At 43.9% G+C, this 139595-nt stretch overlaps 12 protein-coding genes, 3 long non-coding RNA genes and 3 other non-coding genes across 31 annotated transcripts; 5 read left to right on the top strand and 13 right to left on the bottom strand.

The window, feature by feature from the left end:
* The first annotated feature begins 3712 nt into the window (after positions 1 to 3712).
* On the top strand, positions 3713 to 4360 carry LOC112936825 (uncharacterized). Its single transcript, XR_010737794.1, has 2 exons — positions 3713 to 3855; positions 3976 to 4360. It is a non-coding gene; the product is annotated as an uncharacterized protein (transcript).
* On the bottom strand, positions 4266 to 8986 carry LOC4350924 (uncharacterized). 2 transcript variants are annotated; one of them, XR_010737793.1, is made up of 4 exons: positions 8698 to 8986; positions 5345 to 8217; positions 4971 to 5134; positions 4266 to 4878 (listed from the first exon to the last, which is right to left on the bottom strand). It is a non-coding gene; the product is annotated as an uncharacterized lncRNA (long non-coding RNA). The 2 variants fall into 2 exon arrangements; XR_010737792.1 differs by lacking the exon at positions 8698 to 8986 and having other exon boundaries at positions 5345 to 8257.
* A 1409-nt stretch (positions 8987 to 10395) lies between these two features.
* LOC4350923 (DNA repair protein RAD51 homolog A) lies at positions 10396 to 14292 on the bottom strand. The gene is made up of 9 exons (XM_015762288.3): positions 14120 to 14292; positions 12601 to 12745; positions 12417 to 12527; positions 12235 to 12326; positions 12054 to 12148; positions 11863 to 11976; positions 11140 to 11269; positions 10891 to 11012; positions 10396 to 10797 (listed from the first exon to the last, which is right to left on the bottom strand). The coding sequence occupies exons 1-9, from the start codon at positions 14204 to 14206 to the stop codon at positions 10674 to 10676; spliced, it is 1020 nt and encodes a 339-aa protein (XP_015617774.1). The 5' UTR covers positions 14207 to 14292; the 3' UTR covers positions 10396 to 10673.
* Positions 14293 to 14435: 143 nt separating this feature from the next.
* LOC4350922 (proteasome subunit alpha type-5-like) lies at positions 14436 to 18792 on the top strand. The gene is made up of 9 exons (NM_001404538.1): positions 14436 to 14641; positions 14789 to 14870; positions 15197 to 15277; positions 16229 to 16342; positions 16424 to 16525; positions 16990 to 17048; positions 17707 to 17809; positions 18201 to 18266; positions 18366 to 18792. The coding sequence occupies exons 1-9, from the start codon at positions 14628 to 14630 to the stop codon at positions 18456 to 18458; spliced, it is 714 nt and encodes a 237-aa protein (NP_001391467.1). The 5' UTR covers positions 14436 to 14627; the 3' UTR covers positions 18459 to 18792.
* A 3146-nt stretch (positions 18793 to 21938) lies between these two features.
* On the bottom strand, positions 21939 to 22852 carry LOC4350921 (uncharacterized). The gene has a single exon (XM_015761223.2). It carries the CDS (start codon positions 22721 to 22723, stop codon positions 22139 to 22141), a length of 585 nt encoding a protein of 194 aa, XP_015616709.1. The 5' UTR covers positions 22724 to 22852; the 3' UTR covers positions 21939 to 22138.
* Positions 22853 to 24067: 1215 nt separating this feature from the next.
* On the bottom strand, positions 24068 to 24867 carry LOC136353952 (uncharacterized). The gene is made up of 2 exons (XR_010737562.1): positions 24501 to 24867; positions 24068 to 24420 (listed from the first exon to the last, which is right to left on the bottom strand). It is a non-coding gene; the product is annotated as an uncharacterized lncRNA (long non-coding RNA).
* A 4251-nt stretch (positions 24868 to 29118) lies between these two features.
* LOC107278077 (uncharacterized) lies at positions 29119 to 31253 on the top strand. Its single transcript, XR_001541157.3, has 2 exons — positions 29119 to 29428; positions 30665 to 31253. It is a non-coding gene; the product is annotated as an uncharacterized lncRNA (long non-coding RNA).
* An 8528-nt stretch (positions 31254 to 39781) lies between these two features.
* Positions 39782 to 43156, top strand: LOC4350919 (GRF1-interacting factor 2). 2 transcript variants are annotated; one of them, XM_015759755.3, is made up of 4 exons: positions 39782 to 39972; positions 41100 to 41176; positions 42370 to 42457; positions 42553 to 43156. In XM_015759755.3, exons 1-4 carry the CDS (start codon positions 39886 to 39888, stop codon positions 42907 to 42909), a joined length of 609 nt encoding a protein of 202 aa, XP_015615241.1. In that variant the 5' UTR covers positions 39782 to 39885; the 3' UTR covers positions 42910 to 43156. The 2 variants fall into 2 exon arrangements, with proteins under 2 accessions (XP_015615241.1, XP_015615240.1); XM_015759754.3 differs by having other exon boundaries at positions 42544 to 43156.
* Positions 43157 to 43718: 562 nt separating this feature from the next.
* LOC4350918 (DNA-directed RNA polymerase I subunit rpa49) lies at positions 43719 to 47076 on the bottom strand. 2 transcript variants are annotated; one of them, XM_015759686.3, is made up of 4 exons: positions 46457 to 47076; positions 45834 to 45986; positions 44986 to 45291; positions 43719 to 44385 (listed from the first exon to the last, which is right to left on the bottom strand). In XM_015759686.3, exons 1-4 carry the CDS (start codon positions 47045 to 47047, stop codon positions 43948 to 43950), a joined length of 1488 nt encoding a protein of 495 aa, XP_015615172.1. In that variant the 5' UTR covers positions 47048 to 47076; the 3' UTR covers positions 43719 to 43947. The 2 variants fall into 2 exon arrangements, with proteins under 2 accessions (XP_015615172.1, XP_015615173.1); XM_015759687.3 differs by having other exon boundaries at positions 45834 to 45953.
* A 707-nt stretch (positions 47077 to 47783) lies between these two features.
* LOC4350917 (probable GPI-anchored adhesin-like protein PGA55) lies at positions 47784 to 54721 on the bottom strand. Of its 7 annotated transcripts, XM_066305333.1 has the most exons (13): positions 52810 to 54721; positions 51397 to 52722; positions 51037 to 51113; positions 50572 to 50904; positions 50426 to 50499; positions 49853 to 49937; positions 49576 to 49662; positions 49286 to 49358; positions 49018 to 49061; positions 48774 to 48902; positions 48541 to 48642; positions 48263 to 48414; positions 47784 to 48166 (listed from the first exon to the last, which is right to left on the bottom strand). In XM_066305333.1, the coding sequence occupies exons 1-12, from the start codon at positions 54365 to 54367 to the stop codon at positions 48358 to 48360; spliced, it is 3945 nt and encodes a 1314-aa protein (XP_066161430.1). In that variant the 5' UTR covers positions 54368 to 54721; the 3' UTR covers positions 47784 to 48166; positions 48263 to 48357. The 7 variants fall into 7 exon arrangements, with proteins under 7 accessions (XP_066161430.1, XP_015617121.1, XP_015617119.1 ...); XM_015761635.3 differs by having other exon boundaries at positions 51397 to 54721; XM_015761633.3 differs by having other exon boundaries at positions 50572 to 51113.
* Positions 54722 to 58472: 3751 nt separating this feature from the next.
* LOC112937215 (U6 spliceosomal RNA) lies at positions 58473 to 58575 on the top strand. The gene has a single exon (XR_003239730.1). It is a non-coding gene; the product is annotated as a U6 spliceosomal RNA (small nuclear RNA).
* A 1596-nt stretch (positions 58576 to 60171) lies between these two features.
* Positions 60172 to 60274, bottom strand: LOC112937216 (U6 spliceosomal RNA). The gene has a single exon (XR_003239731.1). It is a non-coding gene; the product is annotated as a U6 spliceosomal RNA (small nuclear RNA).
* A 568-nt stretch (positions 60275 to 60842) lies between these two features.
* LOC4350916 (uncharacterized) lies at positions 60843 to 64579 on the bottom strand. Of its 2 annotated transcripts, none has more exons than XM_015759608.3 (7): positions 64285 to 64579; positions 63644 to 63701; positions 63396 to 63476; positions 63272 to 63307; positions 62887 to 63126; positions 62654 to 62792; positions 60843 to 61530 (listed from the first exon to the last, which is right to left on the bottom strand). In XM_015759608.3, the coding sequence occupies exons 1-7, from the start codon at positions 64455 to 64457 to the stop codon at positions 61058 to 61060; spliced, it is 1200 nt and encodes a 399-aa protein (XP_015615094.1). In that variant the 5' UTR covers positions 64458 to 64579; the 3' UTR covers positions 60843 to 61057. The 2 variants fall into 2 exon arrangements, with proteins under 2 accessions (XP_015615094.1, XP_015615095.1); XM_015759609.3 differs by having other exon boundaries at positions 62658 to 62792.
* A 10369-nt stretch (positions 64580 to 74948) lies between these two features.
* LOC136353871 (uncharacterized) lies at positions 74949 to 76314 on the bottom strand. Its single transcript, XM_066305160.1, has one exon. The coding sequence runs from the start codon at positions 76283 to 76285 to the stop codon at positions 74966 to 74968; it is 1320 nt and encodes a 439-aa protein (XP_066161257.1). The 5' UTR covers positions 76286 to 76314; the 3' UTR covers positions 74949 to 74965.
* Positions 76315 to 89499: 13185 nt separating this feature from the next.
* LOC4350915 (cyclin-dependent kinase inhibitor 3-like) lies at positions 89500 to 91035 on the bottom strand. The gene is made up of 3 exons (NM_001423219.1): positions 90513 to 91035; positions 90088 to 90270; positions 89500 to 89949 (listed from the first exon to the last, which is right to left on the bottom strand). Exons 1-3 carry the CDS (start codon positions 90902 to 90904, stop codon positions 89880 to 89882), a joined length of 645 nt encoding a protein of 214 aa, NP_001410148.1. The 5' UTR covers positions 90905 to 91035; the 3' UTR covers positions 89500 to 89879.
* Positions 91036 to 96201: 5166 nt separating this feature from the next.
* Positions 96202 to 105173, bottom strand: LOC9270328 (patatin-like protein 1). 4 transcript variants are annotated; one of them, XM_066305641.1, is made up of 5 exons: positions 104786 to 105173; positions 103292 to 103473; positions 97805 to 98226; positions 97350 to 97652; positions 96202 to 96663 (listed from the first exon to the last, which is right to left on the bottom strand). In XM_066305641.1, the coding sequence occupies exons 1-3, from the start codon at positions 104960 to 104962 to the stop codon at positions 97848 to 97850; spliced, it is 738 nt and encodes a 245-aa protein (XP_066161738.1). In that variant the 5' UTR covers positions 104963 to 105173; the 3' UTR covers positions 96202 to 96663; positions 97350 to 97652; positions 97805 to 97847. The 4 variants fall into 4 exon arrangements, with proteins under 4 accessions (XP_066161738.1, XP_066161740.1, XP_066161737.1 ...); XM_066305643.1 differs by lacking the exon at positions 104786 to 105173 and adding an exon at positions 104214 to 104376; XM_066305640.1 differs by having other exon boundaries at positions 97350 to 98226.
* On the bottom strand, positions 96427 to 97640 carry LOC107275275 (patatin-like protein 3). The gene is made up of 2 exons (XM_015760846.1): positions 97398 to 97640; positions 96427 to 96663 (listed from the first exon to the last, which is right to left on the bottom strand). The coding sequence occupies exons 1-2, from the start codon at positions 97638 to 97640 to the stop codon at positions 96427 to 96429; spliced, it is 480 nt and encodes a 159-aa protein (XP_015616332.1).
* Positions 105174 to 108625: 3452 nt separating the features above from the next.
* On the bottom strand, positions 108626 to 112635 carry LOC4350912 (patatin-like protein 1). Its single transcript, XM_015759971.3, has 5 exons — positions 112166 to 112635; positions 111619 to 111800; positions 110228 to 110582; positions 109689 to 109991; positions 108626 to 109038 (listed from the first exon to the last, which is right to left on the bottom strand). Exons 1-5 carry the CDS (start codon positions 112340 to 112342, stop codon positions 108802 to 108804), a joined length of 1254 nt encoding a protein of 417 aa, XP_015615457.1. The 5' UTR covers positions 112343 to 112635; the 3' UTR covers positions 108626 to 108801.
* Positions 112636 to 139595: the final 26960 nt, after the last annotated feature.

Here is a 139595-nt window from a genome sequence, read left to right as displayed (position 1 = left end):
ATTGTGGTTTTTGGCCAACCCAACAAAGATGGTTTCTCCAGTAGGGAATATGTTTATTTGATTTTTAAAAAAAATTATACAAAACATTTTTTTAAATACATCGTTTAATAATTTAGAAAGTGTGCTCATAGTAAACGATCGAGGAAGTTGCAAAAGCAGAACACAGCCAAATTAGTCTAACTCCATTTGATTTACCTACTGAAACAATAGTACAACAATTATTCCTGTTCATCGAGTTTATAATTATTGCAACTGTTGACATTAATATATATTGAGGCGTTGATCAGCACAAACCTGTCAAGTTGACATTATTGAAGCATTGTTGGAGGCATTGATATATTAGCACAAAGCTGTAAATTAAGTTGACATTGAGATTGAGGCGTAGCGCAAAGCTGTCATGCAAGTTGACATTGGAACAGTCAGCATGAGGAGCGGTGAGAGCCAGAGACCTAGCAAGGAAAACAGTTCTTAAACGTCCATTTTGCACTTCTTTCAGTGAGCGCTGGTGTTTTGAGGAAATACAGCATTTCGATCATTCCGGTATTCCATCTTTCCGAAACCAACATTTCAGGCTAAGTTGTATTTTTATGCTCCATCATCTGGTATCGAGCAAGTTAGAAATTTGATAGAAAATAAAAAATACACTTCAGTAATCTTTTTGTTCAGATTGACTCTAATTGAGAGTATCTAGTCCTGGATCTTATCGTGCACTAGGGCAGGAGCATCCTGAGCATCATTTGATGACGAAACACGTGATGATAGTACGATTTGATGATAGAATAACAAAGAAAAGATAAAATTACCCTTTCAAATTTTATACTGCAATCTGATTAACTAAAAAATCAAATCAATCTACACCGATAGATCCTGTATACTTGCTGTATATATTAGCAGTATATTGTACCGTAAAAGTCCACATTCGTAGGGGCATTTGGTTGCATTGGTGCCCTGAGTGATGAGCATGAGAAAAAAAAATAACATGAATGTGTGTAAAAGAATCTATGGAAAATTTTACCTCATCAGGCATATGAGAGGGTTTATTATTTTTTTGGTAGCCTGGACAAGAAATGAGCCCGAGAGAATGAAATCATGTGAAAGCAAATCTTTACCTAATTAAAAATTTCGTAGTGTTTTAGTTGTCCTCTGATATACCGACCCTGAAAATAGAAAATAAAAAATCTAATCTAACTTTCCGTTAATTTTTTTAATCAGATCGCTCCCTCGCCATATCACTCCATCCCCATATCATTTACCTATTATAAACATTGATATCGTTTTTGTCGTACGTGGTCCGTTTCATTTTTTCGACTTCTCATCTCTTTTTCATCCGACTGCAGTTTGGAACATGTTTTGGTGCATAAAAACCAAAATGGCCAATTAATTCAAAGTTGATTAGCAGTTAATGACCCAATTAAGACGTTTAATGATCGAGCCGAAAATATTTTCTACTTGATATGTGGGCCTATAGGTCACAACCCAAGTAAGCTACTAGGCATATACATGCTTTACGTTTGTGCTTTCAGCGATAGGTTTCCAGACAAGCCAATGATTTGTCTATGCACTATGGTATTTTGGTATAGAACTACTTTGAATAATAGTTAGTTGTGCAATAGTTTGAGCATGTAACCCATATTCTGACTTTTTTACAACATTGATTGAGAATAGTGCCTCTGTTTTCAGTCGACCTATCTCCCGTTCATCAACCAGTTTCTCTGTACGTGACTTGTAACAGTGGTGAATCTAGGATGAAAATAGAGGAGGTGCTCCTAATATCCTATGTCCAACCCACAATGCAATAAAAACATTTAAAAAATATACATTTGTCGGTCTCATGCAAATATAATTTAAATTTTGTATATAGAAAAGAAAAAATAAACTAAGGAATCAACTGTCGGTACTTGTTAATCAAATACGATGGCATAAACACATAAAAATGCATCAATGACCTGCAGATCAAATTAAATATAGAGTTTAGCATTATAATTCCAATTATAATCACAAATAAACAGTTTCACTAGGATCTAAAACGTGTCTTGACATGTTGTTCTTATTTGTTGGATTTTTCATAGGACGAGATTATTGTTATTTTTGCAGGCAGGACCTTAAGACGTCCGCCTAAAAAAATAATAACTTATAAAAATCGCCCACACTTACGTACTCCCATATTACTCCCTCCCTCATCTCACACGGTACGCTCACTCCGTTCTCCCCGCCCCTCTATCTCCACCTCTCAACCTCACTTTCCCCTTCCCTCCCTCCCTCCCTCCCAATCCGACCGGAGGAGGGGAGGGCGATGACGGTGCGACGACTCCCTCTCTCTCCCTCTCCGCTCCTAGATCTGGCCAGGGGAGGAGGAGCGACGGCAGTGGCAGCTCCCCCTTTCTCTCTTCCCGCTCCTAGATCTGGCCGGAGGAGGAGGAGAGACGGCGACGGCAGCGCGGACGAGGGCGACAACAACGCCGTGGCGGCTCCCCTCCCCTCCCTCTCCCAGATCCGGCCCCTACGAGGAGAAAGGAGGGCGGTGGTGGCGGCGGACACCTCCCTCCCTCCCTGATCCGGCCGGAGTGGGGAGGGCGGTGACGGCGGTCACCGCATGCAACGGCAACGCTTGGAGGGCCCCCCCTCCCCCATTTTCCTCTCCCTCCTAGATCCCGCCAGAGGGGGAGGGCAGCAGCGGCGGCGGCGCGGCTGTCCCCTCCCTCCGGCCGGATCTGCCGTTGCGTGCGGTAGCGGAGGAGGCACGGAGGAGTTTGCCGGTAACGACGACGTTGTTTTTTTTAGTTTACATGTTGATTGATGTTAATTTGCAAGTTGATGCTATGGATTTGAATCCAATGCTCTTGTGTTGATGTATGGATGTTTATGATTGGATTTTGTTTCCTGGATGAGATTTAAGAGAATTTGTGATTTGAAACCCTAGGGAGGGGGCGGGGCTGGCGGGAAATTTTTTTGGCGCCAAGAGTATTTTCGCAAGCAACGCCTGGGAAGATTGAAACTGCTGCCTGCGAGCAGTGCTTTGGTCCGCCAGTAAAAATTGAGGATTTTGACAGGCCTTTAGATACAGTCGGAAGGTTTGGCCACCTACGAAAACGTGTTTTGGCTGCATGGAAAAACGTTTTTTTATAGTAGTGAATGGGCCAGGATTTGAGCCGCCCGAGGGGGGAGGGGGGGAGGGGTTGCTGTCACTGTGGAGGTGGAGCTCCAGCCCTAACAAACCCCAAAGGATACATCCGCCACTGACTCGTGAGTCCATGGTTAGCCGGACTCAAGTGCAACAGTGGCTACCTATTGATGATCCAAGCAACTAATTCTATTTAATTCTTAATTCAAAGTAAAATACCAACAAGTTGATATCTATATTCATTATCTTTTTTAACTACCCATACTTAAATCAGTAAAACTGAATTAATCAGGCTAAAATTTCATGAAAATTCTAAAACAATTTAACGGTATATGTATATATATGATAACCATATATATTATATTAACCTCTCTAGACCGCGTGAGATTGCTGAGAATTTCAGCGATGTTTTTGCAAAGAAGTCCTTACTCTTTCAATTAATTACACATTAATCCCTGCAACCGTCGACCATCCGTTCTACCGCTAGGCTCGATCTGGATGTCCACGTGTCCCGCTGTGCTGGCCCTTCCACTCCTGTGCGATCGTAGATAAAAACAGACGGCATGGATTTTGCCAACCGACACTAAACCCTAGCCGCCTCGCACGATCGCCCTTCTGCGCCGCCTCATCCTCAAATAAGTTATCATGCTTGCATATCCACGTTCCAGGTCTCGCTGGTAGAGTGGTAGCCTCGCGCCATGGGTAAGCCCGAGTGGCAACCGAAAGCTACAAAGGTGAAAATATAATCCAACTCGTCCATTCGTGTCCCTGACATGAATTCTGATCTGAATTGAACCTGAATTTTTGAACTCAACTTGATTTTTTTTTATTTGAACATGAATTTTTGCGTGTAGTTTGCGAGGTTGCATACATTGGGGCAGAAGGACGTCAAGCAACAACGAGATGATCGAACGGCGGACTTGGGCGGTGCGCCGGTGACACCGAGCGTGGACGTCGAGGCGCCGGCGAGGGACTACGAGCCTCCGGAGCATCTGGAGCTTCTCGTCACAGACCTCGGCGTTCTGCAGCCGTTAGCGAGGTGCTTATTAAGCTCTCTAATGTCGCAAAATTCAGGGACATATAAGGTAGTATTTGACAAAGTTTCAGAGATATACAGTGAATTTTCCTAAACATAGAGGAGTGGTGATGTTTCAAGCAAGGATTATTTTATAAACAGACAGTGAATACCAAAACCTCCATATAAAACCACATCATAACAATTCTTCAAAAAAAGAAAAACACTCACATGTGTCTAATATGATATTAGACAACCTCATAAAATTAAGATAAAAATAAAATTCATCGATCAGATGAAACTCACTAATATTGAAGAAAAAGAAGCGAAATTAACAATGTTCACACATATCAACTAGAGCTCTAAAATAAGAGATCGATCAGCTTTTCCTGGATGACTTTCAGTTCAATACTGGTTGGCCATTTTACTTTGAGAGGCTACTACTGAACAATCAAGCTTGTTTACCGACAAGGAACGGCATGAACGGATGAACATGTCATTGCATTTTTTTGTGTGTGCATTTCCATCCTTTAATTCCACATGTGATTCACATTCATGAGACTGAGAAACAAGACACTGGCCTCGAATCCTTGCAGATATTTCTATAAAATATGTGGAACTGACTGTAGTTCTGAAGAATCCATTGGCACAGTTAAGGTATTCACAGCCAGTCACACTAATAAAACTGTCTTCTAACTGGGTCTTGCACACAGTAGGGGCTTACATCTTGGACTTCACTAATCTGTAGAGTGCCAGTGAAATAGATTAGTAATAATAATGGAGTATCAGAATTGACGAATTTCTGATCTATTGTGAAAGATGTAGAACAAGTACCTATTTCTTATCTTCTCTTTTGTAGAATCACGGCTATAAAGTTGGTCAGCTGGTTCCCTGAAACTGTAGTACGTGTCTCACATACCTATTTCTTGTCTTGTCTTCTGAAGAATCACAGCTATAAAATTTGTCCGCTGGTTTCCCGAAATTGTAGTATGCATCTCCTGTAGATTAACTTACAGTCAGCTTGGCAGGAGATACAGCCCAAATCAGATTCTAACAGGGGATCGTTTTGGTTAACATGTGAAAAACAAACTTAAAATTTTGCTAGAAGGAAAAACAAAGTAACATACGAATAACATCTCTAGGACTGACCAAGTGACCATTAGATTGCAGGAGATGATGACAAGGATAGATGCAAAAGCAAGGCATACCTATTCTCATATGGCGGATGAGTGAAATCCTGTCCCATTCAGAACTATCTTTCCTTTTCCAGCGTGCCAACAACTCTGGATTACATCTTCTAATAATGAAAGACTCCAGAGAAGATGGCAGAATGGGAAACTCAAGGAAACGATGAGTTGTATCAAATTCCAATCTCTTGAGAGAGCAAAGGTTATTTACTAAAAGCTTCACCTCTGGTTTCAGTATCTCCAGGGTTTCAAGGGACGTTCTATTTTGTTGCATCCATTGCCAAGGTATGTTATCACGGCCAACAGAAATAATCAAGCATTTTGTGTAGTGTAATCTCCTAAGCGGCTCCCTTTGTAACATATCGGGGGTATGTATCCAGAGAGAGTAGACCTCCAGGGAGAACTCCAACACCGGATCTTCATCCACTTCATCATATCTGGCATACCCCTGAAGCCTCGGGCACTCTGTGATTTCCAGCCAATTGAGATATGAAAGGGCTCCAAGCCCACCCAAGGATGCCAAGCTAGTACAATCAGCCACAGCCATCTCTCGCAGTGACCTGAGACTCCGGAACACGTCTGACTGTGGAAGGGACCTCACCCTGCCGCAGTTACACAGACTCAATGACGTAAGATTAGTCAGACCAACCAGTGACTCCAGCAGTGGAAGCTGGAGGTCACCACACTGCACCATGGAGAGTTCCTTAAGTGTGCGGGGGAGTAGTACATTATCATCGTTTTCCCTCACTCTCAACCGGTAACACTTACCAATATGAAATTCTGCAAGATTATCCATTTCTGAAAATAACAAAGGAGCTCGGATCAACTTTTCACAATCAACAATCCTTAGGATACGAAGACTTCGGATATGGTGCTCCTGCAGTAGAAAGCTTTCCTCCAGAGAAATTAAATTTGAGCAGTTGCTGATGATAACTGAGATTAGCTTGGTTTCCTTGCTTTCAAAATCCATGTTGTTAACATGATGGTCATATATCCTTGGAAGGGTGGTCAATCCAACATCATTTACTTCTAACCGTGTCAAACTTGAAGGTAGAAGTGGCAGTTCCCCTAATTTTTTGCAACCTTCCACCACTAGAGTTTTCAGATTTGGGGGCAGGGAATTGCCTGATGATTGGTCGATCCGTTTCAATTCTGCAAGTTTGTGCAATTCAAGATGCTTGAGCCGCTGTAAATTTCCAAGAGCTGGGAGGTATGCCCAACTTCTACATTTTCTCAGCTCTAGTGACACCATATTTATCAGGCATGGATGGCTTAGCCAAGTTGGAAATCGAAGACCATTATACCCTGATATTTCCAGATTTTCAAGATGAGAATGTGGCTCAATACATTAGTAGTCTCAGACCAGTTTAAGGACAACGATCTAAGATATGATTTATCTCTTAGCTTAGCCTCAATAATCTCTTCATGGGTCCCAACATTCTCAAAGTTGCAAATCTGTAGCTTGCAAATACTGCTTAAATTCCTCAGTGAACTTATTCTGTAACCTTCCTTCAGTTGAATCTCAAAATTGTGCAATTCTTGAAGTGAAGTTAATCTGCCAACAAAAAATTCACCAAAACCGTTACTGCCATATGATACATACCGCAGATGAGAAAGGTTTTCGATATTATTCACTTGTTTCGGTGCTGTACTTATTCTTTTCACTGCAGTAAGCACTTGCAAATGATAGAGTTTAGAGATTCCATCTATATCCTGCATCCCAGAGAAAGAGATATAACGAAGGTGCTTATTAACAACTTCTTTTGCCAAACATAACTTGGTTATCCCTTTTAAGCTCAATAACCGCAATCCTCTTAGAAGCTGTACAACTTCCTCCAATGCAGCTATCCAAACATCGTTGACATGATAGGAGTCTTCAATGATAAGTGAACGCAAATTCTCAAAGCTGGAAATTGCCTTAATCTCCTCGGTTGTTAACTTGTTGAAGTTTGCAATCCATAAATGTCTAACTGTACACTTGTGCTGCATATAGCCACTAGATTCAAGTCTTAGACATTCACCAACAGAAACACTGCATGCCAATTCATGTACTAAATCATGCATCACATAATATTCTGCGTAGAATTTGCTACAAGGATCTCCCACTGTCGCAAAAGTAAAGAATGATTTTCTTGCCAATTGCACCAAGTATCTTTCTCCGATGTCTTCTGGCCTTTCTGTTCCACTATCAATTAGGATCAATCCTGAATCCATCCACATTTTCACTATTTCGTCCTTCTTAAATTCATAACCTTTTGGAAATATACTGCAGTATCTAAAGCAAAGCTGTAAATGTTCAGGTAGATGGTAGTAGCTCGACTGAAGAACTGTTGTTTTTTTTTTTTGACGCAACTGAAGAACTGGTGTGATAATGGCACTCGTTTTTCCTTCTAAGTTTTCCAACTGCCTGTATAAATTATTCCAATGATGATGACTTACATTGCTCCTGAGATGCTCGCTTGCAATCTTTGTCACCAAGGGACACCCTTGAAACTTCTTTGCTATGTTTTCAGCAAGTGGCAGGAGATGTTCATAATCTTCAGTTTTCATACCATAAAAGGCATACTTCTTGAACATCATAAAATTGTGATATTCGTCTAATCCATTTAGGTTCATATAATCATTATTACTTCGCATCACACTTGTAACCATATCTGCTACAGATGTCATTCGAGTTGTCAACAGGATTCTACTTCCGTTATGGGGTCTGTTCTGGAAAGGAGCCATTAATTTTTGCCATTCACCCCAATTGCTGTCTTCCCAAACATCATCCAATATGAGCAAAAACTTCTTTGATTCGAGATTCTCTTTGAGAATGTGTTGCAATGCTTCCAAAGTATTAGCATTAGGCTTCTGTTTTGTAAGTGCCTCCAAGATGTTTTTTGTTATCCTTGCTGCATTGAAAGAATTATCAGACACATATACCCACACAATACAATCAAAGTATGTTAAATCTCTTAAATTCTTCGCACACAATCTGAGCAAGAGTAGTCTTTCCTATACCCCCCATTCCAATTATTGCAGAAACAGGGACTCGGTTGATTCCAGGAGTGTTCGAATCTCCCTCTATATTGTCAACCAACCACCTCATAACCTCGTTCTTCTCTGTGTCACGGCCAAAGATCTCAGTGGCCACCAAAGTGGAGCTAGTCTCTTGATTAATCTTTTCAGCATGATCTGGCAAGAGAGCACTACCAAAACGGCTTGTTAGATGAAGGAATGTACCAACACCAGCAGCAGTTTCATCCAACCTCGTGAGAGCCAACCTAAGATTCTTTACCATGTTCCCCTCAGAAGTATACTTAGCAACCTCAAGTTTGAAATTTTTTACGAACAACATTTTGTTTGAAATTTTTTGCGACTGAATTACACACCTCAAGTTCTAGGTTGTGGACTCCAGCCTCTTCCTCAAGCTTGTAGTAGTCTATCTCATCAAGTACATCCTCAGCCCCCTCAACAGCATCCCGGAACTGCCACAGCCACTTATCCAGTGCATGACTCTGCTCATTGATCTGCTGATGATCAACAGCATCATACACTGCTTGGATCTGGTTGAGCATTTGTAACAGCCTAATCTTTGACAACCTTCATACCCTCAGCCTGGTGCCACTCACTGAGATAGCTGAATGCTTTGTTCACAATGAATGAAATGGCCGGCGTTGCAACTGACTTCCCTGCAAAAACCAATGCAGCAGTAGTAGCCATTTGTTAAGAACAGGAGGGCTTGTTGTTGCTCTCTCTTGGCAGGAAACAAAAAGGATCAAAAAGTTGAATGGATGTGCATGTGTGATTGTGTGGTGGTCTGTATGTCTATTTATACTTCCTCGCTTTAAAAAAAAAAAGAAGCAAAACAGAGAAAGGAACATGGGGGCACAATCAATGGATTTGTTTATGCCAGATAAATAATTCTGCAAATGATTTGGCTCAGTTTAATGCCGTCAGCTGTTCGTGCAAGCACAACCAGAACCAGTTGCAGTGTCAACTGGTCTGCATCATAATATAAATGGCTCTTTGCAGTACACCACGAACTAAAATGATGGCTCACCATGAACATTGAACATGTATACAATCACTCAATTAGACTGATGGCTCTTCCAAAAAAAAAAAGACTGATGGCAAGGTCAACATTCTGACTATCTGCTTTTTTATGCGCTACAGATGGAGCAACCGCGTGAACGCCCAAATTGGTGAAGATGATTGACCGCATCAGTTATATACTTATGTTAGCAGTGAATTTTTCAGAAGATTCCTTTGCATTTTAGAACTAATACAGTGCCTGGTGGTGGCTAAGAGCGAGGGGCAAAGAAAACCTGGGCACAGATTGCTGCCAGATTGTCCTCAGATACCCTTTGTCAACAGAAAAAATGGAAAGTGCGAAGGGTACAGTTGAGCTACTTATCTGGGCTAAAACTCGGGAGCGAACCCCGCGAACCTTCCACCGCCGCCGCCGCCGCCGGCGGATTCGAACGGTGTGGGCGCCGCGGCGCCGCAGCGCCGCCGGCTGGAGCTCGCTACGGCGCGGCGCGGCGGCAATGCCCTTCCGGGCTCCGGCCTTCCCCTATCTGATCCTTCGCCTCTCCTTCTCTTCTTCCTTTTAGCGGGCCGAGCAAACCTATGTTGGCCTGCCAAAATTGGCCCATGATGCTGAAAAGAACCGAAAATCCAGTCTCGTCATCAGGTTGACTCGTCATCAAGATCAAGAAGTATTTGGTTCGCTTGCAAAGTCCGGGCCTGTACAAATTGATGGTATTTCCAATCATACCATTATTTGGTAAAATTGACAATTATGTGGCTACGCTTAGTTTGTTACCAAATATTGACAATGTGTATAGAATTTTGGCAACATTATTAAGCTAATTCTACCAAAATTTTGGCAATGTTACCAATTTGCTAAAATTTTAGTAAAGTTCATTTTAGCACCAATCTAAACAGACCCTCAGTATCTGCTTCACTTGTGCAGTTCATAATGCATCCATAGATGGGACTGGCATAATCCAACACAGCTGATTCAGTAACTACAATGCTAAATGATGAAAAATGCAATACGAACTGGAACAGGGATCACTGCCGAATCAGCAGAAAACTTACTTCAATTCATTCAATATCTGTAAACCAATGTCACATTACATGCATTGCAGCCTTGCAGGGCAGACAACGTTTTATACTACAACACTACAACAGTGACACAGATGTGCACCTCCACTCGACAATAAGTGGTTGTCGGATTCAGAACAGGAGCATCACATCAGTTGAACCCTTCAGGGGTGGTAGCGCAATCAGCAGGAGAGCAACACATGTGGGAACTGGGAAGCTGTTGCCAGTTAGCGCTTAGCACTGAGCAGAGATTGTCTCAATCCTTGACATCTGCAACGCCTTCAGATGCTATCTGAAACCTTGCTTCGGCTTCAGCCAAGCATGGAGAGCTTATCACTTTACATATTCGCTCTTCCCCTCTTCCCTTGCGAAGAGCAAGCCTGGTGTACACAGTATTGGCATGTAAGAACGTGAATTAGGAACATGAAAGAAGTCAGGATTAACAGGTTCGATTGGGTTTCTCAGTAATGGACCTTGTTGTGGAAGCATGAGCCATGATGTTTCCACCGATGGGTTTGATCTGCGGCCCAGCAAACATGGCAGAACCATCCACTTGTGCCACTACTTGATTAGTGATAACCACAGCCACTCCAAACTACAGTGAGTAAGCAAACCAAATTTAGGATATTGAAACATGCCAGAGTAAGGACTATGGTCTATGGTTATTCTGCTGATATAAGTACCATGTTTCCTTTAAAGAAAGACAATAGAAAAGAACTAACCTCATCTGCTAATTTCTGAAGGCTCCTCAGAAACTTAGCCATGTGCATTTGCCTCGCTGAGAGCTCCCCTCGACCTGAGAAATCAGTTCTGTACAAAGCTGTCGCGCTGTCTACAATCATGAGAGCAAACCTGCACATGTGAAGATTCAAATAAGAACTATGGAGGAACACCTAATTCAATATTATGTTAGGTACTTGTCTGAAGAACAACCATAACTAAAAATCAATGAAATATGTATCAGTTATTTTCCCATGTTTAAATAAGGATTTTGTGCAAACAGAATCAAACATATGTTGACCTTGAAAGAAAATAACAAGCACCACATAACAAAATTTAGCTCGAATCCACTCATCATAATAGAAGCATCTGTAATCATGAGCCATTACTTTGGGCATCCTACCATTCCAAGTTGCTTGAAGTGTAAACTCAGTACTATAGCAATAGACAGCAATGGAGTACTGAAGTTCACTTCTGTTTTGATGGAAGAGATGCGTGCAACTTAGTCTGTCATACGGGCCAAAAAGGTTACTACAGAAACTAAGGTTTGTTGGCATTACATAATCACTTAGATTCATAAGGACAAGTACTATCAACTTAGTTTCCTACTGCTGGCCACCTATATCTAAATCAAGTAAAGCATACTGGTGTAAGTTGTGTATGCAACATAGCATAGAGTTCAGAGGTACACTCAAAAACTAAAGAGCAAAAAACTTAGAACTTACCTAGTCTCTATCATCATGGAAGCTGCCTCCAGCAGAAGTCTTGATTGATGATCAGTATTATAAGCTCTGGCATAAGCCACGTTCTCTAATACATCAGCACCATTCAACCCGAACCTACAATCCAATTTTCACTTGTTGAGCAATCAAATTTATGTTAGAGCACAGAATAATCATTATAAATAATGAATCACCTGTCAGCTATCTGGAGCAGCCTTTGTGGTCTGAATGTTCCCTCTGCATCAATGTACAAAGCCTTCCCTTCACCACCACCTTGGTCCAATGGAAGCTGCAATATCAATCATTAACATAATTTAGCTTACCAACAGGATTCAGGTGCGCAATGAAATAAGAGTTGGATCAATAAGCTGTCACCTGACATGTGACACACAGCGTGTGGCACAGCTGAGTCTTCCCTGATCGGAATTCACCATAAATCTCTGTGATAGAGCCAGTTTCTATCCCCCCTGTTTGGTCAAAATAGAATTGCTCAATGATCACAAGCAGTACATTTCTGAAGAAATTAAAGAAAACCATGAAAGTTAACAGTTCAATACCATCCAAAATCTTATCAAGCTCTCTAGATCCAGTTGTAACTTGAATAATCTCCAGCCTTTGTGCATGAAGTTGGCTCGCACTTGTAAATCCCAATGGGACTAGCTTCGATGCTGTAAAATTTTAGACAGTTAGGAACTTTGCAGTGTGAAATACAAAGTCGTACTGAGCCTCATAATTACTTGCCTGCTTCAACTATCTTGTCAACTTTGGCTTCACTAATTCCTTTGATTTGCAAAAGGTCTTTCCTTGGAGTATAGGCCACAGACTCCACTGTGTACAGACCAGAATCCTTGAGCTTTTTCACATCCAGAGCAGCAATTCCAGATGCCTTAACCACAAATTACACACAAGAGTTAATGATAGAAGAGCGATCACTATGATAATTTTTACATAGAAACAGACACTAGCTTGTCACTAGCTACACCTCAGAAGCTTTTTAGATGGCACTGAAGTACTGAACATACAACAATACAAGAAATAATGGCACTTCTTATTCTTGCAATTGCAACTACCATTAAGAATGGTTAATTCTACTAGGCATCATTGATGAGGAGAAATATCATGAGATATTATTTGTACAGCAGGTCACTTGTATTGCAAAGAAAATAGTATATCACTAAGGAATAGGAGTGCATCCATTCTTAACTTATTTACCATATTAACAGTACTATGATCAAACAACGATTTCCTCTTTTTTTTACATGTTATTCATAAAGGAACAACCTGAAACATCATACGTATAATAGGCTTTCAGGAATTAATAAATTAATTAATACAAGCTGCTACAGCCTACCACCAGACCGATTTGCAAACAAGTTCCAAAAGTGAAAACACAAGAATCCACAGGACAGCCTACGGTTAAAATATGATGGCAAATTGAGAGAATTAGCATTTTAAATGCTGGCTTCACATGCCCTAAACAGTGAATTAAAAATCGTCTTACTGCCAAATACAGGGAGAAAAGGCAAGTTATGAACTCCCAAGAAACGCCTCCCCAAAAGCCTAATCAAGAATCCCCCTCTTTGGACTTATACGAATCATGACCGCGCCACAATAAACTGCACAGATTTCAGAAAAGCCTAACCTTAATCCATTTTGGGGAAGAACGAACCATGAATACCTAGATGCCCCTAATAAAGATTATGTTTCCTATACCTAAAAAAGGGCAAAAAAAAAAGAAACTAAATAGCCAGCTTCAATACAGAACTGGGAGAATATCCCCTCTTTCGTAAGCCGCAAACACAAAAGGAAATTCCAAGAAATGCTCGTTCTTGAATCTTGACACATTTGGGAGAAGGGGCGAATCAGGAACATAGGGTTTCACTTTCCCCGGCAAGAATCCACGGAAACACCTAATCCGCCCAAACACAACAAAAATACCAGGAAAAACCCGTCCCAATTTCACATACAAATGGCGATAATTCCAAGAAAGACGCGACCTTGACGCCATCCAGGGGCAAGAAACCGAACCAAGATTCCAAGAACCTAGGGTTCTTCCACCAAGAATCTCCCACAACACCGCAAGAACCTAAACCACACACCAAATCTCCAAGAACCCATCACGATTCCCCCCTCCCCCCACCCCACCACTACGCGGATCAGAATCCCCAAGAAACACCCGCCCTTGGAAAACCCCCCATTTGGGGCGGAAGAAGAGAAGACACAGCACAAGAACTCCGCTAGGGTTACGACGAGCCAGTACCTGCAGCTGCTCGATGGGGAACGGCCCGTGCTCCCCCTCCTCCTGCTGCTGCTCCGCCGCCGCCGACGCCGCCGCCGACGTCGACATGGGGCCCACTCGCAGCCACACAAACCCCTCTCTCTCCTCTCTCCTCTCTCTTCTCCTCGTTTCGTTCGAATGGAATTGAAGGCGGCAACGCGGAATCCAGGAGGCCCTCCTCTCTTATTGGATCCTATTTGGGCCTTCACGGGCCAACACGTGGGCCCGCATAGGCTTCCATGGGCCTCGATGTGGAAGTCCAAAAACCTAGAGGCTGCGGCACTGCCAGGTGGGTCCCGCATGTAAGTGGCACGCCGCATCGTCCCTCTCGTCTCGGCTTGGTCCGCAAGAAGAACAACACCGCGAGAGTAAAAGCACCCCCTCCTCTTCGTCTCGGCTTTCGGAGCTCTCGATACTTTAGCCGCGATTCGGAGGGAAACCCTAGCTAGCTCCCGCTCTCGATCCCGCGCCCGCCACCGCACTCGGCAAGATGTTCCTCACGAGGTAATCAGATCGTGTCTCTCTCGGGAAGGCTTTTCGATTTTGTTGCGGGAACTCGATTCGATTCGATCTGTGGGCGAGTTGGGGACGATGGAGATGTTGATTTTGTTGGGATTTTGTGGGTGATTGGTTTGTGTTGGGTGGATGCAGGACGGAGTACGACCGCGGGGTGAACACCTTCTCCCCGGAGGGGCGGTTGTTCCAGGTCGAGTACGCCATTGAGGCCATCAAGGTGAGCCGTCTTCCCTTCTGTTTTTGTTTGCTGTATCTGAGGGAGAAGATGTGATGGTAGATTGTGTGAGAATTAGGGGTTTCTCTCTAAGGGTAGGTTCTAGATTTGCAGGATGAGTTGGGCGTAAATCTCAAGTGTGAGGTTTTTGGTGGCGAAATTTCAACTATAGATCTATAAATTTTGGATGGGGTTCCTCGAGAGGTTTTTGGCCTGTATATAGCTAGCTCTAGCGAGATGTGATGTGCGACTTGCTGTAGCGAGATGCGTGCTGTCTTTTCATGTGTAACTGGTGTTAATGATGCTGATCCTGCTGCTATGTACTGTAGTTGGGGTCAACTGCGATCGGGTTGAAGACCAAGGATGGTGTTGTCCTTGCTGTAGAGAAACGTGTGACCTCGCCACTGCTGGTAATTGCATCTTATCCTATTTCTTCTATCAGGCTGGTGCAATTGTTCAATAGCACCTATGATTGCTCACTGCATTTTGACAATTTAGTTCAAGATTTGACTGAATTTATCTAGCTAATGTTTGAATTATCGATTTCTTACCAGTTCAGGCAAGATAAATCTTATCCTTAGGTAGACCTGTATTCTTACATGATTCCATCAGGATGATCCTGTAAAACATGGATGTTGCTGGTGTTGTTCCTCATGATCTTGCTGCTTTCATTTTTCACAACTACATGCTTTTTGTAATCTCCAACAAACAAAAAGATGTAGATTAGATAATGCTGTTTAGAGTAATTCTGATGGAGTCTCAATCTTGTTGAATTTTATGATTTAATAATATGATCAGTTTTTCTGGCATGTGTTATTTTTATTTATGCAAATGCCAACAAAACAAGGACATTCAGTCAAACAAACACAGAAATCCAAGTATTTCACATGTCAAAGCCTGGAACCTAATGGTTCATGGATATTTTTATTTAAAAATAAACAAGGAATATATTGCAACTGAACTCTGAAGTGCTCATATAGGAGTTCTTTTTCGGTTAATGCATAAACAATTCTTTTCTTTCAGCAAATAGCCCAGTTTGTTTTTCTTGTACGTCAGCTTTATGGGTTGTGACAATCTGACAATTTATTATATCTTACTCTCTGCGTACTGTAGTACTTTGTATGTCAGTGCTGTTGTTTTTTTTGTTTAAATGATATCATGTAGAAGTTTTTTTACACCCTATAGGCCTATTGCCCATATATGTGTTATGTTAATTAAGAAGTTACGTAATACCTCTGCATAATTTGTAAAAGTTAACTACTTGATTCTGACAGAACTTGATGTTAGACTCCCATTTCACTCCCAAGTTTCTAGTTTTTGTGTGTGATGCCACTCAAGTTATCTTTTCTATGATTATGCAGGAACCAAGCAGTGTGGAGAAAATCATGGAAATTGACGAGCACATAGGCTGTGCCATGAGTGGCCTTATTGCTGATGCTAGAACATTGGTTGAGCATGCTCGTGTTGAAACCCAGGTACGTTCTTATGCAATTTTCTACATGTTTTACATATTATGGTCATTGTATGTTAATTTCACCTAATGTGTTTATAATCAGAATCATAGGTTCTCATATGGGGAGCCAATGACAGTAGAATCTACTACACAAGCTATCTGTGACTTAGCTCTGCGTTTTGGTGAAGGTGATGAAGAGTCGATGGTGAGTCTCATTTGCATGAAAACAAATATTTTGTGAAGGATCAAGATTCAAAAATTAATTAGCAGGGGAGCCCTTTTTTCACTTTTGCATTTTGATAAATAGGATTAACACCATAACTTTGCATCAGTGTGTTATCTTTGGAGGAAACTACGCATCTAGAAATTTTGGGTGTTTCAAATAATCCCATGATGGCCACTAATACTGAAAATTATGAATAGATAGGCTGTAAATTAATCATTTTTTCTGCATTTTGTTTTGTCTTTTATTATGTGACTATTGTCTTATTAAGGCTTAGTGGACATATGAATTAGTTTTCTAAGGAGTAATTGCTAAAATACCTGACTATAACAATTTTGCTTCACCCCACTGGGCCACTGCAAGTTACTTTGCTGCATTCTTTTCACCCTTTTGTCGACATTTCTTGTTGCCAAGCTTAAACTAATATACTTGTTTGTTTTGTGCAGTCACGACCATTTGGTGTCTCTCTCCTTATTGCTGGTCATGATGAGAATGGACCCAGCTTGTAAGTATTTATCCCTTTTTACCAAAGGAATTTCCATACATTAGCGATATCTAGATACCTCTTCTGTGGTTCTGCCCTATGCGACCATTTGTTCCCACTTCCCAGATCGCATGAACTAACCTTTATCGCTCCAAGTTATTTTGAGTATTTGTCGAGGAAATAACTCTATAACAAAATGGTCAGGACAATAGCCATTTTCATTCATCTTGTTTTGTTCCATTGCTCTTAAATTAAGTTGATGTGAGTATCATCAAATTTAACTTTGATGGTTTCTAGAATAGCTAGTTATTTTTCGCTTGAAGATTCAACAAGTTTTTCAAAACTCAGCCACAGTCGGCATTTGAAAACCTGGTATATCAAAGAAGAGTTGTCCAAATGTTGCCCATATGAGGTTCTATAGACTATATACATTGATACTTTTATTTCCAGTTTCTTCATAAGGAGCAGTGTCATGTCATTTTTTTCCTGAATCCAGATAAGTGATAGGTATTATGTATTTCATTGTAGCTGAGGTTCTTTATTAGTGGTAAGTAGTGGTAATGCTGCCATCATGGCATCTCTATCCAGAGACAGGCTCATTTTTCCCGTCATGATTGCTTTACAAGGCCAACTAGACTCTCCTTGTACCAATCTGTGGATGAATTCCTATGTTTTGCAGGTACTACACTGACCCATCAGGAACCTTTTGGCAGTGCAATGCCAAGGCAATTGGATCAGGTTCTGAAGGAGCTGATAGCTCATTACAGGAGCAGTACAATAAGGTACTATCCATTAAGCTAATGCTAATCACACAGTTTTGAAGAACAATAACAGATAGGAAATTATAAGGAGATGCAAATATGCAAGACACTTTTGTTTGAGTGCCAAATCAATATGAAAAAAAAATCTGAGTATCTTGGAGAAAATATGTTGTGTATGAGCCGTAGTAATAGAACTATGCAGCAAGGTTTGATCCAAATTTGAAGTCCCAATCTTTTATTACAGTTGAAATACTTCTCAGAAGCCAGTTTCACACTTTACCTATCCACTTAGCATTACTAAATTTGCTGCCATTATTTAGCAGGATTCATGCCAATTGAATTGTTTATTTAGAGCTTAACGGTTTTTATATATGAAAAGAAAAGGAATATTGAGAATGCTATCTTTATGCAGGAGTTGACCCTTCAGGAGGCTGAGACCATAGCCCTGTCTATCTTGAAGCAGGTTATGGAAGAAAAGGTATGGTGTCGCAAGCCACTTCATATTTCAGTTTCTCATTTCTATCACACCAAAAGAAAATTTCCTAGACATCTGAGTTTATCTCATTCTGAACCACAGGTTACTCCAAACAACGTCGATATCGCAAAGGTTTCTCCCAACTACCACCTCTACACCCCTGCAGAGGTTGAAGCTGTCATTGCACGGTTGTGAGAAGATTGCCATCGCGTGTTATTTTAATCAGCCCTAAGACAGCCTCTGTATGAACTTCCTAAATGGATTATCAGTCCATTGTTTGCTATGGCTGTCATGTTATGTTAACAAGATAGTGGCTGCTAGAGTTTATTACTGGCTCTAATAGTCTGGTGTGCAGCCCAGTCATTTGCTTGTTTTCAGCAGTGTTGAGACCATGTACTATCAAAAAGAGAACGACAATCCTTTCCAAGATTTGGTTGCAACATTTCGACAGTCATCTTGATCTTCGGTTTCTTCCCAACCATAGTTTATTTTTGATACAATATAAAGTAGGAGTATACATATAGAAAATAACTGGTAGTGCCGCCAAGCGGGCGTCTCAAGTTAGTTCGCTTTCCGTCTCATGTTTGGCCAATTGGCCTGACGCCCTGACCCAATTCGAATTCGTTGTGTTGTGTCAGGTCGGACCTTCCTCAGTTGGCCGGTTTGGGCGACAGGGGACGGTCGCGATGAAACTAGCAAAGCGATTCGACTTGTTTACGTCAGCCGACTAAATATATTACTTCCTCCGTCCCACCTCCTTCCTCCGTTCTAAAATAAGTGCAGTTTACGTTTGACCGTTCGTCTTATTTAAAATTTTTTTACGATTAATATTTTTATTGTTATTATATGATAAAACATATATAGTACTTTATGCAACTAAGTTTTTTTAATTTTCTCATAAATTTTTCAAATAAGACAGACGGTCAAACGTTGGACACGGATTCCCACGACTGCACTTATTTTGGAACGGATGTAGTAATAACTTAATACCAGGATCCAATATTCCTCTGTTTCGTACTTTTTTATGTGTGTACAGTTTCTTATCATTGCTAATCATTGCTACTTCCTACGTCCCAAACATAAGGTGTATGTCTTGTGTTCAGATTCATAGTTCTAGGATGGGTTTAATCTTATTCTAGATTATTATATATTAGGATGGTAGGAGTACCTTCGGATCGTTACATATTGGGACGGAGGGAGTACCTTCGTTCCACTAAGTACAATTCGTGCAATTCTATATTTAATAGTTTTTTCTGAAATAAATATAGCTTTATCATAGTGCTTACCACATCAATCACATTCCATTTAAATTTATCTAATTTATCTTCGTCTTACCCTCAATTATCCTCCTGTTTCATATCATCTCTCATTTAATCTCTCTCATTTTTCTCCTCTCAAGTGCACCTAGTGGGATGGAGGGAGTAAAAGTTTGGGTGGCCAACGTTATCGCTATTAAGTTGTGGCACATGTAGGTTTGTGGGGGTGGCTCTGCAGTGTTTTTAAAGTAAAAAAAGTTGGCTTCCATGGTTCTCATAGCCAGCTTCCCAGAAACTAAAATCATCTTCCTTGTTCTTCTCGCTCCCTATTAGTGAGAAAACGTGTCGCATCGGCCCCCAATAACGATTTTTTTTTCTGTTTAGTATTTTAGGACGGTTCCACTTTTTATTATTGAGTCAACTTTTACATAATTAGGAATCTTAAAAACAGAATTTTGGGATGAATTTCGGGCATCTTGGCAATTCTCTAAGTAGTATTTATACTGTTAATCACCACATATTTTTTTATAAAAAAATTATCTTACTTGCAACCACCCTCACACTCCGTTACAACTACCTCTTTTATAAATGAATGGGAATGCACATTTGGGGCATTCCAAAGTGTCACTGTTTTAGTGCGGTACTCCTTCAAACGATGTCAGCCTTTGAATTACATGTAAGGTAACACTTGCTATAGATAATGTTTTACTCTCTCCGTCCCAATATATAGCAACCTAGGATGGGACCCATCCTAGGACTTTGAATCTGGACCCATCCTAGGACTTCGAAGTCCTAGGATGGTCTAATGGTCTAATCCCATCCTAGGTTGTTGCATATTGGGACGGAGGGAGTAGTAAATTAGTTCTGATGATCTCAGTAGTTCTCCCAGTTCGTAATTTCTTATTGCATTATTCATTTAGCATGAAAGTAATGAAAATCAGCAGCGTGATAGTGCAGCTCACTTAAAGGGAAATCGAACAAGATTGAAGATAATCTGGACACTGTAGCATTAAGAACCCACTAAGCTTCCTGATGATCGATTGGCCCAGCCCATGAGGCAACCCAAGAGCAAGCTCTCAAGCAAGTCCATGGTACATCATATATAAGAAAAGGCACCAATCCTAGGGAGGTATCGAACAGAAGATCAGGCATCGACAGCTTCAGCCACGACGGCGGCGACTTGGTTCGGTTGAACCTCGTCAATCTCTATCCCTCCCTTACTCTCTCATGTTCCTCTTCACTATCACTTCTAGAAGCTTTCTCTACCTTTTCTCATTCAATTCCTATTCTATTTTTCCTAGTTTCGGCGGGAGCAATAGGACGAGGTGGCGGCAATGCGGGCGGGTGGCCTGTGGCAACATGAGCACCCTCCCCTCGGCCGGATCCGGCTGGAGGAGAGGTGGTGGACCTCAGGGACTGCCAGACGGTGGTCGCGCCCTCCCCTCTGCTAGATCCGACTGGAGGGGAGACAGCGGACCTCGGGGACGGCAACGGCGCTGGCCGCACATTTCCCTCCATCAGATCCGGTGGGAGGGGAGGCGATGGGCGGCGGTGGCAGGCGGCAGTGCCCGAGGGATTTTTTTTTATGATTTGTAGAAATTTTTATATGTTTATGTGATTTGTGGATGATTTGGTTGTTGAATATGTTTCGATCTGTAATCTGTGATATGTGGGGAATTGGGGATTTCAAACAACTCGATGTGGGGCATGGCGCAGTGACGATGATTGTGAGTTCCGGCTCGATTCGAGCCGGCTCTTTTTTTTCTTTTTTTCTTTTTTTTTTTGCTTGTGCAAACCTATAGATGCCGGTTTTATTTTTAATACAGGTTGCTAATGTTGGTGCCGATCATAGTTCCTAACCGGCACCTGTGATAGTTTTTTACTAGTGCTAATTTCTTAATTATGTGAAAACATATAAAAATGTTTACACTTTGGATCGAAGGAACACAAAGGAGGAAGTAGTATATTTTCTATCAAGCCTAAGACAGTACTGATGATGTTTAAATCTCCTGGAGATGAAGATTAAGTGTCACGCAAAACGATATGGTAATAACGTATGATCTATTGAGTTTTAATTATTACAAACTTGATAAATGGATTAATCTTATATTTTAGAACAACTTTCATATATAAAGTTTTACACGAAACGCACTGTTTAACAATTTGAAAAGCGTGCCACAAGTATCTAAAATTTAATCTAATTTTTATTGGAGAAAAAAAACAGGGCCAAAAGTGTTTGTTTACTTCATGATGTGGGATTTCTTCCCATTGTTTGTCATGGGTGCCATGTTATGTTAACAAATCGTGGTACTTAAGAAGACCATGTACTAGTAAATGGAAATACATTTAGTTGCATTCATTGTGAAAATTATAAGAAATTTTAGGTGCATATGTCACATTAGTACAATAAATCTGGTAAGAGAATTTGTCTAGCTTTATTGTCTTAGAATATGTCACGTTCACCCAAAATACCTTTATCTCTCCGTCTCAAAATATGGCAACCGATTTATTGTCCTAGAATGTATCCATCCAGTACAACGAATCTGAATATACTAGGATTTGTTGTAGTAGAACATCCGTTATAAGATTGCTATAAAAATTTTATGATGGAGGGAGTACTCAATTGGAGACAAGATCAAATCCCACGGGGATAAGATCGGCGACATGGCAGGGGAGCAGGAAGACGCCCTCGGCCCTGCACACGGCGACCCTGAAGTCGAGGCGGTTGTCGACGACGGCGTAGCCCTTGCCATGGCGAACGCTCCGTATGATCGCCTGGCACGCGGCGAGCTTGTCCTGGTGCCTCTTGTTGTCCCTGTCCAGGTCGAGCACGCACCTCCTGAGCGCCTTGTCCGCCTCTGACGGGTTCGGGTTGCCGTCGTCGACGATGTCGGCGACGTGGGGCAGCTCCATCCTCTCCAGGGAGAGGATCTTGTCGACCAGATTCTTGGACAGCGCGAGCTTCCCGGGCGGGACGAGGATCATCTCCTCGCCGTCGGCCGGCACCAGCGTCCCCGCAGGCTTGCTTCCATTGGAGGCGCACCTCTTCCCCTTCCTCTTGGAAGATCGCCGCCTCTCCTCCTCCGCAGCAGCGGCAGGGCACGGCACCACACGGATCTCCTCACCGGCATCCTCCTCCTCCGGCGGCGGCAGGAAGGCGACGACGCAACGCTTGATTTGCTTGCGGTCCAGGTCCAGGTCCATCGGTGGATCGGGAACGTAGAGGATGGATGGATGATTTCTCGGGAGATTTCGATGAATTCTTGGGAGATTTCGATGATTTATCAGCAACAATTGGTTTACAAAACCTGAACCATACTAAGTTCCATACTTCTATATGATCGCGCCCGTCCGTCTCCGAAGTCGAATCCCTCTTATCCATGGGGACAGCTGAGGTAGGGCCCAACATGAGAAAACGGCTTCCAACTGGGCCAGGCCCAATAGGGGAATCAGCCACGAAAGGAAAAGGTGTAGTTTGACTTCCTCAATCAAATATAATTCGGATATTATTCGTATCCTTCAACCGCAAAGTCGGGTATATCGACATATTCAACTATTAAAATCGAGCAAAACAATTCCCTTGGCTATTTGGTATTTGCTCATGTGGCACGTTGAATTTGTCCCACCTATACTGGTGTGGTAACCTAGACACAAAATAGAAAGAGTTAATTGGATCCATGCCATTATTATTTTCATAATTTTGAAAGATACACATACTATTCACCTATTTGAACTCGTGCCACTATAATTATAACGTTATTCGATGTATGCCACTACCACTTGTGGAGAAACCATCTTTGGTCAGTCGACCAGATGTCACAATAGTCCCGGTTGTATTAAAAACCGGGACTAAAAACATCTTTAGTCCAGGTTTGAAAGCTCAGAGGTATTTTTTTTATATTTAGTACTGGTTGATGTTACCAACCGGGACTAAATATCTATTTATAGTCTCGGTTGTTAACACCAACCGGGAAAAAAGATCGATATAAGCTTTACTCCCGGTTGATGTTACCAACCGGGACTAAAGATCTACTTATAGCCTCGGTTGTTAACACCAACCGGGAAAAAAGAACGATATAAGTAGAGTGGATGCACGCGGATCGGATACAATCTCCTCCTCTTCTTTAACTCCTCTCCTCACACAGTCACACCCTTATCTCTTCCTCTCCCTCCTCCCTCCTCTCCTCCTCTCCCTCCTCCCTTCTCCCTCCTCCCCATCTCTCTCTGCAACGGCGAGGCGCGGAGGGCTGGCCGGCCGGCGCGGCGCGGCGGCGGGCGGCACGCCGGCGGCCGCGGGCGTAGCGCCGGTGGCTGTTCGTCTTTTTCTATTCTTTTTTTTTGTAGAATCTGTGATTTGGATTTGAGATTTGTGTGTGATGTGAATATGTGATGAATTTTGTAGAAGTTGTGATGTAATTTTTTTAAGATTTTGTGATGTATTTGGAGATATCGATTTGAGAATTTGGAGACTATTCGGGGATGATTGATTTGGGATTTTGGGATAGGATAGAGTGAATCAATATATTAAAAACAATGAAGAAAAGAAAAGAATAAAGTAGCAATCGGATCTAGTCTCTTTAGTATGGATTTTTACTCCCGGTTTTTGCACCCGGGACTAAAGATCACTATCTGATCTTTAGTCCCGGTTGAAAAACCGGGTCTACAGGTTACGAACCGGGAGTAAAAACATCTTCTCCACCAGTGTACTTACTCTTTCAACACACTTTCTAAAATTTTGGACCAAACTGCCCATTGTCTTCCTCCTCCATCCCTCCGCTGTTCATCTTCCCTCATGGATCTGGCAGCTTGTACATCAGTGATTCAATCAACGGCTTGCTGCAGGGGCAGGTAGAGTGAGGTCATCTTGCCTCGAGCAATCCACATGTATGCCTTCATACTCCCTGTCAACCAACAAGAACATGAGAAACGAAAGCAGAAACCAACACATGCAATGCAACAGCAGAGAAAATTCAACCCTTACACTGTCATTGCTTTGCAGCGCTCAACATCATGCATCAGATCGCGCAGGTGCATTTTCTGAATCTCCCCAATATGTGCCCGCTGCTGCTTCTGCTGTTGCCCATTCAAGCATCAAAATCTATTATCATTTTTAAAAGGTAGTGGTGGTAGCGAGTGTTGAATCTGCCACCATGGCACCACCCACCACCAACTTCCAAAATTCTGACATGTAGGCCCACCGTCCATCCCTCGTCCAAACTAAAATGTATGGTAGAACAATGAAAGTCACGGGTAGACCCTGGAGCTTTCAACCATGATCATCCTTGCAAGTTAACAATAAATTGAGGGAAATTTTGGTGAGCAAAAACCTCTAATTAATTGTAAAATTAAGCTCTAAAATTTAAAATAGATTTCATCTCTACATCATGCTGATGTCATTTTTAATTCCGTAACAACATACATGTATTTTGCTAGTTCAAATAAACACATCGATAGTTTAGATCGAAAAAGCAAAAGAAAATTTGGGAAAACCATCCCAACTTCTCCAAAATAGTAGTAGTAGTAGAAGAGACGACTGTGACGAGTTCCTTCGCTTTTCGTTGCTGGTTCCCCTATTGGGCCTGGCCCAGTTTGCAGCCCACATAATCTCACGTAGGGGCTGCCTCATCTGGCCCGTTCCGAGGAGGGATTCGACTTCGGAGACGGACGGCCGCGATGAAACTAGCAGAGAAAGAAGGATTCGGCTTTGGAAACGGACGGCCAGGATCCGCCTCCGCCTTGATAAACCACACCCTTCGTCTTCCCCCCACACATCCTCGAATCGTTAGGGTTTCGAATTCCCCAATTTTTAGCTGCAAAATCATCGAGATTTCCCGCGAAATCATCCATCCACCGATGGCCGACAGGCGGGCTTACCTCAAGCGTTGCGTCGTCGCGCTGGCGGCGGCGGCGGCGGAGGATGCCGGCGAGAAGATCGCGTTGATGCCCTGCACCGCCGCCCATTGCGTGGAGCAGTTCGCCGCCGACAAAGCTATGGCGGCGAGAGGCTCAAAGCGAAGCGGCGGTACGCTGGTGCCGGTCGACGGCGAGGAGGCGATCCTGGTCCCGCGCGGGAAGCTCGCGCTGTCGAAGAAGCTGGTCGACAAGATCCTCTCCCTGGAGCGGAGGGAGCTGCCCCACGTCGCCGACCTCCTCAAGGACGGCGGCGGCGGCGGCGACCCGAACCCGTCGGAGGCGGAGAAGTTGCTCAGGAAGAGCGTGCGGGAGATGGACAGGTACAACAAGAAGCGCGAGGACAAGCTCGCGGAGTGCCAGGCGATCATACGGCGCGTCCGCCATGGCAAGGGCGGCTACGCCGTCGTCGACAACAACCTGGAGATGAGAGTCGCCGTCTCCAAAGCTGAGGGTATCTTTCTGGATGACGCCGAGATGACCGATCTAATTATTGATGAGGGATTTAACCTTGCCTCCAACTGAGCATGTAGGGTGACGTTTTATCACTTAGCTTAGTGATCTACTGTTAGTTTACTTAATTAACTGTCGACTATCTATCTGTAGCTATCAACCACCTATATGATGATGTCCATGTATGCAGCTGAGTAGGCTTGGTTGTTGAATAACCATATGTATCCAGATAAGCCAATATTTATAGGACGACTGTTTTGTACACCCAGGTGTATGTACTCCCTCTTTTTTGTTGGATATCCATTAGTTGATAATGGATAGTTGAGTTAGAAACAAAAAAAAGGTAATGTTCATTTTATTTTCAAAATTCTGCATATGCGGCTGGTATTCTTTTGTTTTTCTTTTCAATTCTTTGCATGCATGCACAACGGTCCGTGAGGAATTAATGGCCATATTCAAAATTTAAGATATATTATTTTCTTATTTAGTTAGTAGATCGAAGTATGTACTCTTTTCAAAAACTAGTAGTATATACTAATTTTTCAGTACATGGTACTAGGAGTATGTAGAGTGTTTTCAAGTATCCAGTATATACTCGATCGGTTAATTAGGTGTATGTACTGTTTTTATCATGTATCCAGTATATACTAACTCACTCGGTTAAGAAGTATGTACTGTTTTTTTTAGTATTCAGTATATACTAAATCAATCGGTTAATGAGTATGTACTGTTTTTTAAAAGTATCCAGCATATACTGAAACCCTCATTGAAGCGGTATATACTATTTAATTGCAGTATCCATCGTCGATAGAAGGTATGTATGCATGTACCTTTTATTAGATTATTAGCAAAATAATTGATGAAGTACATACTACTTCACCGAGTGGTACTTATTAAATAATTAAGAAAATAGTATATATGTATATCACTTGGTTTCACCGAATGGTATATATACCGAACCATAAAATGAAGTATACTTGATGAAATTGATGTATACATATTGCCCCGAAAAAAAAGATAGTATATATATATTCAAAACAAAAGCAGTATGTTATGATACTACTTTTATCATCGATGGAAAAGGAGTATAGTTGTTTGAAAAAAAAGTGGAAAAAGTAGTATCTATCCCAGAAAATAGTGCATCGTCGGCTTCGTCGCCATCAGCATGGCGTGGCACCGATAGCAGGAAGGGAGTAGCAATTAATTAGCAGCTGGCACCGTCGCCTGAAATCGACCAAGGGACGAAGCACGCTGACTAGTGCAACGGATCGATCGGCTACTCGGCTGCGCTTGGATGAAGAAACGCCGCGATCGATCATCTCTGCTTCGATCTGATGCATGGGTGGATCTGCTAAATGATAACTTAAATTCGTAGATTTATCTGTCCACTTTCATTGAGTTTTAGTGTGACATTTGACCTCTTAATTGTTTTGGACACAACCATGGTTGAACCTATAAATTGCATACCAGCTATGTGCAGCCAATTGCACGCATATTTATGATAAGATTTTAACTTTTTTTAAAAAAAATAATTATGATTCTTAAATCTTGCATATCGAATGCATATCCGACATCTAATGAACAAGAAAATGCATGGACATACAAGTAGACAATTCAATGAATTGCAAAGACATTGTAAATAACATAGAAATATCTAGATAGTTCCTGCACAGCTAAATGTATACCAATATTCTTTTTATTTATGTGTAGAGATTTTGTCTTGACTAGCTAAATGTCCGTGCTTTGCTACAGATAAAAATATACTCCCTCCATGTCTTTTTGTATGATGTAAGTTAGTTCAAAATTGAACTAACCAACGTCATATATTTAGAGAAGGAGACAGTATATTATAATATGGTCTAAAACAAATAAAAATATTTGTTCATGAAACATGTTATTCCTGTAGCCTTAACTTTATTTAACTTTATTTTATGTGCCTGTCATTTAGATTTGATTGTTTTTAATATTAAGAAGCTCAAGTGGTAATTTGTAAAATTTATAATGAGTAAGGTGGGGTGGCGGTTTTTTTTTCACTGGCCGGCAAAGGTGGCGGGTGGATGGTCCAGGTGTGGGCGCCGGTGAGGGATGGCGCCCGGCGCGTGCTTGCCACGCGGGGGCAGCCGTTCGTCCTGGCGTCGCAGTGCCACCGCCTGTTCCAGTACAGGACCGTCTCCCTCACGTGCGTCTTCCCCGTCGGCGGCGCCGCCGCCGCCGACAAGCAGGGGCTTCCCGCTAGGGCGTTTGACACGGGGACGCTGGAGTGGACGCCCAACGTGCAGTGCTACGGCAGCGGCGAGTACGCCCGCATTAGCTATGCGCTCATCTACGACATCCAGGGCAGCCTCTTCCTCCCCATCCTTGACCCCGACGACGCGAGCTCCCCCCTCGCCGTGCTTGAGCTCGTCAGCACCGCGCTGCGGCTCCGCGGCTCCGGAGAGGTCACCAACCTCTGCAACGCTCTTCAGGCAATCTCTCTCTCTCTCTCGATATATCTGCAACTAAGATCAAGAAATAATTAGCTACAGCAATTAGCAGGAGTGATTAGATTAGTGAACTGATTAACATTTCTTGTGTTCACTGAGAGGTGCAGGGATTACTCGCCGTGAACCAGATAGTGAATCGAGATGAGACCGGGGCGGCCATGGCCGAGGTATCGGAGCTCCTGACCACAGTGTGTGTCTGTGTGAAGCTCACAAGCTGCCATTGGCATGCAGACATGGGTGAGATGCAGGAGCGGCGGAGACGACACGGAGAAGGCCGCGCTAACGACCGCCGGCGCGCCGTTCCACCTCGCCGCCGTCGCCGCTGGGCAAAGGAGGTGGTCGGGCGCCAGTTGGAGGGGTGGCCGGTGGCGCTGTCCGCTCGACTCGGCGGAGACGGCGGTGACGAGGGAAGGGGAGGCCGGCGTGGCGGCGCGGGCGTCCAGCAGCTCGGCCACGCTCGGCTGGGTGCCGGCTGGGAGTGACGCAGACGCGGATGCCATGGAGAGAGGGGAATCGAGAGAGAAGAGAGAGTGAAAGGGCAAGAGCAACATTTTTCCTGCTCGGGCCCATATGTCAGAGCTGCTAAACAGTTAAAACCAAACAGAATAGTGACGGAATGGTGTGGAGGGCGCAATAAAGTTGGTGTGGAGGACGCGATAAAGTTGGACGATGGCATAGAGGGAGGCTCAAACTTTTTTGTGGCAAAGAGGTAGGCACCATCTTTTTTTAATGGCAGGAAAAACCTCAAAAAGTGAAATCCATTCAACCGAGGAGCGCACACACGCATCGCATTGGTCTCTCTCTCTCTCCCGTTTCCCCCAAATCCACCCCACCGAGCGGCGGCGAGGCGAGCCCACGCCGGCGACGAGATGAGCTTCGAGTACCTGGGGGGGCCGATCAGCAAGAACCCAAATCATGGTGGCGCCACCGTCGGAGTCCTCGACGACGCGCACTCCGGGAGGCGTGAGAGGGCCTGGCCTCGTCAGGACAAGCGCAGACCCTACCCTTCCAAGTTCATCGTTGATTTTGCCTGTGATTCTGCCTGATGTGTGTGTAACGTGGGGTGGGTATCCGCATACGTGTGTTCATCCCCCTGTTCCTTCCAAGTTCATCGTTGATTTTGCCTGCGATTCTGCCTGAAGTGTGTGTGTGTGTTCATCCCCCTGTTCGTCGTCGCATCTGATTGTGGGATTTTTTGCCTGATGTATATACGTGGGCAGGGGCTTTGTAGTTAGTGTTCTTAGGGATCATAGACTTGGGACTTCCATTTCTGGCTGGCGGCTCGTGCACACTGTTTGTTGGTGGTTGGTTGATCAGGTGTAGTAACTGATTTATTTGGGCGCTACCTGGATAGAGAAATTAATTAAGGCTTCAGTTCTCAGCTGTCATGAAAGCAACTGTAGTTGGCTTTGATCAGTTTGATGCCATATGTCATATAGCCATATAGGTCTGACTGCAACTTTAGATTTGGATTCAACCTTGTTAAATAGTTCTATTACTATGGCTCGCACAAAACATAGTCCTCTTAAGATTATATTGGGAAAGTTTTCATGTTGATGTGGCACTCAAACCAAAGTGCCTTGTAAGGTTTGCACCTCCTTATATTCTATCATTATTTGATCTTGTTCTTCACAACTGTGATTAGTTTAACACCTCCTTATAGTCCATCATTATTTGATATTGTTCTTCACAACTGTGATTAGTTTAACAGTTAATACCTTATTGTACTGCTCCTGTAACAAGCTATCAGGTGCTTCAGGACCTGATCCAATTGCCTTGTCATTGCATTGCCAAAAGGTTCCAGATGGATCAGTTTTAGTACCTTCAACACAGAGGAATTCACGAATCAATACAAGCAATGCAGAAGTAACCGATTGCAATTAGCATGATGCATTTTTTCCTTTATTTGTCCTGCCATGTTCTTTGATGTTTGCCATAGTCCTATTTTTTTCAATTGGCATTTGCCAAACTCTTTGTCCTGTGCAACCTTAGCTCTGTTATAAAACATTTTATCATAAAATTTTGAGTCCCTTATACTTTACCATACGTTACATCAATCACAGTTTTTGCAACTAGATGTTATTTATGAGTATTGTACTAAATGATTTGGTTGGGACATGTTCTAATTGGTCTTGTGTTTGTGTGCTAACTAGGAAGAATGCTAGCGGTATCACCTGATATTTGTAACTAAGACTGATCTACTGTTGTCAATCAAGATTTACTGGAACCGTATTTTGTTCTTATGTTTTCCTGCTGGTAATTATTTGCTTTAACGTGCTTTTGTTTCTCTCTAAAACAGTTTAATGAACAAGTCGTCTTTGAAATACCCAAGGACTGCATCAGCAATGACCCGCTGGTAACTGAGAGGAACACAAAACTTGTCAAGTTTTATGAAGAGATTGCGCAAAACCGCTATCAGAGATATCATCTTATTGAGGCTGGAGCTGGCAAAAAAAAGCTAACGAAGTCCTGGGAGAACCTGCAGACCAAGCTGAAGACAGCAAGGACATATCAGCAAGATGTGAGACAAGTTGGTGGAAAAGCCGTCCCTATCCCCGCCCATTTCACTGATGAGGTGTAGTGCTTGTGATTAAAACCTGTTCCGGAGCCAGTCTGTTGTCGTTATCACAGGCTTCTTTTGTGATTAGACTTCTTTTGCTCCATGTCCGTTACTTCGTTATCCCTAGCACAAACCTGTTTTGAAGGAAGGGTTTGGTATTAGGTGACTACTTGAAAACCATGATCACTTTTCTTGGATGATGTCAAATCTATTCATGGTTTTGATAATGCCAAAAGGTTTCATGAGACAATTTGTTAACTGAATTATCGGCGCTCTAGGTTTGTCATTTGAAATTATAATGATCTATGCAGTAAGACCGCTTGGGACATGGGAGTCGCTCCTTATTGCTGGTCATAATTAGAATGTACCAAGCTTTTGTGAATAATTATGTTTCGAAACAAGAATTATACTACTACTTTTCCACTTTGAAACAATAGTAATACCATGGCATTCTTGCTCCTCTTACTTTTATAGCGCTCTTTCTGTGCATTTCCTTACATGAAAGGTGCCATGATATTGTTCCAGCCTTCCAGGGTGCTATCTGTTATCCTACCATCTGTTCCCAGATCCCATCGACTCTGATAGTCTGTATTGTTCCAAGTGACCTATGAGGCTATGACCAAGAGTTCTCGTAAGTATTGGTGGTTTCTGCAATAGCTAATTGCTATTTTTATGTGTGCGTGCCTTGAGCAGTTTTTACATCCTATAACAGCTTGACATTTGAAAGCCTGGCATATTGAAGAGAACTGTTTTATCCAAATCCCGAAATGCTGGCCTGGGGTGCTCGATGCTGGCCATATATTGCATCCATATATTTATTTCTCCTTTCTTTCCTTCATAGTTCATAAGAAGAGTAGTTCCTGAATTTTCAGAAGTGAAGTGTAGGCACTATGCTTTTCGTGTTAGCTGAGTTTTATCTACTTTATTATTTATTATTATTGTTGGTGATAAGTATGGTCGATTCCAAAGGCCAACTGAACGTTGCTTCTATGAACTGATGAAATTTCTAGCCAGGTTGGCCGAAGACGAGGCCCAACCGAATTCATGTGTCGATATCACTTCCTGTTTCTGCAGGTAAATAACGTTTTGGCACTGCAAGGCATTTCGATCAGGCTCTGCTGAAGCTGCTGGCAAGCTGGAAGCTCATTACAGGAGCAGCAGCAGAAGAAGAAGGTAGTGTTATTCTGACATTAAGCTACCCAGTACAGTTATGAAGAGTAGCAATAACATGTGTCCAGCAACAGAGTACTCCCAAGTTTCCCCCAAAATGACCAAATGTGTGTCGCAGTCAGGGTACATCCATCGTGAGGTAAACACACACATTCACTGGATCCAAATAAAAGGGGAGACAGACAGCGTTTTCGTAGGGTTTAGATTCTCCCTACAGGCCAGTACAAATCTCCACGAAATTTTCGGGTTTTTTTTTGTCAAATATTTGTAAATTTGGTCAAAATTTATTCAAATCCAGTCAAAATAAGTAAGTTAGGAATTCAAATAATTTCGGTTAGAAAAACCCGGAAATCACGATTTAGATCAGAGACCGAAACAAAGTACGATCACGAGTACATGGAGAACATTACTCCCTCCGTCTCATAATAGGTGACGTTTTTTACTTTTTATTTGCAACGTTTGACCATTCGTTTTATTTGAAAAATTAGTGCAAATATAAAAAAAGATAAGTCATATGTAAAGTACTTTTGATAATAAAGCAATTGACAAACAAAATAAATAATAATTCCAAAATTTTTTGAATAAGACGAATGATCAAACATTAACAAACAAAAACTCAAAAAGATAAGTAATATGGGACGGAGGTAGTAGCTCCGAATGAACATCCAGCACCACCATAAAAAATGATGTAAACTCGTGCGATGGAGATTGGCATCCAGCTGAACCTCCTGCAAAATTGTGAGCGCGAGTCAGGAAACGCATGTATATATGCACAAACAGCATCCCATCTGTTGTCCGTTGCAGCTCAGTAATCATGTTTATGTGGTTAGCATGGGCAAAAGAAGAGAGCAGTATTGCGACACAAAGGTTATATCATAGACACCAGCACAATGCAGAAAACTGATAGGCAAACAAGACTCCATCATCTTGTGTTCTATCAAAAGTAGTACATCGTAAGTACAGGCACCATAATTTTCTAGCAGACAGCAGGTAAATTAATATTGAAACACGAAACGAGTGTGAATGCTAGAGGAATACCACTATATTGCCATTTTCATTTCTATCTGGTGAGGATCATAACCAACCAGCTTGAGTTATGTCTGAGCAATATAACTCAACAAGGTTAGACCTTTGGGATTATACAGAGTCACATAACAGTGTACAAGGTAACATGCCGCAAACATGAACAATCATGTACTCCGTACGTCGGAAGAGAATGTGATGCAATGTTGAATGGAACACCTTCAAAGTCCTCTTCTTTTCTCCAACAAAAGTTGGATGAAGATTAAGATTTTCGTGGCACGCTTTCAAAACTACTAAACGGTGTGTTTGGTGCAAAAACTTTATATATGAAAGTTGCTCTAAAATACCATATTAATCTATTTTTAAGTTTGTAATAATTAAAACTCAATCAATCATATATTAATACCACTTCATTTTACGTAAAAAACTTAATCTTCATATTTATCTTCATTTTCAGGAGAAAAGAACACCACCAAGTCCCATATCAACAGAGAGTTGATACATCTGGCATGATAGCTCCCCACACTCGACATAAAACTGGAAGGAGAGAATTGTTGTAAGCAAGAAACTATGTTTGTTGCATCCACAAGAAAATACTTGTATATCATTTTGCTGTAATTCAGAGACTAGAGAGAGAGAGAGAGAGCAAAAGACTCAAAACATTAACATTGCAATGAGTATGCATTATATTATATTATCAAGTAAAAAATGTCCTGCAGAAAGTCAATTATTCTCAGACTTTAATAAAGCAAAATAGAGACACTACACTAAGGCTCTGTTTGAATCCTCACTCTCGGCACGCAAAAGCGTTTAACATGTGATTAATTAATTTTTAGCTAATTTTTTTTAAAAATGGATCAATATGATTTTTTAAAACAACTTTCTTATATAAACTTTTTGCAAAAAACATATCGTTTAGTAGTTTGAAAAACGTGCACGCGGAAAACGACGAGGAGGAGTTGGGAACTTCTTCTAACGAACGCAGCCAACTTGTGCAAACATATGTGGCAAGGAGGAATGGTCATCTTCTTGAGATCTAAAGGATTCCACGAAGACAGGATAATTCGCTTATCATCAGGATTATTCTTGATCTTGTCAATCACATCCATTAGCTGATCGAAGACTTGAACAGTATAGTCAGCATGCATGCTAGTTATCTGTTACATACAGAAATAGTTAGTCATTAATCCTGAGAGATCCAGATGGAGAGCACATCAATAAGTACATAGGGAGGAGAGAAAAACTTACTCAGCACCAAAGTATCACCATTGAAATCCATAAACTGGACCTAAATCACCTTCCTCCCTATGTGCTAAATCAACACTAGAATGCAGTAAAAATTTTGCCAAATGGATCAGAGCACAAGAATCAAGAACACCAATATCCATTCTTTCTTTCTCAAATAGTGTGGAACCAAGATAAATACCTGTCAAGATACTCTCTCGAAGCATTTTTCCATCCCAAATATGAATGCCTTTTTCTTGTAAAACCTAAAATGATGTATCATCGTTCGTACCAAAGTGATAATCTACCATGGAAGCTCATGTGAAGAAATTAAAGTATAATAATATTCACTTCTGCCTCGTGTGCTAGCTGCAATTAATAGTTAGCAGATAACAGAACTGAATTAGGCTCGACCGTGCGCGCAATGTAGACGAGACGGGCGACGGCGCAGCCTGTGTGCGAGAGCTTCACAGCGCCTAGAGGAGTGAAGCTGAGCTGAGGCATGGATGCAGCTATGTGGCACGAGCAATGCCGTCCTCACGCCTGTAATCCACTGTACGTAACGATACTCCCCATATCCCAGTTTAATCATCACCTAATTTTTTGATGAGATTTTCTCAAAACAATCGTCATCTAACAAAGCGTCTCTTAATTTATTTATTTGTGTAAAGAGTAATTAATAAATGTGTATCCTGAAATGATCTACTACATGTATGCAACTATGCATGTAGCTACTCAAGATTAATATCTATTTGATTTTACTCATGCAACACAATATCAACTCATGCAACATTTAAAGTGTGAATCAATTTTTATTGGACATGAAGAGACAGAGCGTATTGATTGATGATGATTAATTTAATAATGATGAATGTCTTTGGTGTCTTTAATTAGACTTGATGTCTTTGCTTAGGAGATGACTAAGGGTTTAAGGCCTGTTTGATTCATGGAACTAATCCGTTTGGCAAAACGCCATGCTCCATGGAAGCGTGTACACAACAACACCATTTTCGCTCTTTATAAATAGATATAATCTTTCACTCTTTTAATATTTTTCTGGACAAAATTTCCTCTGTGTCGTTCGTTTTCTCTCCCATGCACCGAGCTGAGAGCCTGAGACCTGACACTTTCCCTTGTCCATCGATGGCCTCACTGTCACTGGTGCAGAGTGTATCCTTGCAGCCAGCGTACTTCGAACACGGATAAAATGAAACTTAAAAATGTAAGAAATAGTGAAAATGACATTATGGCGTACACCCGTGCGATTTTACAAGTTATATCATACTAACGGATCCGCTCTTTTTACAATAGTATAATCACAGTTTTCTCACATATAAGGATGGACGAAAACAACGCAACGCCCACATCACAAGTATACTCATCCATATAAATTCACACGCACATCCTACCCATCAACATCTCTCCAGAAGATTGAACCGACATATTTTGAGATTGACGAAGTCACGATGGGTGTCTTATTGTCGACGACCTATCCTATAAGTATTTCTGGAAGACTAACACAACATATTTTGAAATTGACGAAATCACCACAGATGGCTCACAGTCAATGAGTACGTTATCTATCACTGAAAACATAATTAACCGTAAATACAAGTATTCATGTTAAATTTCAAACTTGATCTTGGTAATATGTTAATTAATTGAGTTACACTCGCTTCATATGTACTACATATTATTTTGTTATTTTGGTGTCTGCTACGAAACATTGTTCCTCGCTGAATTCCCATGGGAAACGAATCACAGTCTCACAGGTTTTGTCCTTTCAGTCCTAGGAAATTTCTCTTGATTCCCCCGGCTCGCGATTTCTGGTCATACTCCAACAAAATACCAGTAATTAGTAATGGCACTCGTAAGATTGTGAAAATTACGATTAAGACTGAGAATATCAACAAACACTCCATCCAACTAAACGATCAAATTACTGGTCCCGTTCGTAAGTGCTGAATAACATTAAGTACGGAGATGCAAAATAAAAAAAAGCCGTATGATTAATTGAGTTTTAGTTATTTATTTTTTAAAAAATGAATTTATTTGATATTTTAAATCAATTTCTGCATATAAAGTTTTATATGAAATATACCGTTTAACAGTTTGAAAAACGTGCTAATATTTTCTTAAAAAACATGCTAATAAAACATGAAATGAAATCTTTATCTCATTTAGTAACAAACAAGGCCTCTCAGTTCTAAGTTGATATCTAAGTTGTCGCAACGGTCCATCAACTGGCCTAAACCAGTTTTTTTTTTTCAGATGTGCTCCTCCGTCCCATAAAAAACCAATCTAGTATTGGATATAACACATCCTACATTTATCTAGATTTATTATACTAGAATATGTCACATCCAGTCCCATATTTTTTTAGGACGGAGGGAGGAGGTACTTATGAGCTAGTACATGTAAACTGCTTGGGGGTGTCATTTGAAAATATCGTTTATGTAGTAGTGGATACATATTTTACATCGGTTTCATTACTATGTTTTTTAAATTGTTAAACGGTATATTTCGTTAAAAAAATTTATACAAAAGTTAATTCAAAATATCAAATAAATTAATTTTAAAGATTCGTAATAATTAAAACTTAATTAATCTTGAGCTAATGGTTTTCTTCATCTTCATCTTCTGTACTCACTTGGTCTCTTAAAATGCAAATCAGAGCAAGATGTGACACTGCTCTATGTCATGTTTTATGGGACGGAAGGAAAGAGTACGAACCAGCGACACCGTCTGTGCAGCAGCAGTGAGTGAGAGAGTAGATAGATTCTGCGGCCACGTTGAGCTGGCCCAGCAACCTATAAATTCTGCCACGTGCACCGGCAGTCAGCAAGAATCTTTAACCACATGGCTTGAGCACCCTCCATTGGCTGGCTTCCTCTGACCTTGTGGGCCCGGCAATGCTTGTGGTCAAAGCTTACACTCCCTTTTGAGCTGCTTGAACTTGTTTCCCTCTAAACTCCAAAGACATTTGAATTGCACAAGGATTATCATTGTAATTACTAGAGGATAAGCAAATTGCAGACAAATTTTATTATTTCTGGCTCCACCATTGTAAGGAGTAGATAACTATTTAGAAACACCCCGATTCTCATAAGTTGTTTATCATAACATTCAGCTCTCCCGCATAAGCATTAACCCCAAGACATGAGCCATACCATTGTCTGGAGTCTTAAGTTTTAACTCTCACATCGAATTATCCTAAGAGCAAATTTAATAACTATAAGCCAATCACATGCTTATATGGAGGAGAGAGAATAAGAAAAATAATGAGTGCTAGCTCTTACATATTCTTCTAAGCAAATACTCCTATTAATTACATAAAGATAAGAAGGTAAAATTAGAGATAAACTTATAGCTAATCTATTATCGAAAATGCTATGCATACAATTGTTATGTACGATTCTCGTACGATTGCTGACGAATGGTGAGCGTTACTTAGTTGCATCGCTAGAAAATGACTGGACAACATGATTGGCTTCCGTTGAAAACATTACATCGTACGAGCTCCGTAGGCAAAATATCGTACATATGGTAGCTCTCAATCAACTATACATGTTAACTCTTAGATTCATTTATAGCTAATAGTTACTCCCTCCGGGTTGATAATACTTGTCGTTTTGGACAAGGACACGGTCTTCAAAAAGTAGCTTTGACAACTATTTTCTATTATAATATATATATAGAAATATCAACAAATATATAATTTTATTGAAATACTTTTTAAAACTAATCTACGCATCTGGTTTTTATATTTTCAAGACAAATATAGCCCAGGTAGAGTAGCTGTATTGTTACATAATCTGTATACCATTCTTTGAAGTGAGACAACCAAGAAGAAAAGAAGAGGCAAAGGTGAAGGGGGAAAACGTGTCTCACCTTCTACGCCTTCACATGGATTTCAGGTACTTTCTTCCAAGAGTTGCTGCAGCGCGCCATGCTAGTTGCCAGCCACTCTCCAACAGCGGCAGCCATCACAACGGTAACAGTGCACTCGATGAAACGACAGATTTGCCCCTCCCATCACTCTCACTCACAAAAGTTTGCTTCCATTGGAGAGCAAATGTTGGCACTCTCCATTCTGCAGCCATATGCTAACGAAAGAGAATATATCATGCTCTCTACTAGCATTGGTAGTAAATTTTTATGGAACATATATTTTCTCTAAATGTTTTAAATGGAAAAAAAAATTACAGTATGTCCACATGAATACGAGGGAAGTTCCTTTACAAAGATTAAGGTTCCATTGAAAAAAAAGGGTGAATATTGTATCAATATTCGGTTGTCATCCACTAATTTCACGTAGTTGCCAACAATAGTATGCTCAAAATTGAATATCATACCCCTTCAGTTTTTAAATGTACTACATGATTGGCTTTAGACATGATGTTTAATCACTAATTCGTCTTATTAAAAGTTATTATTTATTTTGTTGTAACTTATTTTATCATTTGAGATACTTTAACCATGACTCAATTTTTTTTATATTTTACACTTGATTAGTTAAATAAGACGAATAATAAAATATCAGGCCTAAAAGTCAGCAATGTCCTATTTTAAAACAAAGGAAGTATTCCATTTGAAAAGTGAGAAAAATTCTAATTTCTACACAAAATGAATTATATTTTTGTTCTTGCATGTGAAAATCCTTTATAACATAGAAGAACCTTCAGGGATGGTGATGAATGAATGGGTCCATAAATCTCCTCATCAGTGTTTAAATCTTAGTGTCCATAAATATTATGTACGTATAGGTGCCTCTTTAAATAAAAAATCAATGAGATCAAAGATTTACCATATTTTCTCTATTTTATCAGAAAATGTGTGAAGGGATGGAAGTACGTGCCTAAACCGTGTAAGTGACCTATTTTTCTGATTAAGATACATATATTCTATCTCGATTTTCGTTAGCACATTTTTCACACGAATAGACTATGTGTTCTGCGCGAAAACTTTCTATATATTAAAATATGCGATAAATTCAATTTTCAAATTAAAATAATTAAAACTGAATTAATCATGCTCTTTTCTTTTGGTTTTTAGTGCCGTACCTATTTTTTCGAGTAAACTCAAACCATACCTATGTGGCCGTTACTACTATATCCATCCCAATATAAGTACAATTATGATTTTTCGTGTCTAATATTTGACTGTCTTTTTTATTTGAAAACTTTATGAAAGAATTAAAAAAACTAGTCACACATAAAGTATTATTCATATCTTATCATATGATAAGACTAGAAATACTAATCATAATATTTATTTTAGATAATATGAACAATCAAACGTTAGAGACGAAAATACACAACTGCAGACGGAGGTGGGAGAGAAACGATTCTCATTGTCCACCAACAAGGGTAGATTCGTAATCTTCCCTCCTCCTCGCTCTCAGGTAATTTTCTTTCTGAACACAAACCAAACCAAGCTGAAACGACTGGAGAAACCTCGAAAAGCACAAAGCACCCACCAAATCCACCCTCGACCAAGAAACTGAGGCAAGAAGAAGAAGAAGAAGAAGCCGCCGCGGCGAGATGCAGCAGCAGATGGCCATGCCGGCGGGGGCCGCCGCCGCCGCGGTGCCGCCGGCGGCCGGCATCACCACCGAGCAGATCCAAAAGGTTCGTTTCGCTTCCCTCACCCTCTCTCTCTCTCTCTCTCTCTCTCTCTCTATCTCGCTAGGGTTTCTGGAAAAGATGGCTCCTTTGGCGATTGCTTCGGCCAAAGATCAGATCTTTTTCGTGCCCGGGTGGACAAGTATTGAGCCTTTTTGTTCTTGTCTTGCCTTTAATCAAATGGGGGGATTAATCACTGAGGCGTAAATAAGAACGCATTTTTGCAGAGAGTGGAGACGCTTGTGCATGGGGGATTAGAGGTTTAAACAGCTTAAGAGAAGTCGAAATAGGCATGAAAATGTGATAGGAGTAAGGGGTGTGGTCTCCAGTTGAACCAAATTTTGAATCTATAGCCACCAGTCTCCAAATTTGGTAATACTGTAATATTGCGAAAAGCATGATACGGTTGAAATGATAAGCATGCATTAATGCATGAGGATGATAGGAATTTAGTAGTCCACAAGTTCGGTTTTCCCCTTTTTTTGGGGTTCTTGAATACGGCTTTCTGCTTTCATTGCCCCTTTTCTTGTTAGTAGTTTTGTTCTTTTTTGTGCTCTGTAACCACTGATGTGGTCTATTTTGCCCTTCTGTGTAGCTTCAATTTACCTTATGCCCTACTTATATGCTAATTTCTCTCTTATATGCTTAATAATTGGCACAGCTCCTGCCACTGTTATAAGAAAATGTTCATGCATGTTATTATACCTGATCAATATTGATGATAACATGTCAACATAAAAGAACTCTGCCTGCAAAATTTTATGCTACACACCTTTTGGCCCCTTACATTTCAGTTACAACAGAATCACACATCTGAATTATGTCAGCTCTCTGATCATGTAGTTGTGGTTGCATCAAGTTTGATACGAAAGAAATCAACCTTTTCTCAATCATTGGTCCACTATTGATCACAATAGCATTGACATCAGAAACCTAATATCGAATGGCTAGCATTAACTTAAGCTTGGGTTTTTCAAGAAATAAACCATGTTGCCATTGTAGAATGAAACTGCATATACAATTCTTACAGAGAGACGATAAATGAATTATTTTAAGATTACACATAGATTAGCATTATAGCGTGGTCATCAACATCATTAACTTCAGATACTTATTCAATTTCTCTTTTGCAGTATTTGGATGAAAATAAACAGCTAATTTTGGCCATCCTGGAAAATCAAAACCTAGGGAAGTTGGCTGAATGTGCTCAGTAAGTTGCTTGCTAAACATCTTTGAAAGGCTTTATTGCTGGATTACTATATGAAATGCTTCTAGGTGGCTGCCATATCTTGACCATTTTGTTTCATGTAAATGACCTAAAATTGGAAATCTGCAATTGTTGACGGCTTGGAAGATGTTTTCAGAACTACATTTGAAGTCATTTGATCTTATTCTGTTAAAATCATGCACTAAGGATTGCACACAAGTGCCAAGTTTTGATAGTTGTGTCTTCTGAAGTTTACTTTACCATTTGGAGGATCTAAATGACAGTGGTCAATAAGTTTTGGCATCTGAAATTTACTTTACCATTTGGAGGATCTAAATGACAGTGGCCAATATGTTTTGGCATCTGAAGTTTAGTTGACTTGCATGAAGTATATGCTTATTCACTGTCTTCCCTACTGAGGACCTATAATATGGAGAATAAAATCTTGTTTCTGTGCCTGATTTGATCATCTGGAACACCTTGCTTAATTACTCTATTGGTCTATCCAGTGTATGATATCGTATATATCTGTTGGCCTGTGCTATGCAATGGAAAGTTAGATTTTCAGCTGAATGCCTTATTAATTGTTGCAATGGATGAGGAGTTTGATCTTCTATCCAAGTGCTACTATGAAGTCCTATAAGGGATCTATCATTGCTTTATTGATGGATCTTTCCTATCTACATGCATTCAGTGGAGTTTGGGCCTACGTGTAACATGATGCCATGAAGATATAAGTTTTTGTGGGCAGATAGTTGTTTTAAATTTAATGTTCTTGGAAGTGTAACAATCATTTTCGTTTTACACCTTCTAGTGAAGGAACTCCTGCTTAGCTCCCATCTTTTTTGTCTGAATAGTAACTACCCCAAGGCATGAAAATCATCCTAGTGATACCAGCATGTAGTATTCTACTACTGTTGGATCTTTCACTTCACAACAGAAAATTCTTTTGAAGTTTGGGGGAAAAAACAAGATTAGTTTAACAGTTGAGCATCTGCATTACTCATTCCATCTTGATTTTGCCATGCTAGTTTCATCTGTCAAGGAAGAAGGTTGCAAGATTTCTAATCTTCTTTGATGCACCAAACTTGTCTAGTTGTCTTAATTGAATTATTCGTAATGTGATCTGCCTATTTGGATGCAGCCTTCTAAATGATCTTGTAACAATGCTTATCTTTCATGCTCTCATATTTTAGGTACCAAGCTCAGCTTCAAAAGAATCTCTTGTATCTGGCTGCCATTGCAGATGCCCAACCACCTCAGAATCCAGGAAGTCGCCCTCAGGTTAGTTATGTTCCACATGTCAGCATAACACCGCCTCAATCTCTCCTTACTGTTAAGTTCACTCAAATAACTATTTCTCCGAATAGATGATGCAGCCTGGTGCTACCCCAGGTGCTGGGCATTACATGTCCCAAGTACCGATGTTCCCTCCAAGAACTCCCTTAACCCCACAACAGATGCAAGAGCAGCAGCAGCAGCAACTCCAGCAACAGCAAGCTCAGGCTCTAGCCTTCCCCGGCCAGATGCTAATGAGACCAGGTACTGTCAATGGCATGCAATCTATCCCAGTTGCTGACCCTGCTCGCGCAGCCGATCTTCAGACGGCAGCACCGGGCTCGGTAGATGGCCGAGGAAACAAGCAGGATGCAACCTCGGAGCCTTCCGGGACCGAGAGCCACAAGAGTGCGGGAGCAGATAACGACGCAGGCGGTGACATAGCGGAGAAGTCCTGAGCTAGCACAAGTGTTAGGATGAATAATGCCATGTATACTAGCAATGAAAAAGAAAGAAAGCCCCCTGCCTCGTGGATCACAAGTAGTCCTTACTCATCACCCCCTGTGTTTTAGAAGGCTCGTCTTATCGGTGTTGTAGAACAAAACTTTTAGATTGATGATGATGTAACCTATCAGAGATTCTTATCTCATCCTACAATTGTTGTAGCTATTATGGAATAATTTTACCAGCCTGAGAGAGTTTTTACTTCTGTTTGCCTGCTAATATAATGGTTAGTGTGATGAACTTAAAAAGGCGGTTGTATTTTGCAAGCTTATATTCTTGTACTCCTTTTTTCTTTTTATAAGGCATACTATAAAGTCAAAATGTCAAAGTTTGTAAGTATATTTGGCATGTAAAAACTATACCAACAAAATTATACTTCAATGTATTTTCATATAATGTTGGTTCTGTTTTAATTAACAAAATAGCTAGTAGTCAAAGTTTATATGTCTTGACCTTTTGACTTCATAATACGCCTTATAAAAAGAAATGGAGGTTACTTTCTTGAAAGGATCTGAAACCTATGCCTTTTCATCCTAATCTAGGCATGACATGTTTCCAGATTTTGAAGCATCGGCTTTAATGCAATATGATGTATCCCATCAAGGCAATCTTACAAACTGAAGAAACAAAATACTGCATGAATGCAAAGATTGCTTGGACGTTAGCAATGCATTGTGGCAACAAGATACTGAGATAATACTATCCACGGCATTCATGCAAGGCAAAAGCTAGATATCTTCAATGTAAATTCTGGTAGGCAAGATGAGAAAAAAAAAGGGTTAAAAAATGTCATCAATACATAAACAATATTCTGCCTTTGTGACAGCAACTCCAGGTGACAAGGGGAAACAAAAACAAGGCAAAAGCCATATTCCACATGTTTCAGTAATTCGGAAGGCTGGGCTGAGCATGCATAAACTCAGGCCCAACTTCGAACAATCTTTTCCTATCACACCCACATTCAGATAAGGCTAAAGATCCTTCTGAGATGATCAGAACCTTCGTCGCTTTCTCCTTGTAGCTTCTTTTGGGAACTTGAGGGGAGCTGGAAGTGTCATTACAGAGGATTTAAATGCACCGGCCGACGAAGATTTGCATCCCAGCTGGTCATAATATGGTTTAATCATCTGGCGGGTCATTTTCAGGTCTTCACATATATCCTTAGGGTCGGATCTGAAGTCATCAGCGTAGAGCGTGAGTACGAGAATGTAGTTGATCAGAAGCTCGTGTTTCTCTGTTGACAAGGCGCTAGATCCTGGTTCCGTAAACATTAGCACCATCTTACGATATACATACTGTGGGATCACTGGTCCACTGGTAGCCTGGTTTTCCTTTCTGTGCCGCTTGGACATGGAGCTGTTCCGTGCCAGCAGGGATAGGAGATGTGTGATGTAGGACAGTATCCAAGCAAGCCTCTCCTTATCTTCACCCTAAAGCATATAAAACATACACATATTGCATTTAGAGCATATGGAATAAAAGAAACAACTCTACAAACACAGTTTTTAGTTGAGTTCAGTATGACATAAGTTAAACAGATGGCTGCCATTGTCTCGAGAGCAATCTGAGTAAATATCTTAATAAAGAGGGGAAAACATGCAAATCAGGATTGTTCTACATGGCATCATTGCAATTGAGTGTCTGCCATCCAATTCTAGGTAGAAACAGTTTGCTCACATCACAGCAAAAACTCTGTAACTGTCAACTACAATATTTCAGCAAATAAATTCTTTTTGCACTGACTAAAGGAAGATCCGAGTCAATTAATAGCTACTTCCCTGTATGCTTGAGTGCTTGACAACATAAAGTAATCTTATTTTCCTTTGATTAGTGTACAATAAATTACTGTCTCCTAAAACTATATCAGCAACTCTTAAGAGTTTACAATTAACACACCTACAACCACCAAAAGTCAGGAGCATTTCTCATTAAATTTTCCTAGAAGTGGATTATTAGTATATGCATGGGGTAATTCAATATGAAACAAAGATTCAGGAGAACCAGATAAAAAGAAAACCATCAGTATTTACCTGAAGCTCCTGTAATTTATTAACACGATTTGACACAAAACTCCCATAGCCTTTTGAAGAAATTTCTCCTGACTCAAAATGTCCTATAATATCCACAAGGTGCGGCCTTATACTCTTTGGAATAATCTCATCAAAAAGATATGCCCTTTCTGATGTATCTGCTGCAGGATCATAAGGTGGAATGTTCCGTACAGTTGGTTCTTGACTTTCATTAGCACCCACACTGGTATCAGCATTCCCAAGGTCAAGGTCCATAAAAGCAGAAGGATCATTCCTTTGTTCATTTAATGACTGCCACTTAATATCCTGCAAGGAATATATAGCATGAATCAAACTCATGACTGTATCCAAACAAGCAAGCACAATCATGTCATGGTCTGCTGCTTCGTTATGCACTTAAGATGGGTGTAAAGTGAAGAAATTGAGGTGATGTATCCGTTAAGCAACTCTTGATGAAAAAAGTATGGGTATGTAATGTAGAAAATGCAACAGTATAAGCATCCACGGTCCAAAAAAAAAACAGATTTTAGTTTTAAACCACCTGTGTACAGATCCATAAAATCATTCCTTTTATTACATGAAAAAAAGGGGGAAACAAAATTTCTCTAGATGGTTAGATGTGCAAAACTAATCTACCAGAAGTCGTATATCATCTGAATTTCTGGGCCTGCAAAATCTTCTGATCTGTAAATGTGCCCAGACCCTTTATCCTATAAACATATTATCTTTAAAAAGTATAACAAACCTAATCAACTTTTGAGTTTAAACTGCACCGTGCATGCAACTTTATACACCACGTTATCAAATATAGGAAACAGAAAGATAGTAAACCCGGGGCATAAACATACCTTGGCCTTGTCTTTCTGGGTTCCAAACGCCTTGGTAATATCCTGTACCTTCAAGTCAGCATCTCCTGCTGATGATACTGCCTCCCCTACTGCCCCAGAGTGCTGCGAATGCGCCAGTTTCTGCACTTCAAGGTGCGGATCTAGCCTAAGAATCTGTTAGCAAATACAAATATCCAGAGCAAAATTACATATCCTCATGCCGTATGAACAACATAGGTTCTTCACTTTGAAATGCAAATAATTAATTAATCACAATGGTAAACCAACAAATCTATATTTCCTTAGCAAGTGCTCAAACTTCATAAACTATCTTAATATATATCATTATGCCACATCATTGGAATTGGTAACACCAAGGAAAGAGCTAGCAGCTTCACAGCTACAGTGCTCAAGTCCATTGTTCAATTGCCACTCAATTGCGCCGCTGTATGTAATGTCACAAGTAGAACAACAATTTCTACTCAACACTAACACATTTCTTGCCCATTGGAGCCAGCATGTCATCAAAACAAAAACTGCTTAAAACACTATACTGTGACAGGACCTATCACCCATTTCGTTCCAATTAGTGACAACAGTTATCAGATGGATCAAAGCTTGGGTGGAAATGGAATGGTGCTCACCTTGTTGGCGGCGATGGGGACGACCTTGAGGGTGCCGGAGGCCTTGTCGAGGACACCGAGCGCGTAGCCAGTGAGCTGCGGCAGCACGGCCTCGCCGGCGTAGCTCCGCCCGACGAAGTCCGGCCCTCCGCCGCCACCAGTGGCGGCGCCGACCACGAGCTCGATGCGGGATGGGTGCTTCGTGTGGCGGAACAGCCTCGTGCGGGGGGCCTCTCTACCCTTCCTGCCGCCGCCGGCGGCCAGGGGGTCGTAGCCGGTCGGGAAGTAGGCGACGACGGGGGCTGCGCCCGCGGCGGCGGCGCCGGTGAGGGAGGCGTCCACGGTGACATGGACGACTTCCCGCTTCTTCTCGGGGACATTGGTGTCTTCCTGCTTCTTGGAGTGCTTCTTCTCCTTCTTCTTGGGGGAGGCAGCGGCCATGGTGGCATCGATGGCTTCCCGCTTCTTCTTGGAGTGCTTCTCCTTCTTCTTGGGGGAGGGGGAGGCGGCGGCGGCGAGGGAGTCGTCGACGGTGGCATTGCTGTCCTCCGGCTTCTTGGAGTGCTTCTTCTTCCTCTTGGGGGAGGAGGCGGCGGGCTGGTGGTCCGCCATTGGAGACGGCTCTAGGGCTTTTCGAGGTCGCCAATTGTCTAGGGTTCTTGAGGTTCTTGTAGCGGAGGGGAAGGGGATTGGATATATGCATCCAAGTCCTCCTATAGTTTTGTATTTACATTTTGGATTATTTTCCACGTTTTCTGCACATTTTTTTTTGTTCTTTCCTAATTCCTACTACCAATTGTTGTATTAGTAGCAAAGTTTAGGTCCATCTTATCAGATGATGAATTGTATTCCCTCTATTTTTTAAGATTAACAAATCGTTTTAAGTCCATCTTATCAGATGATGAATTGTAGTCCCTCCATTTGCGCAAAAAAAAAAAAGATTAACAAGTCGTTTTGATTTTGGTTAAAATCAATCTACTTACTCTTAGTTTAACCAAGTTTATAGAAAAAAAGTAGTACTTCAATAAAACTAATTTGGTGCTGTAGATATTATAATATATTTGTCTACAAACTTAATCAAATTTAGAGTAGCTTAACTTTGACTAAAGTCAAAACGACTTATAATCTGATATAGGTTGTATTTCACACTATTGTCAGGATATCCACAAAACTTGGTGCTTGGTTTATTTACCTCCCAAAAAGATCTAAATAGAAAAGGTAGAGAATTAGTAAAAACCTATCGAATTTTGGAGTTTCGCGGTAAATTACTCGAATTTACTAATTGAGCATAGATACACACATCTTCTTCATGTACAGTACTTGTAGTGTTACCAGAGAATAGGGAAAATTATAACGAGGCACATTTGCAAATGCATTATTAAACTGCTAACTTGTACAAATTATACAATGTAAACACAACTACATAGTTAAAAAAAAAGAGAACTGAAATCTTATGAGAAGTGACGTGAGTTGCAGGGCAACATCCTACACAGATTTCCCCTCCATTCAGTCACTCAAGTCAGTATATTACACATATTCAGTTGCAGGCTTGCAGCTCATGTTGGACAACAACAGATTGACTAATTGAGTAACAAGGAACTAATTAACACTGCTTCTGCCGACTCATTGGTCATACAGGTTGTAAGTTTTTCTATTATGATCCTATGTACAGTGTCAGCCTCGCAAGAATTTATGTCAGGAGCATCCACATGACACCAACCAGCGATTGGTCTGCATAAACAAGTTTGTGTCAAACACACATGACGACATAAAACTCATGCAAGAAAGTGAAAGAACTACTGGACAGCAGATATAGATGAAAAGTACCTCAGGGTGCTTTTGTTCAACATGGAAGCCATTTCTCATGGCCGCTGCTGCGTGCCAGAGACCTTGTACAGCATAGCGTGCACTGCGGCTATACCTCAAATATCAACAGCAGGTAACGGCATTTTCCAGTAATTCCAAGTATTGTAGTCCTCCTGAAGTAAGGAAGAATTTCCATCAGGTCAAGGAGCATTGACAATATGGTAAACATACTTCGATTGGCAGAACAATACTCTGTTTACAGGAGTGCTGATATATGTGCATTATAGAACATGACAAACCTGCTCAGATGACGTTGATATCGGAGGGAACATCCCATTGACAAGAGCATGGAGGGATGTGTATGATTTTGTATCTACTCGACGATTCACCGCAACTTCACCCTGCACAAAATTTACACACATTTTCTAAATGCCATCTCCAATATGTTCACTGGCTGGGCCTGATCCAATTATGCAGATAGAGAAACTTTGTTGGATGTAGGAAGGGACCATCTGTCTAAGTGATCTGTTACCTTGGGATTTATAATAAAAATTTTGCCCATAGGAATCCCAACCTTGAGGTAACTAAGCTCATCTGTATCTCTATTTCCAAATCCAGCATAGAATGGATTTGAGTCAGGAGGAAATAGTGCTTTGATAGCCTGTGTGAAACAGGTGAATCAAGACTTGGTACGAATTATTTCATGAGCGCAATGAAGAGCAAGCAATTATTCAATGTATGTTCATATATTTATCTTTGTGTTGCTGAGTACTGACCCCTAGGCATGAGATCTTGAATTCGTGAGGAGCTCGTCTGATAACTGCAAATGAATGTCAAAGAACATCAGAGAGCATAATATTAAAGAAAATACATTGGAGTCTGCAGGAGATAGTTTCAGCTTTCAACCAAGTAATAACCAAACTGTAAGCATTTATCAAATTGTTGGTAAATAGGGAGAGTGGGCAGGAGATAGTTTCAGCTTTCAACCAATTAATAACCAAACTGTAAGCAGTTATCAGACGTAGGGGGGCACTCACTGCTCACCTTCTCTGTAAAGTGATGGAAATAGCCCATCAGGAGATATCACAACAGGGCCATCAGGAAGAGCTTTTCCATCCTGAAATCCATAATCACATGTTCATATGAGATGAAATAGATGGGAATCTAGAGTAGTTTAAGATTATCTTTATGTGTGGCTTTCCAAACACATACAACCAATTCTGCTAGTTCATTGGACATAAAAGCTTACAAAGACGAGACCAATCCTATGGTTCTATGCACTAGGGCATATACATATCAATAATGGAAGGCATAAGGATAGAACTAAACTAAACCTGCTTAAGGTTGAAAAGAAACTGCCTTGTCAGGTGAGCTTGTGAAATAGCACGCGCACTCAAGAAAAGCAACTGATATCCATTTTCCTGCAGAAATGGAAGGCAACAAGAACAAGCTCAAGTCAATAAACATTTTAGGACCAGATTGGTGCATGAATTCACATAGATAGAGACAAACACACACACACAGTATAAAACGCAATAATCAGTCAATTCCTACTGGTTTGTGCTACATAAGGAAGTGGAACTTAAAATGGTGCATGAGTAGCATGCATACCTTTATTGCAGAAAATAAATGTGCAACACCATTTTGAGACCAATCAACACCAACCAGCGGCATGAACTGGCCAAGAACATCAGACCTACATTTATATTGATAAATTGTAGGCACTTGTTAGGTTAAGTTAAAATACTTTTTGCATGTTTTGTGAACTCAGCTAGTTCCTATGAATTGTTTCAGTTACATGAAGTTTACTGCCTTCCATCTCTTTTATTAGTAGTATAAACGTTTTCCAACAAGAAGGAACATGCTTTTGTTGTTCATAATTCTTCGGAAAAATGTGTTTCCATACTGATTACAATGCAACATTGATGTTAATGTTTAGAGAACACCAAAGAAATAAAACAACTTGAGAAAAATGTGTACAAAGTATAAACACAACAAAAGAAATAGCTACCCAGAAAGAGGCCCAGTAAGGCTGTAACTGGCTGGTAACTCTGCCAGTTACTGCCTACCAGCCTAGCTCTGTAAATTTTGAAAATTCTGGTCTTTTTTCGATCCTTGCTCATGGCAATCAAGTATCCAAACTATAATTCTTAAATTCTTAAATGTTCCAGTTCTGCATCTTACTTGGTGATAGTTCCATCAACATCTGAAATGACAATGCGTGCATTCCATTTCCATAAATATATGTGAGCATCTACCTGTTGAAGAAGGTTTGGGAGATTAGAAACTCTATGGCAATTAAGTGAAACAATGTGGAAATGGAAACTTACCTGCTGTTTTCCAAGCATTCCAGTTGAGAAGGTAAATGTTACCACGTTCCTGCCCTCTCTGAGATCAAGAGATGCTAGCTCCTCAGATGTTGGAGTGAGCGAACGCACTTTTCTCTCCATCCTCTTTGCCCTGGGTTTGTTGTTTTCTCTCTCCACTTCTTTAACAGGAGCGGAAGAGGAAGCCTCCTCAGTGCTTTCAGAAACTGGCTGGACAGTGTTAACAGACCTTGTCCTTTTGAAAGAAAATGGCCATATTCTCCAGCCACCTGGTGCTGCATTTGGCTCAACTCGCTCTACCTTTATCATACCTTGGGGTTCAAAGGATTGTTCCTCCTGAAAAGAAACCATGCCCAGTATGACAGGTGCAGCTGCATCCCACGGAAAGTATCGACCAGCAATCCTAACAACAAGCTTGTTGTTTCTTATCAGCGACTGCTTCATGGCACGAAACTTCTCTAAGGTTACCTTCTCTGCATCGAATGCTTTGCATGCAGCATCTTCTCCCATGCCTTCTGATAACAGGTGCCTGCATAGGGATAATTCTGCACATAATGACAGCTAGATATTACTATCTGTTACTGGTACATATTGACATATGTGGTACTGCCGGGAACCAACAAAAGTTGCTATAAAACTAGCTATATAAATATGTCGAATTCGATGTATGTATACAAAACTGACTTTGCTTATGGCACAGCCAAGTTTCTGGTGAGGTCTAGAGAAATGGACATTACTTTTTTTTTTTGGGTGCAGATCAAGGTCGTTAAAACCTAGTAGTACCAAAAATATGAAACAATTGTATTGGACTATTAAAAAAGAGCTTACCCACACAAGGATTGAATGGATCTATTTTCAGGTTATCAGCTATTGCGCTGTTAGTAGGCTCCGGTGGGACAAAATTTTCTTTTGAATCACCAGTATCTTCTGGTTCCTGAATTGGCAAGTCAGAAGTTGTACTCTTGACTGGCTCAACCCCATTATTTTCACCGTTCGACTGTAGTGAGCGGCTTAGCTGAAAACTGTCAGACCTTTCAAGATCATGTATGTGAGAGCGGAGATTTGGTAGAGATTTAGCCTCCAGATTATTGTCATCTGAGTGAAACTCACTTCCTGGAATAGGAACAGGGATAGTCTCAGGCCTTGATGAATCAGAACAGTTTTCCAGGTTATTTCCAAGACCTGTATTATTCCCTCCCTGTTGTTCTGTGTCACAATCAGATTCATCATGTTCTACTGCACCTGCCTCTTTAGTAGATGCAGCATCATCTGTGGTCTTTCGATCAGCAAAGCTTTCACTGTCACTAAACTGAAATTGAATTTCTTCTACGAACTCTGAGAATGAAACAACTGCTTCTGCTTCTTCCCTTGGCTCGTATATAGCCTCAGGCACAAGCTTAATTTCGACTCCACTAGCAGAACTAGATCTGCTTTCAGTATCTTCTAGTGTGGTGCTTTCTGCTTCAACCTTTCTCAAACTAGAAAGATCAGAAATAATCTGTGAACCTTGCAGTTCTACTTTATTAGGAATATTAGCTGATGGAGAAATGCATTCTGTGGTCTCATCTCCCGTTGTTGACGTTTGGACAAGGGAAATGTTAAGCTCTCCATTGCATGTTTTATTTTCCACAATGAAGTCCTTTGTTACATCATGAAGATGATTATCAGGCACATAATTTGATATCTCTTCAACACTGGAAGAAGCAGCAGGAAAAACAAAATCATGATTGCAAGCTAAATCATTTACTATATGGGCACTACGATCATTAACAACAGTATCCACACAAATATCCTTGTCTGGAACAAATTCTTGGGAGTTTTGGGAACCGGAATCCTCAAAGACTGGCACCTGTTGGTCTTGAATACCCAGCTTAGTCATGTCTTCAATATTGCTGGAAGCACCATAATATGACAGTGGTTTGTCCTCAAAACTTACATGTTCTATTTCCTCAATGGAGACTCCCGACTGCTCTTTGGGCTGTAAAGAATCATCCAGTGGGTTACCAACAGCATGACAAACTTTGTCAACCAAAATATCAGGCACATTATATGAGGTCTCCACAGTCTCATAGCTGCTGACAATGACCACTTTCTCTTGGCATGCATCTTGAGCAGAAGTAATTGAAGAGATGTCATGCATTTCACTTGACAAACCTGCAGTTTCATAAACAGGTGAATTTGCATCAGAACAATCTTGGCATGTTTTTACAGTGACAAACTGTGAAATCTCCTCACTCTTACCAATGGTAATGTTTGTCTCACCAGCATGGGTTTCAAAAATAACATGGGAAAGGACCTCCCTGGTGTGCATTTCCCTTCCAGTGTCATCTTGAAAATTATCCAACATCTCACTTTGAGTATCAATGGGGTCACTGATAATTTCCTCGGTTTGAGTATCAATGGGCTCACTGATAATTTTCTCACTTTGAGTATCAATGGGGTCACTGATAATTTTCTCGGTTTGAGTATCAATGGGCTCACTGATAATTTTCTCACTTTGCGCTTCAATGGGCTCACTGATAATTTTCTCGGTTTGAGCATCAATGGGCTCACTGATAATTTTCTCACTTTGCGCTTCAATGGGGTCACTGATAATTTTCTCGGTTTGAGTATCAATGGGCTCACTGATAATTTTCTCACTTTGCGCTTCAATGGGCTCACTGATAATTTTCTCACTTTGAGCATCAATGGGCTCACTGATAATTTTCTCACTTTGCGTTTCAATGGGCTCACTGATAATTTTCTCACTTTGAGTATCAATGGGCTCACTGATAATTTTCTCACTTTGCGTTTCAATGGGCTCACTGATAATTTTCTCACTTTGAGTATCAATGGGCTCACTGGTAATTTTATCTGTACCTGGATCATTTGATGAAGACTCTATTCCTGCCTGGTCTGTACCATCAATCGAAACACTGCTATCACGCGTGTAAATCTCAACAACTTCCTCCTTGACACTAGTTGTTTGTATATAATGGTTGTTTTCATCTCCCAAACTATCTGTTCCTCCCTGCGGACTAAAAAAATTGCTATCCACACTGCCTCTATTAGAGGAGCCCATGTCTTTCTCCTGATCAATGCTACATGACGGCGATACCACTTTTGAGGTTTCCACCTGATTACCATTTACAGGATCTTCTAAATTACTCTTGGAAGGCTCATCGAGAGATCTACGAGCTTTTGCACCACGTGGCGGATTCGTCGACCAATTGGTATCAAGGAGCTCAGCAGCAATCTCGGCACGCTCTAACGAGCTCACCCTATCCACCCCATCCGGACCGTCCTTGATCGATTTCCGACCAAACATCCGCTCGAGTATGGTAACCCGCCTCGAGCTCGTCCTCGCGAGGATCTTGCCGTCCCCGGCATTGGCCTCCATGGTGGAGCTATCGCACGATATGCTCTTCGACTTCCTGAGCTGCGTGTCCTGCACCGGCAGCGGTGGCGGCGGCGCCGCCTCGTCCCGCTCGTCCCCGGACGACACGGGGGACACGGCGAACTCCCCTTCCTCGAGGTTGGGCTCCCCGTTGCGGAGGAAGTAGGCCTCCCCGTTGCTGTCGAGGTACATGTGGAACCCGGCCTCGACGCCATTGACGGCGATGGTGACCACCTTCTCCCGCGTCTTGAGCACCCCCTGGAACTTGCCGAACCGGACGTACCACGGCGAGCTCTTGAACCCGCCGCCGTCCTGCTGCTGCACCACCACTACATCCACCGCGCCGCCGAACGGGTGGAACGGGCCGGAGACGGTGTACACGCTCCGCGAGATGAAGCTCCCGAACTTCCCCACCGCGTACATCTCGCCGCCGCCGCCGCCGCCGACCACCGGCGCCGTGCCCTAACTCCGCCGCGCATCCGACCGAATCCGCAACAAAATCAAATCCAACTCCAAACTCAATCCCCACACACACCGATCGAGATTCTTCCGAGATGATTGGGGGATGTGATACCTCGAATCGAGCCCCAATTCGAGGCGGAGGCGGATCGGAGGGGGAGATCTCGAAGCGGGAGGGGGAGTGAGGAGTGGGATTTTGGGGGAGGAGGAGGTGGGGAGGAAGGAATTAATGCGGGGTTAGAATGTTAGATGGTGGATGGAGGAAGAAGAAGAGGAAGAAGAAGAAGGGATGAATCGGAGCATATTCCGGGATCGAACGGGTGAATTATTCCAACACGAAAGCATATATAGATTTCAGATTTGTGGGGGATTATCTGGTGGTAATGACAATGACATGATAATGCCACTAACGTTTACTATTAACCACCTGCTTTTAAATTTTTTCATAAATTTTGAATGGATGAATTGATATCGCCATCAACTGTCATTATCTGAGGGCTTGTTCACTTTGATAACATTTTGAACTTTACTAAGTTTTGGCATTATTAAATTTTAGTAAGATTTCATATGTACTTATAAAAATTTGGCAACAAACTAAATATAGCTATTTTTTAATAACTTTGGTATAAAAAAAAGGTAAGGTTGAAAATGGTAGTAAAGTGAACAAGCCCTAAAAGAAATGACCATCAACTATCTCGGATTCTCGGTCGTCTTTGTTAGTAGTAGTATTTATTTTAACCGCTTGATTGTTTACTTAGATTATGTTTTGTATGAAGGTGATGTAGACATGTTTGTTAAAAGAAGGATTCTGTAATATTATTGTACTTGTGTAATTTTTCTTGCGTAGAAGATTTATGAAGACATCAATGTTAAACTCTCTAAATGTTACTATCCCTTATTGACTTTGAAAGCTTCAAAATAAGTTTGTCTCTTTTTTTTTTTACAAAGAAGTGCTCCCTCCATCTTAAAAAAACGAATCTTAGCTATGGATTTGAACATTCACATGAGTCTTCTTTTTTTTTCATAAAAGGGAGGACATTTATATATATATATATATATATATATATATATATATATATATATATATATATATATATATATATATATATATATATATATTAAAGAACCGAATCTTAAACTTCTATGCCCATTTGAATCGTAGGAATGAAAAAACATAGAAATAGGAAAACCATAGAATTCTAATAAAAATACGAGTCCAAAACAGTGGATTGCAAAATATAGGACAAATATAGGAATACCGTTTGATTAGACCTCAGAAAAACATGGGAGTTGGATGAGAGATAGACTCAAAGGAAAGTTTTTAAGATATTGAAACTCTTACTAAATTTTCTCCAAAATCTCTATAAGATTTTCGGAGATTAGAATATGATTCAATCCTTTGTTTTAAAGATCTTCATAGGAAAATTTTAGAGAGAATCCATTATATACCACTGACTTTGTCACACGTCTACGATTTGCCACTGACTTTATCATGTTCTATAATATGCCATTGACTTTTGCTTAACTTCTACAATTTACCATCGCCGTCCGGTTAGTCTCCGTTAGTACTGTACAAATTTGTCGAAATGACCAAAATACCCCTAGGAGAAAAGGTTTCAAAATTTGGATAAAAAATATGAAATATCATATTTCAAGTTTTTGATCAAATTTTGGATGTTTACAATCTTATGTTTATAATATAATATTTTGATAATTTTATCCAAATTTTGGAAGTTTTTGTCATAGGGGTATTTTGGTCATTTCGACAAATTTGTACAGTACTAACGGTGGCTAACCGGACGGCGATGGTAAATCGTAGAAGTTTAGCAAAAGTCGATGGCATATTGTAGAACGTGACAAAGTCAGTGGTAAATCGTAGATGTGCGACAAAGTCAGTGGCATATAATGGATTGTCTCAAAATTTTATATAGGATTGAAATCCTCTAAGGGCCTTTTTGATTTAGAGGAAAAACATATGAATTTTGAAAGATTTCAATCCTATAGAAAAAAGTTCTATGGATGCCTTTGAATCAAAAGATTGAATCATACCCAATGCTTTGAAATTCCTATGAAATGGACATTCATATATAAATTTTGGAGGAAACTTAGCAAGAGTTTAAAGCTAGCTCTTAGAAAATTTCCTTTAAGTTTATCTCTCTCATCCGATTTATCCGATCTATGTGTTTTTCCTACGGTCCAATCAAACGATCATTTTTTGTGTTTTTTCTATATTTTGTAATTCTTTGTTTTACACTTTCATTTATGTTAGAATCTTATGTTTTTTTATTCCTTCATTTTTTCATTTTTACAAATCAAAAGGGTCTTAAAATTGTAGAGTAATGTTTTTCCTCCGAATCGAAGACCCTCGATGTGAGCAGCACTTTCCTTTTAGAAAAAATGTGAACAGAACAAGAGTACAAGACCTTGTGATTGACATAGCTCACACAAGTCACAAACCGATCCTATATGAGTCTGGACACGTAAAGGCAAAGCTAGTACTACATGATGAGCATCTTAACCGCCCTACATATAAATATATACCTTGTTCTTTTTTTTTTAAAAGAATATTCTGCTCACCAACATCTGGCTTGCGTATATTACAACATCACAAATTCACATATATTCGTTAATCCATATTGAGCAAATTGGCGCCGATCGTGCCACAAAGATGCTTGCCCAACGGTGACTCACACCATGCAAATGTGCAATGCTGATGTGCTGCAGATAAAAAGATACTACTAGGCAGGCAAGGCATGTGTAGCAGCCATCAGCAAATTGAGCAAGGCTGTGTTTTGGATCCAAAGTTTGAATTTTGGTTGAAATTAAAGATGATGTGACTGAAAAGTTGTGTGTGTATAACAGGTTGATGTGATGAAAAAGGACTAAAGTTTGGTTCTAAACTTTGGAGCTAAACACAGCCCAAATTGCAAAAGGTTTCTGCACTCTCTACTCAACCTGCTTTGGCAGCTTGTGTTCGCAGAACAGCCGGTAGTTATTACTGGTTGTTGCGACATGACATGGGAGCAATAACCAACGGTCAGCCAGAAAACCGCATCTATCTATCTACCATTCATTCATTCATTCATTCAAACGTCAGGTTCAAGAAGACGAGGAAAAAGAAGAAGAAGAACAAAACGTTTTCATGAAGAATTTGGTAACTGAAGATGCAGAAAGTTTGATCTTGCTCGATGTGGAGTCAGAGTGACACTGAAAGTCTGAAAAAATAAAGGCTTTACTAATTGCTACTGCAATTTTTCCAATCTTCTGCGAATGATACAGTGTGTTGTTCCAAATCTCCGATTAATAATCCTCGCATCATACTTTGGTGGGTCAAACTGTTAACTGCACAACTGTTCGTTGGCAAATTCAAAGGGTTTCGCGTCCCTGGAAATGATGTGATTTGTCACGCAAGATTTATTTATCTGCTCATAAGTTCTTCTAATCAAGAGAGCAGGTTTGCTAGTTACAGGAATCCATTCGCAGTGATCAATAGAGATTGGTTGGTCCAAAATGTTCATCTGGTAATCGATTAACAATCAGTTCATGTTTTGGCTGTCAGCAGCAAAACTGCAGCTTGAAGCAGTTCTGATGAAATTCAACCTAGATGCTTCGACAGTTCGACTACTTATAATCGAATAACAAAAACTGCACGCTCAGCAAGAAAATTCTTCCAACAGTTTTTTTCTCAAAGAAATTATTCCATCCACAAAAATTGTTGAGCGATGAACAAAGGGATCCCATGAACAAATAACAGCGCATGGCGTGGAGCTTGGTCAGCCGCTGGATCAGGGAGCAACGGCCTGGATGTAAGATGGAGCCACACGAATCGGGCATGTGATGCGGGCCGGAAAGGGGAGAACTATTTTATTGGGCCGTGTGCTCATAAATTGGGCCGCGTCAGAAGGTGAAGCCCACGCGCGTCGTACTGCGGGGGTGGCGCTGGCCACCTGGGTCCGTTGGATGGGGATCCGATGGTTTGTACGGGGGCGCTGCGGGGAAAGTTTAGTACCACATCGAAAGCCAACAGAGAAGGAGAGCAGCTTATAAACTCGCGCGCTGCAGCTAGGTCGTCACTTCGGTGACATCCGATAAAATTGGAACGATACAGAGAAGATTAGCATGGCCCCTGCGCAAGGATGACACGCACAAATCGAGAAATGGTCCAAATTTTTTTGAGATTTCTGCCCAGGCCCCTGCAGCCCATAGTTTTCCTTTCAGATCTGCCCCTGGACCATTCTTTTCGCGCCCTTGCCTATTCCGACTTCTTACATCTAGGCCCTTACATATTTGCAGTTTTCCCCCACGGTTTCCCATTAGCTTCTGTGCCGCCACCTACATTATTCAATCTCGCACTCTCCTTTTGCACAAATTAGGCATTTATTTTTTGTAAATTTATAATAAGAACTGCTTCATCTGCAGTAATTTTGCTGCTAGATAATTCAGTCGTAAGCCCTGCTGCTAGATAATTCAGTCGTAAGCCCTGCTGCTAGATAATTCAGTCGTAAGCCCTGACAGCCAGAACATTACGTTATTGCTTATCAATTGCCAAATGAATATTATGATCAACCTCGACTGATTACTGGAGAGTTTATTCTTGTAAGTAGAATGACTTCATTTTAGAAACTTATGAACAGAACTTTCTAAAACCTGTGGTAGCCAAGCCTTTCAGTGTCTGTCACTCTTCTCCGAGTCTGAAATTTGCTTCACATATCCACATTGAGCAGTTCAAACTGCCTGCATCTTCCAGTTGCCAAATTCTTCCAGTTTTCTTCTTATCTTCTTCAGTCTGACGTCTGAAATTTCTGAATGAATGAACGGTAGATAGATAGATGCGGTTGTGGCTGACTGTTGGTTGGCGAACACAAACCGCCAAAAGCGTGTTGAGTGGAGGGTGCATCCATGCATTCATAGGCTATGTTTAGATCCAGTGGTGAAAAGTTTTGGCGTATCACATCGAATATATGGACATACATTTGAAGTATTAAATATAAACTAATAACAAAACAAATTACAGATTTCACCTGTAAACTGTGAGATAAATTTATTAAGTCTAATTAATATGTCATTAGGCTTAAAAGATTCGTGTACTCAAAAGTCAAAACCTATATTACAAATTTATAATCATGATTGAAGTTAACTTGTGTAAGCTTTTTTTTAAAGATAACGGATTGATTAAACCCAGTCTACATCGACAAAGAGATGTACATAGCCAAAATTGTGTAGCTAATATACGTTCTAAAATAATATTCTTTTGATAAAGGAGGAAGTATACAATACTAAAACCCACCCTAACCATTTTTTATAATGTCGAGGGCCTTTTTTTACCATTCATGCCATTTATTGATACACTCAAAAAAAGGCCAAGACAGATGGCCAAATCATCTAGACAAAAAATAGTTGGAAATTTTTTAAAAGCAACGTTTTCAACGAGGGTTCCCCGGTTCAGCCAACAAGAAGTGGTTAATAATCGTAGTGGCATTGTCATGTCATTACCACCTGATAAGAGTAGTAACTTGGAATCAGCAGATGGGAGAAGATGAACCCGGAAGAGAACAGCAATTACAAAAAGGACCTAATTGTAATATGCTGGAAAATAAGAAGGTGCAAAAGGGAAGGACATGGATGTCTCGAAACTGTGAGGGGAAAACTGTTAAGATGAAAGGGCCTGGATGTAAGAAGTCGGAATAGGCAAGGGCGCGAAAAGAATGGTCCAGGGGCAGATCTGAAAGGAAAACTATGGGCTCCAGGGACCTGGGCAGAAATCTCAAAAAAATTTGGACTATTTCTCGATTTGTGCGTGTCATCCTTGCGCAGGGGCCATGCTAATCTTCTCTGTATCGTTCCAATTTTATCGGATGTCACCGAAGTGACGGCCTGGCTGCAGCGCGCGCGGTTATAAGCTGCTTATCTTTTCTGTTGGCTTTCGATGTGGTATTAAACTTGCCCCACAGCGCGCCCACGGAAACCATCGGATCACCATCCCACGGACCCAAGTAGCAAGCTCCACCCGCGCGAGCGTGCATGGGCCACCTGCACCTTCTGGTGCGGCCCAATGAGCTAACGGCCCATTGGTATACCTGTTTCGGCCCACAAACAAGTCCTTGTGGAAATGTGGAGCTTTCCTCTGTAACTTTGAAATCCTGAATTCTTCGATTTTTTTTTATCCCCAATGACTCTATGAGAATTGGAATCTCCATTCAAGTGTCCAGTTCTGTGTTTGGGATGGTTTTTCGCCCTAAGTTCCGTTTATTTTCCATTGGAGCAATTGAATTATTCTTCTGGGATAGTGATTATCCCAGTTCCAGGTTGGTTCATCATTCATCAAATTGACAACACAACAACATTCTAAAATATATTTTATCTTTTATTTTTTTTAAAGCATGAGCTGCTATTTCACTTAATCAGTAGGCATGTACCAAGCAATCCAAAAGGCAGTGAGTAGAGCAACAGAAATAATAAAGCACTCATGTACATATGCGCAGTTCCTCAGCAATAGTAACATATTATACTTCATTACTTTATCTACAAAAATATCTCGCATTTTATTCAATGGATAGCAGGTATCTCAAATTTTCACCAGCATCCATCAAACAATGTTCTCTCATAGTATACACTGGTCAGCTATATGCATCAGGGTACTCCAGTTGAACATTTTTACAATTTTGAGCGCCGTATGCATTTTATCGGATTGAAAGTGCCATGCTGACGAGCAATAGAATTTATATGCCTCCCGTTTATTGATGCAGAAGGCTTGAAGTCCCAGCCTTCTACGTTCTTGGGGACGCATACATCGTAAAGCATCTGACCCAACACTCCATGGGGGTTGTTAATGCTTTCCACACTGGGCATGTTGAACAACTCCGGTTTCGGCTCTTCGTTGCTGCTTTCATGATACTCCATGGAACTCGGTAGCAAGAAATGGTCAATCGGATCATCTGGTGCCCTTCTTAGCCTGTTGTTTGAATTCGTGCCAGCTTTATGCACGTCGGAGGCCAACATGTCGCTATGCTCACTTGTGCCTAGATCATAGCTGTTAAGTTGCCTCCTGCTCATGTAAAGCATTGAAGCCTTTGTGAGTAGCTCAGTTACTGCAGCTCGGTATTCCTCAGGATGATGCTTGTAGTGACCTGCAAGACAATTGTGAAGAAAAACTGATAAGTTGCAACACAGAATATTGTAGTCATAGCGCAAAGTAGAGATAAAGCTATAAGAGAGTGATAATCCTAATTCGTGCCTGGCGAAGAAAGTAGTCCTAATCCATACATGTAAACATGGCTTGTCATATGCAACTTCTGAGCGTTGAAACGAATCATGCCTCATGAATTAGGATTTCAGATGATTTAGTGAGGATGACAAAAGTTTCTCAGCAACAAATTCTTGCAAGGTGGAATAGCACATTTTTAATGATATAAGCTAGGGATTGATTCAATAAGTATCTTTATACATTTTAATTTTACCATATGGCCAACACAACACATGACTTTTTAGACGTTACGAGATTTTAGCAAATATCGATATAGCATACTATGATTCTTATTATTTAGTCCAACTAAAACTATAGATTACAGTAACATTCGGATGGAGTGGGAATATAACAGGAAAAGCATTAAAGTTTTCATGTAAGGACGCGAGTATAACTTGGTAAATTAGACAGCTACTTCTGAGAGTTGCAACTTCGAAGGGGGATCACATTTCCAAGAATGACTAAAGGCACCATTAGGCCAGCCTACTTTGGACCAACTTTTGCGTTTAGTATTATTTGATAATTTTAAGCAATGCATCGGCCGTCCTTTATTTGACCAGGACACAATCTACTAACTATAGCATCTCTACTGATTGGAATTTTGGAACTTAGCCAATCTTGTCCCAAGTTATCCTAACTCATTTCCAAAGATATAATGAAAACATGCATCCACATCTTATCTCTCAACTGACTCAAATCTCAAGTGGACTTGTTGGAATCCACAGGGTGTGGGCAAACAGATAAGTCTAGCCCACAAATGGGTCCACAATATAAATTAAATCAATTCAACACTATTTTTGGAAATTTTAGAGGGCCAACATAAACAATTAACTCCTAGCACTATTTCTGGACTTTGTCTGGAGTAACATATCAATAGATAAACAATTACTGGGGAGAAATGCTAAAAGATGGTCATATTTTGTCAAACTTCATGTCATCCTAATTTAGGACAATCCAATACTGAAAGGAGGTGTAGTTTGATATATAACATGGAATAAGAAGCTCACCTACATGAGGAGAATTTTGCCATTTAACTAGGTTCACATCACCACCAAGCTCCAGCAGACGTCGACCAAATTTTTGAACAATTGAACACGGAGCAAGTTCATCGTCTTCAGAACAGAATATGAGTATTGGACCAACATGCTGAAAGTACAATAGACCAATGTTTACTCAGATATCCACAAACACTTCCGTTGACAATCAGATTACAAGTCACTGAGAGAACAGAGTGACATACCACTGATGAGTATAGTGTGTCCCAATATTCTGCACGTTGCGCTTCAAATTTGCCAATGAACAGCGTGTCTAGTCCCGAGGCAATGCCTCTAGTCATCCATGATAGGATACGAGGCGGTTGAGACATCTTCAGGACACTTGGGTGAAGGAGAAATCGGGTGCCCAAATCACTAACAAAATCTACAGGACTCGAGTCGTACATCTGCCCGCAAAGACAGTCTCTTACAAGTTGATACTCCTCCTGTAGTGAGAAGAAAATATATATGAAGCTTTCACCAACATGGGTCAAAATTTTCCTACACTATTTTATTTTCGGCAATATAGCTCTAGGCTAAACTGTAATGAGCAAAGTGCGTACAACAAAGGAAGAAAGCAGAAAACTATACCAGGCTCAGTTGACCCTCGCATCTTCTCTCGATCAGCTGTCAATGAAAACATATTTTTTTTAATACTAAGACATTGGCAGCAACAGATAAATTGTTGAGCAGAAGGGACATAGAGTTCCATTACCTGAAGAACCTTGTATGTGCAGCCTTTTGGGCCTCCAGAGAATGAGGCAAACACAACAGGTACAGGTCTAACCTTCAGTTCCTGGATACCAAAGACAAATTCAGCGGATTTCAGTATTTCACCGATTAACAATCAAATACATTGGCATGTAAGTATGATCCACATGGAAATAAACTAAGGCCAAGTTGAAAGAGTATCCAACTTGTAGGAGTGTGCATCCTCTTAAACAATTATACCTAATGACTGACCTTAACTAGTTCTGCAAGCACCCTATCAGCAAGCATGGCAGCCTTATCAGGGAAAAACCTGCACAAAACACCAAATCAAATGGTATGATCAGTTCAACTCATATATTTCACCTAGATTAAATATCTATTTTCATAGGTTTTCCAAGAACAAGCAACATGATATCTCCCCTGGCTATCCGGCATACGCCAGTTCATCCAATTTGCCGATCTAGAATTCTTGAACAGAAATATAGTCCTACACACGACTAACTGATTACACAGGAGAACGAATTTTGCTGTCCTCCTATTCCAATCCTGAGAACTGAACAAAACTAAAATTCTAAAAAGCTTCTGGAATTAATCAAAACAGTCCAATTAATCAAACACCCTAAAATTTACACTCATCAACTCCAAGGAGTCGGTGCCAGGTGTTCAAGAACACTTGGAACCAGAATCAAGACAAAAATATAATCTACTTCCTTGCACGCCTGTACAATATCATAGTACTATCATCTAAATCATTCTCCCACATCCACGCGCCACTCACCGACCCCCAAGAACCACCAAAAATCCATGAAACAAACAAAAAAAAAACAAAACAAATCCACAACCATGCGAAATTGCCAAGATGCAGAAAGAGAGGAAGAGAGAGAGAGACGCACAGGGTGAGGAACTCGGAGTGGCAGACGAGGCACGCCCACCCGAGCGCCGCGTACAGCTCCACGTACGCCCGCACCTGCCGCTCCTGGCTCGACAGCCACGCGAACATCACCACCACCCCGCCGCCGCCGCCGCTCGGCCGCCGGCCGCCGCCCCAGTACTGCCGCCCCCACATCCCTCCACCTCCAGAACAATCTAGAACCTTCTCTCCACCCCCGCCGCGCTCTCTCCTCCGCTTCTTGAATTGGGGGAAGACGAAGAGGGGGAGAAGGTGGGTGTGTTGGTGTTTGTTGGGGTGGAATTTTTGGGGGGCGTGTGGCGATTAAAAGAGGGCGTGGTGTGGTTGGACTGTGCGAGTATAGGGTAAAAACGCTACGGGGCACCCAGGAAGTTACCACGATGTAGTAGTGTAGTAATAATCCAGTAATAATAATAGGTGAAAGTGACAGGTTGGATGGGAGTAAACCCCATGACAAACCCAGGTGGTCCGTAGAAAAAAACTTAAATGGATATTGTTTGATGTAGAGTCACACAAAAGAAATTGTATTTTTTTTAATATTGTTTGATGTTGAGAACACTTGTACTACAAGCTATGGGTTATCCGTTATAGTCGGAGTTTTTATACTGCGAAAAAGGTAGAAACATGATACTACGGATTTAAGTGTATAATTACTTATAAGAGAATTGAGAATATTCATCGTATAATGTAATTACTTATAAGAGAGAAGAGAATTGAGAATATGTATCGTATAATGATAATTGAACGCCGCTGCAAGCTGCAACAACAATAGCAATAGCTGTCGAACACACCCAACAATAGCATTCCAATATTATTTTATAGAACTTTTGTTGGATAGGATTAATAATTATACGAGTACGTATCACCAGCAAGGATGCCATCTTTATCATCCAAGTCAAGGAAATATAGGATTACCAAAGCATATTCGATGACAGTCCAAGGATCAGATAACTCATGTGAGTTAATTAGGATAAGCTTAAATAGTAATTAGAAATGTTAAAACTTGATATACTCCTCCATGTGTGCAAAATCCCTCGGAGATGAGATTCAAATGTTGAACAATGGCAAAAAAGTCAAAAGGAAAATCATTGTTGAACGAGACCTTGCAAAGCTGATGTTGCGTTGAATAACACTAATTAATTTAGACGAATGAACGACGAGTCTGATGCAATAATCCACTAGTTCTTGCTATATTAAATTAGAACTAATCACATGCATTACGTGCTCATGTACGCCACGTAAACCTGCACTACGATCGAAAATTGCTGTACGTCTCAAAAGTCTCGAAAGGATTGAGATCGAGATAGACCATCCACGACGACAGCATCTTCGAAAAAAGCTTAATTTATCAACTTGGAGCTAATTAAAGATCTACGTCATGTATGACCAATGCAAATGGATTGGATGGTGAAATATTCTAAGCAACATTTTTTTAACACTACACTTATTAACCATATATACTCCATCTGTGTTTTAATAGAGAATGCCGTCGACTTCTTATCAACGTTTGATCATTCGTTTTATCTAAAATCTTTGTACAAATATAAAAAATACTTATGTGAGCTTAAAAAACATTTAATGATAAATCAAGTCATAATAAAATAAATTTTAATTATATAAATTTTTTTAATAAAACGAATGATCACGTTAGTACTTAGTAGTATGAAAGGGTATGTGTTTTTAATTAGTTATCGCGCTTTATCGTACTAAAAGTTGAGCTCGTTTTGCTTTTTTTTTTTCTTTCAAGATTTCTGATGCACATAGCACGTATAGTCGAATGCAATAATCTGGCATATATGTGGCCATTAATGGACGCATTATTGAAAAGTTACATATGGTGTGGCCACTAAAATAAAGTACGCACACGCATGCATATAGCTTGGCAAGCAATACACTCTTGAGACAAATGCTTAGTTGGTCTTAAAATTAAAAGTAAATTTCAAAGAACCACAAATATTTTTGATCAAACTATAAAAGCTACATATTTAAGATTGTCACAAAACTACAGATTTTGTACGAAATCTATCAAAGAACTATAGATTTATTATACAAGTTTAGTAATAAAGTTATCAGAAAATTATAGGTTTGGTAAACAAAATATCATAAAACTATAGTTTTAGCGCCAATTTAATCTCAACACTTGGGTGTTTATAACTTAAATATAACATTAGTACTATGGATTTAAACCATATAATATGTAGTTTTCTGATAACTTTATTATTAAATTGTAGTTTGTCACGCCCCGAACTAGTCCCGAGCGGAACTAGCTCGTGACGCTCCAAATTAACCTGTTAACCGATACCAGTCCCAGGAAAACAGTGCTGGTATCACAGGAAGACAGAATATCACAGCAACAGAGGTCTCTTTATTATAGAGTAGGAGTACAGTCATGTTGGGCTGCGGACAGAACCCGAGCTCACAACTGCATTACAAAAGGGGAACGGAAGCCAGACTTGGACCAAACATCACAGGCGCGACTTGGGAACTAGGCCGAAATCCTAAAACTCATCGTAGCCGGCTTGCTCCTGGAAGAACTCCTCGTCAGTGGGATCCGCTTCATCTTCTTCAGCAACTGGGGGGATTATTTATATAGAGCAAGGGTGAGTACGGAAGTACTCAGCAAGCCATGGGAAATAAGTGTTTAATGCAGGCTTCAAGAAAGACTGTTTGTCGGTGACATGGGACCGGGAGTACTATGACTTGAGGCTTGGGCAGGAGCAATCACCCACGTGGCCTGACCCCCTCGGGGGGGTCGGGCCCGAGGGTGATATGGCCGCCCCCCTCTTTGTCTCCCCGAGGGGTCGGACCACTCCCGTTTCGGCCCCGAGGGCTGAGGCGCCCCGACCCCTTGTGGGTTTTGCGCCGCGTGTATGGGTTAGGTGAGCACAGCGGGGCTCACCTAACCGTATTTATTGCGGTTTAGACGAGCGCGTCACGCCACGCAGTGCAGCGTGCTCGTCTATCCGGTCTGTGACTGGTCACAGACCGATCAGATCGTGGGTTAGGTGGCGACAGGCGGTCTGACGCACGCCTCGCCCCATCCCGTCAGGATGAGAGCCTCCGAGCACTCGTCCCTAGCCGGAGCCGGCGTGTTAGCTCCTGAAGATGGCACGTTGGCCCCGGTCAGATATATGCCAGGCTTCATCCTAACCATTACAAGCAAGATATTGTATGAAGAAGGGCGAACATGCAGATTGCTAAACTGACACGTGGTGGACAAGAATGACCGATTTGTGACCGGTCTGACACTGGTCATGTTGTCAGCAGACAGCCATGTTCCCACGTCGCGCTTGCTTCCGACAGAAGTGGAGGTAGGTATGGGCCGTCCCATCAGAAGGTCATTCGGATGGCAACCATACAAATCTCCGTCCATTTATGAAGAGAAGGGAAGTCAAGTTGGAAAAAAAGATAGGATAAGTCCCCACACACAAAAGAGAGATGGTGCATGTGGTATCCCCTTGAGATATAAAAGGAGGACCTTGCCCACTTAGAGAGGGGGACGACTCTGGGAATACTGGAGCAGGAGAGGAAAAAAGGAAGAAGAGGGTTTCTAGAGTAAGGGCGCTCGGGCTCTCGAGCTCTTTGTAGCTTCTTCATACACAGATCCACCAAAACACAGGAGTAGGGTATTACGCTTCTCAGCGGCCCGAACCTGTATACATCGCCCGTGTCTTGTGTGTTTCCATTCTCGCGAACTTTCCGTCATCTTAGGAGCTTAGAACCTCACCCAGGGCCCCCGGCCGAACCGGCAAAGGGGGGCCTGCGCGGTCTCCCGGTGAGGAGCCCCACGCTCCGTCATCTGGCGCGCCAGGTAGGGGGCTCTGCGTGTGTTTTTCTAAGCTCTCGCATTCTTTCGTGTGCGCCAAGCTTTTCCTGTTTAGCCCAATGGCCGAACAAGCAAAGGCGCACAACCTCTCTCCGAGTGTTAGCGGTGACGACGGGGAGCCGAACCCACGCCGTCGATCTCGTACTCCACCGCCCCCTCCACGCCAAAGTCCTAGGCGGGAGGAGGCGCTCGAGAGGGTCGAAGGATCCGCGACTTCGACATCCACGGGTGATGGAGAAGGGCGGTGAGATGGGGAGCGTCGCCTCCTCGTCTACGGCGACGGCAGCACGCCCCAGGGCGCGCTCCAAGCTGCGGGCGCGCTCCTACGTCACCCGCCCGTCGTCCCTGACCCGGAGTCTCCAGCCCAACGTTGGCTGGACGACGTGGCCAACTTGGTCATGACGGCACGGCAGCGCCTAGGTGCTGGTGGGCGGTCCTCCGCCACCAAGACCTCTGGCGCTGCTACTACCGGCTCCGTGTCGTCAAGGCGGAGGGCGCGGCGAGCGGCGGCTATTGCTCGCCATTCGGCTGCCACTCCCTCGTCAGCGCCTCCGACCCGGGAAGATCTGCGTGGGGGGCCAGATGCCCGCATCGGCATCGAGCGCCGGCGTAATGGCCGACGTGAAGCCCACGCAACGGAGGGCGCCTCCTCGTCCAGAGTGTCACCTCAACACGGACGCGGGGATCAGCCCTCCGTGCCCCCGGTTGGTGGTGTCGGCTATAGAGCCTTTGTGGCGAGCCTTCGGAACGTCCGTTGGCCCCCAAGGTTCCGGCCCACCATCGCCGAAAAATATGACGGGAGCGTCAACCCCGCCGAGTTTCTCCAGGTCTACACGACCGGGATCGAGGCCGCCGGGGGTGACGACAGGGTCATGGCGAATTTCTTTCCCATGGCCCTGAAGGGACAGGCGCGGGGTTGGCTAATGAACTTGCCACCCGCGTCCGTCCACTCTTGGGAGGATTTGTGCCAACAGTTCACCATGAACTTTCAAGGCACATATCCGCGCCTAGGTGAGGAAGCGGACTTGCACGCAGTACAACGAAGGGATGATGAGTCACTTCGCTCGTACATTCAGCGGTTCTGTCAAGTCCGCAACACCATACCATGCATCCCTGCACACGCAGTGATCTACGCGTTCAGGGGGGGTGTGCGGCACAACCGCATGCTCGAAAAGATCGCCTCCAAGGAGCCCCAGACTACCGCGGAGCTTTTTCAGCTCGCGGACCGAGTGGCTCGTAAGGAGGAGGCATGGACCTGGAACTCCTCCGGTTCCGGTGTGGCAGCTTCGGCCGCCCCCGGATCCGCTGCTCGGACAGGGCGGCGTGACAGGAGGAGGAAGAAGAGGTCAGCCCATTCCGACGACGAGGGTCATGTCCTCGCCGTCGAGGGCGCTTCGCGGGCCACCCGAAAGGGGAGGCCTGCGAGCGACAAAAAGAAGGAGGCCGGCGCTCCCAGCAGGGAGCGCCCAACCGGCAAGTGGTGTACCGTCCACAACACCTCCCTTCACGACCTCGCGGACTGCCGCGCAGTCAAAAGTTTGGCTGAGCGGACGAGGAAGTGGGAGGAGGAGAGGAGGCAGGAACGCCGAGAGGGCAAGTCCCTGGCGGTTCCTTCCGGCAATCGGCGAAGTGAGGCCAAGCAGAAGGCCCCCGCCGAGGACATCGATGACGGCGATGATGACCTAGGTTTCCAAGAGCCTGGGGCCACCATTGCCACTGTCGATGGGGGAGCGTGTGCTCACGTTTCTCGCCGGAGCCTCAAGGCCATGAAGCGAGAGCTTCAGGCCGCGGCCCCTACTCATGAGGCGACGCGCCGGGCGCGGTGGTCGGAGGTTGTCCTCACCTTCGACCAGACCGACCACCCACCGTGCGTTGCCCGGGGAGGGCAGATCGCAATGGTGGTTTCCCCCACTGTTTGCAACGTGAAGCTGGGGCGTGTCCTCATTGATGGAGGAGCAGCCCTCAACATCCTTTCCCCCGCAGCCTTTGACGCCATCAAGGCCCCGGGGATGGTGCTCCGGCCGTCCCAGCCAATTATCGGAGTGACGCCGGAGCACACTTGGCCGCTAGGTCATATCGACCTCCCGGTCACCTTCGGTGGATCCGCCAACTTCCGCACGGAGCGGGTGAACTTTGATGTGGCGGACCTCAGTCTGCCCTACAACGCGGTCCTAGGGAGGCCCGCGTTGGTGAAGTTCATGGCGGCGGTCCATTACGCCTACCTCCAGATGAAGATGTCGGGCCCCGGTGGCCCCATCTCTGTCCATGGCGACCTCAAAGTCGCGCTCGCTTGTATGGAGCAGCGCGCGGACCACCTCGCCGCCACGTCCAAGCCCGAGGGTGGCGACGAGAGGCTTGGCACCTCCGTCCCCGCCGCCCCGAGGCAGCGGATGATCACATGCGACGAGGTCCCGGTCAAGGAGGTTGCCCTGGGCGACGGCCCGTCCAAGACCACACGGATCGGTGGTCTTCTGGATGGCAAATAGGAAGACGCGCTCGTCTCTTTCCTGCGGGCAAACGCTGACGTCTTCGCATGGAGACCGGCGGATATGCCCGGGGTCCCCAGGGAGGTGATTGAGCACCGTCTCGCCGTGCGGCCGGGCGCAAGGCCGGTCCGGTAGAAAGTGCGGCGGCAGGCCCCGGAACGTCAAGCCTTCATCCGCGAGGAGGTGGCGCGACTTCTGGAGGCCGGATTCATCCGCGAGGTCATCCATCCAGAGTGGCTGGTGAACCCGGTGGTCGTTCCCAAGGCGAACGGCAAGCTTCGGATGTGCATCGACTACACCGACCTTAACAAGGCATGTCCTAAGGACCCTTACCCCCTGCCTCGCATAGATCAGATTGTCGACTCCACCGCGGGGTGCGACCTTTTGTGTTTTCTAGATGCATACTCTGGTTACCATCAGATTCGCATGGCTAGGGAGGATGAGGAAAAAACTGCGTTCATTACCCCCATAGGAACTTATTGTTATACGACAATGCCCTTCGGGTTAAAGAATGCAGGTCCTACTTTTCAACGTACTACTCGAATTTCTTTGGGTAGCCAAATAGGACGTAATGTTGAGGCTTATGTCGATGACTTGGTTGTAAAGACGCGCAACCAAGAGTCCTTACTCTCGGATCTAGCGGAAACTTTTGAGAGTCTCCGCTCCGCTCGCATAAAGCTGAACCCCGATAAGTGCGTGTTCGGTGTACCTGCGGGCAAGCTTCTCGGGTTCTTGGTCTCTGCCCGAGGCATCGAGGCCAACCCCGAGAAGATACGAGCTATAGAGCGGATGCGCCCCCCCAGCAAACTTAGGGATGTGCAATGCGTCACCGGTTGCATGGCCGCCCTAAGTCGGTTCATATCGAGGCTGGGAGAGAAGGCGCTACCCTTATTCAAGCTCCTCAAACGCTCCGGGCCGTTTACTTGGACGGAGGAAGCTGAACGTGCCCTTACTCAGTTGAAGGCGTATCTCAGCTCTCCCCCAGTTCTGGTCGCCCCGGAGCCAAATGAACCCTTGCTACTCTACTTAGCGGCGACCCCACAAGTGGTTAGTGCGGCGTTGGTTGTGGAGCGCGATGAGGACAATCCTCATTTCGCGCATCCTCACCCTGTGCTGGCTTGGCCCGGGAGAGAGCAGGGAGGAGAGGCCCCCGAGCCGAACGGTGGCCCAAGGCCCCCAACGACCGGAGCTGGCCCTCTGCCCGCTTGTCAGACGGTGCCAGGTGCCCCCGACCCCCAGGATGGCCCGAGGGCCACTGCGGGAAGGCCGCACCTATCGCCCTCTGACCCCAAGGCTAACCCTGTGCCGACTCGACCCAGGAGAGAGCAGGGAGAAGAGGCCCCCGAGCCGAACGGTGGCCTAAGGCCCCTGACGACCGGAGTTGGCCCTTTGCCCGCTTGTCCGACGACGCCAGGAGCCCCCGACCCCTAGGACGGCCCCGAGGCCACTGTGGGAAGGCCGCCCCTGTCGTCCTCCGACCCCGAGGTCGTCGGCACAGAAGACGAGTACGCCCCGCGAGGCCGCTTGGACGAAGAGCGCCCAGGGATGCGGCCCCTAGCGAAGAGGATCGGCCCCACCAAAAGGTGCAGCGGCCCGTCTACTTTGTTAGTGAGGCCCTCCGGGACGCCAAGACCCGATACCCTCAGGCCCAGAAGATGCTTTACGCTATTCTGATGGCTTCGAGGAAACTGCGCCATTATTTCCAGGCGCATCGGGTCACGGTGGTTACGTCTTACCCCCTCGCCCAAATCTTGCATAATCGAGAGGGTACTGGACGAGTGGTGAAATGGGCAATCGAACTTTCTGAGTTCGATTTGCACTTTGAGCCACGCCACGCTATCAAGAGCCAGGCCCTCGCCGATTTTGTGGCAGAGTGGACCCCGGCTCCCGAGCCCGTCTCAGTCCCCGAGGCCAGCTCGGGCCCCTCGCAGCTGCCTCACACCGCCCACTGGGTGATGCAGTTCGACGGCTCCCTGTCTCTTCAGGGCGCCGGTGCGGGGGTCACGTTGACCTCGCCGAGCGGAGACGTCCTCAGATACCTGGTTCGCCTTGACTTTCGGGCGACCAATAATATGGCAGAGTACGAGGGACTCCTTGCGGGACTCAGGGTGGCAGCTGGACTGGGGATCCGCCGCCTCCTGGTGTTATGCGACTCCCAGCTGGTCGTTAACCAGGTCTGTAAGGAGTACCGGTGCTCTGACCCGCAGATGGACGCTTACGTGCGCCAGGTACGGCGTATGGAGCGCCATTTTGACGGGATAGAGCTTCGGCACGTGCCCAGACGGGATAACACGATAGCCGACGAACTCTCACGGCTCGCTTCCTCGCGAGCCCAGACCCCACCGGGCGCCTTTGAAGAAAGGCTTGCCCAGCCGTCGGCGCGACCCGACCCCTTAGGGGAGACGGACGTGCCTGACCGGCCCCCGAGGCCCGTCGGAGTCCAGGCCTCGGGACCCGAGGGGAGCGCTCCTAGCTCCCTTAGATTGATTGCTTGGATCGCTGAGATCCAAGCATACCTCACAGATAAGACTCTACCCGAGGACCGCGAAGGGAGTGAACGCGTCCAGCGCATCTCCAAACGCTACGTGCTGGTAGAAGGGACCCTCTATCGGCGCGCGGCTAATGGAATCCTCCTGAAGTGCATTCCTCGGGAACAAGGCGTCGAGCTTCTCGCCGACATCCATGAAGGCGAATGCGGAGCCCACTCCGCCTCGCGCACCTTGGTTGGCAAAGCCTTTCGTCAAGGTTTCTATTGGCCGACAGCTCTCAATGATGCGGTCGACCTGGTCCGGCGATGCAGAGCGTGTCAATTCCACGCCAAGCAAATTCATCAGCCGGCCCAGGCCCTGCAGATCATACCACTTTCATGGCCATTTGCTGTCTGGGGGCTCGATATCCTGGGACCGTTTAGGCGGGCCCCGAGCGGGTTTGAGTATCTGTATGTCGCGATCGACAAGTTCATTAAGTGGCCCGAGGCTTATCCGGTCGTCAAGATCGATAAGCACTCCGCACTTAAATTCATTAAGGGCATCACAGCCCGGTTTGGAGTGCCTAACCGTATTATTACGGATAACGGCACCCAATTCACTAGTGAACTTTTCGGCGATTACTGCGAAGACATGGGCATCAAGCTCTGCTTCGCCTCCCCCGCTCACCCCAGAAGCAATGGCCAAGTGGAGCGCGCCAATGCAGAAATCCTCAGAGGCCTTAAAACCAAGACCTTCAACATCCTCAAGAAGCACGGCGATTCGTGGATCGAGGAGTTGCCAGCGGTGCTCTGGGCGAACCGAACCACACCAAGCCGAGCAACCGGGGAAACGCCTTTCTTCCTCGTCTACGGCGTGGAAGCGGTTCTCCCATCTGAGCTCACCCTGAGGTCCCCTCGGGCCACCATGTACTGCGAGGCTGATCAAGATCAGCTTCGCAGAGATGACCTCGACTACTTGGAAGAGCGAAGGCGGCGCGCGGCCCTCCGAGCCGCACGCTACCAGCAGAGCCTGCGGCGCTACCATCAGCGCCACGTCCGGGCCCGATCACTCTGCGTCGACGACCTCGTCCTACGCCGCGTCCAAACGCGTGCTGGATTGAGCAAGCTCTCACCAATGTGGGAGGGTCCGTATCGAGTGATCGGCGTCCCCCGGCCGGGCTCCGTTCGGCTGGCCACGGGCGACGGCACAGAGCTGCCTAACCCGTGGAACATCGAACACCTTCGTCGCTTCTACCCCTAAGGGGGATCGGGTGTCAGGTTTCGGGCTCGGGCCAACCCCGCACCCCCCTCGGGTGTGCAGGGTTGGCCGGGGGCTACCACATATGCATATTTTTATTTCTCTTATATCTGTATTTCAATAAAAGCTTTTTCGATTTCCTAAAGGCTGTATCTGTGCTGTTGTTTCCTTTTGAAGAATCTTGACTTGAAATAGGTTACTCGTGCTCAATCCTGCCCTCGGGGGCTCGGGTCAGCTAAAATCGCCAAAAGGGGCCCAGAACCGAGCCGTGCCTCGGGGCGTGGTGAACTCCGGGGGGGAATCGGCAAAAACCCACAATCGGGTCACCCATAACCCTCGGTCACCATGCTCCCGGCCTGGCCAGTCTCGACATGTGGATCTCCCCAGGCACTAGCCCCGACCCGCGCCTTTTGAGGACTGGGACCTGGGCACGAGCCCTTAGTCAAGCTAAGACACAAAAGGACCACGGTACAGATCATCCTCATCTCATACACATAGCAAAATGAAATTGACACAAAAATTTCTTTATTTTAATTGCAGATTAAGTTAATCTATAAAAAAGGAGGCCCGAAGGCCTCGGAAGAAAGAAAAGAAGAAAAATTTAAAGATTGGCGGGGGCCTGGGGGCTCACTCCGATGCACCCGGGTCGCCAGCCTCGTCGCCACTGTCGCCCACACCGCCGTCATCGCCCTCCTCGTCGGAGTTGAGGGCGAACGCGAGCCGAGGGGCCGAACCCTCGAAGCTGTGGACGATATGGTCGGCGGCGTCCCGGACCTGCGCGCGCGCGCCATCCTCGGTCCCGGGAGGGAACTCGTCCAGCGCTGTCCAGGGGGAGAAGTCGGGATCCCTGGCCTGGTAACTCGCCAGTACGAGCTCCACCGCTCCTCGGGCGAGGTCCCTCGAGGATGACTTAATCGTCCTCTCGAGCTCCTCGGGGAGCCGTTGAAGAGTCCCGGCCATCTCCGAGAGGCGCTGGGCGAGGCCCCCCTGGTTGGCGGCGTACTTCGCAGTCCGCCCGCCCCAGAGGCCCGCCTGCCGGCCGGCGCGGTCTAGACGGGAGACGGCGTCTCGAAGCATGCCGGGCCCTACCTCGCCTGCCAAGCGAAGGGCCTCGACCTCCCCGGCGGACGAGTCTAGCGCGCCCTGCAGATCGGCGATGGTGTGTTCGGCAGCTGCGAGGCGGGCGACTAAGTCACTTTCGCCCGCAGCCGCCCCGCCGCTGCGCGCCCTCGCGTCCAATTCCCTTGCCTGCGCCTCGAGTTCAGCGGCCCGCTGGTTCAGTGCGGCCCTCTCGGCGCGGGCACCTTCCAGATTACGGCGCGCTTGTTCCTCTAGCGCAGCCTCACGGAGGGACGCGCTCTCCGCCAGCCTTTTCGCCGCGACCTCAGCCTCCTCGAGGGCTCGCTCCCGCTCGATGAGTGCATCTTCGCGGAGGCGGAGTGTGGACTCCTCTTCGGCACAGGCGGCTTCGTGCGCCGTCAGTGTGACCTCCCGAATGGCAACGGCGGCCTCACGGTCCGCCAGATCCTTCACCATGACGCAGGAACGCTCTTCCAGCGCCATGGCACGGGCCTCGAGGGTTTCTTCACGCTGCCGGGATGCCGCCTCGGTCTCCGCCGCCCGCTGTTCTCGGGCAGCGGCAGCGTCAAGGACCCCCCGGGCGGTGTCGAGCTTCTTCCCTAGCTCCGCCTCCCAGCTCCCGTATTGAAGGCGGAGGGCGTCCTGCGCCTCGTTCATCACGGTAGTGGCGATGAGGGCAGCCCCCCGCTCCTCCTCCACCTCCTTGGCGATCTCCCCCAGCACCTTCTGACGGGCTTCGAGCTCTGAGACGTGCCGGCGGTGTGCCTTGCGGCCCACCTCCACCATGGCCTCCACTGAGCGTCGCCCCTCTTCGACACGCGCCCATGTGGCGTCGAGCTCCGCCCGCTCTGCTTGCAGGGCCTCCATCTGGGCACTTAACCCGTCCAACACCGTGGTGTTTGCGACGGCCAAGGCCTTCAGAAGGGGATCTGCGCTCAGTGGGGCAGCGGAAGGCGTGGGGGAGAGCCGCCTCGGTGAGGATGCCGCGCGGCTCGGCCCGCCAATGGACGCGCCGGACTCGGGGATGTCCCCCGGACCTGGTTGGTCCCGAGCGTCGCCCGAGGGAGTGGGCCCCAGCGATGCGCCCGCGACCTCGTCGCGAGCTGCCTCGGAAGTCGTCGCCGCCTCGTCCTGGTGAAATCTGACCTCCTCCCGAGCGGCTTCTTCAGCTTGGCGAGCTCGGACGGCCACCTGGGCAGCTTCCTCGGCTTCCCGAAGGCGATCCGCGGCTTCTTGCCGGTCAGTATCGCGGGTTGCCTCGGAGGACATCGTCGCCTCGGCCTGGCGGAGTCTGGCCTCCTCCCGAGCGGCTTCCTCAGCATGGCGAGCCCGGGCGGCCTCCCGGGCGGCCTCCTCGGCTTCCCGTAGGCGATCCGCGGCTTCTCGCCGGTCAGATTCCCGCCTCCGGGCCTCTGCGGCCGCCGGATCCTCGGCCTCAGACTGGCCGGACTTGGAATGGCGGGAGGGACGCGACGGGATCTCGCTGAAACAGAAGAAAGACCAGAAGATAAACAAGATGGGTGAATGAAAACTCGCGTTGAGAGGATGAATACAGCCACGATGGGCGTGGGACGAACCTGCGAGGGGATCGGTTAAACGACCACCTTGGAGGGGAAATAAGGTTTCCCCGGGATGGTTCTGTCCCTCCCATCTTGCGGAGCCGCTTCTTCTTTCGCTCCCCCTCGGGCTGCGACGTCGGCGTGGTCCCCTCCGGGCGCCTGCTGTTGGCACGCGCCGCCCCGCCCCCTCGGGGAGGAGATGGGGGAGGGGTTCCTCCCTGCTTCCTCTTCCCCGGGCGTCGGCAGGGCGGCTGCTCCCCGGGCCCCCGTCGCGGGGCCCAGAAGCACGACCCCCTCCCGGGGTAGATTGTTCCCCCCTGCGGCTCCCGCCCGCGCCATCGTGGCCTCGAGGAGCCCGCTCCTCCGACGCCCCGACCGCCTGCATGATGGTCAGGATGGAGGCGCGGTCTGGATCGCTGCAGAGAGGGAGGATTCCTTGGGGAATGAGTGATGCCTCCACGGAGCTGAGATTCAGCACCCGTTGGACCACTATCTTGAAGTCCTCAGGAGCCCAGTCCCATCTGACCCCCTGGTGGGTCCTCATGTAGTCTTCGGACCCGGTGTACTCCCAGGCGCCCCGGGCGCGCCGCTGGAGCGGCGCAATCCGGCGACGAAGGTAGTCGCCGTACACCATGGCCCCTGTGAGCCCCTGGGATCGCAGGCCCGCCAGGCGGTCGAGGACGGCGTCATAGCCATCTCCCAGATCTACCGGCGCCCGCAAGCTGGATGCCTGCGCCGGGGGCTGGCTCGGAGGTCGGCTCGGAGGTCGGAGGCGCGCCTCGTCGGCGAGGGGGGTGTAGAACCAGTCGCTCTTCCAGTCATCCCACTTCTTGCGGAGGACGCAGGGGATGTAGCGGTTCAGCACCGGCCCCCGCGGCTGGAAGTAGCAGCCACCAACCACCGACGGCGGCGACACTGACTGTACGGTGAAGAACCACCGGAACAGCCGAAGGGATGGGCGCACCCCGATGAACATCTCGCACAGGTGCGCGAAGATGGCCAATGTCATTACCGCGTTGGGGGTGAGGTGCGCCATCTGGAGATCGAAAAACTCCAGAACATCCATGAAGAAAGAAGAAAATGGCGGAACCAGCCCTGCCATTGCAAAAGGGAGGAAGAAGACGGACCGCCCCGGGTAGTCTGGCGCCGGGCGTCCCTCGCCCAGCGTGACTATCTCCCGGCCGGAGGCAGATTCCGGCATGAAGCGGCGCGGCAGCCCGGCCTGCCTCTCGCTCACGATGCGGGAAGGCGGCAGCACGCTACCATCGAGCAGAGCGGAGCCCCGTGCCATGATGCCGGGAGAAGAGATGTTTGAGAGCGAGCGCGTGTGGCGAAGGTAGGGCACAGGAAAGAAGGAGTTAGGGCGCAAGCGGCGAAGACAAGGGGAATAATGGCGAGAGGAAGGAAGCAAATCTTTTCCTCGGTGTCTTTATACCCTTGCCAACGCTGTGCCCGGCTCCTCGCTTCTCGCGCCCACTATCTCGCTCCCTCGTTTCTCGCGCCCACGCTTCCACTAATCCCATTCGCCCGCTTGCGGCGCATGAGGTGGATATGCGGCTGTGGCAGTCGAGATGGAACATATCGTGCGCGCGTTAATTGCGCTCACCGACCGAAGCGCCATCACCATATCTCCAGGCAAAACGAACCGGCTCGTCCCGATTCGCGTGCTACTCGAGTAATGTGGCAGCCTTGAAGAGGCCGTTCATTATTGACAGTCGAGTTACCGTTGCCAGAGTGCGTGATTTGCGACCGTTGGGTTTCTGCCCAACTGTGGAGACCGGTCCCACCTGTCACCAGGCTTTTGGAAGTGGCGTCACGCCCGACCGCTTCCCTCGAGGAGGGCGATCGCCCTGGCATAACGCCGGGGGCTACTGTCGGTGACATGGGACCGGGAGTACTATGACTTGAGGCTTGGGCAGGAGCAATCACCCACGTGGCCTGACCCCCTCGGGGGGGTCGGGCCCGAGGGTGATATGGCCGCCCCCCTCTTTGTCTCCCCGAGGGGTCGGACCACTCCCGTTTCGGCCCCGAGGGCTGAGGCGCCCCGACCCCTTGTGGGTTTTGCGCCGCGTGTATGGGTTAGGTGAGCACAGCGGGGCTCACCTAACCGTATTTATTGTGGTTTAGACGAGCGCGTCACGCCATGCAGTGCAGCGCGCTCGTCTATCCGGTCTGTGACTGGTCACAGACCGATCAGATCGTGGGTTAGGTGGCGACAGGCGGTCTGACGCACGCCTCGCCCCATCCCGTCAGGATGAGAGCCTCCGAGCACTCGTCCCTAGCCGGAGCCGGCGTGTTAGCTCCTGAAGATGGCACGTTGGCCCCGGTCAGATATATGCCAGGCTTCATCCTAACCATTACAAGCAAGATATTGTATGAAGAAGGGCGAACATGCAGATTGCTAAACCGACACGTGGTGGACAAGAATGACCGATTTGTGACCGGTCTGACACTGGTCATGTTGTCAGCAGACAGCCATGTTCCCACGTCGCGCTTGCTTCCGACAGAAGTGGAGGTAGGTATGGGCCGTCCCATCAGAAGGTCATTCGGACGGCAACCATACAAATCTCCGTCCATTTATGAAGAGAAGGGAAGTCAAGTTGGAAAAAAGATAGGATAAGTCCCCACACACAAAAGAGAGATGGTGCATGTGGTATCCCCTTGAGATATAAAAGGAGGACCTTGCCCACTTAGAGAGGGGGACGACTCTGGGAATACTGGAGCAGGAGAGGAAAAAAGGAAGAAGAGGGTTTCTAGAGTAAGGGCGCTCGGGCTCTCGAGCTCTTTGTAGCTTCTTCATACACAGATCCACCAAAACACAGGAGTAGGGTATTACGCTTCTCAGCGGCCCGAACCTGTATACATCGCCCGTGTCTTGTGTGTTTCCATTCTCGCGAACTTTCTGTCATCTTAGGAGCTTAGAACCTCACCCAGGGCCCCCGGCCGAACCGGCAAAGGGGGGCCTGCGCGGTCTCCCGGTGAGGAGCCTCACGCTCCGTCACTGTTGTTTTTGCAATTGATTTTATTTGAACCCTTTTCTGAAACAACTAAGGGAGTGCTTCTCAAACGACACGGGTGAGACAGTGCGTCTCGTCCGGTCGGAGTATGTGCAATGTATCAGTCTTTTGAATTGATTAAGATTGGCTCCCGGCCAACAGCTTTCAAACGACCACCCAGGCCTGGCTGATCCCATCAGCCGCAGATTTTCCAAACATCAAACCCATTCCACAACAGCAAATTTCACAAGGCAGTAGTCAAACAAAACTACGCTAGGAATCACCTCACATCCGCCCATGACCGTGGGCACGGCTGTTCGAACAGTTTTAACAACCTCTGCAGAGGGGGTACACTTTACCCACACGACATTACTAACCCGGATCATCCAGTTCGTGCAGAACGGCCACGACTAGAGACCTTAAGGCTTTCATGACAAGGCATTTCGAAAGCCGACACAGGTTCGCCATATGCCAACGAGAGGGGTCCCAGACCAACACCAGATTAGGTCCCAGACCATACTGTGCCAGGAAGCCCAGGGGTCCTCCCCGACACCACCCTGGCGAATCCACATGTCGCTTAGCATCATGGCTCTCCCGATAAGCTAGTTACTCAGCCAGGGGTGTCCCATTCCACCCATGTGGTTGTACTTGTCTTATGTTCGGATGAAATTCCAAGGAAACGGTCCTTAAGTGCAAGAGCGGGAAACCGTACACCCGGTATGTTCCCCGGTCCGCGGTTTTGGAAATTCATTTAGTTCGCAAGCACCGACCCAGGTGTCGGGTTTTCCAAGTCTTTTGTAAAACCCAAGTTTTACCCAAGATGTTTCTCAGATTTTAAGTTTGAAGGCGACCGTCGATACCCGTGCAGAGTGCACGATTACCGAGGCGCGACTAGGTGGGTACAAGGGAGCATGGTATAATAATTACAATGGGAGGGTCAAATGCAACAAATTAGGTAGGTCTGCCAATCTGCCTTGCAGACGGGACAAGCAGATTAAGTGCGATCCTATCAATGCATAATATTTTTCAAGCAACGTAATTAAGTTCAAATATAGGCTCAAGATGTTCAAAGGTGGCTTGCCTCGCTCGAGATCTTGAGCTTGATCCTCGAAATCCTCGCACTGCGGGTCTTCGGGCTCCGAAACTACACGCGAAACGGGACAACTCAGCAAACGGCGAAAATAAAGCCCTATTATTGACCTCTAAGCGTGCCATTAGATAGATCTCGAGATTTGAGGAATTTTGGAAGTTGAACGGAGTCAAACGGACTTACGGTTGGGAAGATATTGAATTTCTAAGATTATTGGATTTTTGGTCTAAAGGAAAAGGATTTATTTAAATCCTTTTTGAAAAAGAAAAGAAAAGAAAAGAAGGAGGGAGGGAAATTAGACTTTCCTCGGGCGGCTAGGGCGCGACCTGAGAGAAAGGGGCGGCTCGGCCGAGCTTAATGGGCCGGCCGGCCCAAGAAGGCGGCCCAAGGCACGCGCGCGGGCGGGGAGGGGAGAGAGAGAGCCGGTGGGCCAGGTCCATCCCGCGTGGTCCCGGGTGGGACCCGCTTGTCGGCGACTCGGCTCACCGTGAGCGAGGTGCATGCGGGGCGTGCTAGGGTTTGGGGAGGGAGGCGCGGCGCATGCGCGCGGTTCGCGGAGGACGCGGTGCGGCGGGCCCACGTGCAAACTCACGGCTCGCGGTGGACCGCGCGCACGAGGGGGTGGAGGGAAGCGGCGGACCGGGGTCTACTTGACCCGGTCGCGGCCGAGGTGGCGCCGACGTGGCGCCTACGTGGCTGCCACGCGGGCCGGTGGGAGGTAGACGACGACGCCGGCCGAAACGGACGGCGGACGACAGCGGCGAGCGGCGGAGCGAACCATGGCGATACAGGCGAAGGCGAGCATATCGGGATGTTGCACAGGACGAGGGGAGACGAGCCAACGGCTCGGATTTGCCGGGGGATGCTCGACGGCGGTGGATTGCGGCGGCGGCAACCGGCGGAGAGAAAAGGGGGAAACGGCGATGAGGTCACGAGGGGCCGATTCCCGGATACGCGGATACGGGAACCCATCCCTTGCGCCGGATTAGGAGGAAACGCATCGAGGGAGGCCGGCGACGAGAGGCGCTTCTGAGCTCGGGCGGCGACAGCGGCGAGCACACGACGAGCGACGGCAGCAGTCGGGGCGGCGCCGGCTAGCTACGTGGGGGCTACACATGCTACTACCGAAAACTAAGGGGAGGAGATGGATTGAGGAGGGAGAACGGGGAGATGCACTACCGAGATGAGGCGGGGCGCTGTGACGAGAGGCCGACGGCACGGGAGTGATCTCTCCGGCCTCGGGCCGGGGAAGTGGAAGAAGGCGAGCGCCCGGAGTCCCCTTCCGCGTCCACGAATGCACCGGCTCTCCCGGTGCTTGGCGATGAACGGCGGAGGCGAGACAGAGGGGTGGCAATGGCGCGGTGGCGGCGAGCGAAATGGGAGGAGGAATCGATGGGAGGGCGCCTTGGTTTATAGGACGACGATGTCGGTTTGGAAACCGACCTTGGGCGGTCAAGGCGCGAGCTGGCGCTCGGCGCTCGCGGCCAAAACGGCGACAGAGGCGGATGACGCCGGCGGGGAGGGGAAAAGGAAAAAGAAGGGAGAAAGGGGGCTTGCCCCTTGCCACTTTGGGAAAAGGAGGAGGGGATGGGGGCGACGCGGCAGAGGGAGGAGGAGCTCTGCCTCCATCCCTTGGAGGCTAGCGCGGGGAGAGGCGGGGCCGAGGCGATGACGACGGCGATGACGGCCGGGCGGTTTGGAGCGGAGCGACGACACGGGCGGCAGGCGCGAGCAGGTGCGGCAGGCGCTGACGGCGGCGGCGACTGACCGGTCGGCCACCATGGCGCGCGCGCGCAGGAAGCAACAGGCGGCGCGGCGATTTGGGCGGCGTTGGCGGGAAACGGCAGCGAGGGCGGAGGGCGCTCGGCTCGGCGCGGCTCACGCGCATGCGTGCGCAGCGCACGGGCAGAGCGGGGGAGAGGGAGAGAGAGAGAGAGAGAGAGAGCCGGGGAGGGAGGGGAAGATGGGCCGAGAGGGATTCGGCCCATCGAACCCGAGGGAGGCGAAAAAGACTTTTGCGGAGGGATTTGATTTGGGAAGGATTTGGATTCGGGATTGAACTCGACGATAGATCAGGGATTTGAGATCTGAGATGGTACGGACACTAGACAACAAGCAAAGAAACGGATTTCGCAAATAGGGTTTTTAAGAGATAGTTTTCCCGCTAGGCGCCACGACGGAACGGGCGCTACATAGTTTTATGATACTTAACCTAAATATGTAGTTTTATGATAAATTTAGTGTTAAATCTATAATTATAATTTTAAGTACACAATCTTAAATTTCTAGTGTTGTGATAGTTTAGTCAAAGTATTAATAGTTTTATGAAATTTACTCTAAATAAACAAGTTAGATATGCCTATATCAACTATATTTATATTTTCTAGTAACTAACTTATTTTTTAAAAATAAAAAAGCAGTTCAGGTTTCTGGCTTGTAGGCCGGTACACTATAGTATTCTATTCCCCTCTCTGATCAAAATATAAATATTTTTTGATTGAAGTAAATGTCTATTGAATTTTTTGACATATTTTAGAAGAGAAAAAAAAGGAAAAGCACCGACATATTGATGGATTAAATGGTGACTGAGGTAATATCTTTTTTACTTTTATTTTTTCCCGAATCTCAAAATCCCTTATATTTGTAGACAAATAAAGAGATGTTAGGGGTTACCTAATTTATATTAGTATTAAGTGTTTTAAAATTCTTTTAAGTTAAAGCCCTACTCCGTATCAAGTACTTCCTCTATCCCATTTTCCTCCATCCCATTTTAAGTGCAACCATAAGTTTTCACGTTCAACTTTGATTGTTCGTCTTATTTAAATATTTTTTTTATAATTAGTATTTTGTTGTTATGAGATGATAAAACATGAATAATACTTTACTTGTGACTTATGTTTTTAAATTTTTTTTAAAAAATTATAAATAAGACGGATGGTTAAAGTTAGACGCGGTAAACCATGGCTACACTTAGAATGGGACCGAGGTAGTATCAAACGTCCTGTATAGGACAAGACACCTTGATATTGATGTCCATTGGCATCAACGATAATAGTATGTCCATATCGGAGTCCTTAAAAAAATATACATTCTGGAAGCCTTTAAGAATCGATTAGTGCTGAGATCAACCAACCTACAAATTAAAGCATAGACTTTGCCAACATATAGCTAACCAAATTTAATGCCACAAGCTTAGTTAGAGATGAAAATCGATCGAATTTTGGCTTGTTGCAAATGTAACGAACAAGGTAATAAATAGCGTATAGCGGGTCGGTAGCGGATTAGTATCTGGATAGCGGATTACGGATAGCGGGCGCTAAGTTTCAATAGCGGAATTAAGAAATATAGCCATAAATTTAGATTTTATATCAATATTAACATCAAATTTCACTTAAAATTTAAAATTTAGAATGCATGTTTAATTACTCATATATTTCATAACATAAAAAATTATGAAATAACATATAAATATATAAGATAAAGAAGGCACACAATACTAAGTTTATTTTATCCACATGTGAGCATACCGTTTAATCATTATAGCGATATAACAGAATAAATAGCGGGCCGCTATAGCGGTCGCGAAGCGCTGTAGTAGACGCTAAGTTCTAATATGCTATTTGCAGTCCGCTACCTTGTAGCGGTATTGGTAGAGGTTCGCTACCACTGTAGCGGTCGCTAGTGCGGGCGTTACGAACGTTATTTATTATCTTGGTAACAAACGATATACTGCTAATTGATCCTTACGATTGTGCTACATTAAATGCAAACGATTAATTACCATAAATCAGCTCTAGCGACGATGACGTGTTGGATGATGTTTCAGAGCAAGATTTGGGAGCAAGTTGCACGTACGTGTCGTGACAAAACGTGCAAGCAAGCTAGCTATACCCACCGATCTAATTAATTTTCCTAGCAAAATTTGATATACCCTACTCCCAAATAATATCACTTTGAATAATATATACCACCCCCAAACAATAAATTAAATACAATCCAATCATTTATATTTGTTCACTTCTTCCAAAATCAAATATTTGACCAGAGGGAGTATAAAATTTCTTTCACATATATATACGCAATGCTATATATATATATATATATATATATATATATATATATATATATATATATATATATATATATATATATATATATATATATATATATATATATATATATATATATATATATATATATATATATATATATATATATATATATATGTACACGGCAAATTTGCTGAAATTTTAATCTGGAGAAATTTGATTAGTTTCATAACTAGACAGGGCCGGAGTCCAGTGGATACTCCAGATAATTTCCACGTTGGAAACTTGCAGTTGAAAGTTTATAATTCTTCACGTTGAATGTCGGTGAATTAGTTTTGATCGCTTGAAAACTTGTTGGGAATTTTTCTGGTTTTCTTGGGCTGAAAATTTGAGCAATTGTGGACGCAAAGAACGCGATAGGATGTTAACAGGCCTGGAATGCGATAGAGCTGAGCTAAGCTGCTTAATTGGGCTTTCTTGGGCCCGAAGATATCTGCAGCTTTCTTTTGCATATATTTTTAAAATCTTTTTTTTTCTTACTCCCTCCGTCCCATAATATAAGGGATTTTGATTTTTTTGCTTATAACGTTTGACCATTCGTCTTATTCAAAATTTTTTAAAATTATTAATTATTTTATTTGTGACTTACTTTATTATCTACAGTATTTTAAACACAACTTTTCGTTTTTTATATTTGCAAAAAAATTTTGAATAAAACGAGTGGTCAAACGTTACAAGCAAAAACTGAAAATTCCTTATATCGTGGGACGGAGGGTGTATCATTTTGCATTTCAGTGTTCTCAAGTCTCAATCACTAGTTCTTGCCCTGATATATTGTCTATGTGTTCGATATATAGGCATATAGCACGCATTAAATTCATACTAGAAAATCGACATTAATTGTTCGGGATCGTGGTGAAGAACCACACAACAAAAATAGATATCTTCTCTCTAAAAAAACAAAAATAGATATCATGATGATCACACTAATTTGAGCAAGGGTGGACATGTTAATTATAATTGCAGTTTTACAAATGATTTCTTCTACTACTCTTGTTAGTTGTTACCCTTCCTCTCTTGTCAATATGACACATTATTATTGACATATAAGCTCGTCTTTTTTTTTTTAAACTAAGCCGTCATCATGTCTATGGCATTTGCCACCCTTTAACTCACTTTGTACCTCTTTGACTCTTCGTACATACGTCAATGCCTTTTCATTATCTAAAATATCATGTATATCTCCTTTCATTGTCACACTTTAAAAAAAGTTCATTAAGATTTGTCTAGAAAGGATCACATCAAAGATCAAAGATGCCCAACCAAAGCACCCTTCACACTGTCCACTACTGTTTTATGTTTCATATCACCACTCCATGAATGACATTTGAGCGGTTGAGCCTTGACAGGGCAACACCAAAGTGCCTCCAAAACCAAAACTAATCTTGTTTAGTTGTCCTTAAAGTCCATGATATCATATCTCTAACTTACCAATTGTATATTCCATCTCGGATCCCGAGGCAGAGAAGATGCCATCCATGCGCAACAGTTCTTCTCCTAGACATATCTTCTACTGACATGGTGGCCCCACAAAAAAGCCCTGATGATAGTATGGGCCTGTTTAGTTCCCAAACAAAATTTTAATTTTCACGCTATCACATCAAATGTTTGGATACATATATGGAGTATTAAATATAGATAAAAAAAACTAATTACACAGTTTACTGGAAAATTGCGAGATAAATCTTTTAAGCCTAATTGTGCCATGATTTGACAATGTGGTGCTACAGTAAGCATTTGCTAATGACAGATTAATTAGGCTTAATAAATTCGTCTCGCAGTTTTCTGAAGGAATTTGTAATTTGTTTTCTTATTAGACTACGTTTAATACTTCAAATGTGTGTCAATATATCCAATGTGACATGCACTGTTAAATTTTTTTTGCCAACTAAACAAGGCCTACCTCTCTCTCTGTCACAAATTAAAGTGACACATTGTGAATGTGCTTGTGTGCAGCATGCATGCATGTACTATGTACCTTCTTGCATCATTCCTCTCACTCTCTCTCACGTGCACACTGAAGCTTGTTTTCATATCACATCTTTCTTGGGGATTCCATCAGAGAGATATAAATAATGCAGAAAAGAAGCAAAAAAAAAAGGGCTATGTATACTGTTTAGGATAATATATGTTCTAGTTCCAGTACACTGACAATAGTGGCATTTGCTGGGATCCAATGGAACAAATCATAATGCCTGCATTATGCTTATACATTGTATATTTTTTAAGGTGATGAGAAGAAAAAAGGCCTAGAGAAGTGACATAGATTGGAAAATATATTCATGCCAAAATATATTCAATTAATTTGAGCATAATCTATTATATATATTATATTCCGTAACCGATAGTGCAATTTTGTTTCGTTGTATGTACATGTACTTTTATTTTATAAATGGAAACTTAATTTGTTAAGCAGCGACATGTAAATCCACATAAAGAAGCTTAATTTAAGCAGTCCCAGGGCCAACGTATTTAGGATCAACACACGTTATTGTATCGATGTGGATATTTCTCTTTTTATATAGAAAGGAGAAGTATATCCCCTTTGTCAAGAAGCAGACATTCTTCAGATCTAGACTATACATGCTCAGAATATACCACCACTTTGATCCTCCTCGCTTCTTGGCTCCTACCAGACAAGCAGTAGCTGAGGTAGTAGCCAGTAGCTCCAGATCCAAAGCATGAACCCTAAGCCAACCACAAGGCTCACACCTGGAATTGGTTAATTGGTTAATAACCAGGACAATTTTATATTGACCCACCTTCTTAATCACTATCTTGTACTCAAATGGATAAATTAAGTGCAAGTGCCAAAGTGTGAAGGGCCCCTAGCTCTCCAAGCTAGGTGTGTGCACCAAATGATTAAGGCCCCTCAGGAAAGTGCAAAGGAGGGGGGCTAAGATTCCATCTCCTTTGTAATTTTGCTGCCTTTGGGGGTTTTCTTTTTGCTTGATGCAATTATGCCCTCAACAACCAACTGATGATGTGTGCTTTTGACTTTTCTTAAACATGTGTTAAGTACTAGTGCAGGTTTTTAACATGACTTCAGTAGTAGGAGTACTAGATTGGGTCAAGGCAAAGGCAGTACATGTAGGTATTTTAGTAAAAGATCAACATGATGTGTAGGAACACACAGTAATTCTCCATAGGTTTCAATTAGGTCTGAAAATTTTAAAATAATTATGGGTGAACGATAATATATAACTATCGGTTCACCGAACCGAAAGTGTTTAATCCTCACTTTGACTTAATTATTGCGTAAGAAAGGGTTGTATATCCACATTTTCTGCTTAATTCATAGGAAAATAGGGAAGCAAAGTAAAAGATGAATTATGTAAAAAAAAGAGAGTAATTATAAGATGAAATCCAGTGCATATATAGATGCATGGCTAGGTTATGAAAAGAAAGCAGTCTAGAGTTTTCTTTTAGGACCAAAAGCAAATTGGGGCTAGAGAGGAGTGGAAAAGCATGGAATTAATTCTCCTTTTAGAGGTCCTCCTTGCATAAATGTACTTTTGAATCTTTTCCATCTAGGAAAATAGCATAAATGAACTTTTGAAGCTTTTTCCATCTAGGAAAATATAGCATAAATGTACTTTTGAATCTTTTCCATATGACCATATAGGAAAATAGCTTTTTTCTCACTCAAATAAAGCCTAACTCCTACAACAACAGGTGCTGGATGGAATAGAGAGAGAATAAAAAGAAAGGGCTATAACGAAAACAAAAGTTAGAGAGAGAGAGAATTTGAAAGGCTTCATGTGAATTTACTCACAAAAGGTCAATACAAACCCAGCAAAGCTACATATACATACGTACATGCCTGTGCAAGTGTTTGCTTGTACGTATATACATACGTACATGCAGCCATTTTGTGATCGTCATGCGTGCATATCAGGCAAAGAAGCCTCGCACAAATTTTTGCAAAACAACAAATTACACTCGAATACGTACTCGATCTGACTTTTGCATGCTCTTCTTTCAGGCCAAAACTGCCTTCACATGTCAGTGACATCCTTGGCCACATCAAAATTTGGCACTGTCTGCATTTTCAGTTCACTCCAACAACCAACTACTGTTTCTAACCTCACTAGGGTACGTGTAATTAAATATCAACTCTACTACATATCATCAGAATATAGGTAAGAAAAAGTCAATTACTCTCTCCGTTTCACAATATAAGACAATCTAGCATTGCACATATACATATAGATATTAATGAATCTAAATACATACATATGTCTAAATTCATTAATATATAAATAAATGTGTACAATGCTAGAAAGTCTTACCTTGTGAAACGGATGAAATACTTATTTTTGAAGGGGCTTAATAAGTAGTAATAAACAGTAAATTAGGCGAAATTATGTGGAAGATACATATTAGTAATTAGCAAGAGGGGAGCTCATCAGAAGCATCCTCCAAATCACCTGGATTATCCTTGATTATTTCCTACCAACTATACAAAAGATTAATTGACAGAGCTGAGATATATATGGTAGTGAGATCCAACTGACAACAGGTGGAGATGAGGATTGAGGAGTAATTAATTAATTCCCTAATTGAGAATTAGCAGGAGAAACAAGGTCACTAACTCGATCCCCAGCCTCTCCCAGATAATTAGCTGCTGATGATTAAGCTAGCTTTGCATCACTTGTGAGTTGCAGACATGGGTGTGAGTTGAGTTGACACTTCTACCCCTCCCTTTCACGTGCTCACTGGCTCCCACTCGTAGCGGCCTTGCAACGGGCGGTCGAGGGCAATGTCGTAATTGTACCTGCAAAACCGGCAGCTCGCAGTGTAATTAGTTTGCAAATTAAGCAGATTAATTAATTAACTAATTAGCTTGATTTAGCTTAGCTTTAAGCTTGCAAGCTAGAGAGAGATGAGTGATTATGTGTGTGTGTATACGTACTTCTCTGCGAATCGCCGGCGCTCGGCGAGCTCCGCGGCGGCGAAGAACGCCTCGATCTCCGCTTCCGGCGGCGACAGCGGTGGCCGGCGGCCGGCCGCCGCGGCGGCTGCAGGGTTGTGCTTGTGCTCGCCGGCGTGTTCCGCCGCCACTTCGCGGGAACAAGAATTTGGCTTCAAAGACTTTCTGAATTGGAGAGAGTAGAAGCAAGAGTTAATTAGTGTGAGTGTGAGTGTGTGACAGACTGACAGTGTAATTAATTACTAAGCTAGAAAAAAAATTGTCACGAATTACCTTTTGTAAAATAAAATTTTCGACTTACGTATGGTTTAATTTTGAAATATAAGATTTGTGCTTATTAGTGACTACACAGGATGACAGGAGAGGGCGTCAAATTGACATGATTATATAAGTTTTTAAACCCAAACCTTTCTCCACTGACGACGTCACCGGAGACGACGACGACGGAATTCCCCAGCGGCGGCGACCGCGAGAGCTCCGCCCGCCCACCGCCGTGAGAGCACTCCACCGCCTCACACCTCCGCCGCTGCCCGGACGACGCCGAGGACGTCGGCGACCTCGCCCCGCACGCGCGCGCGCTCCCGGCGCCGTTCTTGGCGCACCCGCGGCGTCCTCCGCGGCGGTGACGCCGCCTGCAGGCGCTGCCTCCCGCCGCCGCCGCCGCCGCCGGCACGCGCCGCCCGCTCCGCAGCGTCAGGTACGAGTACGACGACACCGCCGCGGCGGCGACGCTCGCCACGGCGGCCGGCGACGACGGCTGCTGCTGCTGCTTGCAGCTGCTCCTGAGGTACTTGCCCATGGCGAGAGCTGAGCTAGCTAGCTAGCTTGCCAACAAGAACCAGCCAGAGCTCGAGCTCGAGCTCGCCGTCGATGTCGCTGCGACGGTGGAGAGGGTGAGCTAAGGTGGAAGTAGGTGAGCTACTGCAGACAGCAGCGGCAAGTGTGGGTGTGACAGTGAGGTTTATATGTACTTGCGAGTTGCGACGACAAGGTGTTCGTCCGCGGCCGACAAATCGGAGCTCGTCACGTCACCGCGCCGCGCAGCGCGAGCGAGCGGCGACGGCGACGACGACGACGGCGTTATGTAGCTCCACGCTCGCTGTCGCTGATCCCTGTCCGTGAGGAGTTGACGGCCGAACGCCGTTAGTCTGCGGCTTACGTGGCAGGTGGGAGGCGCGAGTGGCGCCGCGCCGTGCGGGCCTGCTCAACGAGAGAGAAACGATGGCTAGATAAACTTGCTTTGGTGAAACATAAAATTATCTGGTACACAATCTGGATATTTTTTTAAAAAAAGGAGCTGATAAACATAAAGTTTTTTAAAATTATACCAAATATAACTACAATATAATTATAATACCATTGTAATGTAAATAGTATATAATTACAATATAATTTAGCTGCAAGTTACGTACAACTATATATAAAGAGATTTTTTACTGTCCTTTAGGTTGTGCAGTACCAAATCCTGACCATTGATCTGGCATCATCCAACGGTCAGAAATCGTCCGTACCTCATGGTCCTGCACCTCCTCATTGAAGTGGTGCTATGGGTGGGAGGGTATTTCTGTCCTTTACTGTTTCACGATAGAAAGAAAAAACGTCGAGAGAGCACAGCGGCGGCGTGGCGGCTGGCTTGAGGGGGACGGCGGCGGGCGCTTGGACGCGTGATGGCAGCGGCGGCGGCTGGATGGGGCTGGACGCGGTGGGCTCGAGGGGGACGGCGGCGAGCAGACGGACGCGCGGCGGCGGGATGCGCGGCGGCTGGAGGGGGCTAGACGCGGCAAGCTCGAGGGGGACGGTGGAGGGCGGACGGACGCGCGGCGGTGGCGGCGGCGGGGGTGGCTGGATGCATGGCGGCTGGACGCGCGACGCGGGCGGCCGGCTAGATGCACGACGGCGGCGGCGGCAGGCGGCCAATTGGATGGGCGACGGCAACAACGGCGACGATGACAGCGGGCTGGATAGGCGACGGCGGCGGCCGGTGACCGACTGGATGCACGACGGCGGCGGTGGCCTCGATTGGCGACGACGACGCTGGATGGGCATGGACGACGAAGAAAGGACACCTCTTTTTGTTAGTCCGATCATACCCCTGCTAAATCAACGATTAGATTAGATTGGTGCCTCATGATACCTTCTCAAGGATGGAAAATATACTCATATACAGAACCTATGATAATCCAGTGGGAAAGCACACTCACAAGATCCTCCGAATCATGGGATGAGTCTCCAGGTGCACCATCCAACGGTGAGGATGAATATGAACGCATCCAAAATTTTAAATGTTGATATATTTTTCTCTCAATTTTCTAAATATACAAAACCCACGGTAATCCAGTACGAAAGTACGCCCACGAGATCCTACCAATCACGGGATGAGTCCCCACATGCGCCATCCAACGGTGAACATGGATCTCAGCGCGGATCCAACCGTTAAAAACTCGATAGATTTCTCCCTCAATTTTCCGTCGAATTGTTACTATATAGAAAATCCACTTTTGAAAAGGTCCAATCTTATACGTTGGAAATTTCAAATTTCAACAGATTTACGTGAATCTTACTTTATTTTCTAAATTCGAACAAATTTAACATTTTTAAGCCGGTGTGCACATCGATCCTACAGATACCCACCGGTACAACGAAACTGTCCGACATTGTAAATATCATCCGGCCATGTGTACAGTTGAATGTACCTGTGAATAATTCTGTACAACATCTTGGCGAATCTTTGGCTTGGTTTTATGTTTGGGCAGTAGAATTATTGATTGGTGTTTGCAAGCAGTGACTATGCTGCTCTCACCCTGTCGGGAACAGGGAGAACGCGCATGCACACACACGAGACATTTTGGGCAGAGATTGTCACATCCTTTTCGTTTCTACAGCTATATAAAACTTATTGTCTGTTCCAAAAGAGAATATATGTCAAGTTAGGGAAACCCAGATAGTTCAGGGCTCAAAAATGCTGGCAATATTTGCGCATTTGAATCTTCTATAAAAGTTTATTTTATAAATAAACTTTTGACAACTTATTTCTTATACGTACAAATATACTTATTTCTTATTTATAAATTATTTTTCGTTTGCAAATATACTGTTTCGCTTATTCCGTCAATAAACGAAACGATGAAGTCCTCTGATCCTAGATTATTATATTAAAGGACGGACCTCCATCTCAACGCCACTGGCGCTCTAACTGAACTGTCTGACCACATAGTCAACCATCCATAGGACAGAGGTTCTACTTCACTATGATAATGACTCGCTATTTGTTGATGCCAATGGCTCTGATACCGATCCGAGGGGCCATTCCTAAAAAAGGTTTATCTAAAGATTCTTTGATCCTTCGAAACATATAATTGAGAACACGGAGTAACAAGAAAAACATGGGATTTTTACTAGAAAACAAGTGCAGAACAGAAAAAATATAAAACACAAGAAAAAATAGAAACAATATTTTAAATAGACTAAAGGAAAAACACAAAAGTTAAATAAGAGATAGATTCAAAGAAAATTTTCCAAAATGTTGGAGCTATTGTTAACTTTTCTCTATAATATATATGCATTGAGCCATTCCTTACGAATTTTACATAATCTGGGAAGCTCCAATCCTTTATTTGATAGGACAAAATAGGAAAAAAAAAAGCCCTATAAAATTGAATCCTACAAAGATTCCTCCATAAAACCTTTGAAACGAAGGGGGGCATAAGAGTCCATTCATAAAATAATTGTTAAAAAAGAGAAGGTTTAAGCTGCAAAAACTACACCTCAAGAATGCAACATTATCTCATTATTATCTGCACTAATTTGTCCACAGATATCTGCTCTCTTGTTCTCCAGTCCCTACCATAGCCAGTCCAGTCACTACCATACAAGGTGATACCGGTGGTCAAGCTGGAGAGCTGTAGCATCAGCAGTCAAATCCTGCTAAAAAGCCTTAGGAAACGGGCTTGAAATTTACAGCAAGACAAAGAACACGAAAGGTGAAGCTACACTTCATTCAGAAAATTATTCAGAAGCAAGCAAATACATTACACTTACACAGACAGGGCCAAGCAGCACGCAGAGATTCTTGTGAGCGAACAGTAGATTGCAGCAGCAGAGGCCGGTCCCGGTTAATTTGTTTGTCCTTGTGCCATCTGTTGATGATCAGTGCCTAGATAGATGAGAAATCCAGAGGTGCAGTAGCTAGCTAGATGGAACTTAGCTGAGATCCAGAAACAATGCTACTTGAGTAGTAAGAAGAATCTTTACTGAGATACGAGAAAGTGCTACAACTCTCTGTTCATCCATCATATTGTTTACCAATCAAAAGCACAACTGATTACAGATCAACATGAATCAGAATCACCTAGTACTTCTCTTCAGCAGTTGCAGTTACTGTACATGATTCGATCCAACAGAGTTCAACGTCTCTCTATGTTCAAAGACGGGGTTCATCTCCGCCTGGTTTGTAAATTTTGGTGTTGATGAAATTGCTGAAATTTTCACCGAAATCGAAAGTGCAAACTCTGATCCCCTGTAATATGGTTTCATGTGTGGTTGAGACTTGAGAATCGAACTGATCACATAAGTAGCTAGGTAGGGTTACAATAGTAGTGATCTTGGTCCATGATTTGCTGCATGTATGGGACCATGAGATCCGTACAAAGAGGTTACTATAGTACCACTAATCATGGAGTGGCAGTACTGACACTGTGATCACTGAGCAAAATAACAATTAACAACAGTGAGTTGGGGGGCCAATATATGCAAGCCAAGCTAGCTGCTAGTAGATCTGATGCACTGATCACAAGCATGCTAAAGCAAAGCAAAGCAATTTGGTAAAGCATATGCAGGCATTGGGTTGGTCAGGTTGTGTGCCAAAGCGACAGTTTAACTTGATCTAACTTTGAGGCAATGAAAACTAGAGCACCAAAGCCTGCATGAAAAAAAAATTAAAGTGCACTTTGCTCCCTCCTGAAGTCTGAATCACTTGTCACAAATGACTCATGCAACATTTCCAATGATAGTATCATCAGAGTATCAGCCTCTGCATGTTCCACTGGATGTGCATCTTTACGAGGTACGAGGATACAGTGCGCACTCCCGTACCGTCGGATCAAGAATCTACGGCAAAGATCAGAGGAGAGGGAAAAATAATGGAGTCTTAGTTTACAGCACTGTTCCTTCTCTTTTTATCCTTTTCTTTTCTGCAGTTTCTTGCTAGATTGTAAATTATAATCTGGGAGCTAGATTTGGCCGTTGATGTGAGCCACCCCTTTGAGCAAGTAATGCGAGATCAAGTTTTCAACCTTAATGAATGGTGTATTGCAGAGGCTCGGGATGTAATCATCATCTTTCTTATTGAAAAAAAAACGAATGGCAGTTAAAAAAGAATCATGGGATGCATAATTTTCGAGTTGTTCTAGCTTATTAGACATTTCATGAATTTTCGCACATGCTTATAATAATGCAAATGTGTATGTTATTTCGATGTTAAAAGCCGGAAGCGATTACTTCCACCATCTAAAAAACGAAACACAGAAAATCACTTTGAAACCTAGAATGGGAGGAAAGTGGCCTGAAGACGACTGAACATTCATTATAAGACCATATGTTCCACTGAAGATGTTGCAGGCTTTTATTTCTTGGGACGTTCTTGGATGCAATGCATGCATCAGCAGCAGCAGCTGCAATTCCCTGAGCTGACAGTGTGATCGAATTGGATGGATCTGCACCCAGCTGAATGTGACACTGCCAGTGGGGCCAGCTGCATCACACATGTTACCTTGTCAGGGCCAGGAAATCCATGGCTAGTGTAGAGAGAATCAGACAACTTTTCTGGAGGTAGGAGGAGAAGATGAAGATGAAGCTTGCTACATCTCATGGGTATCTGAGAAAGGTGAAAAAGTTGCCTGTCGCCGAGCTAGAGATCTGAATGATCGATCTACTCTGAATTCAGCATCATCTCTGTCTACCTGCGTGTGGTCTCATGGGTTTCTGCATTATTGTTCAGCTTCTGAAAATTCAATGACCGATTGGCACTAGGTTATTAGCTAGACTGATGCTGATGCAAAATTAAATAATGGCATTTGCCACTTGCCGGTCCCAGCTGGCTAAAATAAAAACATGCTGATTAATTATAGATTTCAGTGTTGCTTAAGTACATATATATTAACATGCAATTAATGCAATGAAAACCAAACCAATATTATTACAATATGCATATGATACCTCACCCACAAACACTTACGACATCACAGCAATTACTTAATTTTACATCTTAGCTTAGCTTAGCTTAGCTAGAACTGAGCTAGCTAGCTAACTTAGCTTTAGCTCAGCTCAAGAGGAACTGAGGCTGTTTCTGCGTAGCCTTCTCTCCTCTGAGAGCTTCTTAGCGAAGCGAGCGAGTGCCTCCTCGTTGGTGCCCTCGCCATCGACGGGCTCGTGTACTCCAGTGTCTATGTTCACCCTCGCCACTGGCTTCTTCAGAAGGTCCTTGCCGATCCCGATCAGTGCCTCCATGTTCTCCTCCGTCGCGATATCCACCGACGACGTGTGCCCCACCAGCGAATCGTCCTATATACACGAACACTCAATTTTAGTGTCACGACTACGAGAAGGTGAAAACATAGAAGCTTTTGGGTGAACTAGTTGGTCGGTTAGTAGCTAGGTTAATTTTTACTGGTGTTAGAAGTATATTAATGTAATGATACAAGTAGACCGATAATAGTTGGGTGCATATGCAACTTAATAGCTAATACTTCCTCCGTGTTATATTTTATAAGTTGTTTTTGATTTTTTTCGTAGTCAAACTTCTATAGATTTAACCAAATTTATAGGAACAATTAGCAACATTTACAACACAAAATTAGTTTTATTAAATATTACGCTGAATATATTATGATAATATATCTATTTTGTATTGAAAATATTATTATATTTTTCTATAAACTTGATCAAATCTAAAGAAATTTGATTAGAAAAAAAATCAAAGCAACTTATAACATGAAACATAGGGAGGGAGTAGTCACTAGGGTTTGCAATTTTGGTTGCCACCGTGGTTGCCGAAAATTTGAAAATCTCATGATTTCCGGGTTTTTTTTACCAAAATTATTTGAATTTTGAACATATTTTGATTGAATTTCGAAAATTTTTTACCAAATGCACAAATATTTGAAAAATAATCCAAAAATTTCATGGAAATTTGTGCTTGCCAGTGGGGGCCGAAATTTCAAACCAAAATTTCAAACCATGGTAGTCACCTAAATGCGGAGGTAGCTCTTCTCGCAGGAGAGAGACTGGAAGAGAACGGAGGCATGGATGTCGACCATGTCTGCACTTGCATGGCTGAAGATGTCGATGAGTGGGGTGAAGCCGCTGTCGTAGAGCCACCGGAGTACACCCCATTTCGCGCATGCCGGTGCGGTGTACTTCTCCGCCATCGTCGCCGTTCCCGTCCCGATCGAGATCACCAAGTAGTGCCTGTAATCTGCTGGCTTACCCAATTTGAAGTCCTGGTTCTCGCGCAACACCTCCTTGCTGATCATAGACATGGCTACCATTGTCTGCACGCACGAGCACTCAACAAATGGTCAAAGTTGTGTTCAAGATGGTACCAACAATGTGCACAATTGATATGTTGCCTTTTGAGATTGAAGGTATATATACTAAACGAGTGATTTTATGGTGATTAAGAAGATATTAGGAGGTATCATACCTTCTGATGTAAATTTTGATACCTCTTAAAAGAATTAAATTTCTCATACTAAATGATATATGCTCGGTATCGGGTTGTTTGCAGCGACACCGCGATCAATAAGGTGGAACTCTCGAGACTCGCCGGAGGGGCTGGTGGTCTTGAAGAAGTGCGCGAGGAAGTAAGTGGGCGCCGCTGACGTGCTGATGCAGATGTCGGAGAGGTGGGCGTTCTTGAGGGGCTCGTTCTTGGCCTCGTAGGTGGAGAAGATGATGGGTTGCAGATACTTGACATCAAATGCTGGCACGACGATGTTGGTGACTGTGTCGGCAATGGTCACATCGTGGGTAAGGCTCTTGATCTTGTCGTGCAAGAACGAGCCGTCATACTTGGGCCCTCTCACCGTGCCAATCAGGTTCGCCACCGGCGTCAAGAACCCAACCCTATAAAATCATACATAATTACTTAATAACTCTTTGCGACGAAATTAAATTTGTTGTTTTCGACATCAACATAATCTCTGAAATGCAGTAATGATCAATAGATAATCAATTCAACTAACATGGTGACCCGCGCAGATTACGCGGTTAACACTGTATATATATATATATATATATATATATATATATATATATATATATATATATATATATATATATATATATATATATATATATATATATATATATATATATATAGACACACACACTATATTATACTATACTATACCCACAACCCCCACCCCCTGGGTAAAACCCCCCTCCCCTCCCCACGCCCTGTCCTCCCACCCCGCTCCCCTAGCTGCTACACGAATATGTATTTAACTTGTAGTAACGTTGTTACTTTAAGTGGACCCACCCTGCACCATTTTATTAGCCATCTATTTTTTTACCTGCTTTTTACAGTTATACCCCGTAGACTTCTCATACATTTTCTTCAAATTCTTTTTTCCAAATTTCAGATATATTAAATTGTATTTCTATTTCAAAATACTTTTCTTTTTCTATAGGTAGCTGAAGATAATTTTTTATTCCAAATTTCAGATATATTGAATTATATTTTTATTTGGACATTAATTTTTCTTTTTCTCTAATTAATATGGGAATTTTAAGAAAGTGGGAGCCAATATGGTGGCATTTTTCTATCATGTTAAGATAATATAGATAGACAGATAAATGCATCAGGATTCACATATGAACCTGCCATTAGAGATTTGATTTGTTGCAACTTGCAACAGAGGGAATACATCGAGATGAGCAATGAGCCAATATTGGATACTACCTATCACAGACAATCACACTTGTGATTTGTGTTGTAACGGTTAATGTAGAAGCTTAGTTTTTTTTTCCTTGCAAAAGATTGATCGTTTTGTGCAGGTGTCGATCGGTCACTACACATATATAACGTGATTTTTCTTTCTAAAATTTAAAAGAAAGAGTCCTTATCTGCAATGAGTTCTTCCTATATATTTTTTAATTTTACTCCAATTAACATGAAAATTTCTAGACGTTGAGAGTTAATGTGGATGTTTTTTTCTATTACTTTATTAAGTTAATAGATAGATGCTTATATTTAAAAAAGGAGGTAGCAGTACCAATATAATTGCAGAACTAATACTCCTTGAATAAATTTATATTTATGACTGATCATCAACCAATGCTAGGAATTTAAAGGATTTAATTCATATTGGATTTTTTCTATATAGCCCTTTGAATTAAAGGAGTGGACCCTATAGAATCCTATGAAATTCCATCGTTCTACATAAGTTTTGGAGGGAATTTAATATAAGATAGAACATCATGAAAATTTTTCTTTGAGTCTTTCTTTTCTCAAATTTTTATGTTTTTCTTATGATCCAATCAAACAGTCATTCCTAAGTTTTTCATAAGTTTTTTCATGTGTTATGTTTTGTAATTCTTTGTTTTACACTCATATTCCTATAAAATCTTATATTTTATTATTTCTCTATTTTCTCAATCATATGTTTCAAATTTCAAATGAGCCCTTAACATTTGACTGGTTATCGAGTCTTGCAAGGCATGTGCCTTTTCTCTTTTTTTCAACAACCACGTTTGTGGCTCGGGCTACATTCCCTTCGCATGAAGATTTTTCTCTTGAGTGAAACGACGATCACGGTCGTCCACGCGCGGAAGACCAGGGACGAACCCTAGTCCCCGGCCGCCGCCACCCTCCCTTCCTCTCCCCCGCCTCGCCGCCGCCGGAGCGTGCCGCCGGAAACCGCGCGGCCCGCCAGGATGTCGGCGGCGGGGAAACTGCGCGGTGGTGCGACGCGTGGCTGGGATCCGGCGCCGCCGCCGCTGGATCCGACTCCACACGGCTGGATCTGGCCCACCGCCGCTGGATTTGGCCGGCGAGGATGGCGGCGCGGGCATCGGCAGTGGCCGACCGACGGGAAACGTGAGGAGGCGACGTGGTGCGCCGGGCAACGCGGAATGGCGGCGGCTGGTCGGCGCGGCCACACGCTTGCAAAGGCCGGGGAGCCTCCGGAGGTGGCGGCGGCAGCAGCTTCCGCGACCAAACTCGGGACGGCTCCGGCCAGATCTGGCGGGCTGCCTGGAGACCGGCGGCAGGCAGGGGCGGCGTCGCGGTGGGCGGGCGTCAGATTCGCGGCTGGCAGCGGCGGCTCGCTCGCGCCGAGGTCACGGCGTCAGCTTCGGCGTCCGTCCGTGGCGGCGTGTGGTTGTGGCGACAACGGATGCTGCGGCGGTGCGGACGTCACCGGCTTGCGAGGGGCAGCGTCGCAGTGTGGGTGATGGAGCCAGGGTAGCCGGTTGGTGGGATGGCTGCGTGTGGCGGCATTGCACGGCTCGGGTGGGCTTCGGCGAGCGCGGTGGCCGCGCAACGACGCCTAGGCGGGCTTCGGTGGGATTGCATGCTGGCGGCGAGCCTCCTGCTCGGTAGGGGGTTCTTCTGCCGGTGGCGGGTCTCGTGGCTCATGTGTGGCGATGTGCGGATGTGGAGTTGGTATGACTGCTTGTTAGACGTCATGGACTATTCTGTGGCCATCGATATGGGGGTGTTTGTGTGGGTGATGTGAAGATGCTGGCGAATGCTTTGCCGTGCCTTTGGCCAGTTCGACAACGATGATGCCCGTGGGCGCTGTTTCCCTTCTTGGAGGCGTTGTCATGGCGTTCTTTCATATCGCCACAATCTCCAGGTGAAAACCTTATTCTGAATTCAAACGAGCGGTGGCGGCGCTACGCATCGTGTCTTCCTTGGGGGCATCGCTTCGGAGAAGTTCCAACGCATCGACGACTGTTGATGGTCTTTTTCGGTTCAAAAGCTCCCATAACTTGTTCGGCGAGGCCTTAGCCTTCTTGGGTTTGCTTCATTCTTGTGGCCGGCGACACACTCTTCGGTTGTTTCTGCTGGTGAAGTTGAAGCTGCTCGCTGATGGGGTGCGGCAATGCTGGTGAAGTTGAAGCTGCTCGCTGATGGGGTGCGGCGACGTTTGGCAATGATGACATGTTGCAGTCTCTTCCAAGGAGTTCTGGTGCTGGGCGTGTGAAGGATGTGGCTCCTCGGTGGCTTGGCTGATGTCCATCGTTGGAGGTTAGAGCTGCTTTTCGCTTTGGCGACCTTTGTGCCTTCAATGTCGCTGCGGTTGTGAAGTCAGCGCTGCTGGATCGCTTGGGCGGCTAGTTCGGCAACGATAACACCTCTTCTGCGATGTGGGAGCTGTTGTGTCGCTTTTGTGTTTAGCCTGGCGGCGACGCCCTGTGTTTAGACTCCGCCGTTGTTGTTAGTTTTGTAGCGGTGGGTTTCAACCTGTTTTCCTGTAATTAACTGTGCAGTTGTACGATTTTCGGGCTCGATTTTCCTTATAAACTGGATCAATTCTCTTCTTCTAATTATAAAAGTGGAAAAAAGTTTCGCCTTAGGCTTCGAAAAAAAAAAACAACCACGTTTGTTGTCGTTTGTAATATGTACTCTGTACCTTTTAACTCCTTTATTCTAATCTGATTTCGTCACGTTCCTTCGCCGGCAGATTATAAACAGAGGACAAAACAAAACAGAGTGGCGATGTGACATCACAACCGCTTAAAAATGCATGTATTTTGCTTCATCTAGGTTGACGAATCCATTACTACTCATAACCTTACAGTCCTAGACCCATCTGAAGATCGAATCATGAAAAACCGTAGCTTGTCCCAAGTAAATTCCAACCAAAATCCTCTGAAGCTTAAAGGTGACGCGACAAAACTACGAGCAATTATTTGCGAATAAAAAACAGGTTACTAAGTGTGGTTAAATGAGTACAAGCAATTATTCGCAAATAAAAAACCTGGTGATCACCTGGCTGCAAGAAGCATTTATAACTAATTATTATTTTAATGATAAACGATGTATCCGTTAATAGCGAGACATGATTCAAATTTTTTTAAAAGATGCTCATAAAAGTAAGATGTGTGTGCGCTTATTTTATAGATAAGTGCACGTGCGTTATAACTGTCTGCGTGCGTTTGTTGTTTGTTGTGTTTCTTGAAAAAAATCAACAAAATTATAAAAGGGGTGATAAAGATGATGCCATGTCATGATAGTTTGACTACACAGACCAGTCTTTTCGTAATCTAAAAGCAGATGAGCCTTCGGTGTCTTTAGTACCTATCGCCCACTAAATACCGATTAACCTAAACGGTTCCAAACCTCCAATTGTCGTCCACTAGCACAACCATTAAATTTTTTTCCTCTCCAGCTTAATTATACGTTTCAAAAAGAAAATCAGGGGACTAAATATCAGAAAATTGAAAGATTTTTTTTAAGTTTGAACATGTTTTTACTAATTTCAAAGAGATTCTTATTAAATCCAAACAAATTCGAAAATTTTAAAGGCCCATTTGGATTGAAGGAACTTAATATTTGTGGATAACCCGAATCTTTGCTAAATTTTTCATATGGGTTCTTTGGAACGAAGGAATAAGATGCCAAAATTCCTAAGAATTGACCTCCTTTGCCCCCTAATTCCATAGAAAAATAATTATTTTATAGGAATTTTTTCTAAGAAGTACAATACACTTTCTCCCTTTATCACTCTTCTTTCTCTGTCATCCGCAAGTTCCTTCGAAATTTATGTGTTCACTCCCTGCAATCTGTCCACAGGGACCAACTCCACTATTCTTGTGTTTCAGAATCCTATACAATTCTACGTAGCGTGATATTATATTTCTGTATTTTTCCTCTTCTTGTGTAGTTATTATAATCTGCGATTTTAGAATTTTGCGTTCTACCAAGACCAATCGATAGATCAAAGAGCTTCAGAAATGTCGTTTTAAAGCTGTGAAGTGTGAACCCTGCATATGCCCCGTCACGAATGAATCAAGCACGCAACCAAATTGCAGCGATGGACATGTGATCGAATCGATTCTCGGGAAAAATATATTGACTTGCATGCACCGACTGGTTCAACTCAAAAATTTAAGGTGACGAAGAAAGTTGTACAATTCACTTTATATTTAAAAAAAATAATTGACGGAGATTGACACGCACCTCTGTTGCGGGAAGATCTTGGGCCCGTTCTCGAGGTAGAACTTGGTGAGGTCGTCGGCGGCGAAGAGCGGTTGCCGGTTGTCGTCCGGCGCCGCCAGCATCGACGTGATCAGCGCCCCGGTGCTCGTCCCGGCGATCACATCGAAGTAGTCCGCGATCCTCGCCTCCGGCCCGTCCAGCTCCTGAATTAATCATCATGATTTTTTCGCGAATACATAAAATGTGTATCATTTGTATTAAGATCAGAGATTTAGATGATTCATATAGGTAGTGTACTAGCAGCTATATGTACATATAGAAAAAGAAAATCGATCTTGTTTTTTTCGAAGGTTGATCTCTCGCAACTCCAGGGACGACCGAGTACGTACACCACTTAGGTACACCACTTAGATGGGCACTCCTATCTCGCATTGTAGCGCGGCTTTCATGGCCGTAAGCTCCGCCACCTCCCGCATGATCTTTCGTCTCGCCCTTGAACGTGTACTACTAAAAAACTTTAATTGATGTCGGTTGGAAACCCCACAAAGGTGTCGGATTTAGGTTCTGTTGCCGGTTTAGGAACCGACACTTTTAAGGTTCTACAAATAAAAAAAATACCCAACTCGATGCATCGGCTCGAATCAAAATTGTATATAACATTTAATCAAAAAACACAAGAACAACCAAGAACTCAAGAATACCAAACACTAAAAAAGTCCAACACTAAGAACACTCATAACATAAAGAATGGGCTGAAGTCAGGGAGGGCGCTGCTGCTATCACAGCCGACTCCCCTTCTGCCATTGCTCATAGCTGGCACTGCCTCCCCTCCCACCGGATCTGTCGGAGGGGAGGTGCCCCTACCGCCGCCGCCTCCCCTCCTGTCGGATTTGACGGAGGGGAGGGCATCATCCCTGCTGCAAGTTCCCCTCCCTCTACCAACCTTTGTTGCCGCCGCCTCCCCTCCCGCCTGATTTGGTGGAAGGGAGGGCACCGCCGTTGCCTGGGTAGGGAGAGAGGTGCCCCTGTTGCTGGTTCCCCTCCCACCGCCGCCACGCATGAGGAGAGAGAGAGAGAGAGGCGCGGGAGTGAGGTCTTTATCTACTTGGGAGGATAAGGAAGGGCAGTCAGCTCGGCTTTGTTTTTACGGGTATCGATATTTTTTAAAACCAACAATTATTATAGGTGCCGGTTATTTAATTAATTAACAGCTACGATAAGATAAGGACAAAAAACCGGTACTTAGTATAGGTGTCGGTTTTTCTATAGAACCGATATATATAGTCGCTTAAATGTTTTAGTTTTTTTTTTCAACATATGGAGGTGTGAAAAATATTATAGATACCAATTTTATCTATTTCGACACCTATGATACCGTCCTGAATATGTCTTTCTATAGTAGTGAGGTGATTGTTCCCTTCCTTGCAGATCAGCATTTGATTTTACCATAGCTGAGCTGAGCTGATCAGCTGATGAGCTAGCAGCAGTGTGTGTGTGTTCTTGCTACGTATATACCTGGAGCTTGGCCTCGAGGCAGGCGAGGATGGTGGCCGGGACGAGGCCGCGGATGCTGCCGCCGTCGATGCTCAGCACGGTGATGAGCCTCCCCTGGCACGGCGGCGGGGTCGGCTCCGGCACCGGCGCCGGCGCCGCCGTCTCGCTCTCCGTCGTCGCCTCGCCATTGCTCGCCATGAAAGCTAGCCACCACCTTTCTGACACCTACCTGCTGCTAGCTTAGGACTGATCAGTAGCTAGAGGCTTAATTGAGAGATCAGAGCAAGGAAGAAGTGAGATTGATCGAGCGGGAGAGAAGCAAGCGAAGCAGAGGGGATCGGAGATCTGCTTCTCGCATGCTTTATGTCTGGGTTCTCCCAACTTTTGCCTATTTATAAGAGATTTACTCTGGTAACCTCGAGGTACTTTTTTTTTTACCGAAGCAAATCTCTATTTATAAACTCAATAATTAGAGTTAAATAATGAGTACTGACTATGCACACAAGCATGACCAGAGAGAAGATTACGAAAATGATCAGGCCCCGGCGCCCGACAGTACAATCAAATTGATTCAATCCAAGTTAAAACCAACAGTTAAAACCACTTGATTCAATCCAAGTCTTTCATTCATTCAGCATCCTAGGCAGCTTTATGTACCCATCCTATCCATTCTTATCTACTTAGGCCCTGTTTATTTCGCAAAATGAAAATTTTTGGGTGTCACATCAGATATGTCGAAAGATGTTTTTGGACACGAATAAAAAAAACTAATTTTATAACTCGCCTGGAAACCGCAAGACGAATCTTTTGAGCCTAATTAAGCCGTCATTAGCACATGTGGGTTACTGTAGCACTTATGGCTAATCATGGACTAATTAGGCTCAAAAGATTCGTCTCGCGATTTTCATGCAAACTGTACAATTAGTTTTTGTTTTTATCTATATTTAATGCTCCATGCATATATCCAAAGATTCGATGTGACGTTTTTGATAAAAAAATATTGGTAACTAAATCAGGGGCGTCGCTAATGGGCGGGTGATCGTTGTGGGCAATCATCCCCCATCCCTCCCCTAACACGCTCTTATCCCCCTTCCTCCTCCCCTTCTTCTCTTCCTACTACACCATAAATTTTAAAAAAACAAAAAAACAAAGTTAGAAAAAAGTTAAAAAAATAGAAAAAAAAATCTAATACTCTTATTTATGTGCATAGACTCTATACTTATGTATAGACTTTATACCGTAAACTTCGCACGTATAAACTTTATGTATAGAAATACTATATATAAAAAAATATTTGAATGCAAATTCAAATTTGATCAGGTATATAAACTTTTGGCTTAATTATAAACGTTAGGTGTATAAACTTTAGATGTATAGAAATACTATATATAAAAAATATTTGAATTCAAATTCAAATTTGAAACGGGTATATAAACTTTTGACTTATAAACTTTGTGTCTCTAAACTTTAGGTGTATAAACTTTAGATGTGTAAACTTGAAGTATACAAACTTTAGGTGTACAAATTTATTAAAATAGGGTGCGCAGTGCCAAAAAAAAGAAACTGCGTGGGGGAGGGGAACTGATCGCCTGGGGCGATCGATCGCGCGATAGGTTTTTCGTAAACTAGGCTTTATTTCATCCCCCTCTCTCTCCATTACTATCAACTCATCTCTTTCTGAATGTCAGAAAAAAAAACCCATCTCTGGCTAGATACATATGGAGTGCGGTTTATTTTACTTTCGTGGTTATACAACCTAGAAGTTGCACTCATATGTTTGGTAATTGGTTGAATGGTTTTGAACCTAAACTCAAAAGACAAACTTGGGAGGGCATAGTGGCAATTTGTTGGACTTTGTGTCTTAGTAGGAATGACATAGTCTTTAACGGCTACAATCATATTTCTTTCTTACAGGTAATATTCAAGGCAACTCATTGGGCAAGGTTTTGGTATTTGCTTCTTAAAAAAGTTGAAGGAGAAGAAGCTCAAGTCAAGTGCAGAATTTTGGAGAAGCGAGTTATGGAGTTCTTCTCTACCTTTGGATGGAATTTTCGAAGAAGAATTGAAGTTTAGCCTCCATTTCTCTTTAATCGTTTGTTAAACTTTTATTTGTGTGTCCCTATGTAATGGGAGGAGTCTTTTGTACTCGTGACTATGGTTTTGGCTGTGTACACCCTCGCAAGGTGTAGAGGCCAGGTTTAATATAATCCATTATCTAAAAAAATCTCTTTCTCCTCTCATCGATCTCCATCCTTTGCTGTATGCAGGAAGCTATGGGAGAGGGAGGTCCGGACCTGGAGGCGGCGCTCGACGACGGTGTGGTGCCCGTCAATAGGGAAGATGTTGTGGACGCGATGGCATGCCTCGAGCTTCTTGTCGAGCTCGCAGATACGAGCAGTGATGACCCTTTTCTTCTTTCCTGTTCGAGGAGGTCGGCGTGAACGTCGATGCCTCACTGTCAGCAACACTCAAGAGAAGAGCACGAGTAAAGTGGACGAGTGTGATTTCTTGATGTTTCAGCTGGTGTAACTTGATGTTCTTTTGTGTTGAATTGAAATGTTGCAATGGTTTTTTATGGTGTTCCATATATAACTTTGTCCATGGTCGATCTAGATGTGCTGGTATTTCAATTCGGCGGAACTTGATGTTTCATATGTTACATCAAATGTTTCATTCATAAGTTGAAATGTAAAGATATAAGTCGCTTTTATATAAGTTTAATCAAACTGAAAAATATCTGATTAGAAAAGTTAAAGAGTCTTATACTATAAACTGGAGGGAGTAATGGAATATATGTTCTATTGGAACAATGATATAATCAGTCACCCAACCATTAGGCGAAAATGTGAAACCTTCGGGAGACTGAAATTTTGTGCGAACCATCTTTGGCTTTCGTATAAAGCTGGAATGATTTCGGATCAATCATTGGTCTTTTTTTTTTCAGGTTGTATCTTATTCCTGCAAAATGAAAGAAAATTAGGGTTATTTTGAGGAAAAAAAATTCAACAGCAAAATGCTTGAGATTGAGGGTCTACGTGCTGAAGCGTTTCTTTCCGGTTTTTAATAGATGACGATATTAACTTTTAAATATACGTTTGGATATTTATATTATTGAAAATATTTTATAATTTTAACTATGACTTAATTTTATTATAAAAAGATACTTTAAGTATGATTTATATTTTTTTCATACTCGCACAATAAGACAAATGATGAAACTTTAAGGTCAAAGTCAACCACGTTAAATATATATTTATGACTGGAGGGAATAATTACATTATTTCTTTCATAAGAGAAATAGTCAAAAAAAAATTTATCTAGAAGTCAGTAGTATCATCTATTTAAAAATAAGTTGGAGTACCATCTGAAAGGCGAATAGTAAATTCCCTTGCTTGTTATAAAAATAGTAGTATTTGACATGGAGGGATGAAGATACTAATTTATGATGGTATTAGGTAGTTCGTGGTAGCATGGTTAATTGCATAAACCTGCACATGTGCATCATGCCTATTCTAAGTCATTCTAGCATTTTCCATATTTATATTGATGCTAATGAATCTATATATATACATATATATCTAGATTTATTAGCATTAATATGAATGTGGGAAATACTAGAATGACTTATATTATGAAACAGAGGAAGTAGTAGTTTGTCGCCGAGCTAGAGATCTGAATGATCGATCTTCTCTGGATTATATTCAGCATCATCTCTGCCTGTCTGTCTGTGTGTGGTCTCATGTGTTTGTGCATTATTGGTCAGCTTCTGAAAAATCAATGACCGATTGGCACTAGGTAGCTAGACTGACGCTGATAGATGCAAAACTAAAATAATGGCATTTGCCACTTGGCGGTCCCAGCTGGCTCAAATAAACACATGCTGATTAATTATTGAAAACCAAACCAACATTATTACAATATGCATAATACCTCACCCACATCACACTTACTACATCACAGGCTGTATTACTTAATTTTACATCTTAGCTTAGCTTAGCTAGAACTGAGCTAGCTAGCTAACTTAGCTTTAGCTCAGCTCAAGAGGAACTGAGGTTGTTTCTGCGTAGCCTTCTCTCCTCTGAGAGCTTCTTGGCAAAGCGAGCGAGTGCCTCCTCGTTGGTGCCCTCTCCATCAACGGGCTCGTATACTCCGGTGTCGATGTTCACCCTCGCCACTCGCTTAGTCAGAAGGTCCTTGCCGATCTTGATCAGTGCCTCCATGTTCTCCTTCGTCGCGATGTCCACCGACGACGTGTGCCCCTCCAGCGAATCGTCCTATATACACGAACACTCAATTTTAGTGTCACGACTACGAGAAGATGAAAATATAGAAGCTTTTGGGTGAACTAGTTGGTCGGTTAGTAGCTAGGTTAATTTTTACTGGTGTTAGAAGTATATTAATGTAATGATACAAGTAGACCGATAATAGTATGCAACTTAATATATAGCTATTTCCTCCGTGTCATATTATAAGTCGTTTCGACTTTTTCCGTAGTCAAACTTCTAGATTTGACCAAGTTTATAAAAAAAATAGTAACATTTACAGCACCAAATTAGTTTCATTAAATATTACGTTGAATATATTTATTTTGTATTGGAAATGTTACTTTATTTTTCTATAAATTTGATCAAACCTAAACAAGTTTGATTAGGAAAATAAATCAATGCGACATATAACTTGAAACAGAGGGAGGGAGTAGTCACCAGGGTTTGCAATTTCGGTTGCCGCCTTGGTTGCCAGAAATTTGAAAATTTCGTGATTTCCATTTTTTTACCAAAAATATTTTAATTTTAACGTATTTTGATTGAATTTGTTAAATTTTGACTAAATTTACAAACATTTGATAAAAAACCAAAAATTTCGGGGAGATTTGTGCTTGTCAGTGGGGGCCAAAATTAACGAAATTTCAAACCATGGTAGTCACCTGAATACGGAGGTAGCTCTTCTCGCAGCAGAGAGACTGGAAGAGAACGGACGCGTGGATGTCGACCATGTCAGCACTAGCATGAGTGAAGATGTCGATGAGTGGGGTGAAGCCGCCGTCATAGAGCCACCGGAGCACACCCCATTTGGCGCATGCCGGCGCGGTGTACTTCTCCGCCATCTTCGCCGTCCCTGTCCCGATTGAGATCACCAGGTAGTGCTTGTAATCTGCTGGCTTACCCAATTTAAAGTCCTGGTTCTCACGCAACACTTCCTTGCTGATCATAGACATGGCTACCATTGTCTGCATGCATGAGCACTCAATAAAATGGTCAAAGTTGTGTTCAGGAGGAGATGGTACCAACAATTCACAATTGATATTTTTGCCTTTTGAGATTGAAGGTATACTAAACGAGTGATTTTACGGTGACTAAGAAGATATTAGAAGGTATCCCATCTTCTGATGTAAATTTTGATATCAACAATTTTAACCTCTTAGAGAAGTAAAATTTCTTGTATTAAATGGTATGTGCTCAGTACCGGGTTGTTTGCAGCGACACCGCCATCGATGAGGTGGAACTCCCGAGACTTGCCGGAGGAGACGTCGGTGGTCTTGAAGAAGTGCGCGGGGAAGTATGTCGGCGCTGCTGACGTGCTGATACAGATGTCGGAGAGGTGGGCATTCTTGAGGGGCTCATTCTTGGCCTCATAGGTGGAAAAGATGATGGGTTGTAAGTATTTGACATCGAAAGCCGGTACAACGATGTTGGTGACCGTGTTTGAGATGGTAACGTCATGCGTAAGGCTCTTGATCTTGTCATGCAAGAACGAGCCATCGTACTTGGGCCCCCTCACCACGCCGATCAGGTTTGCCACTGGTGTCAAGAACCCAACCCTACAAAACCTTATATAATTACTTAATTGCTCTTTTAAAAAAAATTGTTTTCGATGTCACCATAGTATTTGAAATTATAGCTCTTATCAATACTTCTTATAGTAATAATATAGGAGCATTTCTGAGACTGTCAACTAAAATACTTATATTTAGAAAGGGAGATAGCAGTACACAAAATAATTGCAGTACTTATATCCCTGGAATAATTCTTTTTTTTGTATGACAGGTCATCAACCAGTGTCAATATTTGGAAAGAGGTCAAGTCTAGCACTGTTATTTAGCATGTGCTTTTTTCCCAACAACCACGTTTGTTGTCTTTTGCAATGTGTACTCCGTACTACACCTTTTAACTCCTTTGTTCTAATCTGATTTGGTCACTTTCCTTCGTAGGCAGAAAAAAAAAAGAGAGGACAAAACAGAGTGGTGAAGTGACATAACAAGTTCACAAACGGCTTAATAAAATCCTAATTCGTCTGCCCCCCCCCAAACAAAAAAAAAACAATTTGTGGAAGCAAGCAAATCATAGCCTGACCCAAGTAAATTCCAGCCATATGAACAAAATATTCTATTATCTAGAAAAGAAAGTAAATTCTAACCAAAACTCTCTGTAGCATAAAGGTAACATGGCAAAACTACAAGCAATTATTTGCGAATAAAAAACTGGTTATTAAGTGTGGTTATGTGACTTCGAATCAATAAAAAGGAGTGACAAAGATGATGCCATATGTCATGATAGTTTTGACTACATAGACCAGTCTTTTCCTACCAAGGAGCATAAGGAGGCAGATGCAAGTCCTACCAAGAACAATCGATCTATATATATCAAGAGCTTCAGAAATTTCTTTTCTTTTTTTCTCGCAAAAGAAGAATCGTTTTAAAGCTTTGAATTAATTAACCTGCATGTGCATATGCCCGTCACGAACGAATCAACATTAGCATTCAACAAAAATGCAGCGATATGATCATCGACATGTGATGCGATCGCGAATCGATTCTCTGAAAAAAAGACAGAGATCGATCGATATTCGACACGCACCTCCGCTGCGGGAAGATCTTGGGCCCGTTCTCGAGGTAGAAGTTGGTGAGGTCGCCGGCGGCGAAGAGCGGCCGCCGGTCGTCGTCCGGCGCCGCCAGCATGGACGTGATCAGCGCCCCGGTGCTCGTCCCGGCGATCACGTCGAAGTAGTCCGCGATCCTCGCCTCCGGCCCGTCCAGCTCCTGAATTAATCATCACCAAATTAATCATCATATTTTTTTTCCGAATACGGAAAACCTTGTATCATTTATATTAAAACCAGGGATTTAGATGTTCCAAATAGTTTAGGTGTAGCAATAGGGATCAAGATCAGTCAAGGGACGACATCTTATTGGATTCACTATCATCAATGCATCTCTGATGGACGGTCTGCGATCCCCTTTGATATCATCGATCCCTTGACTCTTCTCTATTGTAGCGACTATGTTTTCGCTGTTGAACACACGATTGTTCCGTTCCTTGCAGATCAGCATTTGATTTCACCATAGCTGAGCTGATCAGCTGATGAGCTAGCAGCAGTGTGTGTGTGTTCTTGCTACGTATATACCTGGAGCTTGGCCTCGAGGCAGGCGAGGATGGTGGCCGGGATGAGGCCGCGGATGCCGCCGCCGTCGATGCTCAGCACGGTGATGAGCCTCCCCTGGCACGGCGGCGGGGTCGGCTCCGGCACCGGCGCCGGCGCCGCCGTCTCGCTCCCCGTCGTCGCCTCGCCATTGCTCGCCATGCTTAGCTAGCTAGCAACTCTACTTAGGACACTGATGAGTAGCTAGCTTAGCTAGCTAAGCTAGGCTAGAGGCTCGAGAGATCAAAGCAAGCAAGAAGCTCTAGCGAGATTGATCGAGTAGGAGAGAAGCAAGCGAGAAGAAGAGGGGATCAGAAACTTTTGGTCGATCTGCTCCTCGGATCTTGTGCTTTCTGTCTGGGTTCTGCCAGCCTTTACCTATTTATCTATGCACACAAGCATGAAGCAGGACCAGAGAAAAGATTATTCAAGACTTTTGCTTGATTAGTCTTGCAGCATCGCCAGCTAACCGGGGCTGTGGTCACTGGTCAGTCAGTCATCAGAGTTGGCAACTGATCATCGACAGGTAGAATCTTCTTCCTTTTTTCACTGCCTTTCTGTGTCTCATGTTTCATATGGTCTAATGTCTACTGAATGTTGCTAGTAAATTCTTTGTTTCTTTTATATTACAAGACATCATGATTTCTTTTCAAACTTTTATAGGTTTGATTAAAGTTATAGAAAAATTTAGCACTAGCTACAACACCAAATTAATTTTATTAAATATAATATTGAATACATATTAATAATATTTGTTTTACGTTGAGAATGTTACTATGTTTTCCTATAAATTTAATCAAACTTAAAAATATTTGATTAAAAAAGTTAAAGCGTCTTATAATAGAATATATGTTCTATTGGAACAATTATATAATCAGTCACCGTTTTTGGGAGATTGAAATTTTGTGTGAACCGTCTTTGGCTTTCCTATAAAGCTGGATTGATCTCCGGATCAACCTTTGGTCATTTCTTTTTATTTTCCATGGAGCGATGGAGACAGTAATTTATCATGGTATTAGGTGGTTCGTGATAGCACGGTTAATTGCATAAATTAACCTGCTCATGTGCATCATGCCTATTCTATCAGTAAAAAAAGTAATGGTTTGTCAAATATATGCTTTTAAACTACACCGGTTAAATCAATAAAGTGTGGCAGTCGATTCAACTTTGTTTGAACATATATACAGGGTTTTAAATTTCGGAAGCAGCAGTTCTGCCGCTGCTGAGTGATAGAACCGAAATTTCTGGAATTTCGGATAAATTTCGTACGAATTTTTTTTATTTTTTGACGGATTTTGAATAAATTTAAATAAAATTTGACCAAATTCATAAAAAAATTGCAAAAAACCGAAATTTGGGCGAGATGTTAGCATTTTGGTGGGGGGCAAAATTTCCGAAATTTCCAGAAATTTCGTTCCCAAAATTTCAAACACTGCATATATATGACCTTTTCACACATATTTTTAAGAGCCATTATTGAAGAGCGACTATAACATTCTTTAACTATAACAAACTACTCCAGCGTCATCTTAAGTTCTCAATAGTGAGTTTGTCAATTAATAAACTGATTAATATACGCTGAAAATGCTGTGCACAGTAAACACCAACATGGATCAAGTAGACAGTTAGCAGACGCAAGCAATCATGCATATATATATTTTTTTCAGATAATGGCAAGGAATCATATGGACTTATCTAGTTGAGAACTTAAGATCTGCGCAGAGCAGATGCTCCTCTTATGTCCGCTTTGTCTATGATCTTAATTATCTTTAATTAGATGCGACAGATAAGGCTATGTTCAAATTACTTCTCGTTTTTGTTTATCTTAAATCAAATATATTTATATTTGATTATTAATTTTTAAAAATCCATGTAGCTTAACAAGATGTAAACAATATAATATAAAAATGATAAATCTAAAAATATAAATCCTATAGATTAAACTTTATAAGCTTGTAGAAATTAATAGTAAAAAATTGGAATGGTTGATTAGGACAAATATAAAATGATTGTAATTCGAAAGCAGTGGGAGTAACCGACGACAGATAACATGATTTTGTACGCAGTTCTGAATATCAATCTGCGTGGTCATTGCTGCTGGTGCAGCTTACAGAGTTGACCCAATATAATTAAATTTGGGTTTGCAATTGTATATTAATTTGTTTTTTTTGAACTTCATACTAGCTGACAATCACATGCAAAGCTAAAAAAAGGATTGTGGAGTTTATATCCTCGTTAGGTAACACAATGTTGGAGATCTGGAGCCTTTTGTATCCGGTCAGCAGCTAACTACATGTAAGCCCTTTTTTTGTAGCTCATTGGCATTGAGCCATTGACTAATCCAACTAACAAGATTGTATTTGATTCTTATCTATATACTAGTTAATACACATGGATCGATAATGCATGCATGGTCTTGGTTCTTGTGTTCATGGTGTCGATAATTAGCTAGTCTGACCATCCATCTTAATGAAAAAGTTAGCTTTGTGAGCTAGTTAGTAGAACATGAATTACTTGGCCATGTTGAAATAGAATTTGGACACTCGTGCTGTCGTGCATGTACGAACTGTTTTGAATATGTCCTCGTGTTCTGAATGTATACTTCAATTTCACGGATGCAACAATAATAAAATTGTACTTCAAGAACTCATCGATACTGACAGATTTACAATTAAGAGAGATCACTGAAGTATAACGTTAGGCCTAGCTACAAGGCCATCTGAAACAATTCACCATCTCTTATTGTTCAATCTGCTGTTGCTTGATAATCATTTGTGAATTTCAGTAGCTACTTCTCACTGAACTTAATTAAGCAACATTATTGTACCAGTAGATTATTGTCTCAACCTGTTGATGGGTGAACCTAATTCTGACGAAAAGCCGGCATGTTTTCTCTGAACTGATAGGTTGGCCATGTGCACTCTGACGTCCAATTTCTGAATTCTGACGCAACCTCCTCTGCTCGCTCTGATCGTCGTCGTCCCCATCGTGGTCTGATGGTCTCGTATTCATCGGGATTCATGGCTTGGATCACCGCTGCTAATTCACCGGCCTGAAGAAAACATGAAGATTATTGATGATTCAGATTCAGATTGACCCAACAAAACGTACGTGATGCCTTTAAGTATGACGTCGATGATCTGGGCGCTGATGAACACCTTTGTGTTATGGTAATCAATTTACAAATTACAACCCACATTGTTACGGAGAAAAAACTAGTGAACGCTCAAATTTTGGGTAAACCGGTTGAGATTTTCATGGCTATGGGAATGCTCCATTGATCATCGAGCTTGACTTTTCAACTGCAATGGGTAGTACTTTTTGACAAACTGAGCTTTAGTTTAAGTATGCAAGTCTGGCCGTTGTCATTCATAAGTTTGTTTACAATTCTTTTCTTGGTAAGCACATGCTGACGATTTTAAACCTAAGATCGATCATTCTTAAGTTTGCCTTAAGATTAAAGCACATAATAATTAATTATCTAAATCTGTCAGGTACGGCCTTGTGTCATTCTTGAGCTCAGAATTGAAATTCACAACATGACTGGAACATCCTCAGGATCAGTCTCTAAAATCTTTGGCACAGAATTCACAGGCACAAAAACAGCAACTCATTTAATTCTTGTTTTTAAGATAATAGCAACATTTGTGCTATTTTCCTAAATTTCCAGTATCAACTATCAATGGTGTTGCATCAATGCCCAACACCAACTACAAATTTGCTCATAGTGTAGCAGTATTTTTCTTTTAGAACTATCAGTATCATTACATATTGTTCTGTTTTTAAAGAGTTACTTTCTCTATTTTTTAATATTTAACGTTGGTTAATTAGGACAATATACACACTCGCATCCCTGGGAAGTGCAGAGGCCAGAGGCGGACACGTTGTCGTGTGGCTGAATCCTGCATGCGTTGGCAGAACGTGTTGCACGTGTCCTGAAAACACGCGCTGCCTGGGTACAGGATATAGTTGCAAGACCCTGCTTTGATACTCCTCACCGGTGGGCCACCATCATAATCTGCTATCAACTTGGTCGCCATATCTGCAACACAACGACAAGAAAAAAAAAAGAAAGAAAAAACATCAGAAACATCAGAAAGAAACATTAGCCATAAGGAGGTGACATTGGTCATACGTAGTATTTCTTTCGTCCTAAAATATAAAAAAGTTTAGACTGATAAGATATTTTTTAATACTATGAATCTGAACAACCTTCATGTCTAAATTTGTTGTATCTCATCTGTTTAAAATCTATTATATTTTAGGACGGAGAAAGTAATATTGAAAAATGTAGGTTGTGTTTGGAACACGGAAATTAATTTTATGTTTTGATTTTCGCAAAAAAAACTGAGAAAAATCCTCGTGTTCTAAATGGGACATATGTGTATATATATATATATATATATATATATATATATATATATATATATATAGAAAGAAAGAAAGAGGGATGAGAGATGAGTGTGTAGTTAGATGTGATATGGAAAGTATAGTTACCTGAGTATTGTGCCACATGGACAAGGGACAGCAGCAGCAAACAAATCTGAGAGTGGTTGCAAGCAATGAGTTGAGAGATGGGATAGTGTTCGCATAATGTTGTCCCAAGCACTTCATGATCATTGTCCGATTTGATATGGGTTTTATAGTGGGCATCGCTCTGTTCATCTTTGGATATGTATGATTTGGGTGAAATTTGAATGGATTGCAAATTAATGGTAATCAAGAATGCTTAAATTTATATGGTAGCAATATGATAAGAAAAGTAATTTGTATTGGCGATATAAGAATTTGGCAGGTGTGTATGATTAGGTGCAAGATATTCGGTGCAAATTAGTTCATTGCTTTTTTTTTTTGGGGGGTAGCTAATTTTGTACATGAGCGCATTCACTCTGTCATTTTTGTTCTAAGGTGCCTTGAAATTTACCCTTTGACTTACAAATTCACTCTGATTCTAGAGGAATAGCGGCGTCTTCTCGGCAAGGCTTATCCCAGTATTTATTTATTTCTTTCCTTGTTCCATCAGTAAACACAAGGTCAAGGTTGATTTTTTTTCTACTGATCTTAGCACCAAAGGCTTTTAGCTAGCTTCGAAGGCTTGCAAGGCCCTCGTCCTGAGTTCAATTACCCTCGCATGCGAAAAATTTTCACCCCCTGCCAGCACGAATCACATCCAACGGCTGAAAAATCAAAAGCCCCCTTACAATTTTCAACATCACGAATCACGATCCAACAGCTGAAGAATCAAAAGCCCCCCACTCCCCCCCCTCCCCCACCCCCCAACAACAATTTTCTGTCGATGTTAGGATAGCAAAACAGAAATTTTATGTCATCTTGCACATGTTTCAAACCAACTTTATGTTGGATCATGTGATGATCTTGGTGATGAACAATTGTCAAAGGTAAATGTTTGTGAAAATACGGAGATATGTTTTCAGACGGTGAATAGTATTTGTGCTGACGGTTGTGTACCGGTCAGACCGGGCTAAGGCGGCCGGTCAGACCGGAGGTGTGCGAGCGGTCAGACCGGCTGGCACGCGGTCTGACAGGCAGAGTTGACAGAGTGAGCCGACTTCTTGTCGGATTTGGATTTGGATGTTTTCTTCGTGGATTTAACTTTGAGTTGGTTTCTATACGTGTGGATACTGGTGTTATGCTAATGTGAGTCAAGTTGGGGATAACTTGCACTCGGATATAGAGTTTCTTTGTTGTTCACGTACAGGTGTTGCTTGAGGCCATGGGAGTATAGCCGGTGATGGATCGGGACTAGGCTTGGGAGAAGTTGAGCTCCAGACGGTCGAGGATATCACGCGGGATGCTCAGGCTAGAGAACAATGCATGTAGAGGTGAAGGTTTCCATATGGCGTACACGTGGTGTTGTATACGTATGGAAAACGGAGTCAAATTTGGTAGGAGTCCAAATTTGGATAGTGTTGAGTTTGTTGCTTGTATGGGAGGTTTCGTATGGGATTAGGACTTCTTGTATGAGTAGGATTCGTGGTAGGGCAGCCGTGATGAGGGTATAAATAGAGGGGCAGGGTGTTGTCTCTTGGTGTGAGTTATATGGAGTTTTAGATCAAGCTTTTAGAGCTTTGAGTTAGGGTTTTGATATTAGTCGAAATTGTGGAGAGGAGTGCTGTGGTTGCACTTTGTAAACACTAGTTGATGCAATAAAGTCGTGTGATTTGATCTATATCTTCAAGTGTTTTTACCGGTGTTGTTCTGGATCTCGACGGTCAGACCGAAGTACTACGGGCGGTTTAACCGGCGAGAGGCGACGGTCCAACCGGCGAATATACACCGATCAGACCGGCGGCGACTGGGCGGTCAGACCGGGGAGCTCGGGCGGTCAGACCGGCGGCGGCGTTTTGACAGCAGCGGCGACGGCGGCGATCTACATCGAAAAGAGGGTAACTTTAATTTCCGCTTAAAGTTTTTGGTTTTTGGTGTTACAACCATTCACCTCCCCTCTGGTTGGCTTGGTATTTGGGATTCGATCTTACAAGTGGTATCAGAGCCTTGTTCTTCTTCTTTGGATTTTTACCAATCTAAAGTTTTTAAGCCATGGCTGACAAGTTTTCAACCAAGCCACATGTTTTCAATGGTGTCGATTTTCCTTATTGGTGTGACAAGATGCAATCTTATATTATGGCTCAAGATTATGACATTTGGCCTAAGGTTGCTCAACCCTATGAAATTCCAGATCAAATTAACACTACTGCTTTGAAAACTAAGTTTGAAAATAATTGCAAAGCTAGAAATATTTTATTGAGTGGAATTTCTCGCTCGGATTTTGATCGAGTGTCACATCTAAAAACTGGCAATGAGATTTGGAACGCTTTGCGTAATTTTCATCAAGGTACTTCCAACATTAAAGAATTACGTAAAGATATTTTCAAAAAGGATTACATAAAATTTGAGATGAAATCTGAAGAAGCTTTAGATGATTATCTTGCTAGATTCAATAAGATTTTGAGTAATCTTCGATCTGTGGATTCTTCTTATGATGTTAATTACTCTCAATTTGAAGTTTCTCGCCACTTTTTGAATGGACTTGATATGTCAATTTGGGAGATGAAAGTAACTTCGATTCAAGAATCAGTTGATATGTTTTGCTTGACTTTGGATTCTCTTTACACAAAACTCAAAACCCATGAGATGAATATTCTTTCTCAAAAGGTTGATTCTAAGTCAAGTGCTTTGGTTTCTTCATTGGATCTTGGTGCTTCTTCATCGAACTCTGTCTCTCTTTATTCCATTAATGCCTTGTCCGATGATCAACTCGAATCATTCGAGGAGGAGGATTTGGCTTTGGCTATTAACAAGTTGTCTCGAGCTATGAACAATGTTAGGTTGAAGAAAAGAGGAGGTCGAATTCGATGTTTTGAATGTGGGGAGCTTGATCACATTCGCTCACATTGTCCCAAGTTGGGGAGAGACAAGAAAGATGACAATGGAGTCAAGACCAAGGACAACAAGCCCGTTACAACATTCAAGGGAAGAAGATCCAAGGAGGCTCTCAAGAAGGTGCTAAATCAAGTCTATGCTGCTTTTGAACCGGCAAGCAATGGTGATATTAAAAGTGATGAAGATAAGGACAAGGAAGAGTACATCTCTGATTTTTGCTTCATGGCTCATGGTGAATCTGAGTCAGAAATTGAAGATAATGAGGTAAGTCCTTCCATAGAATTTTTTGAAGAAGTAATTTCCACTTTTAGCTCCAAAAATAAAAGATGTGAGAAGATGATTAAAAAACAAGAGTTTATCATTGAATCTCTTAATTCTGAAATTGCTAGATTAAAATCACTTATTCCTGATGATGATAATTGTAAAAATTATGAAGTTTTAATGCATGAAATTTCAAAAATTAGAGATATCAATTTTGATCATAATTTGAGATTTAAATCTTCTCTTGCTCTTGGATTTGCTTTGCATGCTCGTGTTGTTGATGAATTAATGTTGACAAAGAATATTTTGAAAAAATATAAAACTGCTTTATGTGCAAGTTCTTTGTTCAATGTTTTGTGTGCGAAAAAGATTAAACAACACAAGGATGTTTTGATTTCTCAAAATTGCTCAAAGTGTTTTTTGAATGAGATGAAATTGAAAGATGCTTTAGGACGTATTGAGTACATGGAAAATTGTAACGCCCGTTTTGTCGCGGCGTTAGCGGGAAAACCTAATTACTAAAAACCCTATTTGCGAAAGTTTGCTCTTCGGTTGAGTCTTGTCGTGTGCCAAGGTCTCGTGTCTCCCCTCTCAGTTCAATCCCGGAGAAAACCGCGAAATCGGATTTCGAATCCGAGCCCTCAAACTCCCTCTTTCATTTTCTCTGGTAAAGTCCACTTTACCTCCCTCTGCTCTCGGGCCGACTTCTTCCCGGCCTTTTCCCTCTCCCCCTCGGGCCGGTCCCCTTTCGGCCCAAGTCGTTCCCCCCCTCGGCCCAGCCGCCCGCGCGGCCACCTTTTCCCCCTTCGGCCTCCTTTTTCTCTCTCTCTCCCTTCTCGGGCCGCCTCGGCCCAGTCCCCCTTGCCCGTCCTTCTCTCTCTCTCTTCTCCCCAACGGTTCCCGTCGGCGCCGTTCCGTCCTGCCGCCGTTCCCGGCCCTGACGCTCGCGCGCCCGCGTGCCGCCTAGGAGCCGAGCGCGCGCCTCCCTCTCTCTCTCCCCGCGCGCGCCCTTACCCAAATCGGCTAGGAGGCAAGCCTCCTTTTTCTCCCCTTTTTCCTTTTTCCCGACTGGCCGGCGTCACCGCTGCCGCGCTTGGCCGCTAGCGCCGGAGCGCCAGCGCGGTCCCCTCGCCGCGCTCCACCGCCTCTCTGCCGCACCACCTCTCTCTCCCCCCGGCCGAACTGACCTAGCGCCCCCTATAAAATCCTCTCCGCCGCTCGGCCGCATTCTTTCCCCTCCGCCCGGCCGCCATCGCGCCTCCCCGAGCTCGCCACCTTCCCGCTGCCGCCGCCACCCCCGTCGCCGCCGTCGCAGCCGAGGGCGCCCGAAGGAGCTCCGGGCGCCGTCTCGCCCGCCCTCTCCCTCGGCCGGAGCCGCGCCGCGCCCACGCCGTCGCCCTCTTCTCCGGCTTGCTGCCCCGCCGCGGTAACCGCCTCCTCCCACCCGTCTCCCTCTTTCTCCTCGGTTTAAGCTTGCCGGCAGCATGTAGAACTCTCTCCCGGGCGCCGCCGTGGCCGACTCCCTCTCCTCCGCCCCCTCTTCGCGCCGCCGTAGCCGCCGCCGTCGCGCGTCGTCGTCAGTCGCCGTCGGCCTTCTCCCGGCGAAACCGAGCCGCCGGCTCACTCCCTCTATCTCTCCTCTCCATCCCGGTGCGCTCCCCTCCCCTCTCCGGCCTCGCACCGTGTCGCCCGAGCCCCTCTGCCGTCGCCGCCGTCGCCCGGCGCCTTCTCCCCTCATTCGCCCGGCCGGCCCACGTGGCCGCCACGCAGGCGCCACGCAAGCGCCAGCCGGCACACTCCCTCTTTTCCCCTCCGTGCGCTCGGTCCGCGTAGACTGTGCCGCTACCGGGCGGGCCCCGCCCTAGCGCCCGCGCGGTGGACACGGTCCACCGGACCAGCCGCCCGCGTAGGTCGCGGCCTGCCGCGGCCCATCGGCCCCCTCCTCTCCACTCGGCCACTCGGCCTCTTTCCCGCTCGGCCCAGTTGGCCTCGGGCCACTCGGCCTCCCACCCCTCCTTGGCCCACTCGGCCTCCGTGTCCAGTCGGCCCGAGTCACTCGGTCCGGCCCAGTCGGCCCCGAGTCACTCGGGAGGCCGGACGGCCCCGAGTCACTCGGGAGGCCGGACCAGGCCGCGCCACTCGGCTGTGGGCCGACTCCTTCGGACCGTCGGCCCATTATTTCGGCCGCGTACATTCCATTCTATTGGGCTGCCCTTAGCCGCCCAAAATGAAATCTAAATTGCATCCCTCCTTCTTTTCTTTTTCCAGGGAATTAATAATTCCTTTTCTTTTTCCAGAAAATCCTTTAATCTTCGGAAATTCATATCTTCTCAACCGATCGTCCGATTGACTCCGTTCCACTTCCAAAATTTCTCAAAAATCGAGATCTATCCAATGGCATGCTTAATGGTCTTTAATAGGGCTTCTTTTTATCGCTTTGTTGAGTCGTCTCGTTCTGCGTGTAGTCTCGGAGCCCGAAGACCCGCAGTGCGCGGATTTCGAGGAAGAAGCTCAAGATCTCGAGCAAGGCAAGTCACCTTTGATCAATTGAACCTATAGTTTAAATTAAGTATTTTGATTTCCGCAAACTATGCATTAACTAGGTTACACTTGGCACTTGGCCTCGGTTTGCAATACAACCGGCAGGCCCTACCCATTTGCTGCATTCACCTTCCTTGATATTTGAATACCCTAACACCCTTGACACCCGTCAGGTGAAATCTCGGTATTCGCACCTCGCGTACGAATATCGAGACTCCCCTCAAACTCTAAAATTGATCACCTGGGTAAAACTTGAGTTTACAAAATGCTTGGAAAACCCGACACTTGGGTTGGTGCCTTGAAAATAAAGTGAGTTTCTAAAACTCGCGGTACGGAAGACGTACTGGAGGTACGGTCTGTCCGTTCTCGCTCTAAGGACCGATTCCTTGGGAATTACATCCGAGCATATGTCAAGTACGACCACATGGGTGATATGGGACGCCCCTGGCTGAGTAATTAGCTAGGCCAGGGAAATCTTGCTGCCAAGGGACAAGTGGATTCGCTGGGGTGGTGTCGGGGAGGACCCCTGGGCTTCCTGGCACAGTATGGTCTGGGACCTAACCTGGTGTTGGTCCGTGGGACCCCTCCAGTTGGCATAAGATGACCCTGAGTCGGCTTTCGAAATGCCTTGTCGTGAAAGCCTCAAGGTCGCCAGACGTGACCGAGAGTCGCGGGCTGGGTGATTCGGGGTTAGTAACGTCGTGTGGGTAAAGTGTACCCCTTCTGCAGAGGTTAATAACTATTCGAACAGCCGTGCCCACGGTCATGGGAGGATGTGAGGTGATTCCTTAGCGTAGTTTTAGTGAACACTTTGGAAATTGCTGTTGGTGTGTGAGTTTTTCCCTTTTGTGATTGGTTTGAGGCTGTTGGAGCAGCCGGTGTCGGTGAACGATTGGCAGGGAGCCTCTCGTTCCGACGTGTTTGATTCGAGGCTGTTGGAGCAGCCGGTGTCGGTGAACGATTGGCAGGGAGCCTCTTGTTCCGACGTGTTTGATTCGTGGCTGTTGGTGCAGCCGGTGCTGGTGAGCGATTGGCAGGGAGCCTCTCGCGTGTGGCTGTTGGAGCAGCCGGGTCGGTAAACGATTGGCTGGGAGCCTCTCGTGCCGACAAGAATCAATCGACACATTTTCACTGCTCCGGCCGGATGAGACGCACTTTCTCGTCCGCGCCGTTGAGAAGCACTCACTTAGATGTTTCTGAAAGTCTTAAACTAAAATCAATTGTGAAAAACAACTGGCTTTCCCTTGAAGCTTGCATTAAACACTTAATTCCCCTGACTTGCTGAGTACTCCCATACTCACCCTTGCTCTATATAATTAAACCCCCCCAGTTCTTGAAGACGAAGAGGTGGACCCGGCTGATGAAGAGTTCTTCCAGGAGCAAGCAGACTTCGAGCAGTAGTAGGGTTTCGGCCTTTCCCCAAGGCTTTGCTTGTGGCTTAGGGCTAGTCTCCGCTTTCCGCTTCCGCCTTTTTGTAATGTTGTTGCGAACTCGGGTTCTGTCCGCAGTTCCAACCTTGGTTGTAATCCTACTCTTAATAAAGAGACCGCTGTTGTTGTGATATTCTGTCTTCCTGTTGTACCAGCGCTATTTCCTGGGACTGGTACAGGCATACAGGTTAATTTGGATCGCCTTATACTGGCCTCTGCTCGGGGCTAGTTTGGGGCGTGACAAAAATATTGTAAAACAAGATGAAGTACTTTCTTGTTCTAAGTGTCGCAAAAATAAAGGTGTTTTGGTTGATTGTGAAAATTGCGTTAATTTGAAAAAAGAAGTTTTTTATTTGAAAAGTTCTTTGGAAAAGTTTTCAGATGGTAAAAAGAAACTTAACATGATTTTGGATCAATCAAAAGTGAGCACTTTCAATCGTGGTGTAGGTTTTAATACTAATGCCTATTTTACAAATCACCAACCTGCTGTTTTGAGCATAACTGAAAAAGGTGCTGTTTTGACAAAACCCGAACAAAAGAAAACGATTTTTAAATTCGGTGAAATTTTGGCTTCTCTTTCTTCAATGATTCAAGAGAAAAAGTCTTTTGCAAAACCATCAATTTCAAAACCATCTACTGCAAAAATTTCTTGTCGTGAGAAGTATACTTGTTCTTTTTTTGGAAAAGATGGACATTTGGTTGGGTTTTGTTTTAGACTTGCTCATAAACAGAAAAAAGAAAGAGAAATTGCTTTTGCTAAACAACGGTGGCAAAAATCGGGTTTTGGATCGAGGAGCTCGGTTAGATCGACACTGACCAGTTGGTCAGACCGGTCACGGCCAGCGGTCAGACTGCAAGTGTACCGACGGTCAGACTGGCAGCCAGGTCCGGTCAGACCGCAGGGACAGCGACGGTCAGACCGGCCTCAGGGCTATTTTGCGTGTAATTTAAATCGGACTTTTGTGAAGCCTCAAGGTAAGTTTTCAGGTAAGTCTGATTCTGATTTTGTTCGTGCATATGTACCTACTGGTTCTATTGGTCGTGTGACTCAGTGTTGGATTCCAAAATTTCTTATTTCTAACCCCAACACGGAGGCCTCGACATTTTCTCTTTCGTAGGTATTTTTGGGCATACTCCCCATGAGTGTTCAACGTTGAGATGACGGTTGCTTTTAAAGGTAACATCAAGGTAATTTTGGATTGACATAATTTTGTTCTACTTTCTCAATTATTAGCTTTTCATGTGCTAGTTTGTGAGATAGTAGTTTTGGTTAATTCAAATGAATATATGTCAATTCATGAGAACCTTGGTGATATCATTGGCAATTGGATGTCTTTTTCAAATCTTTTATTTCTTCTTGATTTTTCTTCGAGGGAAATTGGAGGTTAATTTGAGGGGGAGTTTGTGCTTTTTCATGTATTCATGTTTATTTTTTATGCATTTGTTTAGAAATATGAAAATAAATATAATGATAAAAAGAGAGCTTTGTTTTATACCTCTAGTATATTCTTGTGCATGCTAGCAAAATAGTTGAGATTTATTTATTGCTATGTTAGCTTGTATGCATTTTAGTCTTTTCATGAAGCTTAAATATTGCTTTTAAGTGAGATAATGCATGACACTAATTATTTTACTTGAATTAAGAAAATATGCAATATTGATGCTAGCATATTGATTGAATGATGAATGTTTATATATATATGCTTTATGGATTTGTTATTCCTCAAATAGCTTTTAAATATTCATTGGACAAGAGAATAAAAAATATCTATGAGAGAAAATAATGAATACCGAATCCTTGGAAACAGTCTTGAGGACGTATTCGATGTGAGCAAAAATAATGGGTGCCGAATCCTTGGAAACAGTCTTGAGAGAAAAAATATGAGCAAAAAGAAGCTCAAATAAAAGTTAAAAATTCTCTTGATTGTTTTGTGCTAAAGCTTATTTGAGAAAGAGTGATAAATGCAGCAGGTGTATATGTATAGATGTTTATTTTTTCAACCTATATGCTTGTGAATACGTTGCATTATAAATCGTTTGAAATCATGAATCTTTATTGCTAAGTTGAGCTTAATTGTAATATTTTTGATTCATGTTTATACTATAGTGTATGCTTGTTAACTAGTTAATAAATTTATCTCCTTGTTATTGCAAAACATGATCATGAATTGCTTTTGGTATACTTTAAAGCTCTCGATGATAAAAAACTTAGAAAATAAAAATATTGCATTTGTGATATATTTGTTATTATTTCTCTTTTGCATTCTTGATGAAATCATTGTCAAAGGGGGAGAAACATACAAAATGCATGCTTCTTGAAAGGGGGAGAATTGATTTGCTTCCATTTTAAAAATAGTTGATTTTGAAGTTTTGGATTTCAAATATGGGAAATTCTTTCAAATATGGGAAATTCTTTCTTTTAAAAAGGGGAGAGTTTTCTTTTCGTCACGTTTGTGATTTTTGAGCCGTCTGAGCTTTTTGATTCGTTTTTGTTTTCGTTTTTCAAAAACACTAAATTGCATTTTGGAGACGTTGCCAATGTATTCATCAAGGGGGAGATTGTTGGATCATGTGATGATCTTGGTGATGAACAATTGTCAAAGGTAAGTGTTTGTGAAAATACGGAGATATGTTTTCAGACGGTGAATAGTGTTTGTGCTGACGGTTGTGTACCGGTCAGACCGGGCTAAGGCGGCCGGTCAGACCGGAGGTGTCAGACCGACCGGCACGTGGTCTGACAGGCAGAGTTGACAGAGTGAGCCGACTTCTTGTTGGATTTGGATTTGGATGTTTCCTTTGTGGATTTGACTTTAAGTTGGTTTCTATACGTGTGGATACTGGTGTTATGCTAATATGAGTCAAGTTGGGGATAACTTGCACTCGGATATGGAGTTTCTTTGTTGTTCACGTGCAAGTGTTGCTTGAGGCTATGGGAGTATAGCCGGTGATGGATCAAGACTAGGCTTGGGAGAAGTTGAGGTCTAGACGGTCGAGGATATCATGCGGGATGCTCAGGCTAGAGAACAATGCATGTAGAGGTGAAGGTTTCCATATGGCGTACACGTGGTGTTGTATGTGTATGGAAAGCGGAGTCAAATTTGGTAGGAGTCCAAATTTGGATAGTGTTGAGTTTGTTGCTTGTATGGGAGGTTTCCTATGAGATTAGGACTTCTTGTATGAGTAGGATTCGTGGCTAGGGGCAGCCGTGATGAGGGTATAAATAGAGGGGCAGGGTGTTGTCTCTTGGTGTGAGTTATATGGAGTTTTAGATCAAGCTTTTAGAGCTTTGAGTTAGGGTTTTGATATTAGTCGAAATTGTGGAGAGGAGTGCTGTGGTTGCACTTTGTAAACACTAGTTTATGCAATAAAGTCGTGTGATTTGATCTATATCTTCAAGTGTTTTTACCGGTGTTGTTCTGGATCTCGACGGTCAGACCGAAGTACTACGGGCGGTCTAACCGGCGAGAGGCGACGGTCCAACCGGCGAATATACACCGGTCAGACTGGCGGCGACTGGGCAGTCAGACCGGGGAGCTCGAGCGGTCAGACCGGCGGCGGCGTTTTGACAGCAGCGGCGATGGCGGCGATCTACATCGAAAAGAGGGTAACTTTAATTTCCGCTTAAAGTTTTTGGTTTTTGGTGTTACAACCATTCACCTTCCCTCTGGTTGGCTTGGTATTTGGGATTCGATCTTACACTTTACAAGGTTTGAATATTACTATACTTTTAATGTTTTTAAATACTTAGATTTTGATATATGAAAATCAAGCATATTATATAAATCTTTTTTGGTTTTGAAATATTCTCAAAAGAAAGTGGTGGCGGTAGTTGTGTTTGAAATTAAAAGACCGTACCTATATATTGATAGGCAAGACGGGAATATATCATCTGGACATAAATTTCACGTGCACGCTTCATGTGCACCAACTAACAAATATCGTGAAAAAATCTAAAAAAATTTATGCATATACTTTCAAAAGTATTATGCCTATGTGTAAAATTTTAACCTCAAATTTATTATATTTTAGCTGTAAAGAAACAAAAATTATGGCAATTTTGAGTTTGTCAGAATTTTATCTTTTTTTTATGTATGTATACTAAATTTGACGATGAGACTTTACATGTATATATAATACTATTGAAAATGTACGTATATATTCTTCAAAAAATTTTGATCATATTTATTAGTTGGTGTGTATGTGTGTGTGCATATCATATATTCCCAACATGCAAGACGCCAGGCATGTTTTTACGACAGGAGTAGAGGTCTACGAGCGAATCATACTTAACAAAGATGGATCAGCTAATCAACATTAAGCACAAGTTAGATGTGAAAAGAACCAATGACCAAGTGAATTGCCATCTCTTTGGGATATTTTTAAGGGCAAAACAGCGGTTTTGCTATATATGCGTCGATAGATATTTTTTTTGCCAAATCTGTCGAATTTTCAGCCTATGATTTTGCGTCGAGATTAGTGCGTGCGGCTCGTGTGCTTGTTTCTTGCTGATCACTCTTTATTCTTGTAGGGGAGAGGTTCGTGCGTGCAGTTTCTCGTTGTTCTTAGTGTAATTTCATTAGATTTGTACGTGGATTTGACCTCATGACACATCACACTGTCGGGTCTCAAAATTTAAGATTCGGTAACCGACATGTTTTGTATCAAGCCCTGGATCAATAGATTGATACAAGTTCAACAATCTGGATCTTCGTTGCATACATTTGAAGAAGGTTTCAAAGGATATTTTATTACAAAATATAATAGGTTATTTACAAGATTGTTGCTAACTATTACAGCAGAAGCTATAGAATGAACCAACTCTACTATTTTGCTATAAAATTAAACCATCTAACTATGCTAGACTTGGAAACTAAGTTTAAATGGGACTAACTTATATGATTGAACTCCCGGCTTAAGTAAGAACTTCAAATCAACTCTAGAAGGGTTAAAGCAAGGGTGAATACAATGTACTCATCAAGCTATTATATCAAGTAATGAATACATGTAATAATTATATTTGAGTAAGGCTAGGTTTACTTGCAGAAGGCCGAGAATGTAGAAGTATTGAACCTAGAATGTTTGAAATGCAACATTATTTAATAAAATCTGGAATTAAGTTTATAGCCAAGATGCCATTGTGAGTCCCGATGCTTGATAACCACGAGCATGGCTATTCGAATAGTTTTAAGAATATTCATACTGCAGTAGATGTACGCTTTACCCGCAATCCATGACGTGCCAAACACATTAGTCTTGTCATGGCCCAGCTTTTCGGTTACTAACATCAGTGGTACCTGTTCCATAAACTCTAATCCTCATACGCTCTGAACGTGCGTTATCAGCAGCGAGATGAGTTCTGGCGTTCTTGGGGTCTTTAGAGAGAACTGATTGTATGACACCACGTCATCGCAATCAGGGTTTCACAAAAGTATAGCTCGCAAGATAATCAATATATTTACCTGCACCTCGGTAAATATCACAATTACCCTGCTCGAGGACTTAAATATAGAACCACTATACAGAGGTACCACCTTTGCTAGATAACTTAATCCGCTAGGTCCATACCCACTCGAGAATTGTGGTCGTACTCGTTCATTCTTCACACGTACTTGGCAAGGCCTATGTCGATTGAAACAGTACTAGCCACGAGGAAATATTTCTTTTCTAGCGTACCGTTCCAATCTAAGTTCATTATATTTTATGCATAGTCTAACTAGGTAGGGCTAAGCAAAGCTAGCATATATCTAGTTTTCTATGTTCAGGTTATGCATTCAAAATCATGTATGACTAATGCATAAGATAATGGAGATATAGAATATAGGATAATTTTGTTCGAAGGGGAGGAATAATAACTTGCCTTGCTCCAATGCAAATAAATTCGAGATAAGCAACTTGATTACCCGATCCTTGAAATGCCACAGGTTGCCTCCAAAATATAATAAACTCTACTAAAGAAGAGGAAGAGCCAAATTCAATAAAAGCCATAAAATAACAAGAAAATGATGAATGGTGAGAAAGGCTAGGTTTAGGGTATAATCTACCTCCTTTGTAAGGTATAGGGATTACTAGGCTTATATATCATATATAGGTTTGGAAGGTTAGGGGTGTAAGGTGGAGAGGGAATTAAGCAACTAATGTCGCTTAAATTTCATGTGTGGGCTTTGGTTGCTTGGAGAGTAGGGAATATACTGGATAATAGAACTGGTTAAGCAGATATGTGGCTAATATTAGCTGGTGGTAGGTTTGGGTAGTATAATGGCTAGGGTTTGGTTATATTTGAGCCAATTGTGGAGTAGGATAGCATATCGGCTAGGATTTATATTGTATGTATAGATTCTAGGTAGTTGGAGAGTGTATGGTTCAGGTGAGGTAGAATATGGGAAATGGTAAATGGGTGATATTGTAACGGGTGTGGATTTTCGATAATATGGCAATTAGGGTTTAACTATTTGTGCTGTTATTAAGGTAGGGTAATATATTGGCTAGGGTTTGGTTGTTTGCTAGTCGTTGCTAGAGTTGGGCAGCATAATGACTAGGTTTTGTATCTTCTCTAGCCGGTGTCAACAGACAACATATCGGCTAGAGGAATAGGAGGCTGGTGCAGGTTTAGCGGGGCGGAAGTGTTAGTTCGACAGCTGTGAGTGGCGACGGAGCGGCTAGGATCACACAGAGCCCGAGAGCTTACTGTGCAGCGTGTTGTGGAGGTCGAGGGAATAGTGAAGCTCCGACCACTGTATGCATCGAGGCGTGGGGTGCGAGGAGCAACACTTTGACCTTGGATTTGGTTCTACCAGGATTTACAACCAACGGTATGACGTCGAGGCCCATAGACCACACGAACGTCCCTATGGAAGGCGTAAAGTTCCAACTGACGGCTTTTTAGTGGCTAATAGGTATTTTGGGATAAAAGGAAATATTTGAAAATCAAATATAAGTTTAAATTGAAAATTCAAATATAAGTTTAAATCAAATATATATAATTCAAATGGTATTTAAATAAATTAAGAAAATTCAAATAAAATCTTAAATTAGCAAATTTAGTATCAAAATGTAGGGTTTGAACTTAGATGAATTTGGGTCCAAGTTTCACTGAGATGGGATCTACGGTTTAGGAGATATGGGCTTCTAAAAATAGGATTTGAATTAAGGGTTAATTGGATCCATACCATTATAAATTTTTCAATTTTGACATAAGCCATTACTATTCAACTATTCAGAGCCATGTCATTACAATTTTTCAGGTATTAGACATATGCCACTACATACCTCTTGGATGTGTTTAACAAAATTTTTAGACCAAATTGCCCTCATCTTTCTCATCCCATCTCCTGTTCATCTTCTTCCTCCTATTTTTCCCCTTCTGGATCCGAATCTGGCAAGCTGTCTTCTTCCTTCCTATTTCCTCTCTCAGCCATGATGCCAGCGTCATGCTGCGCCATCTAGTTCCTCTTCTTCCCTTCACTGGCCAACCAAGGAGTGGAGCTCGTCGTCGACGCGTCGTTGTGGAAGGTGCAGCTGGTGTTGTTCGCCTCGGCGGCTTCACCACACGTGCATGATCTGACAGAGTGGCTTTTTTCTTGTGTAATCTCAAACTGAACATCGATCTTTTCTATGTGCCTAATTGAGTTGGTCAAACATCCCAAAATCCGTTCCACTAGCTTCTGCCGAGCAGCAGGCAACCAACTACGAGTACGTCCTCCAGCAGCTGAAAACCAACCATGTGCGAGAAATGGGAGGAAGAAGATGAACAGGAGGCAGGTCGGGTAGCTCTGACTGGCTGCAGCAGCTGCGAAGATGGAAGCAGGAGCAGCAACAGCCCAACGGATGAATCCAACACGCTTCCCCTCTGCTAATTGGTTTCTGATTTGTTGCCACAAAATCAAAATAAAACTAAAGGCTGACTGCAGGAGATCCTTGAGTGCAGTAAAGATAGCGATGGTGAACGATCTTTGGTAAAGCCGACTTGAGCTAGCCCGTCCTGATCGGCAACCCCTTGCACTGAACCCGCAACAAGAATCGAGAGGAAGAAGATGAACAGGAGAGATGGAAGCAGACCAAGGAAGAAGAAGATGGCATTTTGGTCTAAGAATTTTGTTAAACACATTGAAAGGGTAAAGGGTATGTAGTGATATATTTTCATTACCTGAAAAATTATAATGACATCGTTCTAAATAGTTGAATAGTAATGACATATTTCAAAACTAAAGAATTTATAATGGTATGGATCCAATTAACCCTTGAATTAAATAGCATCTGTGTAAGGGCCCACCTATCAAGGAATATTCTTTTCTTTTTATTTTTCTTTCTTTTCTTCTTCCTCTCGTCTTCCTCCCTCTTCCTCCTTCTGCCGAGCAAACAAGAGGAGAGAGAGGAGGGGCGCCGGTGGTTGGGAGGTGGAGACGCCGACGGTGAATGGTGTTCGCGAGTGCGGCGCACCTAGGGAGGGTGGTGGCAAGCAGAGGGAGAGAGGAGGATGGCCAGAACGGTGGCGGCAAGAGCGTGAACCGGCAGGAGAGAGAGGACTTCGGTGATGGATCAAAGTGGTGGCGAAGGGAGAGGGGAAATTAGTGAAATGGGTTCTCCTTGACGAGGCGAGGCTGGTGGTGAGAGGGAATTGGAAGAGGAGCTATAGAGGAGGAGATCGGCTAGTGGTGGGTGATGGCTGGTATGTTGAATAGTGTAGGGAGAGAGATACTATGAATATTGGATACATTGTATTAAGCCTCGGAGGTCGGTACATATAGAGTACATAAAGAAGAGATAAGAAAGGATTACAATTATGAAAGTAGTCCACACAAATCAATCCGATCCTAATATAACTCTAACTACCATATACTCTAATATCCTCCCGCAGTCCAAGTGTGAGCAACGCGGACACTTGGACTGAAGAGGAAACCGGTAGGAGTGTTCAATACAGATGATAGCCCTTTGTGCCATAGTCGATGTAGCCAAAGCGAAGGAGCCGAGAAGCCGTGGTCCATGAAGCCGTGCGTAGAGTAGCCGTGGTCAATGTAGCCGAAGTCGGGTGTGCCGATGTCGAGGTAGCTGTGGGCCCCCGGTTTTGTATACCGGAAACTCCATGTGTATTACAATACCATTCCTAGGATTAGTAGATGGTACACACATGGCACAGTTGTATATCACAAGCTGACATCGTCATACAGATCTTACAATCTATTAATAATACAAGGGTAGCCCAAATGGGATCCGAATAGACCAAGCATGGTCGACAACAACACAAAATACCAACACAAATAAATGAGGTAGCGGAAGCGAAGCAGCGGCGGTCCATTTTATCCCACACGCATCGACTGGTGAACCTAGGTCCCTATTCCGCCGTCCTCGGTACTCCTTGCCAGCATAGCACATGTACAGATCGACACCAACACCTTTTCTAAAAGATTTAAATAAGCAAGAGTGAGTACCAACCGTACTCAGCAAGCCACCACTACAGAATGCATATAATGTTCATAGGGGTTCAAGGATGGCTTGGTTTACTTGCATAAAGCTAGTTTTCACAAATTATTTCACAAACCTATGACATAGCAGTTTTAACTGAAAACCACGTTAAATTGAAGTTGTCATTAACCTGCGAGGGCTCATCCCCCTTCCCCAAGCCTCGCTTGGTCCGATTTACCCTCGCATTCAATTTCCACAGTTTTAACCACTACGACCTTTCCGCACATCGGGCAAGGTCATACCTTCCACACCCATCATATTTTAAGCAATATTACAAATTGACGAGGCTAGTCAAGAGTAATACAAGTCCCGGCGCTCATTAACCGCGAGCACGGCTATTCGAATAGTTTAATTTACTCACACTGCAGTGGATGTACGCTTTTAATCCCACACTCCGTGACGCACCCAACACATGAGACTTGTCACGGCCCGGTTTTTCAGTTACCCTCGCATGGCGGCACCCGCTCCAAGGACTATGACTCCCCATTGCACCCCCGGCGCCACATTCCTACCTCGAGCCGGTTGTGAGGGGAGTCCTAGCGCTCCTGAGATTGAAGGTTACATTATACATATATAAAGCTTTGACGTCATTAAACCACACACTTTCACATTTCCATACCGATATCCAGAACCTACCATGTCTGGGGTGCTACCCCACGAGAATAACCTAGTCTACCGGGTCTAACCCCACTCAAGAAGTGTGGTCGTACTCGGTTCGTTTCTTGCTTAGCTTCTTGACTCGGTCCTTAACTGACCAGGGTCGGCGGCTTACCGTTCCCAGAACCACCCATATTCTATTCGTGCCGCCCAATCGAAATCATTTTTGTTTAATTAAGTTTTTGAGTTTTCGCAAAGGTTTTCATGCTGTGGGTGGCGCTTATGTCTCCACCCGATCTCTAACAATCACTCCCATCGAGTGATCAGTATAACCACATCCACATATCACACATATGGAGTGTATAACGTCTATGTAAGCAGGGCTAAGCAGTGAATAAATAATCACACGTAAAGTAATACACTCAGGTAACAACGGTGTGTAAATACATAAGGATAAACAATATCAAAGGTAAGGCTTAAACAAATGTAGGTACACATTTTATAATTAGTATGCAATTTTATTTGTAATCAACACATTTATAAAAATAGGATCAACATATTCGAGGAAGAGGGCGTAGTGACTTGCCTTGCTCAATTGGGGGTTCGTTCTCAATTAGCTCAGTTTCCTCCTCGCAGATGTACCCTGTCCGGTTGAATAATAACGTCACAAACTACTCGCTAACACAAAAAGAGCCAAAAATTCCAGAAAAAATCGAAAAATAACCAAACCAGTGCCATTGCGTAGATCTTGATTTTAGAAAGATTTTGACGAAAGTTTCGTTCAAATCCGACTTAAAACAAGGGAGATACGGAATTCGAAAGATTGAAAAAGTTTTAAATCGAAGAAAAGGAAAAAGGTCTGACGGGTGGGACCGCCCTTAACTCCTCACGTGCAGGTTTTGTTTTTAAATGGGTGTGGGACCCGTGAGTCAGCCTCTCTCTCCTACTTCTTCTTTCTTGCGCTTCCTTCTCTCGTTCTCTCTCTCCTGCCATGTGCCTGTGTTTGCTCGGGCTAGCGCTTGGCTGCGCCGGCGGCGAGCTCCATCGAAGCTACTGCGGCCGGGGCAGGGGGGTTGTGGGGGGGGGGTCGGGCCTGCCCTGGGAGATGGCGCAGGGTTGGGGGAGGCCGGCGATGGCAAGGGAGCTCGGGTGAGGCGACGGCAATGGCGTGGCACAAGGAACTCGGCCGGAGCCTACGGCGACGGCATTTGGCTGCGAAAATGGAATCCTCAGGTGTTTGTGGTTTCCCTAGGGTGTGCACATGGTGAGGCGAAGGGTTTGGGCGAGCTGCAAGCATGCATGCATATGCATACACACGGCTAGCTAGCTGCATGCATGTGAGCTGCTTGCATGCATCCATGCACACGTACAGCCAACTGCTTGCATGCATGCACACGTACAGCCAGCTAGCTGCATGGCGCATGCATGGCCGGCGGCGCAGCGGCGATTGCTGCGGAGGGCGGCCGCGCAAGGAACGGGTACAGTGTAGCGCCTCACAACGTCACCGCGCCGCGGCAACAACGGTAGACGAGAAATGCGGCAGCCGGGTAGCGGCACACCGAGCGGTGGTCCTCACACAAAACTACGGTCGTCGATGTACAGCCTGGGGACGGTCGACCCGCGGATCGCCCTCACACACCACGTGTTCGATTGGTGGTAACAAACGAACACACAACGTTAAGGACTAAATGTTAGCGGGTTAGTGCAAGTTAGGGTTAGGGGTTAGCGAGTTAGAGGTCAGTGAGTCAGTAAGTTAGAGTGTCAGCGGGTTAGTGAGTCAATGGGTCGAATGTTAGATGTTAGAGGTTAGCCGTTCAATAAGTTAGTCGTTCTCGGGGTTCAGATGACGGCGGGGCGGCCTATCCGTCCTCTTGCTCAACTGAGGCCTAGCCGGAGCCGGCCGCGGTGGAGCAAGCGGAGAGACGGCAGCGTGTGCGCGGGAGGGAGTGGCTGAGGGGAAGCAAAACGAGGAGGAGGTGAAGAGAGAATGGAGAGGGACCGGTTGCGTGCTCACCCGTGACGACGCTTAAATAGAGTCTGGGGAAGGGACGTTTGCTGCTGCCCGCATTCATTCCATCCCAAAAAATGCGCATGTGTAGGTGGGAGCGGTGACGGCTGCGTATTGGCGGCGGAAATGTCGTCCACCTTGTCGGGGCACGTGGCGGCGATGAAGTGGTAGTGCGGCCGTGGCGGCCGTCAAAACACGGCGCTGTCGAACGTGGTCGCTGAGCGACCGTCGCCACCTACTCGACCCGAGGAGGAGCGGCTTGATTTCGAGTTCGCACAGTGTTGGCTCGAACGGGGTTTGCCGGTGTTAACGACCAAATTTGGTAAATCAAGTATTGGATTCGAAGATGGAATCGAAGCGGATTTGGAGGAAGCTGGCGGTTACCAAAACAGAGCAAGAATCGGTTGGTGACCGAGTCGGCTATCGTGTCCATCGGCTGAGACAAAGTCAGACAAGGTTAGCCGATGTAGCCAATTCTGACGAGAAGATAACAGAGTCTTTGTCGGGTTCGGTTGATGTAAATATAGAGAAGGGTTTTTCGAAAATAGTTGGCATATGCAAAGATTAGGATATCTCATAATCATAGTTCTTTGAATAAATAATATTTGAAATCAAATACCGACATATTCTCAGACGTTCGTCTATTAGCCCACGCATAAAAGGAAAACGACAGATCGAAATAAATTAATCCCGGCATGAATGTATTTTGAAAAAGATTTTTGATTATTCCAAATTTTTAATTTCGTATTTCAAAGTTGAAATTTTCAGGGTGTTATAGTAGCCGAGCCGCGAGGCGCGTATGGGACACCAAGGAGGAGTCATAGACGCACGGGAGGGCGTCGTGGACCAAGGTGCACGAGGACGCGCTAGAGATGAAGACGGTGACACAATCATGGCAATCGTTGAGAAAGATGACGCCGAAGATCCGATATAGTCGAACCGTAAAGGACGAGACGTCATACCGGGTTTGCCAGACCCTCGGACAACTCAAGACGAACGCGCGTAACGGTGTTGCCAATATCACGTGGATGAGGTAGGAGACCACCGTGAATCATACACCAATGTCGGAGAAGACTAGCAGAGAAGACCTCCGTGACAGTCGCGGCGTGAGAACAGTGTAGAGAGAGAATTGTCGTAGCAGCACTCAGTTGCCGGAGAAGAGCGAAGTGTAATCGAGGAAGATACGGCGATGCTGGTGATGAGACATGCTGGACGAAGACAAAGGCGAAGTAACGGGACCAACAGCCTGGACAGCAACGTCGGTGGCCATGTAGAGGTAGCTGGACCACCGGCCTAGAGCGGTGATAGTGGCAGCTTGGAGATGCGGTGACGATGCTCGAAGTAGACGAAGAAGACCCGAGTGGCTGACGATGACCAGTGCAGACGACGAGGGCATCGAAACGCGAACGGCGATGAAGACGACGAGAGGGACGAGGCTGTGGTCCGAAGGAACAACACAGCTGCATCTCTTATGTCGATGCAGCGGCGTGAACTCATCGGCGGTGAGGCCATGCTGAGGAGAACGCCTCTCAGCATTGCAACAACTAGTGGAGGTGGACCATGGACGGCGGCACTGCGGCCCAAGGGGACGATGCAGTAGCAACCCGAAGCTTGATGGCATAGCCATGTGCTCCATGACGATTGGTTGCAGAAGTCGTTGTAGCCGGGCGGTTGAACGGGTGATTAAGCCGAAGATGCACGAGGCGGAACGATGAAGTCAATGCCAATGTCGTAGACGCGTAGATGTTGACGAGGTGGTGGGCGACGCAAACCCATTCTCTGAACGGGAAAAAGAAAAATTGGCGGCAGTAGCAATATATGTCGCCAAAACCAATCTGAACCTCGAGCTCACGGCGTTGATGTTCCTGGTAGCATGGAGGAGCTCACATGCAGCATGTTGACTCAAGCCATGCATGCATATGTGCCGCCGCAGACGTCGAGCATGCATGCTCGTTGCGTGCATACACAGGTGCAGAACAGCTAGAGCCATGAGTAGACGGTAGACGATGAGATTGCTGTTGGTGCTGCTTGACGCGAATGACAAAAGATGCCGCCCAAGGAGGTCGAGACCGATTCCCACACGGCAACTAAACACGAGGCTGCGTCGAGGAGATCAAGATTGATCCTTCGACGACAAACCATGACGACGACATGACGCCAAGAGATCAATCTCTCCAGGGCAGACGAACAATGACAATGAGAGAAAAATCGATGACCAAGAAAAAAGACGCTGGCCGCCCCCGGGAGATCGCTACTCCCGGGGTAGCGGCGGCGGAAGCTTTTGAGCGGAGCTAGATCGTCTGCTCTGATACCATATTGAATAGTGCAGGGAGAGAGATACTACGAATTTTAAACATGTTGTATTGAGCCTCGGGGACCAATATATATAGGAGTATATGAGGAGGAGGTAAGAAAGGATTGCAGATATGAAAGAAGTCCACATAATTCAATCATATCCTAATATAACTTTAACTACCATATACTCTAACACGGTCATGGGGGGAGAGAGAGAGAGCTCGAGAGGCTCGGCTTGTGTGGAGAAAAGGGGAGGGCTCGTCGGCTATTTATAGGCGGTGAGAAGCGGTGGATCAAGTCGGTTGCGGAGGAGGAGAGCAAGGGGTACACGACGACGGTGGCGTGGAGGAGATGGGGTCAGCACCGGCTTCGTTCTCCCATTGGATGACAATAGCGGCGCGCGTACGTGGCGGCTGCAGTATGGTTGGGCGGCGGAGGAGGAGGAGCACAGCACAGCGACGGCAGCTCGGTGAAACCGCGGCAGTGGCGGCGCCCATGGCATGTGGTGGCGGTGACGCGCTCGCATGCGCCATGCGCGCCCACAGAGGAGTGGAGAGGGTGGCGGCTCGGCTGGGCTGGCTAGGCCGACTTGGGCGGTTAGAGAGGGAGATGGGCTGAGGGGAGAAGAAAAAGGATTTCGGCCCAAAGTGAATAGAAACTGTTTTTGAATTTTGGAGGAGATTTGGATGGCTAGGTTTTGGAGAGGATTTGAATTTGGAGAGATTTATGTATGGAGATGAATTTCAAAAGATCTTCTAATTTATTTGACTGCAATATTTTTGGAGGTGGAATATAATGGAATTTATTTGATGCACTCAAAATGGGAGAGAGGGATATATATTAGCATGAATAGTATGATTCCTAAAATTGAATATATTATTGGGAATGTGGGAGGAAAATAAATAGGATTTTAGCCCCAAAATATATGGCATGGATTTTAGAGAATTATTTGAGGATAATAGGAAATTTGGATTTTGGATGAGAAGGATAAAATCTATTTTCTTAGCACAAGAGCAATTATTCTAAGAATATTATTCTTGTGCCAAGGTTGGAGTAAAGCCATAGAAATTAAATTGGAGACTAGATAGAAATTTGACCATTGGAATAGATATAGAAGGATTTATAAAATATTTGGATAGAGGAGAATTAGAGATAGGTCTAGATCAAAGGTTTTGGTCAAGGATTAATTCCAATGAAATTGGAATTATGGTGGTTTAGGTTCAAGGGCAATATTGGAGGTTTTCTTGGACCATAATTTATAAAAGGTTTTCAAATAATTTGAATAAAAGATTTTTAGTCGAAAGAAAGTTTAATATTCAAAAATAGAATTCAATCAAGAAATACCTCAATTTAACAAAATATATTTTTAAATGAAAACCACAAAAGAAATTAAATACCAAAGAGGGATTTTATGCAAGTT

Source organism: Oryza sativa, chromosome 11 (assembly GCF_034140825.1).
Source record: "Oryza sativa Japonica Group chromosome 11, ASM3414082v1".
NCBI lineage: Eukaryota > Viridiplantae > Streptophyta > Magnoliopsida > Poales > Poaceae > Oryza > Oryza sativa.
Note: the sequence above shows the minus strand (reverse complement) of the source record. Positions and strands in the feature narration are given on the sequence as shown.

What these genes read in the sequence shown, in the direction of transcription:
- LOC4350923 (XM_015762288.3), bottom strand. Translation starts at nt 14,206, where the DNA reads ATGTCGACGTCGGCGGCGGCGTCGGCGGCGGCGGAGCAGCAGCAGGAG. An exon ending in GCTTGATAAGATTTTGGATG is followed by an intron (nt 12,327 to 12,416) that starts GTATTGAACTGT and finishes TTGACCAAACAG; the next exon opens with GGGGGATAGAAACTGGCTCT. An exon ending in CGCTGTGTGTCACATGTCAG is followed by an intron (nt 12,149 to 12,234) that starts GTGACAGCTTAT and finishes TTGATATTGCAG; the next exon opens with CTTCCATTGGACCAAGGTGG.
- LOC4350922 (NM_001404538.1), top strand. An exon ending in TACAGGAGCAGTACAATAAG is followed by an intron (nt 17,810 to 18,200) that starts GTACTATCCATT and finishes ATCTTTATGCAG; the next exon opens with GAGTTGACCCTTCAGGAGGC. An exon ending in AGCAGGTTATGGAAGAAAAG is followed by an intron (nt 18,267 to 18,365) that starts GTATGGTGTCGC and finishes TCTGAACCACAG; the next exon opens with GTTACTCCAAACAACGTCGA.
- LOC4350921 (XM_015761223.2), bottom strand. Translation starts at nt 22,723, where the DNA reads ATGGACCTGGACCTGGACCGCAAGCAAATCAAGCGTTGCGTCGTCGCC.
- LOC4350919 (XM_015759754.3), top strand. Translation starts at nt 39,886, where the DNA reads ATGCAGCAGCAGATGGCCATGCCGGCGGGGGCCGCCGCCGCCGCGGTG. An exon ending in AAGTTGGCTGAATGTGCTCA is followed by an intron (nt 41,177 to 42,369) that starts GTAAGTTGCTTG and finishes CTCATATTTTAG; the next exon opens with GTACCAAGCTCAGCTTCAAA. An exon ending in ATCCAGGAAGTCGCCCTCAG is followed by an intron (nt 42,458 to 42,543) that starts GTTAGTTATGTT and finishes TTCTCCGAATAG; the next exon opens with ATGATGCAGCCTGGTGCTAC.
- LOC4350918 (XM_015759686.3), bottom strand. Translation starts at nt 47,047, where the DNA reads ATGGCGGACCACCAGCCCGCCGCCTCCTCCCCCAAGAGGAAGAAGAAG. An exon ending in TCCCCATCGCCGCCAACAAG is followed by an intron (nt 45,987 to 46,456) that starts GTGAGCACCATT and finishes ATTTGCTAACAG; the next exon opens with ATTCTTAGGCTAGATCCGCA. An exon ending in ATAAATTACAGGAGCTTCAG is followed by an intron (nt 44,386 to 44,985) that starts GTAAATACTGAT and finishes TATATGCTTTAG; the next exon opens with GGTGAAGATAAGGAGAGGCT.
- LOC4350917 (XM_015761630.3), bottom strand. Translation starts at nt 54,367, where the DNA reads ATGTACGCGGTGGGGAAGTTCGGGAGCTTCATCTCGCGGAGCGTGTAC. An exon ending in TTCTTTTCAACCTTAAGCAG is followed by an intron (nt 49,359 to 49,575) that starts GTTTAGTTTAGT and finishes TATGGATTTCAG; the next exon opens with GATGGAAAAGCTCTTCCTGA. An exon ending in TATCAACGTCATCTGAGCAG is followed by an intron (nt 48,415 to 48,540) that starts GTTTGTCATGTT and finishes TCCTTACTTCAG; the next exon opens with GAGGACTACAATACTTGGAA.
- LOC4350916 (XM_015759608.3), bottom strand. Translation starts at nt 64,457, where the DNA reads ATGTGGGGGCGGCAGTACTGGGGCGGCGGCCGGCGGCCGAGCGGCGGC. An exon ending in GCACATACAAGGTTCTTCAG is followed by an intron (nt 63,308 to 63,395) that starts GTAATGGAACTC and finishes TTTCATTGACAG; the next exon opens with CTGATCGAGAGAAGATGCGA. An exon ending in GCGAGGGTCAACTGAGCCTG is followed by an intron (nt 63,127 to 63,271) that starts GTATAGTTTTCT and finishes TTCTCACTACAG; the next exon opens with GAGGAGTATCAACTTGTAAG.
- LOC136353871 (XM_066305160.1), bottom strand. Translation starts at nt 76,285, where the DNA reads ATGGAGGCCCTGCAAGCAGAGCGGGCGGAGCTCGACGCCACATGGGCG.
- LOC4350915 (NM_001423219.1), bottom strand. Translation starts at nt 90,904, where the DNA reads ATGGGCAAGTACCTCAGGAGCAGCTGCAAGCAGCAGCAGCAGCCGTCG. An exon ending in GACGTCGTCAGTGGAGAAAG is followed by an intron (nt 90,271 to 90,512) that starts GTTTGGGTTTAA and finishes TCTCCAATTCAG; the next exon opens with AAAGTCTTTGAAGCCAAATT. An exon ending in CGCCGGCGATTCGCAGAGAA is followed by an intron (nt 89,950 to 90,087) that starts GTACGTATACAC and finishes CCGGTTTTGCAG; the next exon opens with GTACAATTACGACATTGCCC.
- LOC107275275 (XM_015760846.1), bottom strand. Translation starts at nt 97,640, where the DNA reads ATGTCTATGATCAGCAAGGAGGTGTTGCGCGAGAACCAGGACTTCAAA. An exon ending in TGGTCGACATCCATGCCTCC is followed by an intron (nt 96,664 to 97,397) that starts GTTCTCTTCCAG and finishes TCGTGTATATAG; the next exon opens with GACGATTCGCTGGTGGGGCA.
- LOC9270328 (XM_066305640.1), bottom strand. Translation starts at nt 104,962, where the DNA reads ATGGCGAGCAATGGCGAGGCGACGACGGAGAGCGAGACGGCGGCGCCG. An exon ending in GCCTCGAGGCCAAGCTCCAG is followed by an intron (nt 103,474 to 104,785) that starts GTATATACGTAG and finishes TGATTAATTCAG; the next exon opens with GAGCTGGACGGGCCGGAGGC. An exon ending in AAGATCTTCCCGCAACAGAG is followed by an intron (nt 98,227 to 103,291) that starts GTGCGTGTCAAT and finishes ATGATTTTATAG; the next exon opens with GGTTGGGTTCTTGACGCCGG.
- LOC4350912 (XM_015759971.3), bottom strand. Translation starts at nt 112,342, where the DNA reads ATGGCGAGCAATGGCGAGGCGACGACGGGGAGCGAGACGGCGGCGCCG. An exon ending in AAGATCTTCCCGCAGCGGAG is followed by an intron (nt 110,583 to 111,618) that starts GTGCGTGTCGAA and finishes AAGGTTTTGTAG; the next exon opens with GGTTGGGTTCTTGACACCAG. An exon ending in AGAGCTACCTCCGTATTCAG is followed by an intron (nt 109,039 to 109,688) that starts GTGACTACCATG and finishes TCGTGTATATAG; the next exon opens with GACGATTCGCTGGAGGGGCA.